The sequence below is a fragment of the Columba livia genome, chromosome 5, assembly GCF_036013475.1.
Source record: "Columba livia isolate bColLiv1 breed racing homer chromosome 5, bColLiv1.pat.W.v2, whole genome shotgun sequence".
NCBI classification, from domain to species: Eukaryota; Metazoa; Chordata; class Aves; order Columbiformes; family Columbidae; genus Columba; species Columba livia.
Window position 1 is genome coordinate 330,962 of NC_088606.1, and position 140,768 is coordinate 471,729.

General features: G+C 53.9%; 1 protein-coding gene and 3 long non-coding RNA genes across 8 annotated transcripts; 3 read left to right on the plus strand and 1 right to left on the minus strand.

Annotated features, from left to right (window-relative positions):
• Positions 1-35,095: 35,095 nt before the first annotated feature.
• On the plus strand, positions 35,096-82,535 carry LRFN5 (leucine rich repeat and fibronectin type III domain containing 5). 3 transcript variants are annotated; one of them, XM_065062993.1, is made up of 4 exons: positions 35,096-36,052; positions 72,926-74,333; positions 74,935-75,647; positions 82,115-82,535. In XM_065062993.1, exons 2-4 carry the CDS (start codon positions 72,946-72,948, stop codon positions 82,222-82,224), a joined length of 2,211 nt encoding a protein of 736 aa, XP_064919065.1. In that variant the 5' UTR covers positions 35,096-36,052; positions 72,926-72,945; the 3' UTR covers positions 82,225-82,535. The 3 variants fall into 3 exon arrangements, with proteins under 3 accessions (XP_064919065.1, XP_064919063.1, XP_064919064.1); XM_065062991.1 differs by lacking the exon at positions 82,115-82,535 and having other exon boundaries at positions 74,935-76,446; XM_065062992.1 differs by lacking the exon at positions 82,115-82,535 and having other exon boundaries at positions 35,096-35,656; positions 74,935-76,446.
• Positions 82,536-101,844: 19,309 nt separating this feature from the next.
• LOC110360624 (uncharacterized) lies at positions 101,845-110,921 on the plus strand. Of its 3 annotated transcripts, XR_010472658.1 has the most exons (4): positions 101,845-104,329; positions 104,753-104,884; positions 105,065-105,231; positions 105,873-110,921. It is a non-coding gene; the product is annotated as an uncharacterized LOC110360624 (long non-coding RNA). The 3 variants fall into 3 exon arrangements; XR_002416660.2 differs by lacking the exon at positions 104,753-104,884; XR_010472659.1 differs by lacking the exon at positions 104,753-104,884 and having other exon boundaries at positions 105,065-105,201.
• A 15,341-nt stretch (positions 110,922-126,262) lies between these two features.
• On the plus strand, positions 126,263-130,531 carry LOC110360630 (uncharacterized). Its single transcript, XR_002416667.2, has 2 exons — positions 126,263-126,369; positions 126,550-130,531. It is a non-coding gene; the product is annotated as an uncharacterized LOC110360630 (long non-coding RNA).
• On the minus strand, positions 127,508-136,055 carry LOC135579498 (uncharacterized). Its single transcript, XR_010472660.1, has 2 exons — positions 135,800-136,055; positions 127,508-128,410 (listed from the first exon to the last, which is right to left on the minus strand). It is a non-coding gene; the product is annotated as an uncharacterized LOC135579498 (long non-coding RNA).
• Between the last annotated feature and the right edge of the window lie 4,713 nt (positions 136,056-140,768).

Consider the following 140,768-nt stretch of genomic DNA (forward strand, 5'->3'; position numbering starts at 1 on the left):
TTCCACTTGGGGATGAGACATCTGTGATGAGCTGGGGGCTGGAGCTCTGCGGGAGCAGCGCTCGGTGCCGGCGCTGCAGGAAGGTACCGGTGCTGCGGGAATGTGTGGGGCTGCAGGAAGGTGCCGGTGCTGCGGGAATGTGTGGGGCTGCAGGAAGGTGCCGGTGCTGCGGGAAGAATCACAGAATCCCAGCATGGCCTGGGTTGGAAAAGCCCTCAGAGATCATCCAGTCCAACCCTTGGTCCAACTCCAGCCCATTGACTAGATCATGGCACTAAGTGCCATGTCCAGTCTCAGTTTACAAACCTCCAGGGCCGGTGAGTCCAGCACCTCCCTGGGCAGCCATTCCAATGCCTGACCACTCTCTGCAAAGAATTGCTTTCTCATCTCCAGCCTCAGTTTCCCCTGGCAGAGTTGAAGCCCATGGCCCCTCGTCCTATTGCTGACTGCCTGGGAGAAGGTGCCGGTGCTGCGGGAAGGAGCCGGCACTGCTCACTGCGGGGCTGCAGGAACCCCATGGCCAGGGCCAAAGGCTCTGCCTGGGCTCGCTCCCAGTGCTGGAACCGTGCTCCCCGCTCTTACACACCTGTGTGTGCTTTTCCCGAAAAGGAAACAAAAGCTGCTGTCTTAGTCAGACACATCTCCCTTCACGCCTCACAGCCTCACCCAAGTAAACAACTGGACTGATGTAACACTCATTTCACAGAACATATATTGTTAAAGCACGTGCCCAGTTTTGGGTTTATGCTGTACCCTCTTGTATGCAGCTCTAAGGTCTTGAGAGATCCCTGTGCTTTGGAGCCATGTGGGCAAATCCATTTCCCTCTCCTATGGAGCCAAGGGAAGGGCACCATCCTTGTCTCACAGCAGCAGACACGTGGGAAAGCAACACCACGTGTGCAAGGGGACATGACCAGGGCGAGGCAAACCGTGCCCTGTGTGTAAAATCAACCCTGAAGCCTCCATTTCTCCTGTGACAGCGGTGCTCTGTGCCACCTTGTCACTGAGCTGAACAGCAGCAGTGGGGATGTAACTGTGTGTGAGTGACCTAGATAGTGGTGCACTGAAACAGAAGGTGGTAGCGATTGCAGAAATGACCTTGTTTCATGGCTTTGAAGGAGAGAGCGACAGCACATGCTTTACCCTTGACGTGCTGTTCCCAGCCTGTACCTGGCTTCCTGTGCTGCAAAGCATTTCTCCCACCTCTTGTAAGGCAATAAGGCACTGTGACAACCTACAGCAGTCTGCACAAGCATAATCGGTTCCTGTCCACACCTCACTGTAAAAATAGCATTGCTCCATCACTGCCTAATGAAGCTGTTCTGTGGTCTGCATTCATCCTGCCTGCTCCTCCTGGCTTTCGCCCAGAAAGAAAAAGGTTGGTCGCATCTGCTGTGCTTAATGATGTGTGCAGTGTGTACCGCTGAGTCTCAGCCTGCAGGGCACGGCGTGCTGCCAGCACGGCGTAATCGGTGCCTGCCGGCCCGTGGGGAGGGGGACAGCAGCCCGGGAAGCACCGCGCTTCTCCACGGCCCAACGGGGCTGCGAAGCTCGACCTGTGCTCCTTGGGGACCGCGGGACGAGGACACACAGGCGGCGCCGCACGGGAAGGCACAGCCCCGCTGCCCAGCACAGCCCAGCTCCCTCCCCTTCCCACGCTTTGCAGCCAGGACATCCCATGTCCGGTTCTGGAGGCTGGTGTTCCCCATTGCAGCACTTACGGCTGCTGCCCACTCTACCAGAAAAAAAACGTTTGATAAAGCCCAAGAAAGTGTGGATTTCACCCTTTGCCTCTGAAAGGGTGGCCTATACCTTTTCATCCTCACTACTTTCAGTCACAACTTTTCCTGCTCCTCCCAGCTATTAGTGTTAATCCACCTTTCACTGCCCCTCCTCATCCTTCCTACCCAGGCTCTGCTGTCAGGGAGGGTGTCGGGGCAGAGGCGCCTCGGGGAGAACCCGGGAACCCCCCTTGCCCCAGGAGGCTCTTACCATGGCTGCAGAGGCAGCTGCCAGCGCAGAGTGGATGGATCAGCTTCCTGAGATGCTATGTACACAGTCCTAAATCAGCATCCCATGGGAAAGAATCTGTATGTCCAGGATTATGCCCACCTTCTCTGCATTAAACCAAGAATAACATCAGTCCACAGCAAGGCCTGAAATTAATGAGTGGCTGACATTAATAGCCCTTAGCATGAGCTGGGACCATTAACTCCTCCAAATGAGGTATTTATTCCCCAGGAAACGTGTTGTGCTCAGGCTGTTATTACTGAAGCATGGCAATGCGCTGGCAGCAGTGAGGGCAGGGATGCTGGGCACGTCCCCACGGTCCCGCACAGAGCGGGTCCCTGGCCATGGAGCTGCCTGCCGGGGCCCAGAGGGGCTGGAAGCTCTTGGCAAGGCTGAGTGTGGGCTGTGAGGGGCTGTAGATACCTGAACAAGGGATATCTGACCGGGGGGCACCTGGTTAACAGCTACCCGGCTGAAAACAGGTGAGGCGAAAAAGATGATAAACCGCAGCCAGACACACGAACCTTTAAGCAGGAGAGAGTCACCAAGAGGTGGGCCGTGAGGGGACATCCGAGGTGACCCGGGAGGGCGGGTCCCGCCTCGGTGCCCCGCGGGCGGGGAACGCGGTGGTCCCGGCGCACACGGACCCGCTCGGGGGCGCTGCAGGGCCGGGGGACTCGCCGTGTCCGCGCGGGGTGAGGGTCCGACGGGAGCGCGGCAGGGCGCGCGGGGCTGCGGGTGCGGGCGGGGTCACCTGCGCCGCGTGCACCTGGGGGAGTGTGTATGTGTGCATGCGTGTGTGTGCATGCACACGTGTGTGTGTGTGCATTCGTGTGTGTGTGTGTATGCATCCATACCTGTGTGTATGTGTGCATGCGTGTGTGTGCATGCACACGTGTATGTGTGTGTGTGTGTGTATGCATCCATACCTGTATGTGTGCATGCGTGTGTGTGCATGCACACGTGTATGTGTGTGTGTGCATTCATGTGTGTGTGTGCATCCATACCTGTGTGTATGTGTGCATGCACACGTGTATGTGTGTGTGTGTGTGTGTGTATGCATCCATACCTGTGTGTATGTGTGCATGCGTGTGTGTGTGTGCCTGTGTGTGTGCATGCACATGTGTTTGTATGCGTGCATGTGTGTGTGTGCATGCACATGTGTGTATATGTGTGCACGCACGTGTGTGCATGGACACGTGTGTGTGTGTGTGCATTCATGTGTGTGCATGCACACGTGTACGTGTGTGCTTGCATATGTGTATGTGCATGCACACGTGTGTGTGTGTGCGCGCGTGTGTGTGCATGCATGCGCGTGTACGTGTGTGTGCGTGCGCGTGTGTGAGCGCACGTGTGTGCGTGCGCGCGTATGTGTGCGCGTGTCTGTGAGCGCGGCGCCCGTCCCGGCCGGGCGTCCCCGCACCCCCCGGCAGCCGGAACCCGCGGCCCCGGTGCCCGTTCGCGGAGCCGCCCCGGTGCCCGTTCGCGGAGCCACCCCGCGCCGGGCTTCGCTCTGCCGGGCGGGGCTCGGGGACCTGCGGGGCGCTCGCGTCCTGCCCGCGCCGGCCCGCTCGGGCCTCGGCAGCACCGCGCGTCCGTTTCATGGCAGCTCGGAGGCGTCCCAGGTAGGGGGAGGTTCGGATGGAACCCCTGCAGACCACAGGAGGTTTATCCAGAGTATTCTCGAGTGTTCTAAACCAAACAAAACAACCTGCCCCCCCTTTATTTCCTTAGAGGTTGTTCAGAATCAATGTGAACCAAACATTTCTATTGAAGATTTTAATTTGCAATATAGGTCATGGCTTTATTTATCATAAATCCAGGAAAAAAGCTATTAATTCAAAGTCAAGTTCACACATATAGAGAAATATATTTTTAGTTTAAAATAATAAAAATATGTCTTAAGCATATGTATGATATAATTTACATATATTTGATATCTATCTTCATTTACATCAGGAAAAAAGATTTTTCAGTTAATCTAATATTTATCCACAAAGTCAAACAGGAATTTTTCTGCAACTGAATAAGCCAGAAAAACGCTTCCTGAAAAACACTGTCCAGCTCCCTTCCTGCCCTGCAGCGACTGGCCTCGCAGTTGTGCATGTGCTGATAAAATGGTGAGCACATCTGCTGCTGTTGCTGTCGGGTCCATTGCAGCCCCGTTTACAGCGCCGCTGTCCCCGGGCCGCGGGAGGGTGACCTGCGGCGTGGCCAGGGCGGTACTGCTGGGCTGGTCTGGGTGCTGCAGAATCAGGACACGCTCTCCTGCTGTGCCCCCTGAAAAGCCAGAGCCACTTCACCCAGCACCCCTTGCAGACAGCACAGGGAACACCTTGGGCTGCAATTACCGCATGTTCTCCCCGTTTTTATCATTTTTATGTGGGAAGCGACTTTCGTCCCTGCAATAGGGTGTTAGTCACTGAATGAAATACTTTAATTCATTGTTTTTGAAGTTTTTTTGTGGGTTTTGTGTTTTCCCCCTAATTCTGACAAGAGTATTTGTCTACCTGTAATATCAGAGTGATCACTTATTCCCCTACAAAGGGAGAGATTGGCCTCTTTTGTAGCAGACAGCAATACAGGGATCTGGCAGCCCCACAGGGTCCCAGTGTGACAGCACCGTTCGCCATCGCTCTGCCATGCGAAGGTGTCCTGACGATAAGGGGCACCTACACAGAGACCTCCTGTGCCCTCTGCACCTCCTGTGCATTTGCCAGGAGAGCACAGGACCGGCTGGCTCATGCCCCTTGGCAAAGGCACTCCTGGAGCTCAGATACCTGCTGACATTTAGTGCACACCTGTGCCAGCCTGTTCTGCCATGTGATGGTGCAGGTGCTGCCACACAGGTCAGCCATGACCTGTCCCCCATGCACAGCAGCAGCAGATGCCCGGCAGAGGCAGGAGATGCCCGGCAGGAGCAGCAGGAGATGCCCGGCAGAGGCGGCAGCAGATGCCCGGCAGAGGCAGGAGATGCCCGGCAGGAGCAGCAGGAGATGCCCGGCAGAGGCGGCAGGAGATGCCCGGCAGAGGCAGGAGATGTCCAGCAGTGGCAGCAGGAGATGCCCAGCAGTGGCAGGAGATGCCCGGCAGAGGCAGCAGGAGATGCCCGGCAGCTCCCCTTGCCCTGCCCGTGTCCAGGGCCGCTGTGCAGGGGCTCCAGGTGCCCTGGTGTGATCGCACCCCGCTGCAGGTGTGGCAGTGCCACTGCTGCACAGTCGGCATCTCCAGACTCCCAAATCCACCCTGGTAAAACACCATGAAGCAAAATAACAGTTGTTTTCCACTAAACCAGTCCACGTTTTGATCAAGTTCATACAATAGAAGTTTTCTGAACTGCTCATAACATCTTTCCACTGTTCTTTGGCCATGAATGAGACTCATAGTCTATTTTTTCATCCTTCTTTTTTTAACATGACACATTCATTAGCATCAGACCTTTCCACTGTTTTCCAATATCTTCCTTTTTCATTTGGAAGAGATTTCAGGAAAGCTCCCTACCACATGGCTGATCTCTCTTTTTGCTAATAATTAGTCTTAAAAAACTGACAATCTGTTCTTACCTCATGCTTGGTCATAGAACAGAATCAACTCTGCTGCCCATGGGGTTTCTATTAATTTACTATTTCCTGATGCTTTTCCCCTTACTGCTTATGCAGGCTTTGAGCCTGCTTGTCCGACAGTGAATGGTGGTTGTTTTTAAGCACTAACTTCTCTGCCCCGACCCGAGGCCCCGCAGCTCTGCCCCCAGGGCTGGCGGGCAGGTGCGGGTGAGCAGGACACTTTGCTCCAGGCACCGTCCTGTGCCTTCACCCTGCCCTGGGGCGCTGCGGCTGCCCCTTGCTGGGGGTGCCTCTGAGCCACGGCGGTGACCTGGCCCCCGTGTGCTGCCCCCGCCACCCCTCTGCCCAGCGTCTCCAGAGGAGCCTTTGGGTGCAGTTCCACAGGGACGCTGTGGCCGGGGGCTGTCCCCGCCCAGGACGTCCCCGACACGTCCCCTGCCCCTCGGCTCTCTGACACACCTCGTGCTGTTGCTCTTTGCCCGGCTGCGGCAGAACCCGGCCCTGCAGCCCTGGCTGTCCCTGCCAGCCGCCCGCTCTGCAGCTCCGCGGGCCCGGGGCACAAACCCTTTCCTGCTAGGTGAGGATGATTCCAGCAGACAGGTGTGACCGCAGCCGCAGGCTGGGATGGACGGTGCCAACAGACCCTCATGGAGGTAACACGGGCTTTGAAAAGCAAGTGAGAGGAGGTTACACTGTTGTGGAAAGGGTGGTCGTTTTGCAGCCTAGAACATTTGGGCCCATTCTCAAAGCGCAGCGAGGCAAACTACAACTTTTCCGAACTGTAAAAATGTCTCATTGCTGCTACTGCTGCCACATCACCTTTTCTGACTGAACCCGAGCTGTGCAGCTTCTCTGTCAAACGTAATGATTGGCCGTGTTTATGCGGGATACAAACCCCGCTCCAGCCATGGGGTGAAGCTTTCGCACCTCGATCGTGGCTCTGACAATTGGTTAGGCTGCTTTTGGCTCCCTGTGCGTGAACTTTGCAGAGATGTAGAGAACATGCGTAATTTCCTCACCATTTCTTACCAACACATCCAGTGACATTTGCTACTACACTGTTCATGGTGACGTCTCCTTCTGAGAAAGTGGTTCTGAAATGTTTTGTGTTCTCTGCCATATCTTTCCTTGCACTTAAATAGCTCTTTTCCTCCTTCAGCCTCAATCGTTGATACCTTTATTTAAAGTGATGGTAGCCCTCTCAGCCTCTGTCTTACTCCTTCTAGTCTTCTTCTTCCATGGGCCCCCATGCTCCTAATCAGCTGCTTAGTCTTTACTTTCATCCTAGATGGAATTTATTGTTCTTAAACCTCAGTAATGAGAAATGTCCACGGTGGTACAGGTGAGTTCTCACCAGGGCTTTGCACAACGCTTGCCTGTCCCATGGAAATATCTTGCCTGACACAAGAATGCTTTTGTCTGTATCATGTTTGTGGGTCGTGGTCACCCTGTGATCTACTTGTGCCTCCAGGAACAGGACAAGAGGAAACGGCCTCAAGTTGCGCCAGGGGAGGCTGAGCTTGGATTTAGGAACAATTTCTTCCCCAAAGGGCTGTGGGGCATTGAACAGGCTGCCCAGGGCAGTGCTGGAGTCACCAGCCCTGGAGGGCTGGACAGACGGACGTGAGGTTCTCAGGACATGGGGCAGAGCTGGACTTGGCGCTGTTGGGTTAACGGTTGGACTGGGTGATCTTAAAGGTCTTTTCCAGCCCAAATGATTCTATGGTTCTATGCATGTATGACAGAAAGAACAGATATAATTTGCCAACATAGCATATTTGTTACTGTCAGTTGCCAAAAACTAAAAAGGAGCAAGGGAAACAATTATGCTGTAGTATCATAATTGCTCAACAATCTGAAGTGACTGTGTACTTGTTGATTCTTAGTAATGGCTCATGACCCACGAGTGATGAGGTAAAACCAGGACTTTGCGAAAGAGGCAGTAGATCAACCATAAAACCTGAGACCGGGGATCTGGGGAAACCAGCAAACTAGACATGGAGCTGGTAGACTGTGTTGCAATTGTTCTTTTTAAATATTGCACACTGGGTCAAAAAATGGCATTTTTACTCATACTAGTGCCATTGCTTTTGGAAGCAGATTTTAATTTTAGGTTACAATTTGTACTTGCTGTGGTTCCATGTGGTTAACACACTCCCGAAGTGTAATCCTGTGTATGTATAATGCTGGGACTTTTTAAGAGCCTTTTGCTGAGAGAGAGCATGGCCAGTGTTCAGAGGGAGCGGGCGCGGCGGGGCCGGTCCCGTGGGGAGCTGGGCATGGTCTCTGCGTGGGCAATGGCAGCTGGGGGGCGAGGGCTGGCGCAGCAGAAAACACCGGGGACACGGGTAAGGGACGGGGCAGGTGGAGGCTCTGGGGACATGGGTAAGGGACGGGGCAGGTGGAGGCTCCGGGGACACGGGTAAGGGATGGGGCAGGTGGAGGCTCCGGGGACACGGGTAAGGGACGGGGCAGACGGAGGCTCTGGGGACACGGGTAAGGGACGGGGCAGACGGAGGCTCTGGGGACACGGGTAAGGGACAGGGCAGGTGGAGGCTCTGGGGACACGGGTAAGGGACAGGGCAGGTGGAGGCTCTGGGGACACGGGTAAGGGACGGGGCAGGTGGAGGCTCTGGGGACACGGGTAAGGGACGGGACAGACGGAGGCTCTGGGGACACGGGTAAGGGACGGGGCAGACGGAGGCTCTGGGGACACGGGTAAGGGACAGGGCAGGTGGAGGCTCTGGGGACACGGGTAAGGGACAGGGCAGGTGGAGGCTCTGGGGACACGGGTGAGGGACGGGGCAGGTGGAGACTCTGGGGACACGGGTAAGGGACAGGGCAGGTGGAGGCTCTGGGGACACGGGTAAGGGACGGGGCAGACGGAGGCTCCGGGCACTTCTCTCCTGCCCCGCACGCACCAGGAACATTCACGCTACTACCAGTGACATTCACGCTACTACATCCTCCTTCTAGGGCGCAGCTCATTGAATCACGTCTTCCCTTTCATCATCAGCAATGCGGAGCATTTCCACTGCCCTGCACGGTCCTTCCTATTTATATCAGTGTACAAAAGAGCCAAATGTGTCCCCTTCAAAATATTAATTCCCCTTGTTTCTAGAAAAGAACAAATTAAGATTCTGACGTGGAAATTAGGCTCTTATTTGCTGTGATGTCCCCAGCATCTGAGGGAGAAATTACCCCGGGGATGGGGAGCTGATAGCAAGGCAGACATGCCTATTAACATGTTGCACAATTAGTGTAGGCATGTATGCTCTGCAGTGGAGCAGACCTTGTAACCTGTGACAGGGAAAGCAGGGTGGGCAAAAAAGGAAAGTAAAACTGAGGAATAACTGTGTTGTACGTCTCTGGACCTGCTGGAGGTGAGGCCCGTCCTGGGTCGAGTTGTCTGCACATTGTACAGCGCATGCTGTTGTTTTTGTCTTATTGTCACCCTGAATAATGCAGCACTAAAAGCCACAGGGAACTCTTTAGAAGTGGTTGTGCTGTGTTTTGGAAGCAGAAATGCTTTTCTCTCCAGAATGTGCTGAGCGAGACTGTCTACCCACCTCTTCATAGCAAGTGCCTCTGGGACTGGTGCCCTCACTTCTCTGTTCCTTCACCCCTCCCTCTCCACCCCCCGGCTCCCAGCTCCATAGGGTACCAGCCCTATAGCTGCACACGCATCCACACACAGCTCTGGGCAATCTCTGCGAGTTCTGGTGAGAGCACGGCTGGCGGGCGGGTGGCTGCTCCTCTGCTTTTGGGGGATTCGGACAGGTGCGCTGGAGCGTGTCTGTTCTGCAGTGGGCACCCCCAGCCCCACAGCTGCCTGTGGCAACATGTGCACCCACCCGTGGAGCCCACGGGTCAGAGTCTCCAGGAGTCATTTCCAAGTACGTCCTGGAATTGGTCACCGAGGGCTGGTTTCAGGGTAAGCTGAGCACTTGTGGCAGCCGTGCCCAGCGCTGTGGGAGCGCTTCTCCCTGGCTGGAGCTCAGTTTCCGCGGGGACAGCACCGGCAGGGGTCCAGGCAGGGTCTCCGTTCCTCTGAACCCGTAATTTGGGTCCCCACCTGATTCTGTTCCTCCCTGCTCCTCTGGGCTTGTGGAGATGGGTCCCTGATGGGCTGGTGCTCTCCTGGGATGGGTGTGGGACAGGCCCAGGCAGGAAGGTCCCTGTGCGGCCCCCACCCCTGCGCCACTGTGCTGCTGCAGTTGAGAGGAGGTTTTGTGCGGGCTGAGCCGCGGGCAGCGCCAGCGCGGGAGCACCAGCCGTCCCGCGGGCAGCACCAGCGCGGGAGCACCAGCCGTCCCGCAGGCAGCGCCAGCGCGGGAGCACCAGCCGTCCCACAGGCAGCACCAGCGCGGGAGCACCAGCCGTCCCACAGGCAGCACCAGCGCGGGAGCACCAGCCGTCCCGCGGGCAGCGCCAGCGCGGGAGCACCAGCCATCCCACAGGCAGCACCAGCGCCGGAGCACAAGCCGTCCCGCGGGCAGCGCCTGCCCCGGGCGTGGGGGAACCGCTCCAGCAAGCCGCTGGCACCGGCCGACCCAGCCCGCAGGTCCCCGCGGTCGCCATGCAGGGGTTCAGCAGCTCATTGGTGGCACACTGTCACCCGCAGCGTGGGCATCAGTTACTGACACAGGGCAGAGCCTTGTCATTGTAGCGGGAGAAACACGCTGCAGCACTAGGAAGTCAGAGGCTGAAAAGTGAAACCAGAAATAATCAGATCAGAAATTATTTGCAGACCTGAATGGCAGCAGAAATTGGCCGTAGTGACTCCCTGCCAGAGCTCTCCCCAGCAGTCTTGCCTTCAGTAAGTGCTTTTTCAGGGATCTGCTGCACTGACCACAGTGCTGCTGACCGCTGTCTCCCAGAGTGGGGCGCAGGGGCCGCAGGCGCTCGCGGTGACTTGGCTACTGTGCTGCTGCACACCGAGACAAAGTCGAGGCCTCTTCTCTCATACCACATTTTACCTGTTTAAAATGCCATCTGCTGAGGAGAGAAGCAGTTTCCGATGGTGGAGGGCGCTGCTCCGCGCCGCTCACCCGCGGTGTGCCCCTTGGAAGCGCCCGGCAGCCCGAGCGTGGCAGCGGGTGGCGGAGCGTCCCCGACACGCTGCGTTGTCCCCTTCGCTGCAAGATGAACGGCCGGCAGCTCCCTTTGAAATGCTAGCTGCTGGTGGGGATACCAGCACCATGTGTGTCTCTATGCATGAGGACCGTGAGCGCTTTCTAAACAAGCTGGACTGCGGGTCCAATTCTTTTTATCTACTAGGCAGAGTAAAATAAAGCAAATTAAACAAATTACAAAGACTTAGCAGGCTTTTGGTTTCAGTAGTGCTGGGGACTATCTGCTTATCTTTGTATAGAAGGCTTTTGTAATGCTAATTAGGCATTGCTTTGCCATTGTGGCCTGCAACAGAAACGGGTTTCCCTGCTGTTTTCAGACCTTGATCAGGCGTCCCTTTGGGCTGCTGTGTGAGGGGCAGGGAGCTATTTCTCTGGTTTGCAGCCGTCATTTCTGCTGTCAGACAGCCGCTGCAGAGTTCGCAGCCAGCACGCGTGGCTCTGCTGGGCTGAGGTGATGGTGGCGATTCCGCACGCTCGCTGCTCCTCGCTCACAGAGCTGCTAAGGACAAACTGACACCGCAGGGCCTGTCACCGCAGTGTAGCGTGGTGGAAACTGGAGTAATTGTCTTCCTTTTCAAGGACCTGCCACTTTAATTGTATGGGTGCTTTTATTTCACTGCCCTGAGCTATCAGTGAGGCTGGTAACTTATTACGACTCCAAATGCAGATTAGACATTTATGCAGACAGCAGGATTTCTGCAGTTCCACTGGATGAGCCCAGTAGCTGATAAAGGCCATCACCTTTCCCACTGCTGGGAGGGCGGGGACACACAGGATGGGGACACAGAGGTGCCCTTTGCCTGGTCAGGTCCTGCTGGGGAACCCTGGCTCCCCCGAGGAACAGCTGTGCTGACATGTGGGACCCTGCTCGTGTGGGGACCCTGCTCTGTGGGGGACCCTGTTTAATGTGGGGACCCTGCTCAGTGTGGAGACCCTGCTCTGTGGGGACCCTGCTTGGTGCGGAGCTGCGGCTCTGGCCACAGTCCCCTCAGACATTCCCGTGCAGCCCCAGCCCTGTGCTGCAGGGGCTGTTGAGGAAGTTTCTCAGGCACAGATTCCGGAAGTTCTTCTTAATAATTTATTTGTAGAGCACAGCCCAGAGACCAGCTCCAGCTGGGTGCCTCTGGAAGAGGGACCCGAGCAAACCTGGCCCATCATACCCTGACAGCCTAAGCTTCCCACCCCATTTATACAATTAGAGTCTGGGGTGCCCCCGTTCTTCATTGGATCTCTTAATTTTTGTCAGGCAGGCTGTTTCTTGTCTCTGCAGGTAGTTGTTTGTCTTTTACCAACCAGACCGGACATCAATCTAGGGCCTGACCATCAGTTGCTATTTTGCACCTGCAGCTGGGAGAAAAATAAGTGCTCGTCAATAACCAAAATATTCTTCCATTTCTCATCTTCTTTTAGATGCACCCTTCTGTTCCTTGACTTTTCTCTAGGGATGCAGCTCCTGTGACAATCAAAAGCTCTTTTATCTTCTTTCTTGAACAGAGTCTGGGGATCTTTCTTTGCTTAACAAAGCAGAAAGTTCAAAAGTTCACAGCTTGAGGCCTAAGCAAACTTGGTTACTTATGCTAAGTGAGTTATGCTAAGCAAGTTCTACATGCAGCAGTATACCAAATAATTCCATAAGCTGAGGCAGTCTGTTTCCTCCTGGGGCTGTGGGAGCGGTGGCAGAAAGATGCCGTGGCACCGGTTTGCCCCGGGACATCACTGCTGTCCTGGGCACCGCCGAGCCCTGCTCGCGCGGGCTGGCAGCGTGGCTGCCCTGTCACACGTGTCCCCGCACGCCCGCAGGGGCTCAGGCGGAGCGTGTGGCCAGGAGTGTGGTGGCAGCGCTCTGCTGAGCCGCTCGGCGGCCACTGCCTGCCCTGGGTCACCTGCCAGCGCGCCCTGAGCACAGCCCCACGCTGTCCCGCCCTTGGCTCTGGGGGAAATCTTCCCTGGGCATCTCCCGTTGGCTGCAGCCCCGCGGCTGGGGGCTCCGAGCAGCACAGTGGTGGCCTCTGTGTCCCTCTCCCCCAGCCGTCCCAGAACCGGGACTGGGACCCGATGAGCCCGGGCGAGGAGAGGGAGCCTGTTCGGCAGCAGGGCAGCCTGCGCGGCGGGACGCGGCAACAGCGCCCGTGGTGCAGAGCGGCTGTGCCTTGGAGAGGAGCCACCCAAGAAATACCCCGTCTTCCAGAAACCAGCAGTTCTGAGACTGTAGGGAGACGGGTTTGTTTTCCCATGGCTGATGGATCCATGCACAGGAATATATAGAGAGCTACAGTGTCATATTCAAATGCAGAGAAAGATGATGTATCATATCGCATTAGCATATACTTCTCTTTTTACTAATTAAGTCAGTGTGAATAATTTTGCTTATGATTGTGTTTGATTGTATTAGTGAATTATAGACTTGAAAAGTCTTTTTCTTTTTTTTAAGCCTGCAGAAAGCAGCAGCACGATTACCCAACTGCTTTTGGAGAATTTTGCAGATAGCACGCTCTGTTCTTTTACTGCTTCACTGTAATGGGATTTTACATGCAGACCTCCCAGGAAAAGGGAACGTGCCCCACACAGGTGGCTATTAGGTTTGTATGATGAGCGGGCACATTTTTTGAGTCACAAGTCATTTCACAGCCAAAAATATTGTCCCGCTGATGTTGCTGCTGCTTCTGTCAATGCCGTGGACACGCGGGCCAGACCCGTGGTGGGTGACGGAGCCCAGGGCCGTGACCCTGGTTGCTCCCCTTGCTAGGCTGGAATCCGTGCTCCAGTGAGAAATCTGCTGGGTTTAAATGTCGTTGTTTTCACATCACCATTATATGCAGTTGCATTTTTGGTTTGGTATTTTTGAATCCCTAAAATGAAATTGAGCAGGATTAAAAGGCAGGTACTCTACATGCTTACTGATGAAGGGAAGGATAACTCCTACCTCCATTCTGTTCTGATTGCAGTGCTGCTAAATAAAACCCAGTGGTGCCACCATGGTTTTAAAGCTCATAGACAAAATTGCAGTTTTTAAATCCCGCATAACTTGCCTGCACTGACAATATACCAAAGTGAACAGGAGATGTTTTGCGCTCCAGTGATAAAGGGTGATTTATCTGTCAATCCTGGAGTTATAATTACAGGTGAAAACTGAGTGAACGTGGAACGTAGATTTCCTTGTAACCTTAAACCTCAGCAAGACCTTTCAAGCACAGAGGTTTTTGGGCCCTGGCGCAGACGGCTGTTCCACTGGAAAGCCCTGAGCCCGGGGTGCGCCCTGCGCCCGGCTCGGGCTGAGCCGTGTCCAACCCACGTCCCGGGGCACCAGCCCGTCCTGGGCCGGGTTCACTCGCGCTGGTGCTGCCCGCAGCTCTGCTGCCCCCAGAGCCACGGGCTGGGAGCAGGACGGGACGGTGGCCTGGGAGCGCAGCTGCCCCCCCGAAGGCAGCTGGGGAACATCTCTGCCCAGCGTGCTCCCTCCTAGCAGCTGTGCAGCTTTGTGAATTAAGAAGCAGCCGTGAACAACGGAACATTGCATAGCTCTTCAGCTGAGTGCACATACACACACCGAAAACGTGTATTTTTCTCCAGTGAATCCTAAAGAAGAGATTATAATAAGATTTTGAGCATGCACTGTTGTTATGCACGTTGGTACCAACACTTCCAAGACACATGGGAAGAATGAAAGGAGATAAGATGCAAAATGGTTCTGTAATGGGTGCTGAGGATTTTTTGGGGAAGCGATTATTTTTCTTTGTGAAGTTTTCAAAAATAACACTGACATTTATCTAAACAGCAGATTTGTTTTCTGTTTTCCCTTGGTGACTAAATACTTGCAGTCTCCTGTAGCGAGTTACCGTGTGTGCACTGCCAGCACAGGTAAAGGGATTGCTTCTGGTCATTCTGTCAGCACTCAGCAAGACACAAATGTTCTGGAGTTAATTATGGATTTAATAACAAGCAATTATTAACAATTCCTTCATCTTCAGTATGGCTCATGAGCGGCAGCTTTACTCCTTCGTTGTGTTGGTGCAGGGACAGTGAGCGCCCAGCAGCACCGGCAGCCAGGGCACCCAAAGCACCTGTTGACTGATACCAGCCCAGCAGGATCAGCATCCAACTGCCTGTGTCTTGGGCCCAGAATTAGGCAAACAGACAGCCTGGGCCACCCAAATAGGCCTGTCAGCAGTTGTGACAACATTTGCATGGCAAAGGGCACCTGAAGGGAGGAGAAAGCAGAAGGACCGCGCTCCTGAGGGTCAGTCTCTGTTTCAGGAAAGGTGGCAGACACAAGAGCAGGGCATTAAACCTTCAGGTTCAGTAATGGTGCTGTCTTCATTCAGTCCGTGATCAGCTGAAATGTTGGCTTTTACACCAGTGACAGACAAAGAAATGAGTAGTTTGATTTCCATGGCCCCTCAAAGCGATAACAGGACATGCAACCATTGAAATGGTGCAGCATATTAAAAAAGTGTGCAAGCCTGCATTAAGTGCTGCTGGCAAGAATGACCCTAGACCATGTCCACACAGTGCTCTGACTCACTTAAAGTGAATTATGCATCAGGTTAAGGTGGGACCCACAGTTGTGTCTAATGACACCACCAGTCAAAGGACAAATAACCCGAGTGTTTGCCAGCCTGCTTGCACGACTCCAGCGGATGCTTTTGTGTGGAGTGAATTAATAAACTTTGCTCTGGTTCCCCCACAGAAGGCAGATAAGAAGCCAAAAAAACAAATAAGAAGCACAGCCAGAACAGTAAACATGTTTGCTTAAAGGAGTGGAAACCATGGTTAAGTTTCTAGACCATGAAGCTACGGGCTTCTTCAAATTAAATCAATTTAATGGTTTATACATTTCCTCCATAGAGACGTGGGCACTGAAATGTGCATCTCCAGAGGAGTGCAGGAAGCTCTGGCAGGTACCCCCGCCACCCTGCAGCCGGGTACAGGTGCCACGTGTGCGCAGGGACAGTGGGACAGCGACGGCTGCTCCAGGCAGGCCCAGCACCAGCAGCCTCTGGCTCCGGCTGCGCCGGTGCCAGCAGCACCGTGCCTGGCATGGCCATGGGGACGTGGGGCCGGGGGTCGGCAGGGGACAGCGCTGTGCCCGGCGGAGCCATGGAGCCGTGGGGCCGGGGGTCGGCAGGAGCCAGCGCTGTGCCTGTGGAGCCGTGGGGCCGGGGGTCGGCAGGAGCCAGCGCTGTGCCTGTGGAGCCGTGGGGCCGGGGGTCGGCAGGGGCCAGCGCTGTGCCCGGTGAAGCCGTGGGGCCGGGGGTCGGCAGGGGCCAGCGCTGTGCCCGGTGGAGCCGTGGGGCCGGGGGTCGGCAGGGGCCAGCGCTGTGCCTGTGGAGCCGTGGGGCCGGGGGTCGGCAGGGGCCAGCGCTGTGCCTGTGGAGCCGTGGGGCCGGGGGTCGGCAGGGGCCAGCGCTGTGCCCGGTGGAGCCGTGGGGCCGGGGGTCGGCAGGAGCCAGCGCTGTGCCTGTGGAGCCGTGGGGCCGGGGGTCGGCAGGAGCCAGCGCTGTGCCCGGTGGAGCCGTGGGGCCGGGGGTCGGCAGGGGCCAGCGCTGTGCCTGTGGAGCCGTGGGGCCGGGGGTCGGCAGGAGCCAGCGCTGTGCCCGGTGGAGCCGTGGGGCCGGGGGTCGGCAGGGGCCAGCGCTGTGCCTGTGGAGCCGTGGGGCCGGGGGTCGGCAGGGGCCAGCGCTGTGCCTGTGGAGCCGTGTGGCCGTGGGTCGGCAGGGGCCAGCGCTGTGCCCGGTGGAGCCGTGTGGCCGTGGGCCGGCAGGGGCCAGCGCTGTGCCCGGTGGAGCAGCAGTGATGCTGCAGGCAGCCCTGCCGGGACGCGGCTCCTGCCCTCACCCCGCTGCCAGCTCTGGCTCCTGCCAAGGGCTCTCTGTCACTTCTTCCACAAACAGGTTCTCTAGTCCCATTTTCCAAATTACTTTTTACTCATTTGGCCAAGGCCTAATTCATCTTCTGTCGAATATTTTTTCCTTGTGTCAAAAGTGTGGTTCCTATTACTCTGTTCCTCACATCCACTTTAGCCTAATGGCGTCTGTAAATAATGAATTGGCATAATGAACAGTATTTATGAAAACCAACTGCACTCTGTGTAGGTGACCTTGTGACTTCAAACAAGCTAATAACCTTTAAAGTACTGACGAGATGATGCCACGATACATCACGGCTCCTTTGGAGGAGGAAGGAGCGACCATCGCCAGCACCGCTGTGCAGACCGGCTGCTGCGGCAGCAGCGGATTCAAAGAGCTGCTAATTGGATTTGTGAGCTGCATGTGCAGGCTCCCCCTGCCTAATTTAGTGGCTGAATACATCATCCCAAACCAGTGGAAACAGACATTCTCTGAGTTCTACAAAAGGAAAGGCAATAGTGGTTGAATATTGCCGGTCACAGCTGTGACGGTGACACCACCTGTGTGCTGGGCGCTCCTGGCACACCCGGTGACACCACAAGTTGTATAACTAATGTCTAAGTTGTATAACCCCTGGAAACAGATTAATAACTAGAGCTAATCGGAAAGTGTGCTTTCTCCCATGAAAATTTTTCACAGAAAAAAAGACATGGAAGTAATTTCCATTAAAACCTTCCATAAAAACTGAAAGTTATTTTTTTCAGAGAGGAGAAGGAGTTGCTAAGTTCCCAGATTTCTACCTATTCTCAAATAATCTGCCCCTAGGGGAGCATTTTCAAACTAGAGGTCTCAATTCTATGCAGAGCTTCAATACTTTTAAGTGGAGCCACAAGACTGGCAGAACTCAGTCTAATCCAATATCCATGTGAAAATGCGATGTTGCACTAAATTATCAGCATATGTTTGGGGTTGTGACTGGGAAGCGTCCTGGACTTCTGCAGCGGGGAAAACATCGGCCTGAGGAACAGAGCCCAGGGAACGGCAGGAGATGTGCCGGGGAGGGTCAGGGGGACATGAGGAAAAGGTTCTTCCCCGGAGGTGCTGGACACTGAACAGGCTCCCCAGGGAGGTGTCACAGCCCAACGTGACAGTGTTCAAGAGACTGGACAACATGGTGTGAACTGTGGGGTGTCCTGTGCAGGGACAGGAGCTGGAACTGACAATCCTGTGGGTCCTTGCAGCTCAGGACATTCTGTGATTCTATGATTCTGTGCTTCTCCTTGGAAGCTGCTTCAAGCCACAGTTTTTGCCACCTCCCCTGTTCCGAATCATGCCCATACTGTCCAGACCAGCCTTGCTCAGCTCCATCCCATCTGACAGAACCAGTAGTGCCTTGTAAGAGTATCCTTTGATCATATTTACAGTATGAATTTGATGGCATTTTGCAGGTCTCTAATGGACACGCATGCGGACAGCTGCAGCAGTGTCACAGCAATGCAGGTCACGGTGTGAACCCCAGCACTGTCTCTTAGGCACAGGGGACCACACACAGGACCAGCTCCTGCTGCTCGCTGCCCTCCACAGAGCTGTGTTTGCCTCTGGGGACACCACTGGCTCTGGGGACACCACTGGCTCTGGGGACACCACTGGCTCTAGGGACACCGCTGGCTGTGGGGACACCACTGGCTCTAGGGACACCACTGGCTCTGGGGACACCGCTGGCTCTGGGTACACCGCTGGCTGTGGGGACACCACTGGCTCTGGGGACACCGCTGGCTCTGGGGACACCGCTGGCTGTGGGGACACCATTGGCTCTGGGGACACCACTGGCTCTAGGGACACCGCTGGCTGTGGGGACACCACTGGCTCTGGGGACACCGCTGGCTGTGGGGACACCACTGGTTCTGGGGACACCACTGGCTCTAGGGACACCGCTGGCTGTGGGGACACCACTGGCTCTGGGGACACCGCTGGCTGTGGGGACACCGCTGGCTGTGGGGACACCACTGGCTCTGGGGACACCACTGGCTCTAGGGACACCGCTGGCTGTGGGGACACCCCTGGCTCTGGGGTGAAGATGCAGCGAGATCAGGGCATCTTGGGCCAACGCGCATCCTGCACATGGTGCGGGGCAGGCACTCTGCGGTTCCTCTCTCTGGGAGACATGCCACTCACAGAAAACTTTCCAAATGTCACTATCTTGCAGGTGCCCCATCCAAGGGTTACTGGTGTATAAATGGGCTTTGTGAGACCATGGGCTCCGATCATGCGCTAACAGTAGGAAGTGCTTGAGCGAAAACACTTCGGTGTGCCCCCTCTGAACAGTCTCTCCATTTTAAATGCAATCAACAAATTGCTCTTTCCAGTGAAGCTAGACGGAAGTGCTGAGGAAACAGTAAATGTGCGTTACTCGTGACACATAATTCACTGAACAATCCCTCAATTATTATTTCTGACGAGTCATAAACGATGTAGCAGAAGCAGTCCCGACGAGAGGAAAGGGATCCGTGTCCCTGTTGTTCATCAGCTCTGCCCAGAACAGGAGAGGGAAGGGCGTCTCTGACCGGGAGCCCCCGCGGGCTGTGTCTCCATCCTCCTCACAGAACATTAGAGAATTGGGATAAAAATCTCAATGAACGAGGGGAGAAGTAAAGAAAATTATCTGGTAGAAAAAGTTTAGAGTTTAGGATTTCAAACTAGTGGCTCATTTATCTTGGAATGGGAGGAAAAAATTTACCTTTCTCCTTTTCCCCCAGATGTAGTTTAATGAATTTCCTTATTAAGCCCACCCCATCTTCCTTTTGAAATAATTCCACAAGTGTAGCGTTGACGTGGAGAACTGCAAACCCCATCATGTACAGATGTCCCTCCCGACATCGGTGACATTTCTCTGCGGTGATAAAACTTCGGCTGAAAACTTGGGCCGCTGCGCAAATCCAGGGTTTCCCTGGGCTTTGCTGGGAACGCAGAGCCCGCAGTGACCGTACGGGGCACCCGGAACAGCTTCACCACTTCACCAGTGGGAATCTCAAATCTTTTTTAAAATATCAGGCTTTTCCAAAAATCACAGTGAAATTCTCATTTAATTTTTTAACAGCAAATCCTGCCCTTATTTTTATGTCTTCAATTTCCCGTTTGCTCACGAGTCCCTGGAGTCCTCTGCTGATAGCCAGATGGGGTAAATTCAGTTTATCACTTAAAAAAATATATTTAAAAGATAACTGTGAACTCCAGCTGAAATAATTCGACAGATTCCTCCTGCATGCAGAGGACCTCAGTCAGGAGATGGGATCTCGACAGCGGTGTGATTTACAGGTATAGACACGCGGGCTAACCTGAGGGCTCCGATGGCTCCGAGCGGCGCCCGGTGCCGCAGGCGAAGCACACGCGGCCCTGCCGGGCAGCCTGGCCTCCCGGGAACCCAAATTATCATCATACAAATGTCAACATTTAAGCTTTCAATTGCTGAAATAACTAATGGAACACAAAGCATACCTTGTATCACACGACGCATCAACCAAGAGCAGATATATTAAAATTACACACATCAGGGCGACTATTCCTTATTACAGACTTGTCCTCCATGTTTTTCTAAACCTCATAGTCCAGTTTAGGAGCCGCAATGTTGTGCTGTTTGGCCTGTTCTGGTCTCCTGTTCATGATTTATTGATTTTCCCTATTTTTATGCATTTATTCAGTCTCTGCTGAACAGTGGTGTTTTTTATGAACCCTGCCTGGCTGGGTTCAGCTGTCTGGACCCGCCTCATTCGTCTTGTGTTTGCTGCGAATATAAGTCATAAGCCACCATGGCTGCTCAGAAATACACCCTATTTTTCTGCAAGATAAATGCATAATTCCGCAAAACAAACACAGAAATAAAGTGTAAATGTATACTTCAATATTTTTCTGCACTTTTGATTAAATAAGGATCAACTATTTGAGAGGATTCTACTCTTGTGCAGAAACCGTGTTTAGTTCCAAGCTCTTTCTGCCTGCAGTTCCAGGTGTCCATCCCATACGCCTCCCAGCTCACTTCCAGCTTTCTTCACTGGAAGAGACATTAAAAAGAGAGGGGAGGGAGTGGAAAATGAAACTATGTCGAATTTGAGCTTTCAGTAGAAGCGGAAACTAACTGAAGAACCTTCCCCCCACCTTCCACAATGAGTTTCTCCCTGCTCTGGGAGTGTTTTCGTCAAACATGTCAAGGATTTTCAGACCCAGACAAAGTCCGCGACAGGCTGGCCAGGGTATAGACTCGTTTCATAAGGCAAACATGATCTCTCCAGCAGGAATGGAAACATTTGAGAGTTGTCAAACAAGTCTTAAGTTCATTATTAACAACACAGAACTGCTAATTGTGGAACTGTAATGTAAAATTTGGTAATTGCTCACTGTACAAACACTTGTAATGATTTACAGAATGCATCTAATGACTGGCTTTTGACAGAATGCAGGCTTGAAATAAATCCAGGGCTGGTGGAGTGAGTGGCTCAGCGTCCTCACGGAGCTTTGTAGATGGGGTTCCAAGCCAAGGCTGCGGATCCGCCAGCCGGTTGCTGCTCAAAGGGGAAACCTTGTTCAGCCAGCTCTTCCTATCCTGCTTCCACCTCGGGTGCTGCGCTTCTTCTGCAGCAAAGGGCCGAAGGAGATGCCACGAGGCATTTGTTGGTACCACGTGCTGGCCTTGGTGGGAGTTTAACTTCAAAATTAACCCAAGAACAGCCTGTGGTTTTAACTGATCACATGGAAGCCATGATGAAGCTTACATGTGGGTCAGCTGCTGTGCTGGTTTGGGCTGGGCTGGGCTTTGGGCTGCGCTGGGCTTTGGGCTGGGCTTTGGGCTGGGGTTTGGGCTGGGCTTTGGGCTGGGGCTGCTGCTGTCAGTCCCAGGTGAGGGGAGCAGCAAAGCTGCATTGGGCCAGCAGGGTAGTTTTACACGTTTTTCATTAAACCTATGTTAAATATGGAAGTAATGCAGAAATAAGACTTGGTGTGAGCTTTTTTGCACATTTTGGTGTTTCTCATTTTTGGAGATAAAAACAGGATTGACAAAATTCTCTTCTGTCTTTCTACCAGAAATGTACTTAGGTTTACTGAATTGCCATGATAAATTCGCTTTAAAAACAAACCTCAAGTGACATAGAGTTAATAAAATTTCTAGAAATGGTTTTCCAGTCAGATGAGCAAAGTAAAAATGAATTCATCGTTGTTGTTTCAGTCGGAGCTCTCTGGAAACGCAGCTCAGTACGATCCCACCCGGGACAGCACCCGTGGCTCAACACGCTGGTCCTGGAAATGGGGAGGTTTTGGTGATCATACACGGAGCAGATTTTTTGGTTTGAGAACACCTTATCTCTGAGTATCTGCAGTTTTCCAGAAGGGAAAAAGCTTTTCTGGCAGCAGCTCCTTTTCCTACATAGTTTGAAATTGGAGAGGGGAGTGATGAGAGAGAAAGCTGAATGAAGCCAGTAGTACCTGTTTCTTTACTGTGCGTGAGATCTTTCCATTGGAACGAATAAAGGTAAAACTTCCACTTGAATAACAGAAATGCCTTTCTGAAATCCAGCTGTGCTTTATTTCGGTTCGTCTGCAAAAGGGAGAGTTTGAATGAAGTTGCCCCTAATGGATGAACAGTTTTAAAGAGAACACAAGGAGTGAGAAAACTTGCAAAGAGTGGGGGGGCAATGAAAAGTTTATCCAGCAAAGGGAACTGCATCTTGGAGACAGTGGAAATCTTGGAGAAAGCAACAATTTCCAGAAGGAAAGCAAAAAGAGGCCTTTGCAAGCACGAAGAATGCCACACGAAAGGCGGATCAGCAACACGGAGGAGAGGAAGGCGGCTGCTCTGTGTTACGGCTGGGTGAAGACTAAAGGAAGTCTGTGCAAGGCACACAAACCGGGGGGCGGATTCACTTCATGGCTGTGGTTTTGGTAAGGCTGTTGAACACTGGAGGAGAGGCTGGGAAACAGATGAGGAGCAGCTCAGACCACTGAGTGTCCTACACACAGAAACCAGGTGTTCATCCAAGGGTAACGTGACAGACCAGAGGTGAGTGTTTAAATAACTGTCAAACTGGGAATGGTATCATTGGGTGGGGAAAAAATCTGCACTTGTTCCTGTACTTCAAGAAAGGGGAGCTGAGGTGAAATGGGAAATGGGAATCTTTATGTTAGTTCTTGCAGTGAGCAAATCTTCAGGAGAAATTGAGAAGAAATTGCAGCTGAAGAGAAGTGGACGTGGGTAGTTTAGGACTGAAACAAGCCGGGTCTCAGAGAGGCAAATTGCAGCAGAGTTCCCCAGTCATTAACATTTTCTGAATGACTGAACTCCCCGGGCAGGATTATCATGGACCTGGTAATGAACGGACCTAATGCGCATGGGGGAAACGTTGATTTAAAGTCGGCAGGATGCGGTAACCGCGGGGCAGGTGAGGACTGGCCTGCGGCAGGCTGGTGGGGGCTCCTCGGGGCGACACGGGGCCACCGCGCTCGGCCTGCGAGAGCTGCTGTTATGAACGAGGCACACGAGCCGTGTTTGGAGAGGACGGCGGCAGGAAGTAACTCAATAGAGACAAAGATCCTAGCACACACAAATGGTCCCTGTTTCCACTAGGGAACAATCGCATGGGCGGGTGTGACCCTCATGTAACAGCTCCCAGTCGTGGTGACTCCTGCTCCCCGCCAGTCCCGTCTGACGGGCTGGCAGTTAAATTTGGTGTCACGCAACCCAGCGTCAGGCTGTGGGGCCACGGGCTCCCGTGGCACCTCCGTGTCCTGCTGCAGCGCCAGCAGGACTGGAACAGTGACACGGAACAGAGCACCTGCTGGTGTTATTGCTGAGGGATCAAACAGGTGAACACCAGAGTCTTTTGGGGGTATATTGAGAAAAGTGCCACAACAGGCAAAAGAGAACCTGCCTCAGGTGCTCCTGGGCCATTTCTCTGCTGAGCATGGTGAGCACCTTTAGGGCTTTGTTTAGAGGAGAAATGTAGGGGAAATCCAAGGATGCAGCTTCCCAAAGCAGAAGAAACCAGAATGCCCCCAAGATGCTCCACTGCTGCCCCTGACACGGGTCTGAAACAACAGAACCTGCGCCTGCCCCAGCGCCTCGATGGCCAGTCCAGGGGCTGTGGAAGGGCGCCAGTGCATGAAGCCCAGCAGAAAGTTCTGCATTTGCTTTCCAGCAGCCCTGGGCTCCCTCCTACCCACCCAGAAACCAGGTGTGCACATTTCCAGGTCACGCCAAGCGAAGGCTCCTCCGCGGGCTCATCGGCGCTGCCGGGAGCAGGCAGGAGCCGCTGCTGACCAAGGATGCTGCTCGTTAAGACGTCTGCCATTGGCAAGGCAGGATTGACACCGAGCTGCGGGAACACGCAGTCTGTGAGCGGAGAGCCTCGGAGGCTGCCCTGCAGCAGGCGGGTTCTCGGTGATGGGAAGGGCATTTCTGAAGGGCATTATGTCTAAGGCAGAGAGGCGTGTTTCCAGAGCTGTCTTTTGCTCGGTGCGTAAGGACAGCTACTGTACCACACAGCTATCTGAAGTGCTTGGTCATTGCCACATAAGGGACATTTTCTGGACTTAAAGGTCCCATTTCCTGTATAATTTAATGTTCCTGTGAACACTGAATGCATATTCATAGTGCTTATTCATATTGCTCACTCACTTTATAAGGGCACTGCATCTCTGCCATCTTGCCTTCTGTAGAATAACAGAGGTGGAGAGTCTGTTTTTTAGAAATAGAGCATCTGATTAACTGTGTGATATTCACACACCTTCTGGACAGCCGAGCGGGGCAGGCAGCTGCTGCGCTGGGCGGCCGAGCAGGCGTGCGAGCGGAGGAGGGCGATGCTGGCGGGTCCGGACCTCGCCATGGGCTCAGGCCGGCGTGGAGACCAGCTGTGGGGACCAAGCCCTGAGCGGGGAGAAGGGGCTGAGCCCCGACCCAGGGTGCAGGGGCGCCGGCTCCATGGCTGTGCCGTTGGTGGGGGCCCGGGGTGCCTGGCTCTTGGGCTCAGTGCTGGCACATCAGGCACCCAGGAGCCCCAGCAGCAGCCGGGGGGCCGGGCCAGAGCTGGCCATGGTCTGTGGGTCTGTTCCCCCCTCGGGAGGACTGGGCTCCCTGGGCAGCGCACACCCTGCCTTTCGGAGAGGCCGAAGTGCTTCAGAGTGGGGTCTTGTGTGCAACGACCCCCTTTCCCATGGGGAGGACGGGGTGTCCCAGCACGGGCTGGCAGTACCGACACGGGGAAAACATCTGATATCAAATCTCCTCCGCCCCGCAGAGCTTCTCAGCCTTTTCAGATGACCCCCTCTTTTGCAGCCTCATTTCCTCCGGGCTCTGAGGCAGTATCAGCACCACCTTCATCCCCCAGCTCCCGGGTGAGTCTCAGGAGCCAGCGGACGCGTGGGCTCGTGGGGCAGGATGGCTCCCGGGTTCTGGCTGGAGATGGTAGAACAGGCTCAACACCGCCTGGCCCCTTTCCGTTATCCCATGGCTGTTCTCAGCAAACGTTACCCAGCGCCTGAGAAACATTTCTCTCAGGGGCTAGACATTTAAAAAAGAAAAAATTCCATGTTTGGAAGCTACAATAGATGACTTTAAAGCAGAAGATGCACATTTTTAACTATATGGATAGTAAGCCATTGGAGCAGCTTACCCAAGGGGCTGTTCGAGTTTTGTCTGTTGAAGCTGTTTTTCTTTAACTCAGCCTGGGTTCATCTCCAGAAGAACTTCAAGCAGCAGCAAAAGCACGAGTGTGTGGCTCTCGGCCTGTGCTCTGCAGGTCAGACCGGGGTTATATACCTGCCTCCTTTCCTTAGGAAATACAAACCTGTGTTTGCCACCTTTGAAGGGGACGCGGGATGCAGCACTTGGACCCGGTGCTGCGACGCTCGGGACCTCGCGGGGCTGAGCAGCCTCCCCTGGAGAGCGCAACACCAGCCGCAGCTGTGGAGGAACTTGCATTAGCAACTGGAGGAGCAAAAGGGTAATTAACAGTGACGGATCTTGACCCAGGCATGGCTGATCTCCCTGGCTCTTGTAAAGGGAGTTATTAGTCAGATACAGAGGCTGTGTGAGAAACAATTATCACTAATTACCATCAAGTCATGGCATTCTGAGATTTCTAAACGCAGCATGTGAGTCCTGTGTGATTAGAGAGACCATCAGGGCTAGGAGTTTTCTAAGGCAACTCTCTAAGTGTTTTCCATGCAGCATATTTCTGAAAACACGAGCTGATTGAGTGGCAATCGGGTGACTTTTCATGCCTTTTAATCTGCACATGATATTAAGAATAAAGCAAGCTGGCAGGCTGAGGCCAGGAGCCGGCACAGCTGTGCAGCGGGTAGCCCTGCCCTCCTCTCGCGCCCCTCGAAAACCAGCACGATGGGAATCCCGGCTCCTTGTGCCTGTTCACATGAGCCCTGCTCAGATTTTGGCTAATGCAGCTCATGCCAAGGCCTGAAGTGAGCTGGTGGCATCAGGTCACAGTGAGAGCAGCAGGTAGGCAGAGGTGGCCAGCAAGAGCTGCAGGGCCACGATGCAGCCACCGTCCCCTGCAGCTGGTGTCCCTGCAGTTGGTGTCCCTGCAGCTGGTGTCCCTGCAGCTGATGTCCCTGCAGCCACCGTCCCCTGCAGCTGGTGTCCCTGCAGCTGGTGTCCCTGCAGTTGGTGTCCCTGCAGCTGATGTCCCTGCAGCCACTGTCCCCTGCAGCTGGTGTCCCCTGCAGCTGGTGTCCCCTGCAGCCACCATCCCCTGCAGCTGGTGTCCCCTGCAGCTGGTGTCCCTGCAGCCACCATCCCCTGCAGCTGATGTCCCCTGCAGCTGATGTCCCTGCAGCTGGTGTCCCCTGCAGCCGGTGTCCCCTGCAGCTGGTGTCCCCTGCAGCTGGTGTCCCTGCAGCTGGTGTCCCCTGCAGCTGGTGTCCCCTGCAGCTGATGTCCCTGCAGCTGGTGTCCCCTGCAGCTGGTGTCCCTGCAGTTGGTGTCCCTACAGCTGATGTCCCTGCAGCCACTGTCCCCTGCAGCTGATGTCCCTGCAGCTGGTGTCCCCTGCAGCTGGTGTCCCCTGCAGCTGATGTCCCTGCAGCTGGTGTCCCCTGCAGCTGGTGTCCCCTGCAGCTGGTGTCCCTGCAGCTGATGTCCCTGCAGCTGATGTCCCTGCAGCCACTGTCCCCTGCAGCTGGTGTCCCCTGCAGCTGGTGTCCCCTGCAGCCACCATCCCCTGCAGCTGGTGTCCCCTGCAGCTGATGTCCCTGCAGCTTGTGTCCCTGCAGCCACCATCCCCTGCAGCTGGTGTCCCCTGCAGCTGATGTCCCTGCAGCTGGTGTTCCCTGCAGCCGGTGTCCCCTGCAGCTGGTGTCCCCTGCAGCTGATGTCCCTGCAGCTGGTGTCCCCTGCAGCTGGTGTCCCCTGCAGCTGATGTCCCCTGCAGCTGGTGTCCCTGCAGCTGGTGTCCCCTGCAGCTGGTGTCCCTGCAGCTGGTGTCCCCTGCAGCTGGTGTCCCTGCAGTTGGTGTCCCTGCAGCCGGTGTCCCCTGCAGCTGGTGTCCCTGCAGCTGGTGTCCCTGCAGCTGGTGTCCCTGCAGAGCGAGTGTCAGGTGGGTCTGTCAGAATCTGACAACTCTTGGAAATGTTGTGGACCAAACCTCCAAACTGGAAAGTATAAACATCAGCTCACCCAAAAAGCTTTTGAAGAGGACCCAAGAGCAGCTGAACTGCCGAGGCGTTCGTGCCTGCCAGTGTGACACAGGGGACACAAGGGACACCTGCACTGTGATGGGAAGAGGGACGAGCGCTCACCCTCAGCCAGGGAACTCTCCGGTCACAGGCGCATGAGTTGAGTTGTGGGTTAGACGTTCTGAAACTTCATGACCTGAGTGGTGAATAAGTGAATTCCTGTGAAAGTCTAGTCCGGGCAAAGGGGATTTAGCCCAAGTTTGTTTGTTGTATCTCTTAATGTGGTCATAAAATAAAGCTTAATTTACAGAGTACATTGTCCTGTAAACTTGAGAGATCCAAACAAACCATGACGAAACAAACCTGTTAGGTTTCCTGACCAGCGGTAACAAAGCGCGTCCTTGGCCGTGCAGGGCAGGAGTTCGGAAAGGCCAAGGCAGAGACGTGCTGCACCGGGCAGCCGCGGCTGCGCTGGGTGTCCGTCCCACGCTGCGGGTGGGTGTCTGTCCCACGCTGTGGGTGGATGTCCGTCCCACGCTGCGGGTGGGTGTCTGTCCCACGCTGCGGGTGGATGTCTGTCCCACGCTGTGGGTGGATGTCCGTCCCACACTGTGGGTTGCTGTCTGTCCCACCCTGCGGGTGGATGTCTGTCCCACTCTGCAGAGCTGTACGGGACGGGGAGCGGGTGAGGGTCCCACGCTGCGGGTGGATGTCTGTCCCACGCTGTGGATGGATGTCTGTCCCACACTGTGGGTTGCTGTCTGTCCCACCCTGCGGGTGGATGTCTGTCCCACTCTGCAGAGCTGTACGGGACGGGGAGCGGGTGAGGGTCCCACTGCCCAGAGAGGCGCTGCAGCAGGGCGGTGTCTGCAGAAAGGAAAGGAGGGTGAGCGGCAGGTGGCAAGGAAGGGATTTTTAGCACCTCTAAATCTCTGAAAAGGGTGAAATCCAAGTGTGGCTCAGGACCTTGAACACAGCGTGTGTTATGAACATAAATGAGACACAGCTAGTAAATGTAAACTACTGCAGGAGCCCCGCGCAGGGCAGCCCCGGTCCCACAGCCCCCGCTGCCGGCCCCCCGTGCCCCGAAAGGCCCTGCCCAGACACAAGAGAAAATCTGGGCTGGAAACACTGTGTCATGGTTAAACCGAGTAATTCAATAGTGCTTGGAAATTGCTGGTCTCTTCCTTATTAGATTTATCTCGCAGCTCTTCCTTCCTCCTCTCTAGGGTTCTTTTTTTCAGAATTTGCTCAAATATTTTCCTTCAGAAGATTTAATATCTCAAAGTGCAAATACCCAAACCCTGTATCATTTTGTAATTTCATACTCCATGGTTCTTTCATATGCATATCACTCATTTGCTATCCCTTTGAAGAATGCAGCTTGAGTAATGGAAGTGAAAGGAAACCCATTCAGTGTTGATTTTAATTGAACAAGCTCGGAGCGGTGGGGATCCACGCCAGACTCCAGCTCGGTCTCTTTTGAGGAGTTATTACCAGGCTTCTTTTGCCTCTGTGTCTCTGCATTTTTTTTTCCCATTAGCAACTTCCCCAAAATATTAGTTACCTTATTATTTTTCCAGTTCTACTTGTTTGGAATGCTTATGCCTATTAATCATGTGCTTTCTCTTTGCATTCCAGTGGAATATTATGTTCCTTGTCTGGGGAGCAGAACATCAGACAAAATCAGACGCGCCTGCATTCAGAAGTAAAATTTCGCAGTGACAATTGACTTGTTTTTCAGTAGCTTTTTCACTTCAGTGTGGTCATGGTACCGGGGAGCTTCTGCAGCCTCCAAACTGTGGCTGTAAAGTCTCTAAATTAACGACTGTAAAGACCGTAAATGAAAGATTCTTTTCCCTTGTCCATGAACAAGGTCTCTGGTAGCTCCTCCTCCTCCCATCCCAGTCAGTTGAAATGAGCCTTCAGCTGGTTGCTGGGATGTGAGAGGAGATGGGACATGCGGAAGGAAGACTGTGAAAATGGATTGAAAGATTGGATACGCTTTTCCATGTAAGATTTGGCTTAAATCAGCAACTGGTAGAAGAGCAAACAATTTTTCAGTCTGGTATGGAAACAAACTCTTCACATGGCTCTTACAGAGCAAGTGTGCCACAGGAATTCGAGCAGGCTGGCGATGTCGATGTTGCTGTTTTCTACTGAGATGTCCCCTCAACAAAGAAGGAACAAGTTGCATAATAAACAGGAATAAGAAAGAATTTTAAGACTGAAACTCAAAAACCCAACACAAAGAGAGTGCAAGTGTTAAGGGAGCATGTTACTAAGATATCAAGGGCACAGCCAAATACTACCAGAAGGGAGGAGGAGATGGGCAACGGACGCATCCTTAGCTCAGCTGCTCAGCGCCGTGAAACAAGCAAGGCAGGTGATACTGAGCCCTGGTGACGCTGAGCGCTGGTGACACGGAGCCCTGGTGACACTGAGCCCTGGTGACGCAGGATGGGGTGCCCGTGCTCTCTGCCAGGTGCAGCCCGTCTTGTCTGCACAGCACCAACGCTTCTGCTCAGCTGGGGGTACGTGGGCTTCAACGATTGCCAGCTGGGACCGAAGGCCTCTCCAGCAGACTCCTACCATTTCTCCATCATCCTCCCGATCCTTCTGTGCGTGCCCCCACTTGGGAGAACCCCCAGCTCCCTCGTGCCAGGCGAGGCGACCCTGCAGCCAGCGCTGTGAGCTCCAGCGTCGGGGGAGCCCAGCGGGTGCCTGGCTGTGCTCCCATTGAGAGACCACATTCAGCAACAGGTGAGCACTGCCCGTGGATCCTCAGCCCTCTGAGGAAGGAATTCAGGGCCCCAAACCAGCTCTTCAGAAGCAGCGATGCACGGCAGCACTGAGTCCTTTCCCAGGACCTCTGCTCTGCTCCAGCTCCCACCCAGCGCTTAGCCAAGACGGGCAAGTACAAAGCACTTCTGCACCAAGAAAAGGGCCGTGTGGGCTGAAGGCAAGGTCTGCCGCCTCAGAACCACAAGTACCTGTATGTCCATTTACAGCTGGAAAAATGGGGTCACTCGCAGTGTTGGCAGCCTGCTCCTTTCATTTAGTCTCTGCCCAGCTCCAACGTGCATCAGCATTGCCCCCTGGCCTTCCCTACCGCTCCGGTCCCTGCCTGCCCGGGAACACTTGTCCATGGCCTGGAGGTGGCAATGAAACCCAGCAGAAGGAAACAGCCTTCTCAGGTAACGGGTTTTTTGGGGTAGGCCGTTTTTTAAAATTATGACCGGGCTTATTCTCTATTTTTGTTTTACAGCCCTGTGATAAATCTCTTTCTTCCCATTTCATGTTTAGGGTGTCCATCAGCCATGTTTGCTCCCGCTCCTGTATCCGTGCACACTGAGTCAAACGCTCTGTGCTCTGGGAGCTGGGGCGCAGCCGTGGGGCAGCCGGGCTGCAGGGCTGGACGCGGCCGCACAGCCCGGTGAGCGGAGCCAGCGCCGGGTGAGACGCCGTGCAGCCCGGTGCTGCGGCCGTGCCCGTCTCAGCGCTGCCCGCAGCATTCGCGGTACATGGCATCGCAAACTCCTCTCGGTTGTGCCTCAAGGAATTTCCCAGACACAAAAGTGCTTGTGTGATCAAAATCATTGCGTGTTCTAGGTGACTGACGGACACCTAGAGGTGTCAGTCCTCCAGCTTATATCTACCAATTAAAACGTACTGAAAGATATAAAACTTTTAAAGGCAGGTACCAACTGGTAGAAATGTTAATATAATCTTGCAGGAGATTTCAAAAAAATCCAAAGTATATCCCTGCTTTATTTTATTCCTTAAGAAGCACATCTGTTAAAAGATCAAGATAGTGCAATTACTGTAATAATGAATTTAAATCTAAGTTGAACTTGGTTTTTTTTATAGATTAAAAATTGTAAAAAATATGCACTTCGGCTATTAAGTATCTCTTTACTTGGTTTGCTTTCAGTGGATGAACTGCGTCCACCTGAAGACAAGGCCAGCGCCAGCCCCTCCTGCCCGCGGTGGTTTGGGTCCAAGACCCGGTGCCGCAGCAGGGACGGCAGAGCAGGGACCCCCTGTGCTGGTGCTTTACCATGCGCCAACAGACCCTGGACAGAAATGCAATACAAGTTCACCTTAAATAAAATCAGAACTAATGCTGAGGAAGGGGCATCCCATAACGTGTTTGCCGAGGTCAGATTCATGCACCGCTTGCCCCGGCTGCCGAGGGCCGAGCTGGGTGCTCCGCGGCTCCGGGAAGCGCCAGCGCTCGCTGCAGCCTCGCCGGGCGGACAAGGAGGCTGCCACCTCCTGCTGCAGCCTGTGGTGCCCAGGAACTGGTAGGAGCCGTCTCTGCCATTTTTTGTACAATGCAACAGCTCCCCCCTCTTACAGACTAAAGAACTTAAAATGGAAGAAAAAGCCCTGGGGAAATGAGGAGCAGGGTAAGGCGCCACGCTTGGCTGCTCCTCGGGGAGGGCGAGGCTGGTGCTGCGCTCCTGCCCGCAGCGCTGCCCGCTGCCAGGTGTCTGTGGAGGGATCCACTCCGCGCGGAGCGGCTCTTGACATTTCAGTTATTAAGGCTTTGAATTTTCTTCTTGTAAGGATGAGTAAACACTGCAGTTTTCAAATACCTTTTGATGAGGTACAACAGCCTATCTTAAAGAGCAACATTTACTGCCTCTTGTCGTAGAGTTTTAGCACGGATGCTACTGCTCGCAGCCACCTGCTATTGCTGTCAGCGCGATGCTGCAGTGCTGTCGCTCTCCTTTAGGGTGTACACACAGCACGCTGGATCAGCACTCGGAGGTGCCCAGCGAGAAAGGGCTGCTTGTGCCACTGTAAAGCACTTTGCTCGGTGCAGAGTGGTGCATCCCTAAGTAGTCACTCCCTCAGACCCTGGCACAGCCACCACCACCTCACTGCCAGAAAAGAGGTATTTCTCCTTTCTTGCCCCAATAAAAGTGTTTAGTTTTGCTTGCCCAGCAGTTTGGTGGTGACTCCCTAGGATGCTACCTGCTTCAGATGCAGCTCTAAGGGAGCGTCCAGGCAAAGTCCCACCTCGGTGTCACCCAGGAGCGCCCCAGGGACAGACCACAGCAGAGGAGCAAACCAGAGGGATGGGAATGGTTTCAGGATAAGACCTGCAACAGCACAATAGTCACACATTGTCACTTCAGTCTGGGTCCAGAATTTGCTTTGATGTGCTCTGACATGGAACAAAATGCACTGCTGACTGCTACTGTTTGAAAGCTGCTGGGTTTCCCCCGTTAGTAAGCAGCCATGGAGCTCTGCTCGGCGTTGGGTGAGTGCCCGGCTAAACCAGCACAAAGAGCCTGCGGGGCCGGGCCAGCCGGGCAGAGCCGTGCGGCCCAGCAGCATCGTCCCCGCGGGTCCCCAGCCCGAGCCCACGCGTGTCACTGACGCTGTGCTCCCAGCAGGGGGCACACACGATCGCCCACAGCTGGAGCGGCTTTTTCTGGCAGCAGATCACAGCCAAGAGCATCCACCGCCCCCACAGCTGCCCCGCGTTCAACCGCAGCGCCCAGCAGCTGCCCGTCGCTGCTGCGGGACAGCACCCCGGGGCGGCCTGATGACAAGGCTGGGGGCAGGGGGACGTGGCTGGAAGGAACATGTTGTGACTACACAAAGTCAGAGCCAGCGCTGCAGGCAGATCCGGTGAGCTGACTGGCTGTCCACACGTCGGGGAGTCAACCTCTCCAGCACATCCGCAGCTCCCTGCACTCCCAGACACACCAGACAGGAGCAGGTCCTCCACTGGGTATATTAACAAGTCAGTGACGCCATTTCAACCCCACATCCAAGATGGATTTCAGGCTGACAAAGAAGCTGCAGCAGCCCTTGCTCAGACCGCTGAGGCTGGAGTGCAGGGTGTTCTTGTAGCTGTCTGTAAGGACACAGAGTTTCTGGACTGTGCTGTAGTGGTGCCAGTTCAGAGCAGTACTGCACCAGTCCTCATGGTGTGTTTGTGCTGGACAGCAGCAAACCGATATCCCCTCTAGAATAGACATGGCTCTGAGCACAAGCTTCCACTGAGTTCCCACAGGGCTTTTTAATTTCCCTTTCACCAGGAAAGCTGTACTCAGACATTTGGTTCCTTTCCCGATGCCAGCTGCACAGCGGGTATCACCATCGCGCTGGTTGTCCTGCTCCTGGGACCGCAGAGAACTTACAAAGCAGCGAACGCTTGAACATGAAGCCCAAGAAGATTGTCTAATCTGGTAGATACCAGCCAAGATAACAGATGTTTTACCATGGAGCATCTTCTTGTCTCTGTTCTCTCCGGAGGAGACAATGCTGTGAAGGCTGAATCGGGGCTGAGCACAAGACTGTCTCCAGCTCCAAAGGACAACTGTGCTAGAACTGAGTGTTAGGGAGAGTATCTGCAGAGCCAACTCGAGTAAAATCAGCTTACTGACATGAGCTTTCCCTCGAGAGAGTAGAAGATTGAGAGTCATTCCCTCCTGCCAGCATTTTACCCTATCTGCTCCTGTAACAACTCAAACCAGCTCCGCGAAATAGCAGCTGGGACATGGAGATCAACACTAACTTAAGAAACCCAGCCTGGCTCCAGGCTCTGGGCAGCTTCAGAGGTTGGTGGGAGACCAGAGGATGGCTGTTGCTCTGGGACGTGTGCTCCTCCCTAGACCAGGGTCACACGCTGCTGTGGAGATCACAAAAACTCCCTTTTCATTTCAAAGTTTGCAAGAAGAGCAATTTTCTCAGGTTGCATGGACTTACTGGAGCCTGGGAACACTGCTGCCTTCCCTTTTCTCACTCCCACATATGCCAGACATTGCATCCCAGGGCATGAACACCTTTTGCACAGTGTCAGCAGAGAGGTGTGAGGACTGTCACTGCTTCTTTCCTTTTCTGGGATGGGGCTTCCCCCACATCCATTCCCAGCAAAATGCCAGCGTGTCCCGGCAGCGTTGCTTCCATCGCCTCCGAGTGCACAGAGCAGTCGATGAGTTGTCCCCTGCGTCCTGTGGCAACAGCCACCCTGCGTGCTGGTCTGGCTGCAGGCAGCATCCCGAATGCTTAGGCTGGAGAAGACGCACACCTGGGCAGCTCCAGAAGCGCAGGCAGCTGCCTGCCGTCCCAACAGGAGGCTGTCCGAGGAGACGGGGCCCATCGCCCGGCGTGTGCCTCCCTCCAGGCGCAGGGTCACTGGCAGCTGACAAGGTTCAGTAGCTCCTCTTCAAGGCTCTACGGGCAGAGCTCCTCTTGCTGCTCTGCTTCTGGCAACATTACCGACATTTTCTCACAAAAGAGCATTATAGGAAGGTGTCAGTATTTTGTAGCATGAAATGCACTCTCGTCCCCCCGTAGATAGGTAACGATCACTAAATCCCTAAAAGCTCCCAAATTTATTGACCCCAAAGATAACCCAGCCTTTCCTTTTCCTGCCAGGATCATCCCCTCCTACAAGTCAGGTGTTAGGGCCCGTGTCCTCAGACAGGCGCTCCGCGGACGGGTCCGGCGGGCAGGGCGCAGGCAGCTGCCGGCTGCCTGCCTGCGGGAGGGCGCGCAGAACCCAGTTCACCATGCAGGTCAGAGCCGAGCCCGCCGCTGCCTCTTACCCTCGCGTGTCTGCTCCCGGCGCCGCGGGCTAACGCTGCCAGCGCATTTGCCGGACAAATAGTCAGGTCAAAGCCCGAGCGCACCACGCAGGACTACAGCGGTTCGCCGGTCCCCGCGCAGCAGCGGCCGCCGCCCAGCACCTCTGCCCCGCGGGGCTCCCGGCGGAGAGCGGGGCGGGGACGGGCGCTCCCCGAGAGCCGCCGCCGCAGCACGGCTCTGGCGCAGCGGGGCAGGCGGAGGAGCGTCCGTGCCGGTGTCCGTGTCGCTGCCCGTGTCCGGTCCCGCCCGGCGGAGCGGAGCTCCGTGCCCGGCGCGGCGGGGGACGGCCCGGCGACACGTCTGCGCGGTGGCCGGGCTGCGGCTCAGCCGTGCGTGCGGCGGGGCGGGGAGGCGCCCGGCTCCTCCAGCCCGCCCCGGCGCGGCACGGCACTGCACGGCGCGGGGGAGGCGGCGGCTCCCTCCATGCTGCAGCGAGCGGCGCGGCTGCCTGGGGCCGGGGCCAGGCGGCAGCCGGCGGCGCGGAGAATGGGCGCAGCAGCAGCCGCGGAGGGGCGAGCCGCGGGCACCGAGCACCCCGCCCTGCCCCGCCGCAGCGCCCGGCGCCGCGGCTGCTCCTCCTGAGCGCGCCCGGCGCGGCCCGCATGGCCCCGCCGCCGGCCGCTCCGCTGTAGCTGCGCCGCCCCCGCCCCGGGAGACGCCGGCCCGGCGGCGAGGCTGACCGCGGCCGCGCTCCTCGCTCCCGTGTCTGTCCGCCCGCCCGTCCCTCCGTCCGTCCAGCGGCAGCGCCCCGGCGCGCAGGATTACGCAGCGGGACGCGGAGCGGGAGCGCTTTGGAAGGATTAACCTGGCGCAGGTACACGGCAAGGTCACCGGCCGGCGGGCGCGGAGCGGGCTGCCCGCGGCGGGGCGATGCGAGCGGGCTCGGCGGGCTGCGCCGCTGCGTGCCCCGCGCCGTCCCCCCGCCTCCCGCCTGCCGCCGCCTGTGCGTGTGTGCATGTGCGCTGCCTGCCGCTGCCCGCCGCCGGAGCCGCGCCGCCGCGCCGCATGGGGCCGTCCGCGCGGGCTGCCCTGCCCGCCCCGGCCGCGGGCAGCCGCCGCCGCGAAGCCGCTCTAGGATGCGGCTGGTGAGCGCCGGCACAGGGCGGAGAGGCGGCCAGCCTGCCTGCCGCCAGAGCCCGGAGCCCGCCGGAGCCCGGCCGCACCTGCAGGGGAAGCGCTCCGGACGCCGTCCTTCCCCGGGAGGCGCCAGGTAATTGCGGAGGGCTGCCGTGCCCGGCTCCATCTGCATTGCAGCCCGCGGTACTTATTCACGGGGGACGGGGCGCGGGGGGGGGCGGCCGCGGCGGGGTCCCGAGCCGGCCCGGGCAGGGCGAGCCTCGCAGCGCGGCGGGCGGCGCCGGGACGGGGATGGGGATGGGGATGGGGATGGGGCCGGGGGCGGCGGTGGGACGCCCCTCCCGGGAGGGCGGTGGCCGCGGGGAGCGCGGGGCGCGGAGCGGCGCGGAGGCTGCGCAGAGGCTGCGCGGCGGGGCGGGTGCCCCGCGGACGGGCCGGGCCGGGCCGCGCTGCCGCTGCTGCCCGCGGGACGGCGCCGGCGGCCGCCCGGGCTGGAGGAGCCGCAGGGCCGCCGGTGCCGCGCCGGCCGCCGCCCCCTCCGCGCCGCGGCGCTGCTGCCGCCGCCCGGGCAGCGCGGGGAGCGCCGGGCCGGGCCCTCGGCGGAGCAGCGGCTGCAGCCCCGGGAGCGCAGCCTCCGCCCGCACGGTGCCGCGGGTGCGGCGGGCGCTGCCCGAGCCGGGCGGAGCCACCCCGGGCACTCCCGCCGGGGCCGCGGCCGGCTCGGCTCTTCCGCAGGGAGAGGGAAATCCGCGGCTCTCCGCCTTCCTCTCTCCCAGCCCCTGCCCTCCTGACGGTCACCCCGTCCTGCAGCCCTCGCCCAGGCACACACCTCTGTCCTGCAGGGCTGCCGCTTGTCCCCAGCCTCCAAGGATACGTATGCGCTTCCCCTCCCCTCCATCCTCTGTAGTGAACACTTCTCATCCACAGGAAAGCAAATGTAGGACAAGATAAACCTTTCTTTCCTGCTGGAAGATTCCTGTTAGGGGAGATGGCACTGCAGTTTTAGAGGGGCCAGTGGAAACCTCGCAGCCATGTTGGTGTCAGGAGCACATAAATGTCCTGGCTCCTGGGAGCATCTGGAGCGGAGGAGATGCCAGCAGATGGGAGGCATGCACAGGCCCAGGCCCAGGCCCAGTTCAGGGGCCATCGCGCCTCAGGGGGCACATGCATGGTTGGGCTGGAAGCACTTATGAAGCCCCTTCCAGTGTTGCTGCTTGCTAGTGCAGACTGGGAGGTGTAGGGGTCTGCAGTGTGCTGAGGTCTGCCATGAGAGTTAATGTCAGCGCTTCCCTCTCTCGTTTCTACCTGTGGCACTAACACCGCTGTTTCCTCTCCTTTACATTCTCTCGCCTGGTCCATCGTGCCTCTGGGGCAGGGACTGTTTCTCATTGCGTTGGGTGTCTAGAGCAGAAGGATGTTTTAGTTGTGGGTATGAACATGACCTCACCAATCCCCCAGACTGGAGGTGGGAAAGCCTGGGTGCCTCCAGCTGAGCCCAGCCCTTTACAGCCTCCAGCTGACTGTCACGGAGCAGGACAGGCCAGCAGTCCCTGTGCCTTGGTCATCGTGCTGCATTGACAGTGGCTTTTCCCACCCATGCTTACATTTCATGTGTTCCCAGAGCAACGTGGTGTCAGTTCGTTCCTCCTGAGCATCCTGGAATGAGTGCTGGCATATCCGGGCCTGTTTGAGTTAGGGCAGCCAGACAACAAAGCTGTGAGATGAGATGGACCTGTCCTGGGATGTTAGAGACATTTTGGTTACTGCTGCATGTCTGTGAGTGGCTGCCTGTCCATGGAGGGGCCCTGGCTGGCTCTGGGGCACCGATCCTGGCTGCAGGTGTGTCCAGGAGCATGGTGCAGATGACCAAACTGACCCCGCGTGCCAGGACTGTTCTGCCGCGGTACGTCGGGGCTGCGTGCTCGTGTGTGTGGGCTGCCCTGGACCCGGGTGTTCGGGGCTGTGTGTGCCTTGTGCTGCCTCGGGGACTCTGGCTGGGCTCCTCGGGAGCCTGGAGACGTTCCCCAAACGCTGTGGGCTGTGTACAGCTTTGCCTTGCTGTCAGCCCGTGGGTTTCATTTCGCTGCCGCGGTCTGTCCGGGCAGGGGAGGTGTGCCGGCGGGCTCCAGAGCAGGGCCTGGTGATTGCTCTGCTCATCTGGGAGTCAGATTTGATTCTGCACAAAGAACCATACCAGAGCCTGAGTGTTCTCAGTGCCCAAACACCTTCCCGATCTACGTTTCTAAATATATACTGTACTCAAGGGATTATGCATTTGTTTAAAGGCATAATAAATGCATTTAAATTCGTAAGACTGTATCAAAATGCACAGCAGAGCTTGCCAGTTAGGCCTGGAGTCACAAGCCTCACTAAGATGCTTCTCCTGGCATATTAGCTCTCCTTTCTGCTTTCAGAAAGAGCAATTACTGGTTTTATCATAGCAAGGCAGTCAGTGGAAGTAAACCGTGCATGTTTCAGGCACCTAGTCCAGGTTCAAAGCTGAACTAGTTCAGGCTCCCAAACCACACAGGGCTGCAGGAGCGGGCTCCCTGCCACCCGTCCAGCCAGGGCTGATGGGCTGAGCGCTCCGGTCCCATTTGTGACCAGAAGGGCTGAGCGCTGTGGTTCCCAGGATCTGGTTTGCATTTTTTGTACAACTCTTATTGTCTGGAGAGGCTCGTGTTTTCCAACAAGGTATGAATGGTGACAGGCTGCAATTGTAAGGCGGGGGAAGACGGGTAAGGAGTGACTGTCCAACCCAGGAACCAGGCTGGCTGGGTGTGTGGGACAAAGCAGGGGGAACCCGAGAAGAACTGTGGCAGAGCAGCAGGGCAGGAAGGAACGAGATCTTCCCCATCAGACCTCCCGGGGTGCTGCCGCTGCAGTGGCTGAGCGTGCGGTTTCTCCCCGGGCTGAGGAGATGCAGAGGCAGGTGTGCGGGGGGACGGGCTTGGCAAGCCAGGGTGCCTGCAGGCTGCAGCGCCCTGCGGACATGGAGCACCCCGAGGTGCCTGGAGGGCTTGTCCATCTGCTGGGGCACGTGGAGATGTTTCAGACACTGGAGAGCTAATGGCTTTCCATTGCTGATCAATATTGCCTATGCTTTCAGATGCACTAACAGGTTCAGTTGTATAGAGCAATCTTTTGAATATTCTCTGAGCAAGCAGCTGGTCCAGAAAATCATTCTAATAGCTTTGCTATTAATGGGCCTGCAGAACTTGAGCCAAATAGAAAAGGCTTGTCTAAGTGCTATTGAAGCATTTTGGGCCAGGCATATTCCATGCATTAGGGAAGATTTGTACTCCTTTGACCAGACATCATTGTTATCTATTTATACACATCTAAATATATCCTTTGCAGTCTTCAGACTTTTCTAGCTAGTAGTAAAATTACTTTTCAATATTGTGCTATTAAAATGTGCTTGCTGACACTATTTGATGAGTTTTGTGCTAAGGGTGTGTGTGTGTTTTAAATAAAAACTATTCTTGAGGTAGTTGCCTAAAATGCTTTGGAAATAAAAGCAAGTTGTCCCTGTAGATGGAAAGCAGAAGGAAGTACAGTTGAAGAGAAGCAACACTGCAGACATGCTCAAGCCTGGAAAGACAAATCCAAGCCAGTATAAGGTTTTTGTTGCTTAAGAGCGAACCATTCTTTCTAGAAATATACATCAAATAATCATGTACTTTGCAATGAAATAGAAACATTTCCTTCTCATTAGTCAGATATACCTTCTGGTACCCTGAAGTTTGGCAAACCATTTTGAAAACAAAATAACAGATCTCGCAGAAGTAACTTGTGGTTTGCTCAGGTGTGTAGCAGGTTGGGGAGCTGGCAGGTGCCTTTGGTGTGGAAGCTCTGGCCGGTGGCCCCGTCCCGCGGATCAGGGCGGGGGACGTGGCCTGGCGAGCCGGGGGAGCTCAGCGGGGTGGCAGCGGGCTCCCCGTCGGCAGCCGGCGGAGGAGCGGGTCTGAGCAGCCGGCTCACCGCGTGCTGTGGGAATGGCTGTCCAGGTCCTGCTTTGGAAACAGTGTTAAGAACCAGGGGTGAAAGGCAGTTCCCCAGTTCCTGGCTGTCCTAAGAACCCACACACCTCCCTGCTGCTCGGGGGTCAGGCTGCCTGTCCATGCGTTTCTCTGGAGCAAGCGAAGGTCTTGTGGGGCTCCCGAGGAGGGATGGAGACCTCTGAGATCCTCCCGAACAACAACAGGGATCGCTCGTTGGGTTGTGGTGGTGGTAGTATGGCTGTCTGACTGGCCTGCAGCAAGCCATGAATTAGGAAAGACAATAATTTCATTTTCTGTGGCAGCTCTTGCTGATGGTTCTTGGAGAGCTAAGAGAAGTTACAGGGATCGGTATTCACAGGGAAGAGATGGGGCAAGGAGAAGGGGCAGCTCTCAGAGAGGTCCTGGCCTGGAGCCCCCGGCCGGGGCCCTTCATGCCCCGGCGGCCCAGGACAGGCGTTGTGCCCCATGGTGGCTCCGGCCCCTGGGTCCAGGCTGCACTAGCAAAGGTGAAACGGTGTGGGGCCGGGAGCCATGCACGGGTTTACAGGGCAGCTGCTTTAGCTGCAGGATGGTCCCATTCTTGACTGGCCTGAGGGATTCCGTGGTGTGGAGGGGCTCCCTGCCTGCGTGTCCCCGTCCGCTGCGCCGCTGTCCCCTGCCCGGGCAGCTGGGGGTGCGGCATGGGCACCCGTGCCTGTGGCCTGGCTGGGCGGCCCCGCTTGTGTTCCCGTGGAACAGATCGCTCGACAAATAATATTTGCCCTGAGCAGGCTGGATAATACCAAAGGTGATTTGTCAAATGGTGAATTGAGTGACAATGGGAACCCCAGTGAACGGCTTGCTAATTGTGTAGCATGTGGCCAGTGCTAACTCTGGGTATTTGAAGCTGCAAACCCCATGTCCAGTGCCTTGCTTTTGAGGTTTCTCTTCTGGATGAAGTTCCTCATCAGGAACCGTCTGCAAAACACTTCCATGAAAACACATGGTTAGCTAGCTTTACTTTTAAGTGGAATATCTTGTTTTTCCCCTTGAAGTTTTTGTTCAGGCATGTTGGACTTCTTTTGTATTGGTGACAGATAGAACTCTTCAGTTTCCATTGCCTCAGCGTTGTTACATTGCCAGGTATCCGATATTCCCTGGGTATTTATTTCTAATTCTCTGTACTCCCTAGTCTCTGTGCTTGGCCAAGGGGACAGAGGGGCAGGAGACCTGAGGTGACACCGCAGCCCATGGCAGTGAGCTGTGGCTGTGCCAGCTGGGCGCCTCTGTGGCAGAAGGACTGACTGCAACACAGCAGGCATTCGGGGAAACACATGCAAGGAGGAAAAGGCACAGTAGAAACAGTCAGACTGAGAGGAAGCCCCCAGATCTGTTTTCAGTACCCTGGTGACAGTGCCGCTGGTCCCAGGGTTTGCGATGGGATCTCTTTAACAACACTGAGAAGCGACACAGAGATGCTCTGCTGCACGTGGCGGAGGTGTGGGTCAAACTCCTGGGCTTTAGCCAGAGTGAAGAGCTCGCCCGCTACGTGTGGTCTTTGTCCCAGCAAAGAAAGGCACGTACAGTCAGCAGCACTGCCAGTGCTCTGGTAGCTGCCTTGTTTTTGTTTTCACCGACGTGGTTTTAAAATAGTTTATGTAAAGACCCCCTGATATAGCTCTGTGGGAGCAGGGCTGAGTAAGGCGAGCAGGATTTATCGCCTTGTCAGCTGTGACTCAGTGGTTCTGCTGGGTACGTGGTGTTTCTCAAGAGATCCTTCTATTGGGGACCATGATTCAGCTCTGCCGCACTGTGCAGAGCTGGTGTGCTGTGCTGTGGGCAGATCTGCTGTGCTCGGGGCTCCTCCTGACACGTCAGCGTTGCACCTCGTCCGCGCGGGGCTGCTCGCGTGGGCCGGGCTGGGCTGCACACGGCAGCGCCGGAGCGGCGGCCGCTGCCTGCCCTGCCAGCCGAGCCTCGGCCGTGGCCGCGCCCGGAGCCAGCGCCCTGGTTTGCTGGCATACTGGAGGGTGTGCGGACCCATGGCACCCTGGTCAGGAGAGCAGCATGTCCCTAAACGCCATGACCGACCCTGTGCAAGCTGGCACAGAGAACTGAGCGTCTTTCACTGATACAGTGTGAGGAAATGAGGCAAGAACAGCACAGTCCCCAGCTCAGGCTCCAGCAGCGTTTGCCGGTGCACGATGGCAGATGTCCTGACAGGTGCAGTGCAGGGTCCTCTGGCATGGCCTGTGTGGGGCTGGGGATGTGCTGCAAGCAAATCCAGATTATGACCTTTCCTCCCAGTGTCACCTGTGGGTCTGGCAGCACTCAGGCCTCATACCTTGTGGTTTGGATCCCCGAGAGGTTTTCTTGCACTCCCCAGCTCCATGCTGCACCTCCGTGGCTCCTCTGTGTCGGAGCTGTGTGTGTGCCCTGCTGCGGGTAACAGTGCGAAGGGAGCCGGCACACGGGCTGGGAACAGCGGTGGTGCCTGGGGACTGCGACTGTGGGGCGTACATGGAGAGGACTGGCCCTCTGGGTGACATGGTGCTGCAGGGGCTCTGCAAGCAGAGCGCCCACACGGGGACCCTCCCTGCTGCTCATCGATGGTGCCCTTAGCAGTGGTGGACTGGGTCACTCCAGATGTGTCCTTGTCCCCAGGAACGTGGGAAGGACTGCATTTAGTGACTGGTTTTGAGGGTACAGTCTCCTTTCCAGTCCTTGTTGTTGCCTTGCATGGAGCCCCCCTCTTACGGCAGATGGGCGCCGCAGATGCCCCACTTACACATCCCCTCTCTGCATCCCCAAGTTGACAAGCAGCGAGGAGCTCTTCCGTCAGGACCTAGCACATGTTGGAAGTGCCCGTGGGGACGCCCTGTGACATCTCCTTGATTGTCTGAGATACGAAGGTTTGCTCCTGTTCCAGACAGAAAGGTGATGTTTCAGCGCATGGTTTGGTAAACAGCAGTACGTGCACAGGCTCGTGTGCATGTGGCGATGGGTGAATACTGTGCTCCCACAGTGAGCAACTTGCTGTAATGGCTCTTCAGCCCAGCTGTTGCCCTCACAATTGTTTCTGCAATTAAAAGTTGCAGAGCAACGCTTTCATATTATCCTGGTGGTAAAAGCAGTGGTTTGGTTTTTTTAATAGTTTCTTCAGAAAACTTCAGCGCTCAGGCTGTAGTTGTTGCACCTCCAGCAGTGCTGCAGTGGAGCGCTTACCCCGGAACCACCGCAAGCTGTGCCGGGGCGGGGGCTGAGCGCGGCTTCTTGTCTCGCTGCGTCCTTGGTGAGGACCAGTGCGTGGGCAGCGCAGCCCTTCTTCCACACGGGCACCTAACATACTTAGGTAGGCTTTGTACGTGAGCAATCCCTGTGCCGTCAGCAGGGCCGTCGGCGCCTCGGGTGCTCCTGGCTCCGGGCGCGCTCACTGTGCCGCTGCCCTGGCTGCTGCGGGTGTAGGATCTCGCTTCGCGTCAGTCGTGGGGCAGCACCACGCGTGTCAGGTTGCGGGGCCGCGTCCATGCCGAGGCGCCGTGCTCCTGAAACCTGTCAGCATGGAGAAGCTACTGGAAATAGTAGAGGGGTTGTGCATGCTCTTGAACACGAGCTGTTAAAAATTTAATAGAAAACCATAAAAAATCGCAGTACCTAGCAGTTCTCCGTGCAAGGTGGGAGGTTTACAGTAAAATACATTTCTGCAGAGGCTGCCAGCTTAGGAGGAGGTGTGTATTTCTTTGCTGTGGCGCGGGGCCTTGGGGTGTCCCCTCTGACTGCTGAAAGCACGGGGTACGGGGACCCTCTGGGACAGGTGTTCTGGCTGACACCCCTGGCCGTGCAGGCGTGGGGACGGCAGCGTCGTGGCGCGGTGCCCGTCTGTCCTGCCGTCCCGCGCGGGGACTCTGCTTGCACGCCCGAGAGAAAGCAGAGCGCGCTCCAGCTCTCTGCCCGTGTTGGAGCAGCCTGGCCTGTAGACATTTGATGCAGTGCCGGAAAGGAGAGGTTACTTCCCCCAGGACTCACATTTTTGTTGTATTCATTATTGCCCATTGCTGCCCTGGGTCAGACACTCTGTTTCTAACTTATTTTATTTAAGAAGCATTCTGCAAACAAACACCTTCTGTGGATTGAAGCAATCCCCATGTTCTTCTCTGTTCATAGAAGGAAAACATGATAAATAACATGGAAAAATACACAGTAGCTCCGGATGGATAATTACAGCTACGTACTAGTGCCAAATGAAGATTGTATTAATTTCTAAGGAACAAATTAGGAAAGTAGTTTTAAAATGCACTTTAGTAGTGTAGCATTGTGCAGTATATAAAAATGAGTAAAAGATAAACTGCTTAGGTAAATGCCCTTTGATTGCTTGCATTGCTCAGCCACGTGATCCGCAGCAGCTCTGTTCAGGCATCACAGCCCCTTGCTGCTCACACACGGGCTGTGTTATTATCTTCCACGGTTTCACTGAGGAGTATAAAGAGCTGAGCTGAATAAGCTTAATTTCTTCCAAGAAGCATTAGAGGCCTATATACAGATCATGTGACTATATTTGAATTGCATCTGGAAAGTTTAAATAATAACAATAAATAAATAACAATAATGAGGAGCAAAGCTGTGGCCAGCAGGATGCGAGACCTGGAATGCCATGGAGAGACTGGACTTGCTCATTGCCAGCATTGCTCAGGCCATGCGTGATGGTCAGTGATTCTTCCTAAATTTATACTGAGAATGTGGAGAGGTAAAGGATACAAGACGAAAGTGCAGCAGCATTGCAATTACCATGTGAATCAGAAGAATCACTCACATTCTGCGGGCACAGTGCATTTCTCCTGTAGTGCTGGACGTGGCAAATCTAAACCAAGCAGTTCTGTGGAGCAGCACACATGTCCTCGTGAAAGCGGACGGCACCTTGTGCAGCACAGCGCGGTGCGTGGCAGCGTGATGCATGGCAGCGTGGTGCAGGACAGCACGGCGCAGGACAACACAGCATGCAGGACAGCACGGTATGGTGCAGGACAGCATGGCACGGTGCAGGACAGCACAGCGTGCAGGACAGCATGGCACAGGACAGCATGGCGTGGTGCAGGACAGCGTGGTACAGTGCAGGACAGCGTGGCATAGTGCAGGACAGCGTGGCATAGTGCAGGACAGCATGGCGTGGTGCAGGACAGCATGGCACAGGACAGCATGGCGTGGTGCAGGACAGCGTGGTACAGTGCAGGACAGCGTGGCATAGTGCAGGACAGCATGGCATAGTGCAGGACAGCATGGCACAGGACAGCATGGCGTGGTGCAGGACAGCGTGGTACAGTGCAGGACAGCGTGGCATAGTGCAGGACAGCATGGCACAGGACAGCATGGTGCGGCACAGGACAGCATGGCACAGGACAGCATGGCACAGGACAGCATGGTACGGCGCAGGACAGCATGGCACAGGACAGCATGGCACAGGACAGCACGGTATGGTGCAGGACAGCACAGCACGGTGCAGGACAGCATGGTACAGCACAGGACAGCACAGCACGGTGCAGGACAGCACGGCACAGTACAGGACAGCATGGCACAGTGCAGGACAGCATGGTACAGCACAGGACAGCACAGCACGGTGCAGGACAGCACGGCACAGTACAGGACAGCACGGCACAGTACAGGACAGCACGGCACAGTGCAGGACAGCACAGCACGGTGCAGGACAGCACGGCACAGTGCAGGACAGCACGGTATGGTGCAGGACAGCATGGCACGGTGCAGGACGGCACGGCACAGTACAGGACAGCACGGCACGGTGCAGGACGGCACGGCACGGTGCAGGACGGCACGGCACGGTGCAGGACGGCACGGCACGGTGCAGGACGGCACGGCACAGTGCAGGACAGCATGGCACGGTGCAGGACAGCACAGCATGGTGCAGGACAGCACGGCACAGTGCAGGACAGCACAGCACGGTGCAGGACAGCACGGCACAGTGCAGGACAGCACAGCACGGTGCAGGACAGCACGGCACAGTACAGGACAGCACGGCACAGTGCAGGACAGCACAGCACGGTGCAGGACAGCACGGCACGGTGCAGGACAGCACGGCACAGTACAGGACAGCACGGCACAGTGCAGGACAGCACGGCACGGTGCAGGACAGCACGGCACAGTGCAGGACAGCACAGCACGGTGCAGGACAGCACGGCACAGTACAGGACAGCACGGCACAGTGCAGGACAGCACAGCACGGTGCAGGACAGCACAGCACGGTGCAGGACAGCACGGCACAGTACAGGACAGCACGGCACAGTGCAGGACAGCACGGCACGGTGCAGGACAGCACAGCATGGTGCAGGACAGCACGGCACAGTGCAGGACAGCACAGCACGGTGCAGGACGGCACAGCACGGTGCAGGACAGCACGGCACGGTGCAGGACGGCACGGCACAGTGCAGGACAGCACGGCACAGTGCAGGACGGCACGGCACGGTGCAGGACAGCACGGCACAGTGCAGGACGGCACAGCACGGTGCAGGACGGCACGGCACAGTGCAGGACGGCACAGCACGGTGCAGGACAGCACAGCATGGTGCAGGACAGCACAGCATGGTGCAGGACAGCACGGCACGGTGCAGGACAGCACGGCACGGTGCAGGACGGCACGGCACAGTGCAGGACGGCACAGCACGGTGCAGGACAGCATGGTGTGGTGCAGGACAGCACGGCACAGTGCAGGACAGCACAGCACGGTGCAGGACAGCACGGCACAGTGCAGGACAGCATGGTGTGGTGCAGGACAGCATGGCACGGTGCAGGACAGCACGGCACGGTGCAGGACAGAGCAGTGGGGAGAGCAGTGTGCAGGTGGGAGCACAGGGTTCCAGCTGCAGCTGCGTTGCCCTGTGCCATGTCCCCTCCTCAACCTGTGGTTTGGCCAGCGGTGCAAACTTTGGGAGTAATGCTGGGTATTAAGGTACAAAGTGTGTTTTTTACACTAGAGCCTTGATCCTGAAATGACATTTGCACGCGTGGGCTGTCACGGAGCAGGATATCTGAGTTCTAAGTGTGGTCTCACTCTGCCAAGGCTCCGCTGCCTTTTCAGAGCACGCTTTGTTTCACAGGCATAGCTGTAGTTTACATCTACAGAGGAGGATTTCTAGGGTGAGATGATCACAGAATCCCGGACTGGTTTGTGTTGAAGGGACCTCTGGAGATCATCCAGTCCAACCCCCATGCTCATGCGGGGTCACAGAGCAGATCGCACAGGTGGGTCCAGGTGGTTGAGACTCCACACCTGCTCTGAGCAGCCTGGGCCAGGCTCTGGCACTTCAGAGTTAGGAAGTTTCTCCTTATGTTCAGATGGAGCCTCCTGTGTTTCAGTCTGTGCCCGTTGCCCCTCACCCTGGCGCTGGGCACCACTGAACAGAGTCTGGTCCATCCTCTGACACCCACCCTGGAGATATTTATAACATTGAGGAGATCCCCCCTCAGCTTCTCTTCTCCAGCTGAACAGCCCCAGCTCTCTCAGTCTCTCCTCATCAGAAAGATGCTCCAGACCCCTCAGCATCTTCGTAGCCCACTGCCGGACTCTCTCCAGTAATTCCTTGTCCTTCTCAGACTGGGAATCCCAGAACTGGACACAGGACTCCAGACGCAGCCTCACCAGGGCAGAACAGAGCGGGAGGATTCACCTCCCTGCAACTGCTGGTCACACTTTTCCAAATGCACCCCAGGTACCATTGGCCTCTTGGCCACAAAGGCGCCTTGTTGACCCAGGGTTGTCGAGCAGAACTCCCAGGTCCTTCTCTGCAATGCTGCTTTCCAGCAGGTCGGCCTTATGGGTGATGAGGACCTGATGTCCCCACCATGTGTGTTTGAGGAGTTAGGCGGGATTGCACCGGCGGGTCTGAGGGGCTGGAGTGCCCGGGGAGGCGGTAGCACCCGCCTTGCCCTTGTTTCTCCTGGAAGGGGCTGGCTGTGCCGGCTCCGGATGGCGCACACGGCAGTGGTGGGTCAGCCCGGCACACCGGGGGCACACAGCCTGCCAGGGGGGTGCCCCGCGGGCAGGGCCGCTGTGCTGGGGACGGGTCTGACTCACTGGCTCCTGCTGGCGGTGGTGGCTCCACAGCCACAGGGGCGCTGCCGGTGCTGGTGCCGGTGCTGGTGTCGGTGCTGGTGCTGGCAGTGGTGCTGGGCAGTGCGGATCAGAGCGGAGCCCTGGCTCAGCTCCTTCCCAACTCAGCCCGGAGCCAAACGCCAACGTGTGACACTCCTTATCTCACAGGCTCAGAAATGCAGTGCTCAGGGCATCCTGATGGATTTGTGACACTCCCGTGGGACTCTGCGCTCATAAACCAATTAAAGGATTACATCGTTGTAATGTGGAGAGTATTCTTTGTTTATTAAGTGATGCAGGTATAATTCAATTAGTAACAGGCTGACCTGCTGATGTCAAGACGTGGATGCCAGCCAGGTCAGAGTCTTGAGCCCTGCTTTCCAGCACGGTGGTGGCTCATGTGTGCCCCTGGACCAGAGCGGTGACAGCTGAAGGGACAGATTAAAGGACAGCTGAAGGAAGGGACAGCTGCCCCTTGGGTGGCGCTCCCTGTCCTGCACAGAGCTGGGGGACGCCAGGGGACTCCGCCTGATGCCCACTGTGCCACCACCTCTCCCAAATGTCTCCCCGGTACAGGCCATGGGAGCGTGGGATGGCGGGGGAGCGTGGATGAGCAGCCCCTGCGCCCGCACAGCTGCACGGGGAGAGCTGCCCCGGGTTACTGCTGAGCGCTGGATAAAGTGGGATTCTGTTACAGCTTTTACTGCCATGTTGCTTTATGAAATGGCTTCTGTTTAAGCTGAGTATTTAGTGCTCAGCGTGGCTCAGAAAGCACCACTTCACCAAATGGTGTCCAAAACATGGTCTGTCTGAGGGCATGGCGTGTGCCCTCTGCACCCTGTCATGGGTGACCATGGGTGGCTGTGGGTGACTATGGGTGACCATGGGTGGCCACACTCCTGCCCTGTCCCCAGCTCAGGCTCTGCTGTTGCTGCTGCTCCGTGTTCCCAGCTGCCTGCAGCACCATGGCGTGGCCTTGGGAACCACTGCTTGAGTGCCATGATGTGGATGGAAATACGGGACAAAACGCCTGTTCCCTTTGGCGGGGTCCTAAACGCTGTGAGTCCTGTGCGCAGGGAGACCCTTCAGGCCTGGGGCCGAGGCTCCAGCCCGCAGCGCAGGGAGGGCCTGCGGGTGCTGTGTGCGGCGCGTGCGTGGGGCTGCTTGGAAAGGGAACTCGGGGTCTGTGCCTGGTGGTGCTTTGCATCAGAGCAGTGAACCAGCTGGGGTGAAGAAGTAGCGATGTAAAAACTCCTTTACGTCAGTAAGACTCTACATGAGTAACTCAAGAGTAGAATATGGCAAATTCAGTGGATTTGGAGACTGAAGTTTAAAGCTCAGTGGGAGGTGATTTGCTCCCAGGTGACAGGCATACCGTGGACCTCAGCCAGCCCGACCCCGGCGCATAGCTGGGACCCAGTGGGTACAAAAGGCGTTCCCAAACTACCAGAACTTTCCAGAAAGACCAGGAGGTTTTGCTGTCCAAAATAATGAATGCTGGTCAGAAACATGTTCTGGTTTTCCACACAAAATTGCACTTAGTTTACAGCACAGATCAGGCAATGCCTCCCTCCTTACATGCTGGATGCAAATAATAATGTGAAAAAAGGGTATATCTACACTTGTGTGGGCAAACATAGATATGAAAGCAGCTTATGTAGCCTGGCACTGCTGGAGTAATATAAGCACCTGACAGCAGAAGAGAATTATCTCCGAGGACCAAAGACGGACTCGTAAACCCTGGAATAAATTGCTCTTATTTTGTACCACTTACTTTCTCAGTTGCACTTTGCGGGGAGTTTGCTTTTCTGCCAGTTACCGTTCGTCAGAAGGAAAACCCCAAACTGCCAGCAGTCTGGCAGCTGTCTTTACAGCAAACTAGGCGCAGGAGGTAAGATAAATAAGGCCCCAGCAGTAAACTGTTCCCCTGCCAAAAAAAAGGAAAAGGGTGGGAGGGCGGCTGTGGGTTGCAGGTGTGGAGGGGAGCGGAGCAGAGCGGGGGTGCTGCAGAGCAGGAGCTGCCCTCGCCCCCCGCAGCCCCCATCCTGCCCTCATCCTGTCCTCATCCTGCCCCCTCCCTCATCCTGCCCCCTGCCCTCATCCTGCCCTCATCTTGCCCCCTCCCTCATCCTGCCCCCTGCCCTCATCCTGTCCTCATCCTGCCCCCTCCCTCATCCTGCCCCCTGCCCTCATCCTGCCCTCATCCTGCAACCCTGCCTTCATCTTGCACCCCTGCCTTCATCCTGCCTCCTGCCGTCATCTTGCACCCCTGCCCTCATCCTGCCCTCATCCTGCCCCCTGCCCTCATCCTCTCCTCTGCCTTCATCCTGCCCTCATCCTCCCCGCTGCCTTCATCCTGCCCTCATCCTGCCCCCTGCCCTCGTCCTGCCCTTGTCTTGCCCCCTGCCCTCGTCCTGCCATCATCCTTCCCCCCTTTCTTCATCCTGCCCCCTGCTCTCATCCTGCCCTCATCCTGCCCCCCTGCACTGACCCTGCTGCCCTCACCCACCGCCGGGCAGGGGAAATCCTGAGCCCTCAGCAGACCGATTCCTGTCTTCCCAGGGGAGTAAAGCCTTTGTTTCCATCCTGACTGTTTGTAAGATATTACATCGTAAAGTCCTGATTCTTATGGAAAACCCGTTGCAGAGAAAAGCATGTACTTTTTTGGGTGCAGGGGGAAATTAATGCTGATTTCCCAGTTGCGGTGAGGCCGTGCTGTGGTATCCATGGCAACCAGGCTTCAAAGATGAAGGCTAAAATGCAAGTTTCCCAACTTTGGTGCCAGCAGAAGCATCGTCCTTTCAGTGCCTTTCCCAGCAGACACAGTTCAGGGCAGCGGGAGGGGCGTGTGGTTGTCCCCCCTCCCAGCCCCGGTCCCCGGGAGGGCACCGCTGGCCAGACTGGTGACACCAGTGCTGGCGCGACGGGCACCGGGGCATTGCTGCCCTGAACACTCAGCTGGTGGGCACCCGCCACAGCAGCCTTGTTTTCCTGGGACTGATGCCTTCCGTTACGATATTTGTAGCGCTTTAAACCTCCCGGGTGCTGCTTCTCCCCATGAAGCTCAGGCAGCTTCTTCAAATCCCTCTCAGAATTACAAGATTTGGGCTCTGTGGCCCGTTGCAGCCCAGCAGCTCCCCCCGGTTCATTTGGTGTGAACTTTCATGTGCTGGCAGTGATCAGCTGTCCTGACTTTTGTCCTCTCCCCATCCTTGTGTGATGCAATGTCTTATTTTCTTTTTACCTGTGCCCTGCTGCTTCCTTTCCCATGTGCGGTTGGTTAAGGCTGTAACTTTGACAGGGCATTCATTCCCATAAAGAAGTTTGTGCACTAATATGATACAATCATGTTGCAGTAGGATGATATCTAAATACTTCTAAATGTCAGTTCATGTTGATGCATGAATGCAGTTTCATCATGAAATTAATTGCAAATACATCACCTCTGGGCATCTGGGAACGATGGTCTCTGCGGTGCTCCCAATTACCAGCTGACACTCGTGCAGCCAAGATAATGGCGTATGAACGAGTTAATGGTAGTTGGAGGGGCTGAGGGGGAGGAGACCTGTTACCAGTTAATGAAGGGGAAAAAGACAATGGAGGGAAGTCAGTTCCCCAGCAAACGAGGACAGGAATGGAAACAGCAACATGCCTACATCCCTGACTTGATGTGGAATCGATGTTACCATTCTCACAAATGTTAGCTTCCTCTCTGCATTGTCAGAGCACCGGTTCCAGCTGTGCTGGTGGGTTCCAGCTGTGCTGGTCGGCAGCAGCTCCCTGTGCCCAGCTGTCCAGGTGTGCTCAGTCCCTGTGCCCCGGCCTCTCACTCCCGGTGCTCACCACACTGAGCCTGACCTTAGGGGCTGAGGGGCTTCTGTGTGGCCACACGTGTTGTGTCAGTGAGCTGACCCTGGCTCTGCTCCCCACCTGCTACCAACAAGCTCGTGTGCCCAAAGGGTTAACGTGGCCAAGGCTTTGGGTGAGGAGAGGGCCAGCGGGATCCCAGCAGGGGTGGCAGTGGGTGGCCGTGGCTGGGCTGCCGGCTGCACAGGAGCTGTGCTGGCGGGAACTTGCACGGTCACCGTGGCACAGCGGGGCTCCCCCGCTCCTCTGGCGTGGTGGAGCACCCACACAGCTCTTCCTTCCTAGCACTCTCGGACTGGCTTTATCTGTGTTAGTGACAGCGAGCACAGCAGCGGCCAGCATGGCGCCTGCAGCCTGCGCCGGCAGGGTCCGCCTGCGGGTCCGGGCTGGACAGCCCGGGAGGCTGATGCGACTTCCCGAGCAGCAGCTGCACTCGCAGCAGCAAACCAGGGGCAGGGCCCAGGGCGCCCGAAACCCCGCTCGGTGACGTTTTGTCAGTGCAACGGGTTCAGTGCGCCCCTGCCACGCCAGTGCTGTCCCGTCCAGTGGTGACGGAGGTCTGCATTGACCCATGACCCCGGCGGGGCAGCCGTGCCGGGCGGGCTGGCAGTGGGGAGCAGGGCAGGATCCCGGGTGCCAAGAGCTGTGTGGAGCAGGGCTGGGGCAGCGGGCAGGCTGATCCGCCTGTCTCAGGGTGGCCTGGAGCAAGAGGGAGGGAAGGGGTGTTGCGTAGCCCTCCTCACCTGCAGTGTTGCTGGGTGTCCTGAGCCTGGTGAGGCTGATGCTGTGGGAGGAGGAGGAGGGTGAGCACGGTGGGGTGTCCTGGGATGCAGCAGTGCCTGTCGGGGCAGCGCGCTCCCGTGTCCCTGTCCTGGGGCACTGGCAGCCAGGCAGCAGGGCACATCCTTCGGCAGGGAGCCTCCCGTTTACTGGGCCACAGCGTCTCGTGTCTGCGGAGGTGATGATGCTTGTGTCCCACACAGTGCCCACTTTTCACATGACATCAGTGTATTCCTGTGTGTTATCACAGAGGACAGGGCTGGCGCTGAATCCTTCCGCTGCGAGTGTGGGCTGCTCTGCTCTTCCAATAGACTCGGTTACTGAGGGGCAGCAGGCTTCAAAATGGAATCACTTTGCTTTGTGAAAAGTCTTTTCCAATATATTTCCAGCTGTGCCGTGGTGGGTGCATGTGCTGAGTGTCAATATGTCGGAAGGAAATTGCACATAAAGACAGCTCTTTAGACTGAGAAGATGCAGTAAGGACAGTCAGAACTCATTCAGAGACTGTGAAAGGCAGGCTGCTGGGGTGTCACTAGGAGATATTGCTCCATGCTTTGGGGATTTGTTTGTTTGTTTTTCCAGGTGCATACATAAATGAGAGTTTAACTGATTGCAAACAGCAAAGAAGTACATTTCCCTAATTTGAATGGGTAAAGCAGAGTGAAGCATTGCAATACTCCTTCCTAGTGGTGTGCGCTGTCTTATGCTGTGCCTCCGCTGCACTGCTGGGTAGCAAACACGTTGTCCCCTATGTCATCCCTAAACGGCAGCGCCTGGCAGACCAGACTGCGCTTGTGCTGTGCGGTGCCAGCCCCCGCGTTCTGCAGCGCGTTCCCCGCTGTGCCACAGTCAGCAGCGCCCGGCGGCTCTGCAGGGCTGGGGGCACCCGGGCAGCCTCCGCTGGCGCGGGCACCGGGGCAGGTTGCGGGAGCAGGTCATCGCAGGCATTCTCTGCCTCCCTCTCAGTTCAAAGGGAATATTTTCATGCCTGAAGGGTTCCTGTTTTCCTGAGTGGTGTTCCCGGCGCTCTCCTGCCTGCCGTTTCTAACACAGCCCGTTTGCGGCTGCTCTTCTCCCAGCAGCTCCTGGGGGTACCCATGGTGTCGGGATGGCAATGGACCTGTTGCTGATGCCTCCAGCAGCTTCTCCTGCTCACAGCTGGCCCGAAGCGGCAGGGTGACACTGGGCTGCTGCTGCTGCTGCTGGTTCATGGCCTGTCACTGTCACAGCCGAGCAGGTCCTGGTGCTGGCGCAGGGACATACCTGGTGTCCAGGTGTCACCTCAGGAGCTGGCCAGGCTGTCACTGCTGCCTCCAACGGGTCCTGGGGCACTGTGGCTGCTCTGGGCGCGTGCAGTCACACGGGTGAGACTGCCAGAAGAGGGATTTGTGAGTAGGAACGGAGCTCTGAGGAGCTGGGTGACTTGGAAGGCGTCCGTGGCAGCCGAAGCGCTGGCTGGAGAGGCTCATCCGGCCAGGGGAGGTGCCAGCCTCCCGCCCCGCCGCACGCCTGGCCAGCGCCTGGGGAATGGATGTGGCACCGCTATCACCGCAAAGAAGTCTTTCATATCAGTGAAATGTGCAATCCTGGCTATAAAGCCTAAGTGCCATAAATAGAGGGCATATATCTTTCAAAAGACTTAAAAGAAAGTCGTGTTTCTGGGAGAGATGTAACGTTACGGCACTCACACAATCAGTGGCACTTGAACTGCTGAGTGGCGAACTGACTTGAAAACGATTGTCAGTGGTGTGAGCACCGAAGTGCGGCCCGCGGCATTGCTCTGCCCTTACCTGGCCCCGTGCGGGAAAACCCATGTGTTCTGTTTTTCCCTGTCTCCCCCACCTCATTTTTAGTTACAAAATTGAAGAAGAGCAGAGAGCAAAGAGAGAGAAAAGGGAGAACTTTGATATAAAAGCTGAAAATTGAAAAAAAAAAAGTGTTGGATTCCTTATTAAAAAAAATATATATTTCAGTAAAAGGCTTTCTTACTGAAAGAAATTCAATCAGCATCAGTTCTTTGCACCAGAATTTAAGCACATGAAAAAGTGTTTGCATATCTCAGCCTCCAGTGCAACAGGAGGCGGCAGTTGCTTTTGCTTTTCTGTTGCTTTCTTTAGTACAATGAAACAAGAAGAAAGCAACAATCGGCAACAGAAGATGCAACGTTGGCAAACGATGGGGCAGGTTCAGGGTGGCCGCGGGAAGCGCCGCGTTCTCGGCGTGGTTTCCGAAGGAGGTTGTGTCCCAGCCGGTCCGGCGGGAGCTGGCAGCCTTGGGAAGCTCCTTGGAAGCTTTCTGAGTAAACTCTTATACTAAAAAGTGTCGTTGTTTGGAGCACAAAATGCCCCACTCAAAGTGTTTCAAGTCCGATGACTTTTTTTTACATCTGGAGCAAGTTCTGGAATGGCCTGGTCCAGGACGATGGTTTGGTGGGACCGTTGTGTGGAGCCGGGTGCCAGCACCGCGCTGCGGTGTGTGAGACGCGTATGGGTGAGGCTCTTAGGGACGTGCTTTAGTGCTAAAATTTAGGTTATGGTTGGACTCGATGATCTTAATGGTCTCTTCCAGCCGAAATAACTCTCTGGTTCTGTGGTGCTGAGCATCGCTGTGCTGTCCTGTTGGTGCCACTGGCACTGTGGGGACTCCCGGGGGTACCGTCCCCCGCAGTCTGGGGTGTTCGGCCTCCCCTGTAATGATTTTGAAGAAACACGTTGGTTCTTGTTCAGCTCAGAGTGAAGCAAGAGTTACTGAACTCCTAGCAAAATCCCCGTCGTCACCTGTCTCAGCTCTGGCGGTTTGCAGGTGGGGACACCCTATTCTCTTTTTGCTGTAGCAAACACGAACAGATGAAAAACAGTGAAAAATCTGCCCAATCTCCAAGTGTGGGCTGTCCCTCACCCCTCTCCATGCGCTGCCACAGCAGAGGATGAGCCAGGCCGGTACCCGTCCCAAACCCGCAGAGGGTCCCTCTGGGCAGGGGTTCCCCCTGCGGTCCCCCGGCAGCTGCTCGTTGAGGAGCCGGCGCTGCGGGTGCTGTGGGCAGCAGCTCCTCGGGGTGTCTGTCCGTCTGTCACCCCCATGTAGATCTGAGGGATGTGACCTGGAGAGCGTGTGAGTGGTGGCGGTTGCTGCTCCCTGTGCTGGGGACACATCCAGCCCGCTGGGCTCCCTGGCGCGTCCTTCCGCCTCCTCTCGTCAGGCTCCGTTGTGGCACGGTGCTGGGGTCGGTGGGTGCGGTGCCACGTGCACCACACCACGGAAAACGCATTCCTGTGCCCAGGAGCCTAGGAATGAGGAGGAACAATGCCTTTTTAAAGAGGACATTCTGGGGACAGCAAAGTACCGCCTTTGATTTCCCTGCGTAATTTAAGGATAACTCAATTAGCTTCAGTAAAGTCATGCTAATTTACCTGGGGTAGAAGTTTGAGGTTTCTTGTTTCTACAAGCATTTTCCCACATAATGTTGCTCTTTCTCCTTTTGTGAAAAAGGAACTGTGTAATTTTCTTGATATTAATTAAGATAAGAGGGAATTATACCTAAACGTATTCAATGGAAAACACAGAAGTTTAAAGCATGCCCGAACTCCAGATGGCAATCGCTGGGCTGGTGGCTGGTGGAGCAGGGGGTTCTGTGGCTGTCTGATACGGTGACACAGCCAGGGCTGCAGGCTGTGGAGCTGCTACTGATCTGCATGGATTCATCTTCATTTCTCTTTGAAAACCGAGCAAAGCGGGAAGGCTCGTGCGGGGCGGTGGAGCAGGGAGCACCCGGGGACGTGCTCTGTGTGGTGAATTCCCCTTTGGAAATTAGCAAAGGATTTTGCTCCTCTGGCAAGTGCAGGCTGCAGGCAATTCCCGCTAGTTTTGTTCACACCTGGTGTAACGCAGGAGTTGCCTTCTCCCGTTCTCCTGGGGGCACCGCGCTGCTCCCGCGAGCAACGGGAGCGCAGTTGGGTGGGAAGAGCTGGGAAGAGGCCCTCAGGATCTCCCGAGGTCTCTGTCTCCTCCTACCAAAAGCGGGGATGGGGGCCCAGCTGCAGAAACCCGCTGCGTGGCCGGGGCGCGCGGGGCAGCCGGGGCCCGGCCTGGCTCCTCACCGAGGTGCCGCACATCTGGCCACAGCTGGGGCGGCTCAACTGTGGCTCAAGAATAGGTGCGCAGCCCTCGCGAGGCGTTGCTGTGGCTGAAGCCGGGATTAGTGTCATCTTGCGCTATGGATGGGTTTGGGGGGTGGAGGTGTCCATTTATCAAGTGTTCATTTCACGAGTTTAACAGAAAACTTGTGACAGCAGCATGGTTGATCAATTTTTGAAGCAGCAATTAAAATCTAAACTTCTTTGCCAAAGCCTTAAGTATGTCTCTTATCTAAAATGCTCAGACACATTGCTGAGTTAAGAACATTAGGACCAAGAGACCCATTAAATTATCTGGCACAGAAGAGATAGCTATAAAATCTGCAAACTGACTGGATCTCAGCTGCAGATTTGATGGTATCTTCTTTATATACTAAGATGTAGAAAAGGAGGGAAAAGACCTTTCAGAATAGCTCCTTTGGGTTGCAAGTTTTGAAAACAGCTAAGGATTTCTTTTTCTTTTATTCTAAAAACCTGTGTAAAGTATTTTTGATCTTGTCCAGCTGAAGGGAAACCTGCTTTGTGTATTTTGCCTTTTCCATCCTGCAAGGTGTTTGATCCGTCTTTTGGAATAAAACCAAAAAGATCCTGTTCTGTCAGCCCTTCCCTGATTAATTAAAATGATCTGTGATAATTAGATTCAGAAACTGTTCAAAACTGTAACTCAGAGATGAGGTAAGGTCATAAAAATAATGACTGCACAGCTTCTGTACGTTTCAGCGATGCTGTTCATCAGTGATCGGTGTCTCTGCAAGTTCTGAGCTGTGGTTTATTAAAGGAAATAGCCTCACGTTACGTTGTAGGATTTCTTTATCAGCCAAAGTTCAGTGCTTCATCACCAGTGAGCACTTGTGTCGACACTGCCCCGAGTAGCCTAAATAACATGGTTTATTAATGTGAAGCAACTGAGGATGGAGAAATGGCCAATTAACACACAAAATAACGATGCGCTTGCTTAGGTGAACACTAGTGTAAAACCGTGGGCCCAGAGCAGCTGTTTGGGAGCTGGGGGTCTGGCGGGGGGGCGGAGGAGCCGGGAGCTTTTGGGATGCAGGAGGAGCTGCTTGCTTTTTGTGATGCAGGAGGAGCCGGGAGCTTTTGGGATGCAGGAGGAGCTGGGAGCTTTTGGATGCAGGAGGAGCTTCTTGCTTTTGGATGCAGGAGGAGCTGGGAGCTTTTGGGATGCAGGAGGAGCTGGGAGCTTTTGGGATGCAGGAGGAGCTTCTTGCTTTTGGATGCAGGAGGAGCTGGGAGCTTTGGGGGCAGCAGAGGAGCTGGGAGCTTTTTGGATGCAGGAGGATCTGGGAGCTTTCGGGGTGCAGGAGGAGCTGGTTGCTTTTGGGGTGCCAGCGGAACTGGGAGCTTTTTGGGCACCGGAGGAGCCGGGGAGCTTTCGCGGTGCTGAAGGGACCAGGGTGCTTTCGGGGTTCCGGAGGAGCCGGGGTGGCGGGACCCCGTTGCTCCGTCCCCTGGAAGCGCAGGGCTGGGGGCGCAGGGTGTCCCGTGGGGCGCAGGGCAGCAGGTGCTGCCGGAGCCGCCGTTCTCTGCAGCCGTTCCTGAGCCGCGGTTCTGCCAGACCAAAGGTTTAATTCTCGGCCCTGCTCCCCAGAAACAATTGCGCATGCTGAGGGACTATTTTTGCGCCTGCAGATCTTCTGAGGTCAGTGGAAGTTTTCTAATTAAAATGTTAAATATCCTTGGGTCAGGTACCAGGTGCAGAAGGGGAATTACATTTTGAAACAAATAAACGCCTGTCATTGGGCTGGGCCTAACTGTAGGCAGAGAGAGAAATACCATCAAGGGTGACGCAGAAGAGAAAGAACTTTTCAGTGATTATTTCTGTTTGCCATTCGCAAAGAAGCAGAGAGATGCAAACTGACGGAGACAATGAGATATTTTTTACTTTTACAGGAACTAAGGAAAAGGTTAAAATGTGACAGTTTAAGTAAGGCATTTAGAAAGTGGCAGAACTGGATAACTGGTACCCAGGAGTATTAAAATAATTGGCCGAGGAGCTCACCGAGACAGTAATGGTTTATTTTTAACAAATCCTGGAACACTGTGGACGAACCAGAGGAATGGGAAAAGGCTAATGAAAATGGATAGAAAAATTAAACATGATTGGATCTGGGGGGAATGGTGCCGTCAGCTCCTCCTGGGCCAGATCCTTCTCTCCCAGCCCCCACTGGTTTTGCTCTCCTGCTCACGTGCCCTCGCTGTTTCCAACACAGGCTCTTCCCGCAGACCTGGCCATGTGGAGCAGTTGGGATCTCCTGCCCTTCTGCTCCCGAAAGCACCGGCCGCGCTCAGCCCCGCTCCCGCACCCGGCCCGGCAGCTGCTCCTGCCTGGACGCTCTCCCTTCCTGTTTCTGGAGTGTTCCCAGCTTTACAGGGGCTCAGCATCTCTTGCTGTCCAGCTCAGCTCCCGATTCCTCTCTGGGGTTATCCCTGAGACTTCAGTCTCATAGCTCTCCTCTCTACATCAGAAATAGGAGGTCACTTGTCTCCCATCTCCAAAACCTGTCTCTCAGCAGTCTGTTTCCCAGGGATGGTCATCAGCCCCTGGTGCCCCTGCTGTCCTGACCTGTGCTCTCCGGGCTGAACATCCCTGTGGCCCAGCATCCCTGCAGCTGAGCATCCCTGCAGCTGAGCATCCCTGCAGCTGAGCATCCCTGCAGCCCACCATCCCTGTGGCCCAGCATCCCTGCGGCCCATCATCCCTGCAGCCCATCATCCCTGCGGCCCATCATCCCTGTGGCCCAGCATCCCTGCAGCCCAGCATCCCTGCAGCCCAGCATCCCTGTGGCCGAGCATCCCTGTGGCCGAGCATCCCTGTGGCCGAGCATCCCTGCAGCCCAGCATCCCTGCAGCCCAGCATCCCTGCAGCCCAGCATCCCTGTGGCAGAGCATCCCTGTGGCCCAGCATCCCTGTGGCTGAGCATCCCTGCAGCCCAGCATCCCTGCAGCCCAGCATCCCTGCAGCCCAGCATCCCTGTGGCAGAGCATCCCTGCAGCCCAGCATCCCTGAAGCCCAGCATCCCTGAAGCCCAGCATCCCTGTGGCCCAGCATCCCTGCAGCCCAGCATCCCTGTGGCCGAGCATCCCTGTGGCCGAGCATCCCTGCAGCCCAGCATCCCTGAAGCCCAGCATCCCTGTGGCAGAGCATCCCTGCAGCCCAGCATCCCTGTGGCCCAGCATCCCTGCAGCCCAGCATCCCTGCAGCCCAGCATCCCTGTGGCCGAGCATCCCTGCAGCCCAGCATCCCTGCAGCCCAGCATCCCTGAAGCCCAGCATCCCTGAAGCCCAGCATCCCTGTGGCCGAGCATCCCTGTGGCAGAGCATCTCTGTAGCTGAGCATCTCTGTAGCTGAGCATCTCTGTGGCTCAGCGTCTCTGTGCTGTCCTGACGTATCCCTGGCAGACTGCACCGAGGCAAGCGGCTGCAGTTCAGCACCTCTGCCCAAGTAACCCTTTCGTTTCTGTGTTTCCTCTGACTCTGCCCGGTCCCCAGTTTGCTGTCTATTGTGCTTCCAGAGCTCTGCTAACATTTTGTGCAGCTTATCATTACTTTCTTCTGTTGTTTTTCCCTGTATCAGGAAACCATAAATATGTATTTTAGAGCCGTCAGTGTTTTCAAGTGTGCAGAGCACTACCTCCTGAAAAAATCCCAGCAGCAGATTGTGAGCCAAAGGGAAGATTGAGAAAATAGTTTCTCCCTTATGGCACATTGAAAGTTTATCTTTTAGGTGAAATTGCCCAACCCTGACAGATGTATCTGAAGTTTTAAAAAATATGGGTCCCAGTATTTCACTGAAGCTGTCATCCTTGGTAGGTGAAGGAAAATACTCCTTTTGGTAAGCCCATTAATTTCCTTTGGCTCTAAATACAGACCGAGATCCACGGGTTTCCTGCTGCAGTTGCGTTCGCGTGGGCCACAAGCTCTAGTGTTCGTGTTCCAGTTCAAGCTGTTTCAGGCTCGCTCCATGATCGCGCTCCTCTTTGAGATTCCGTGCGCGGCTGGAGCGATCGCTGGGAGCCGCGTCCCCTGGCTGGCTGCACCAGCCTGTGCTGGATCCGGGCATCGCCCGCCTCGTCTCTGCAGTTCGGCCTCGGTCTCCAAAGCACTTTCTGTGCATGGACCTGCGCCCCAGGGCAGCGTCGGCTTCGAGCTGCGCTTGCTTTAGTGTGGCTCCAGGACAGCAAGGAGCGGAGCTGCCTGGGCTGGGAGGATGGAGGTGGGAGCAGCGCCAGGGGCTCCGCTCTTGGGGCAGCCAGAGTCTGCGGGCAGGAGTGGGCAGGGTGTGCAGGTGTGTGCAGGTGCAGGCAGGTGTGTGCAGGTGCAGGTAGGTGTGGGCAGGTGCGGCCAGGTGTTTACAGGTGTGTGCAGGTGTGGACAGGTGTGATCTGGTGCAGGCAGGTGTGTGGAGGAGCGGGCAGGTGTGTGCAGGTGCAAGCTGGTGTGCGCAGGTGTGGGCAGGTGCAGGCAGGTGCGGACAGGGGTGTGCAGGTGCAAGCAGGTGCGGACAGCTGTGTGCAGGTACAGATGTGTGGACAGGTGCATGCAGGTGCAGGCAGGTGCGGACAGGTGTGTGCAGGTACAGACACGAGGACATGAGTGCTCATGTGCAGTTGTGCAGACAGATGTGCGCAGGTACAGACGCATGGACAGGTGTGCGCAGGTACAGACGCGTGGACAGGTGTGCGCAGGTGGAGGCAGGTGCGGACAGGTGTGCGGAGGTGCAGGCAGGTGTGGACAGGTGTGCGCAGGTGCAGGCAGGTGTGGACAGGTGCGGACAGGTGGGTGCAGGTGCAGGCAGGTGTGGACAGGTGTGCGCAGGTGCAGGCAGGTGTGGACAGGTATGCGCAGGTGCGGGCAGAGCACTGCCTGCCAGGGGCTTTGCTGGGTGCTGTCCCCAGGACAAAGCCCCGAGGACCCTCCGCCTCCCTGTGCCGAGGGCTGTGCCGGGAGCCGGGGCCGCCGCCGTCAGCGCCCACCCTGCAAAGGGAGATTGCTTGGGCTTCCAGGCAAGGTAACGTGGTGGATTAATTAGATAGTTAAGTGCTAATAGCAATTGAGAAGAGATGTACTTGCTGTATGCCCCTAAGTTTGAATTTATTAAAACTCCTTTCTGTATGGCCTATTAATTTTTGATGACTTTAGATAAATTGCACTCAGCCTGAAATAAATTAAAATAAGTGCATATAAATCATTTACTATTCTTGGCTTCTGCAAAACAAATTTCCATTTCAGCTCTTGTTGTCCTTCTTTTATTACATGTTTTCTGCCAGAGCACATCATTCGTTATTGTGATGAAAATGTTTTATCTCTGTGCGATTCCTTGGTTTTGCCTTTGAAGTGTCAAGGCTGCTGTAGACATGGCACATCTTATATCATTTCAGCAGCTAATTTGACCACATCTGTTTTGATTTACCAGTTAACAGGCCAGACCTAAATACTAAACAGGTATTATTTCAGAAGACAGATCTATGGTTTGTACCCACTATTTCTTGATGTTAAATTAAACTTTAGAACTTAAAACCCAGCTTATGTTTTATGACTCACATCCACAAGCGGTGTTCAGGCAACTGTAGGGGCAACCATAATAAATGCCCGTCTGGTTTTAGATCATTTAATTTACTATATGTTTATGTGAGTATACAGTGACTAAAAAAAGAATTGGCCTCAGTTAATCCTGCAACAATTGCAAGATATTATTACTGGGGTAGTAAATGTCCATCTGGAATAAATCATTGTTAATTTACTTTTCATTTAATTTTGTAGACTGTGCAGAAGTGAGGCAGTGGAAGAAATGAGTGGTTTGAACAGTGCTTGATAGAGTCCACAAACTGTTCAGGCTTGGAAATCCACTCATGGCCAGCACCCAGTTCTACTGTGACAGGAGGCACTGGCACCTCCCTGTTGGGTGGTGCTGTGTCTCTGCTCTTGGTTTCTCCGGATCCAGCTGCACATGGGTTTGGTGGCCAGGGTGGCTCGGCTGCAGCCCCGGGCCCCTGGATCCCCTTCGCACCCGTCCCCTTTCGTTCTCTGGGCTGGTGCCCATCGGGAACTCAGGTGTCCGTGCAGTGAAAACCTTGGTGTTTGTTTGGTAGATAATATTGTTACATTTTAATCACAGCAGTAAGTTAGAAATTGCCAACATTGGGCATCCTGTACTGACATTCGATGGCGGTCAGGAACGGATAATTTCAGGGACTTTGAAGACTGTGTGGCAGGTGCTGTCAGACAGCTTGTACATCCCCCTGTCTGTGTGGGGCGCATTTGCTCACCATTACTGCAGTAACTGGAGGTTGTACACCCCCCTGTCTGTGTGGGGCCCATTTGCTCACCGTTACTGGAGTAACTGGAGGTTGTACATCCCCCTGGCTGCCTGGGGCCCATTTGCTCACCATTACTGGATACCTGGGACTTGGGTGCGGACCCCGAGAAGGGGCGTGCAGGATGCTCGTGTGAGGAGGTGAGTGCGCCCATGGCCGCAGCCTGGCCACCCGGCACGTCGGGCGCCTGTGCCGGGCAGGCTCGCGCCGGAGGGGGCTCCAGGCTGGCGGTGGCCCCGAGGAGCCTCCTGCCCACGGCAGGGCTTGGCCCCGTCCCCGGGCACAGAGCCGTCTGCTGGGGGCGGCCGCGGGAGCTCACTGCCGCACCGCCCGGAACGCGCCGCTCCGCGCACTTGGTGGCAGAGAACGTCAAAGCAAATCCCTTCATGTTTGTGTTGTGTTTCAGTGTTGTAAAAACACTTAGTTTTGAAAATACCATTATATTCCAGTTCAACACCAATGTTTTGATAAGTTAAAAGCTGTTTTGTTTAAACAGTTTTCACAATTATTCACTATTCACTTAGGTTTGCTCACATTTTTAAGCTGCGCAATTAATGTCAATGTTACAGTCGGCATTTAGGAAATTGGTGTAGTATTTTGCACGGTGATACCTCAGGAGCTGGAAAGTGCAATAGCTTGGTGTTTCTGACTTGAAACCACAACGTTTGTTTGCTGAGGAGCTTGGGGAGTTTTTGCGAGAGCTCGGCAGAGCTCGGCTGTTCGGTGAGGGGCCGGGGCTGGTGGCAGCGGGGGTCGCGAGGCGGCTGCTCGTGCTGTCTCCTGCACTGCATGCAGAAAAGGAAGGGATTAACAACGGCCTTTCACAGAGGGGCCTGGCAGAGGAGCAGCGTGTGCGTGAGCCCGGCTGTGCGTGCCGGCTCTGCAGCCCGGAGCCGTGCAGGCAGCCCCGGCTGGGGCGTTCTGTTAGCGTGCGCCTACACCAGGTGCGAGGGGGAAATCATGGAGGGGTGGTGGGCAATCCAGGTGGTAATCTGTTGTTGGCTGGTAATTACTAATGTACGCTGGTTTGGAGTTGCCTTGGGAAGCTGGTTCTTCACTGGGAGGGAACTCTGCTGCTGGACCAGGAGGATGTAGTGCCAAGACTTTCTATTGCAATGACAAGGAGGAAATGCAACGAAAAAAACCAAAATAGGCTCTCAGCTGCAGTGACTTGAGCCCAGGGTAATTACACAGCTACAGACATAGTGCATGGGGCTTTACACTGGACAGGTGGGAGCGGGAATGGCTCCCTTACCTTTTATAAGTACAAATGAAGCCAGGAGGTGATTTCCTCTAGGGGTTAAGCACCTGAAACCAGGGGCTGAGTGCCCAGTGAATGGCTGCAGGAGGCCGGGGTGTCGGGGGCTGCGGGGACCGCCCAGCTCGTTCTTCTCACGGCACAGCTATTAATAAATTACAGAGCTGCAGTCGTGTTCCTGCGCTGCCGCGTTGAGTCATCCCATGTATCACCCTCGGCTCCTCGGCTGCGATACAAATGCCTAATGAGCTGCCTGTGCCGCAGCCCCGCGTGTCGGAGTTCTCCTTCCTCTAGGACTTGTTCAGCATTTAATTCATTGCATTTCAAACGCATTCGTTTTAGCTGGCAATGGTGGGAGCTGAGTTGCCTTGTGAATAGCTCTCGCATGTGGCCATGGGCTCAGGGTCACGCCAGCCAGCAGGTGTGCAGGAGTGTGCAGGAGTGTGCAGGAGTGTGCAGGAGTGTGCAGGAGTGTGCAGGAATGTGCAGGAGTGTGCAGGAGTGTGCAGGAAGAATGCTGGAAGTGTACAGGTAGCGTGCAGGACTCGTGCTGGTGCCTTGTCTGCCCGGTGCAGGGGACTCGCTGTGACAGCCCGGTCACGCTGCTGTCGGTGTGCCGCAGGCAGCTGCTGGCGAGGGTGACAGTCCCTGCGTGTTCAGAGCGGCTTGCTGGGACACGCATGTGTGTGAGAGACACAGTCGGGGGGAAGTAGTGGGGAGCAGAACGAAAAGGGAGAACAAACCGTGTTCCTGGAAATCCCCGTGTCCCTGCCGCGTTACCTGTGCTCACCCCGGTGTCACCAGGGTGCAGCTGCTGGTGCAGCCCGTGTCCCGGGTGGTGCTGAGGGACGGCTCCAGCATCCCTGTGAGATGCGGCACACAAAGAGCTGTGTCAGCAGAAGTGAAGGAACCAGGTGTCCGCACGGTGTCCGTGTCCCCGGCTCCTGCTGGCAGCCCCTCGGCTGTGACCGGGAGCCGTGCTCCCTTTGCGCTGGTGCAGGGAACCCTCCGTTAGTTCTACCTCTTTGACGACTTGGCATTTTGAGCATTGTCTGGTTCAGATAACATGAAACAACTCTAAAATAAAGTGTTTTAGAAGCAAATAAAAGATAATTACTCTGCTTTTCTCCTAAATTTTGGAGCCTTATGGACATGTTTGTAGGCTGCACTCTGCAAGGGCAAGAGCTGGAACATTTTATTGTGTGGAAGACAGGTGAGGCAGAGCACAAATCCTGAACCAGAGCTTTCCAGGAACAGTATACATAATGGCAGCACCCCCGTGTGAAGCGGCAGTGCTCCCGGGGCGCTCGCTCTGAGCCCGGCTCTCACCTGGCGCCCGCTTGGGCAAGGCTGGCGCTGCTGGGAGGGACCTGACGTCCCGGGACACGGCCCTGGATGTCCCACTGCGCCTGAGCGGGGCTGGGATGGACAGGCCCTGCCCACCCCAGTGGCTCTGTCTCTGCGGAGGGCTCTGCCTTCACCTGCGTTTCCTTTACATCATTTCACATTATTTCCTGAATCAGCTGTACAGCTGTGATGAGGCGAGAGAGGTTTTTTCACCTGGGATGCAGGACTGTGGTATGATATATATGAAGGTCCTTTGAGGTCAGTGACCAAAGAGGGGATGGGAATTGAGGAGGGATGAGTAATTTTAAAATCAATAGTGGCAGGCAGAGATAATCATGTCCCACGTAGCAAGGCATGCCTGTGGAGGTTAAAAACACGCAGGAGGGCTGGGTCTGTCCCTGCGAGGGGCCCATGTCTGCGCGGTCACGTTTGCTCTGGTCTGCCTTCTGCTTCCAGCATCAAAGCGCAGGATGAGATGTCCCAGTGATCCCATTTTGTGTGGCAAATCCCGTGTTCCCCATTTGCGACACCGGTGCTCACCAGGTGACTTTGCAGCAATTGAACTCTAATACTGCAAACCACCAGTGTCCCTGTCCCTGCACACCCCAGCACTTGGTGCTTCTCCAGGGCCAAGTCAGGATGGTCCATGTGCTCGGGCACGGGACACCCGTCCCAGCTCTGTCTCTCGATTCTCTTCGGGAACGTGGCAGTCCCTCACTGCTTGGCTGCTTCCAGGGCAGACAGGCAACTGAGGAATGTGTAAAATTAACAGTAATAACGAGCTTAGTGTCCTTCTGATAGAGCCCAAGATGCAGCCTTTCTTGTACCGCAGCAAACCCCTGAGGCTGCTTTGGGCTGTTATGTGTTTTTCCAGGTGGGTGAGGAGCTGCACACCCAAAATAGCCAGTTCTTCCCCTCACGTCCGTGTCAGCACCCTTGTCCACATGGGTGCTTGTGGGTCCCCTCCTCTGGTGGTCCGTCAGCAGGGACTTCAAAGCCCTCAGTGGAGGGTCTGACCGGATCGGCCGTTTGAGGCAGCGTGATCGCTGCTGCCTGTTCAAAGCCACGAGAACATAAACTGGGAGACTCAGGTCATGAGGACTAGTAAGTAATTGTGAATCTGCACGTACATTTATAAATGAAAACATCTGTGATACTGTGATCTGAAACAGCTGACCAACTCCATGTGGAAGGTTTTTTGCATGCGTGCTTGAAATCTGCTGGCAACTCTGTGAACTAATTGAAAACCTCAACAATGTAGTGTGGTAGGATATATTGTGAAATATGCCAGAGCCAGGCATTAGGAATTAGGGCAGCCCCAGCTGTCCTGTCTCACCCACGTGCCAGGACAGTGGTGGGATGTGTTTGGAACGCTGAGGGGTGGTTCAAACCCTGTGCTGGTGTCTCTCAGCGGTAGCAGCGGCCGGTGACAGTCGCACTGGTGCCTGTTGTTTCCATTAGTCCCACGTGAGCGGTGGGGTCAGTCCCTGTCTCACAGCCCTGGCTTTAGGGGACGTGTCCATCATGCCCAGTAAGTGCTGGTTGGCTTCTGCCTGGCGGCGCCTGCGTCCCTCCTGAGCTCCTGGTGTAGCGCTCGTGTTGGCCCCGGTGTGCTCCGAGCCTCTCACCTGCCAGCTCCGTCCCTTCCCCTGGGAACACCGTATTTTTTCTAACAGGTTAACATTTGCACTCTTCCTCAGAAGTTTATCTGTGCCAATTTAGTAAATGGTTAATTGATTAAAAAAGCAATTAAGAAGTTAATATACTGACAGAGTGGGCATTTTGTCCTGCTATAAAGTAATGACTGTTCATTATCTCAGCTGTTCAGGTGACACTGTCCCAGGCCAAAGCTGAGGGCAGCAGGAGTCGGGGTCCCTGAGCTGGTTCTGGCTGCCAGCGCTGCTCTCTGCCGTGCCGGACCCTGGCTGCACAGTGCTGTGTGCTGGCGGCTCTGCCAGCCTCAGGAGATGCTGGGGTGTGGAGACACTGACCACAGTGGGCCCAGGCGCTGGAGAGCTGCCACAGCTCTGGTGCAGCCATGACCACGTCTGGAGAGCTGCCACAGCTCTGGTGCAGCCATAGCTATGTCTGGAGAGCTGCCACAGCTCTGGTGCAGCCATAGCTATGTCTGGAGAGCTGCCACAGCTCTGGTGCAGCCATAGCTATGTCTGGAGAGCTGCCACAGCTCTGGTGCAGCCGTGGCTGCATCTGCAGAACCACTGCAGCTCTGGTGCAGCTCTGTCTGTGTCTGCAGACCCGCTGCAGCTCTGGTGCAAACATGGTTGTGTCTTAGAATGTTGCTCCTGTGCAGGGTTCCTGTGTGGCTCCATGATGCTCCATGGGCCCTGGTGGGCTGGAACCATGCCGCGGTGGGCTGGTGGGAGATCCACCTGTCCTCCTCCTTCCACAGCCCTGGGCAGGACAAAAGGGCCAAGCTCCAAAAGGCGGAAGTGTCCCCTGCCCTTGGACTGCAACAGTTTGAGAACACTCACCTTCACCTCCCCTTGCACCTCGTCTTCTGTCCTACTTTGCCCTCCTTGCTGCCATTACTTGCTGATTTAAGCATCCTCTGCCTCTGGAGGCTCTAGTTTGCATCTTTGCTGTCCACAGTGCAGCATTGTGGTCATGTTACTTCTTTCTGGAGAAAACCAGTTGATGTTCTGCCTCAGACGGAACTGGAGGGGGACTTTGTGGCTTGGCTGAAAGGTCACTCCAACCTGAGTTTCCAGCTCCGGCTCTGTGGCTGCTCACAGAGAGCTGCGGAGGGTGGGATGTGCTGGTGCGGTCCTTCCCCAGGAGCGCAGGCAGCAGACGAGGGGTGCTCAGCGCTCCCTCCAGCCACCGTGCCAGTGTCCCGTGCCAGCCCCGGCCCTCTGAGGGACAGCGTTTTGTCCCCAGCGTGGCTCCCTCAGCCACCTCCTGCCGAAGAGCCGCTGCCAGCGTTGCCACCGGGTCGGGCTGCTGCCGGCACCCCCAGCTGCTCCCCCTTTCTGCAGCTGGGGAAGGGGCCGCCTCGCCCTTCATTTCCAGCACGGTGCGAGAGCAGCAGCTTTGCTCTCTGATGTCAGCCGGGCGCATGGATCAGTCTAGAGCTTACTGATACCAGTTCCGCTTTCTCTTGAAATCTCTTTAATTAAAATAATGGTTATTGTTCACTTTAATCTTGCCAGTTTAGACCTCATTACAGGGAGAAAAATTGCCTCCCAGAATGCACTGGTTTGCACGCGTATCGTTTGCAGCTTAAGGCTGGAGGGAAATGGGAGCAGCAGCTCATCAGCCAGCTGCCCCGGCGCCGGCTGTGCCGCGGTGTTTGCAGGGGCGTCACCTCTAGAGCGCACCTGAGCATCAGGCACGCCAGGGGAGCCAGGAGCGAGCGCCATTTGATGTCCTGTGGCTTTCAAAATTCCCAGAGGTCAGAGGGGCTGCAGCTGTGTTTGTTTGAAGCCCTTCAACAAAGACTGTGCCACAGTTATCTCCTCCGTACCATGCCTCCCGGTGGTGATTAACCTGCTCGGTCCTACACCAAGCAGTACAAGCGTCAGGGAACCAAACCAGCTTGTCCTCCTCTCAAAGCCATAGGCAGGCTGGGTGTCGAAGGAGCTGCCTTGCGGCTGTGGGCTCCTTGCTGCCCATATCGGGAGATGTTGCTCCTCATCAGTGTGAGAGGCCTTTGTGGCTGCTGGAGCTCCTCATGCTCACCGCTGGGGCAAGAGTGCTCCTGGTCTGTGGTCCTAGACAGTCGTCCTTGTCCCTGGTCCTGGCCCATGGTCCTTGTCCCTGGTTCTGGCCGGTGGTCCTGGCCCATGGTCCTTGTACCTGGTCCTTGTCCCTGGTCCTGGCCCATGGTCCTTGTCCCTGCTCCTGGCCCGTGGTCCTGGCCTGCGGTCCTTGTCCCTGGTCCTGGCCTGTGGTCCTTCTCCCTGGCCCTGGCCGGTGGTCCTGGCCTGTTGTCCTTGTCCCTGGCCCTGGCCAGTGGTCCTTGTCCATGGTTCTTGTCCATGCTCCTTGTCTCTGGTCCTGGCCGGTGGTCCTGGCCCGTGGTCCTTGTCCATGGTCCTTGTCCCTGGTCCTGGCCGGTGGTCCTGTCCCGTGGTCCTTGTCCCTGGTCCTGGCCAGTGGTCCTTGTCTGTAGTCCTTGTCTGTGGTCCTTGTCCCTGGTCCTGGCCGGTGGTCCTGGCCCGTGGTCCTTGTCCCTGGCCCTAGCCGGTGGTCCTTGTCCGTGGTCCTGGCCGGTGGTCTTTGTCCCTGGCCCTGGCCAGTGGTCCTTGTCTGTGGTCCTTGTCCGTGGTCCTGGCCGGTGGTCCTGGCCCGTGCAGCAGCTGGGCTGCCGGCAAAGCCCCCGGGAAAGCTCTTGGTGAGGTTCTGTCATCTGGGTGTTTATGTTTTCTCAGGTGCTTTGTTTCCCATTCAGCAGAACACTCAGGCGTGTTTACAAACCATTGACCTTTGTGAAATTGAAACTCCTTGTTCTCTGCTTAAGTACTTTTAGCAGCTTGTGTGCTATATATCACAGCATCTTCATTTATATGCACCCATTTTAGCACGGCTGCAGGATGCCTTTGGTGACTGGTGCCAGCCATTTCTCCATCCTTCATCCTCAGCAGGTGCATATCATCTCCTCCTAGACTATTTTTTTTCTCCCACCATGAAATTGCATTTGCAAAGACCTTGAAAATCACAGCTTCTGCCGAGGCCTGAAGGGGTAGGAAGGCACTCAATAGCTTCTGTCATGACCTTAGTGATGACAGATTATGTCTGATCCAGGCACCGTATCAGCAGCTGGCTCTGAGCAGCTCCTGGTGTGTGTGTTGGGTTTCCCCGGCACGTGGACTTTGTGTAGCACCTCCCATCTGAACAGAATCAGATGCAGTGGAAATCATTTGCTAATTAATTACTGTCTCCTGGATCCCGCTGCTTCCGTGTGTTATGTAATTCACAGTATGCAAATGACCCTTTGTAGCTTAGACACTTCGGCAGATGCTGCACTAAGCACCATAAAACCCATTGCTCCCAAAGAAGACAGGGGCAAAAAACCCTGGCAAGCCACACCTCTGGAAAAGAAGCAATCACAGCCTGGTGTACATGACATTTAATTCCCGTGTCCCATGGATCAATTCCAGGCAGAAATTTCAAATTCATTAACTCTTTACATGACCTCAGTTTGTTACTAGAACTGGTGGTGGTAGTTTATTGTCACAGCCCACTGCCAGACAGGGGCCTGTGGGGTGTTCAGGTGGTGCTGAGCAGGGGGCTCTGGTGTGGCTGTGCCCGTGGGGTCACTCCAGCTGTGCCCCGCACAGTGCAGGTTGCTCCAGCTGTGCTGTGCATGGGCTGGGGTCACTCCAGCTGTGCCCCATGTGGGCTGGGGTTGCTCCAGCTGTGCCCTGCGTGTCCTGGGGTCACCCCAGCTGTGCCCTGTGTGGACTGGGGTCACACCAGCTGTGCCCTGTGTGGCCTGGGGTCACTCCAGCTGTGCCCCCATGTGGGCTGGGGTCGCTCCAGCTGTGCCCTGCGTGGCCTGGGGTCACTCCAGCTGTGTCCCATGCGGGCTGGGGTCACTCCAGCTGTGCCCTGTGTGGACTGGGGTCACGCCAGCTGTGCCATGCGTGGCCTGGGGTCATGCCAGCTGTGCCCTGCATGGGCTGGGGTCACTCCAGATATGCTCAAGGGCTTTGGGATGGCTCCCAGCACTCCCATGATAGCCCATGCCTGCAGTGCCATACCCAGTCAAAGACCTCATTTTTGTTGTTTTACTCCAATGTGAACTTAAGAGCTGGAATCAGTAGTCATGAAAACCCATAGTCTCCAGAAGGATTAGAAAAAACATAAATTGAAAAGCAGGGTTTAGAGGCTGATATTTTCATTCAACCTTTTTGCAACTTTATGTTGGCTCCTCTTACTTTGCATGGCACTGCGGATGGATTACGGACAGACTGGGCAGCAGGAGGAGTCATTATTCTCACGTTATACGTCTTTAAATATCCATGACAATTCAAGACTCCTGCTTATGGCTATCTGTGAAGCTTTATTTTGTTTTAGGTGAGCTTCATTAGTACATTTCTGGGACGATAATGTGTGTGAGTAATCTGATCTGTACACATATAGTTCTATCAGTCCCAAAGGGAGCCGAGTGCTTCATTTCCGATGCCGAGTCCCACTGGGGTCCGTGGCTGCACAAGTTCCCTCAGACACGAAGGTGCTTCTCAGCTGGACTGTGCCCCCACCCACCCTCCCGCTCCATGGAGGACCATCCACCGACCCACCCGCTCGCCGCCCGCACCAGGGGACCAGACACGGGGCTGCGCAGGAGCAGGCGCTGTGGCTCTCGTGGTGTAGTCACTGATGGATGATTTAATTTAGCTGGTGTGGGCACTGCTGTTCTCATCCTTGTTTCCATCCTCTGTGAGGATCCCGATCTGGCGATGTAAGAGATAAGGCTAATTGAACTGTCAGGCTTTGGGGGGGAAGAGTGCATGTAGCGCTGCTGGCTGCGGCAGCCGGGAAAACAGAGATGATCTAAAATTAGCCCGTGTTCCATTTTTATTTAGATCCCTGTTTTTGTGGGGGCTTTTCCTGTTTGGTGTTGTGGGTTTTTTTATTTGCATTTTTTGTCTTTGAGTGACATAAAATTAGCTCCTTCTGAGTTTATTCTGAGAATAGCATTAAGAGCTTAAATGTTAAGTGGAGATGGCTGTAAACCCATTGAATTGCCATGATTTAGAGGTCGCTGAGAGTTTTAGCTTAGCAATTAAAGCACACGGGAAACATCCCTCATTTTTGGTATGTAAATGGCACGATGGCAAAGTGACTTGAGAGCCGAGGTCGGGAGCATGTCTGGGAGCTGGTGCCCGCGTGCTGCTCGGCAGGATGTGCTCTGGCAGCAGGGGCCCGAAAGCCAACGCTGACCCCGTGTGCGGAGACACCAGCTGCTCCCAAATTGCTTTGTCGTTTGTATTAAGTGTCTGGGTGTCTGTGTATGTCTGTGTGTGCAATCTTATGTATCTCTCCATTTTTCTTCTGTACGGGAGTACAGGAGCTCTTATGTCAGGATGTGGAGAATGATCAAGACATCAGGTAACAAGATGAGGATGACACATTGTTGCCTGAACCTCAGTTTCATTATCTAACCACACGCAGTTTTTCTTTGCTTAATGTGGGATTTACTTATCTTGCAGAGACTAACACACATTTGCTCTCACTTACAGGCTCTTGATCCGGATCTACAATGGAAAAACTGCTTTTGTTTCTGCTGTTCATTGGCATAGCGGTGAGAGCTCAGATCTGCCCCAAGCGCTGCGTCTGTCAAATTTTGTCTCCGAACCTTGCCACCCTTTGTGCCAAGAAAGGGCTCTTGTTTGTTCCTCCCAACATCGACAGGAGGACCGTGGAGTTGCGGCTGGCAGACAACTTTGTTACAAACATTAAAAGGAAAGACTTTGCCAACATGACCAGCCTGGTGGACCTGACGCTGTCCAGGAATACAATCAGTTTTATTACACCTCATGCATTTGCCGACCTGCGCAATTTGCGGGCTTTGCATTTGAACAGCAACCGATTGACTAAGATCACCAATGACATGTTCAGTGGACTCTCCAATCTTCACCACTTGATACTTAACAACAACCAGCTGACTTTAATTTCTTCCACAGCTTTTGATGATGTTTTAGCTCTCGAGGAATTGGATTTGTCTTACAACAATCTGGAAACCATCCCCTGGGATGCAGTGGAGAAGATGGTCAGTTTGCACACTCTCAGTCTGGACCACAACATGATTGACCATATTCCCAAGGGGACCTTCTCCCACCTCCACAAGATGACCAGGTTGGACGTCACGTCTAACAAACTGCAGAAGCTACCGCCTGATCCTCTCTTCCAGCGAGCTCAGGTACTGGCAACCTCAGGAATTATCAGCCCCTCGACCTTCGCGTTGAGCTTTGGTGGGAACCCTTTGCATTGCAACTGTGAGCTTTTGTGGCTGCGGCGCCTCTCGAGGGAGGACGACCTGGAGACCTGCGCCTCTCCCACGCTGCTGTCGGGCCGGTACTTCTGGTCCATCCCCGAGGAGGAGTTCCTGTGCGAGCCGCCCCTCATCACCCGGCACACCCACGAGCTGCGGGTGCTGGAGGGGCAGCGGGCAGCCCTGCGCTGCAAGGCCCGCGGGGACCCCGAGCCGGCGATTCATTGGATTTCACCTGAGGGCAAACTGATTTCAAATGCGACGAGGTCGGTGGTGTACGACAACGGGACGCTCGACATCCTTATAACGACGGTGAAGGACACGGGCTCCTTCACCTGCATTGCTTCCAATCCGGCAGGGGAGGCCACGCAGACGGTGGACCTGCACATAATCAAACTCCCCCACTTGCTGAACAGCACGAACCACATCCACGAGCCTGACCCCGGCTCCTCGGACATCTCCACTTCCACCAAGTCGGGCTCCAACGCGAGCAGTAGCAACGGGGATACTAAAGTCAGCCAGGATAAGAAGGTGGTTGTCGCGGAAGCAACATCCTCTACCGTTCTGCTGAAATTCAATTTTCAGAGGAATATACCTGGGATCCGTATGTTCCAAATCCAGTACAACGGTACTTACGATGACTCCCTTGTTTACAGGTAAGGCTGCCCATCCCGGCCGTGCGGGCTCTGCCGTGCTGCCCGGCCCCGCAGCCCCGCGCACAGCCCTGCCCCGCAGCAGCGCCGGGAGCCTCGGGAACGCTCCTGCACTTTTCTGCTCACAAATAAAGAAATTAGGTTGAGTGATGTTATTTTTAGATAATCCAAATGGACCTCTAATCCTCTGAACTAATCTGATTGGCAGGAAGGTTGTAAAGTTAGATGAGTTAAATGGATCTGAGCACTCCCAGCTTTGTGAAAACACAGAGTAAAGGTGTTGGTTAAACATGCTCCTCTCAGCACTTCTGGCATGTCCGTGCTGGCGTGCAGAGGTGCTGTGCTGCCTCTGTCACAGCTATCACGCTGTTGTAAACTCTCTTTGCTTGGTAGTTTCCTTTAGGCTTTGACGCGGTTGCTCTCACAGGATGCCCTGCCATTCGGGGCGTCAGGTGTCGGCTGCTGCGCCCCGAGGCAGAGCAGGCGCTGCGGGCACGGCGAGCAGCCCTGCGGGGCGGCACAGCGGGGACCCCAGCCCTGGCGGTGCTCACCGCGGTGGCTGCGGCTCTGCCGGGGTCACTCACACTCCTTTCCTTCTCCCCAGAATGATACCTCCCACAAGCAAAACCTTTCTGGTCAACAACCTAGCCGCTGGGACTGTGTACGACCTGTGCGTCCTGGCCATCTATGACGATGGGATCACCTCGCTGACGGCCACCAGGGTGGTGGGCTGCACGCAGTTCACCACCGAGCAGGACTATGTGCGCTGCCACTTCATGCAGTCCCAGTTCCTGGGCGGGACCATGATTATCATAATTGGTGGGATCATCGTGGCCTCCGTGCTCGTGTTCATCATCATCCTCATGATCCGCTACAAGGTGTGTAACAACAACGGGCAGCAGAAGGCCACCAAGGTCAGCAACGTGTACTCGCAGACGAACGGGTCGCAGAGCCAGGGCTGCAGCGGGGTGCTGTCGCAGTCGGTGTCCAAACAGGCTGTGGGGCACGAGGAGAGTGTCCAGTGCTGCAAGGCTGCCAGCGACGGCGCGACGCAGCCGCCGGAGAGCGGCCCCAGCCAGGACTCGGCCACCTCTACCTCCGCTTTGCCTCCCACCTGGACTTCCAGCGCTTCTGCGCCCCAGAAGCAGAAGCGAAAGCCGGGGCCAAAGCCAAGCAGCGAGCTGCAGAGCGAAGCTGTCAGCAGCATCGAGTCCCAGAACACTAACAGAAATAACTCCACTGCCCTGCAGTTAGCTAACCGTCCCCCCGACTCTCTCGCAGGGACCCCCACGTACAAAAGAGCACAATCAAAGCCAAGTAAGTTCCTCACTTTGCCGGCCGACGCGTCCCGAGCCAAGCGCCGGCTGTCCCTGGGCGGCGAGCTGCTGGAGTCCCGGGCCGCGGGCGGACTGCGCTCCAAGCGGAGCATGTCCATGAACGGGATGCTGGTCCGCTCAGACAGCTCTGGTGTGGATAGCGGAAAAGCAACTTTCTCCAGTTCTGAGTGGATATTGGAAAGCACTGTGTGACCTTTTCTTTTCTTTTATTTTCTTTTTTAATTTTAGTTTTTATTTTGATGACAAACAAATCACCAAACGTTGTGTGAAACTCCCTCTCCTGGGGAACTGGATTTGGAAGTCCACTGTTGTCTCGCTGATTAATGGCTTGTTCATGCGGGGTTCTGTATAAGCCACCCAGTGCACATAGGGTTTTATTTAGTTTTCATTTGATTTTATTTAATATCAAAACCGAAGGCAACATTCAGAGATTTAAAAAAAAAAATTTAAAAAAGGAAAAACAAGATAAAGGGGTGAAAAGAGCATGAAACAGCACCAGTGCCTTCCCTGCTCTAGGACTGGCTTCCTGGTTCTGCACTAGCAGAAAACAAAAGAGAGAGTTTTCACAGAAAAAGCCTTTTATAAAGGAAATTAAATTTCCTCCAAACTAACGAATAACCACTTCTGGATCAATCAGTAAAATGCTATTTTTAAAAATGGTCAGACTATATATTTCTTTTCCGTGACAATGGTGTTGCCTTTGTTTTTAGGCAGATCCTGTACAGAAACAACAACGCGGTGTTGTTATGTTGTGTAAAATAAAATATTCACTCCGTACACCAGCCAGCCTCGCGGTGACTGCCCGGGGCCCGCGGGTGCCACCTGGTGGGTCCCACCACGGGGGCGAGGAGGAGGAGGAGGAGGAAGGTGCTGGGATGGAGGGTCCCTCTGCTCCTGCCAGGGTCTGCCTGGCTGGGGCTGGTGCTGGCGGGCCCAGGCAGTGCCCGGTGTGCTGGGTCCGCAGCGCGGGTGCATGGCGGTGTGACCCGCGGGCCAGGGGAGCCTGCGGCTGATGTGGGAGCAGCCCCGCGCCCCAGCCACAGCGAGGGCATCGGTGCAGCCTGCAGAGCTCCCTGGCAGCAGCACGTGCCCTGGTCGAGCTCCAGGTGCAGTAAACGTGCCCTGGTCGAGCTCTGGGCACAGCGCTGGCACCTTGGGGTGCAGGGGTGTGAGCCCAGCGGGGCAGCGAGCGGGGCCAGCAGGTCTACCCCTGGTACAGAGCTGTAGCAACTCTTGGTGAGTGGTATGACAATGCCATCTCCTTTCCTAGGCCTTTTGGGCATATTTTCTGTGAACTCTATGGTTTGTTCCAGTTCTCTTTAATCCCCATGCACAGTGAAGGGACTGGAAGATGGTCTCATCTTTAACCTGCTGTTTGATTGTGGTGCCTTGTGGGACAGAATAATTTCAGAATAATGTATGGATGTAACACACAGCAATAGGCAATAGCAATTGAAAACCCCATGTGAGGATGGCAGACGTGCTTCTGCTGCTCTACGTATTCTAAAAAAAAGTCTACAATTAATATTAATTAAACTTATACAGTCATCATGTTTAAATGAGACAGTTAAACTTTGCAATGTTAGTGCATTCTCAGGTGCCAAATAATAGGTTTGATATGGGCTTTGTGGCCATTAGAGTGATAGAATAGTTAATTTTCACACTCTATGTGCTTGTACTTGAGGGCAGTGTAACCCAAGCAGATACCTGAGGATGCTCTAAGCAGGGCAGCCGGCTGGCCTGAGAGCAGTCGTGGCAGGAATGTCCCGTGGCAGGAATGTCCTATTGCAGGAATGTCCCATGGCAGGAATGTCCTGTGGCAGGAGCATCTCATGGCAGGAATGTCCCATGGCAGGAATGTCCCATGGCAGGAATGTCCTGTGGCAGGAGCATCTCATGGCAGGAATGTCCCATGGCAGGAATGTCCTGTGGCAGGAGCATCTCATGGCAGGAATGTCCCATGGCAGGAATGTCCCATGGCAGGAATGTCCCGTGGCAGGAGCATCTCATGGCAGGAATGTCCCATGGCAGGAATGTCCCATGGCAGGAATGTCCCGTGGCAGGAGCATCCCGTGGCAGCCGCATCCCTGGCAGCCTCATCCCTGGCAGCCCTGTGTCTCTGCCTCTGGGGGGACATGCACGAGGTGACCCTGTTGCTCTCGGCCACCCTGGGTCACTCTCAGCGGTTTTACTGCCTGTTGTGGAAAAGCAGAGTCTGGGTCAAGGTGGCGTGAAGGACACAAAAACAAGAGGGTCTCTCTTTTTTAAGAAGTCCTTTTACTTCCCTTGAGAAACGCAGAGACCAAAAGGAAATGAAGCCTCAGAATACCTTCCTGCTGGAAAAGTTAAAAACAATTCCCTCAGATGTGTCTGCTAGTCCTCGTTCCTCCCGGCGGCTGTCTGCGCAGGAGGCAGCTGTTGGAGCGGCGCAGCCCAGGGGCCGCGCTGTCCGGGCGGTGCCAGGCGTGGGACACGGCCGCGAGTGCGCGGCGAGGAGCTGGGAGCTGCGCGCGCCACCTTCCCGCTGCGCTGGGTGTGGAGGTTGCTCTAAAGGTGTTCGTTTTAATTGTGCGTTTTAAAAACAGCCAATGAAAAAGCTTTCTATGTTGTCTAAAATTGGACGTAAATGTGTCTAATGTTTCGTGGAAGTGCTAAAATATTAACAACTTTGGGGGATTTAGGGAGTTTTATTTTTATATTTTTAATTTTTTACTCAAAGGAATCATTTTCTAAACACCGAAGCTGAGTGTTCTGTCCACAGCGCATCTGTATAAGCAGCTTAGAAGGACCATATGTTGCTGCGTTTGATTTAATGCTCTGCTAATAACGTAGAACAGTTAAACCGGGGTATCGGAGGGCTCGTCTCGTGCAGCGTTCTCCCTTGGGCAGAGGGGAACGTCCCTTGGGCACGAAACCTGCCATTTCCACTGCAGTAACTGCAGCAGGACCCTGCATTTCATCCAGGCCCGATTCAGTCAAAGTGTGGGAAGCCTTGTGAAGGAGGAAATTCTCTGTCCTTTCTGTTCTGCAAAACCAGAGGTTGCCAACAGTTGGAAGCAGAAAGTGCTGCAGTGCTCCTTGATCAGAATAACGCTGGTGTGTTTGTGTTCGGAGTGCAATACTGCGATGTTTTCTGGTGCTTCCGAAACGAAATGTGGGTTCAACAAGCGCGAGCAGTGTCCCGTGTGGGCGGTGGGTGCCGGGGCACAGGGCAGTGCCGGGGTGCCGGGGGTGCGACGTGTCCGGTGCTGGCCGGGCTCTGCCGCCCTGGCTGCACCCCCTGCTCCTTGAGGGGATGCTCCAAAACAGATTAACCGAGCTTTTAGCCATGAGATGGTGTCTGTTTTCACAAGCACTGGAAGAGGAGAAACTACTGCACAAATTTGTTTACTCTTATTAAAATTGCTGGCACACGCTTCCTCTCACACCTTTTCCTCATCCTTTACTCTGAGTGTACGTGTTGTGTTAAAGAGGGCTGGTACAAACAATATCTGGATAGAGAAGCAAGGGCTTTGTTGGGTGAAAAATTTTTGTGTTAGTTGTTTTCTGTGCTGCCTTTCCACTTGTTTTCTGGGCATGTTCTATACAGCGAATATATGGTACTGCTCTGCTCTGGGTGCCAATGTGGGTTATTTCTGCCAGTGTGTTCCCATGTGTTGGCCCAGCAGTCCCCGCTGCCTGCACTGCTGTGGGCGCTGCCTGCACTACTATGGGTGCTGCCTGCACTGCTGTGGGTGCTGCCTGCACCGCTGTGGGTGCTGCCTACACTACTATGGGTGCTGCCTGCACTGCTGTGGGTGCTGCCTGCACTACTATGGGTGCTGCCTGCACTGCTGTGGGCACTGTCTGCACTACTATGGGTGCTGCCTGCACTGCTGTGGGCACTGTCTGCACTACTATGGGTGCTGCCTGCACTGCTGTGGGCACTGTCTGCACTACTATGGGTGCTGCCTGCACTGCTGTGGGTGCTGCCTGCACTACTATGGGTGCTGCCTGCATTGCTGTGGGCGCTGCCTGCACTGCTGTGGGTGCTGCCTGCGCCACAGTGGGTGCTGCCTGCACTGCTGTGGGTGCTCCTGCCGCGGTGCTGCCCCAGGTCTGGCTTGTCCCTGCCGGCGGCAGAGCTATGGAGGCTGGACGCTTGCTGCCAGCAGCACGGGACACTCCTGCCTCCCGGCACCACGAGAGCCCGGCTGGTTGCTGCTTTGGCACTGCACAATGCGTCTCCCAGTAACTCCCTGTGCGCCTGGCGCTGGACATCATGCGCTGGCGCAGTGACACTGAGCTGTGCCAGCCGACAGTCCTGCCACAGCCGGTGCTCGCTGTGTGCCCTCGAGAAAGTGCAGTGTAGCCATTCCTGTGCTGCTGCGAAACTGTACCCAGAGCCATCAGGGCCCCTGCACACAGAGGCGCTGCGATGCTTCCTCCAGTAATTGATTCAGCCAGCAGAAATAATGGCCACAGCTGCTATCACTCACTATCGCTTCTCTCGTATTAATTGAGAGGAGCTGCAGTCTCGAGGTGCCGCTCGCAGAGCGGCAACATCTGTCAGCGTTGCAATGGCTCAGGAACATTTACTGTCCTGTTCTAGGGTGCTGCTTGCAACCAGGGATGTGCTGTTGCTCTCCTCAAGCAGCAATAACAACAGCCATGAAATCACACCTTGCTTTTTCCTGATAATATAGTAATCCTAATGTTGGTCAAAGTTCTGGTTTAAAAGAAGCAAACCATGGCAAAGTTAATAGGTCCTGCTTACAGAAAACATGTCTCCCGTCGGACACCTGCTGGGGGGCCGGTTGGCACCAGCCCACCCTGTGCGGGCAGCAGTCGTGCCTTCCCTTCCATGACCGTCCGGTTAAATCAGCTCTGTCAATAAGAAAACGTGCCCTGTTCCGGCTCGGTTTGAACGCGGCTGCGGTCTTGCTTTCACAGCAGTGCAGATGTCCACGAGACAAGAGTGTTAGTGGGGCTGAAGGGGTGTGGGTTAAAGCACCGACACCCCGGCATCAGTAATACCAGACCAATAAAAGGCAAGTCCTACTGGTCTTGCTGACTGTAGACTTTTAGTGTAATTGATTTATTCACAGGAGCTGGGTGCGAAGGCTGCTGCTGCAGAAAGGAGGAAGCTTAGCTTGCAAGGAAGGAAACTAAAAAGGGAAAACAGCAAACGTAGCACGTTGCTGGCTGCAGAGACCCACCTTGGAAGCTTTGTATGGAATGAACAGAATAAGCTCCTGTTTTGTTGTGCTGGTACAAGCACAAGCTGGTACAAGAACCTCAGGTTCTTTCGAGCACTGCACTTTTGAAAGTTGCCTTTTATAAACGTGAAAGTCAAGAACGAGCCGTTGCGCCTGGCTGGGTGCTGAGCTGGTTTTCCTCCTGACTGCCAGTTTTGCACATAAGTACCAGATTGCTTCTCCGGAGCACCCACTGTGGTTTGCGTGTGAGCCACGCAGTCTCTGCAGGGGAAATTTCCACTGGGAGAGGGCAATGAGAACCAGTAAGAGCTGTGGCCCGGCCGGCGGTGGCCCGGCAGCACCCACCTGCCCGGCCTGCTGCGGTGGGACCGGCAGACGTGAGCCCAGGCTTGGCACAGCCAGTGTGTGGGCAGCCGGAGCTGCGACCCGCAGCAAACCAGGGATGAATTTAAACATGGTGTCTAGTTCACATTTACATACCACAACTGCACCTTTGCCATTCCCTCAGGTAAGTGGAGCCGCACCGGGGTGGCAGCGAGCGCCAGGCGCGGTGGGACCACGGCGAGGCGGTGCAGCTGTCCCCAGGCTGTGTGCTGTGCCGTGATCGATGGAAACTGTGTGGGACCTTGGGGCAGCACAGTTAAACATCTGCACGTTCTCTCTGCAGTGATTTTCTCTTGCATGTAAACCTCACCAAGGCAAGTGCTGGATTCGCGCCCACCCACGGCTCCGTCCTGGTGTTTCAGTTCTGTGCAAACCTCTGAAACTATGCAAAGGGTTCAAGTCCCTGCCATGGAAAAAGGCTTGGCCTCAGTGAGGGCAGGAGGAAATCTAGAAACTGGAAAACTCTCTGATTCTGGAACAATGAGCCTTACTGCTTCCGTTTTGGGGATTTGGGAGTTTTTTGTTAGTTTGCTTTTCCCGTCAGCAGCAGTGCCGCTGTGCCAGCTCTTCCAGCCGGTGGGGCTGGCTGGCGGCTCACCAGCCACAGGCTGGGATGCTGGGTGCCATTGACTCTTCCTCCCCTTGGCTGTGCCCCGGCTCGGTCCCCACAGTGCTGGTGTGGGGGTTGGACGCAGGTTCTGCCGCGGGCGACTCCCGGTGCTGCCAGCACGGTGCCGGGCTCAGGCGGGTCCTGCCCAGCACCTCCCAGTGCCGCCGGCCCCGCGGCAGCGCGGCTCCGGCCGCGGGGAAGGCTCGGATCCCTCTCCTTCTCCCCTCACTGTCGCTGTTTTGTCTCTTTGCACAGAAGCTGGGGCTGATCCACAGGACGCCTGCCCACCTCCGCTCCCCGAAAACGTTGCCACCGACGTTCTTACTCGGCAGAAAACAATACGATTCCAACTCACCGAAGAGTAATGTGTTGCACCACGCTCAATCTGCCGAAACCTTTACTTGAAGCTGCAGCCAAAGCCGAGAGGCCATCGAGGTTGGCTGTGTGGGATGAACTTTCTTCCCCCGTTCACAGATTGCCCATGTCCCATCTGCCACATTAAGTCTAAATACCTGTTTTTCTGGTGTCCAAGGTTTTTATAAAACTAAAAATTATGGTGAAAAATCTGGTGGCAAAAGCTGCAGTCCCAAGTCATGTTAAATGTCGCCAGTGGTGAGTTCACGAACTGTAAACATGGTAGCTTATATCACCTGAACAAATAAATGTTTTCCTATGACGGCGTGGGCATGTTGGTTGATCCGAAGGGTTTTCCCGGTGCAGGTGTCTGTGCATGGGGCTGCTTCCCTGTGCCGGTGTGCTCTGTGTGCCCGGCAGGGACGGCGGGTCACACGTGTCCCTGCAGCGTGGGCGGGCAGCGGCCCGGGGCTCTATGCAGCGAGCGGCAGCGAGTCCTGCCCGGCACAGCCCCAGCCCTGCGCAACTGGCTGGCTCAGGCACCAGTGCCGCAGCAAAGCCACTGACATTGGCCCTTGGTGCCGGGCAAGGGCATGGGCTTGGAGCGGAGAGGGGGCACCTGACCACCCCTGCCCGCTCTGGGGAAAGCCCTGGGGCTCCAGCACCACTGGCCCTGCTAAACCCCCTCCTGGGGTCAGGCTGCCCCTCGCGGCGCTGGGCAGGGAACCTGCAACGTGGTGGGTGACAGCACCGCGGGGTCCTGCAGCCCGGTGTGCCGGGAGAGCACCGAGCACTGGTGTGCCGCCAGCTCCTGTGCCGTGTCAGTCCATCATGGGACAGCATGGGGCAGGGGACAGTGGGGACTAGCCGGGGCTGCAGCTGTAGTGGGGACCAGCTGGGGCTGCAGCCATCCCATGAGGGGACAGTGGGGACCAGCCGGGGCTGCAGCGTCCCGTGGCTGCACCAGCCCCTCCGGCCATGCTGCCAGCCCAGCCAGACAGCGGGTCCCCCCGCCGTGCCTCGCTTCTCAAACAGGACCAAGGGGTTTTTGGTTTTTTTTCTTTTCTTTGTTGTCAAGTATCCCATATGGCTCACAGATATAATGATAGCTTCTACAAAAACCACAGGGAATCAACCAGCTTTGATATAATTTCTGAAGAACAGATTACAGCCAATATAAGTATCTATTGTTGATGGGACTGGCTTCACACGGGCTGTGTGGAGGGCAGGAGATGGCGCTGCCCAGCCCCGTGGTCCCCGCGGGTGACGGAGCTCAGCCCTGGTCTGCCCATGCGGCAGACACTCCAGCGTCTCCCCGGGACAAGGCACCCGTGCAAGGAGAGTCTGGGCTGTGCCAGGAGCCTCACCCTTTGCGTTCCCTCTTGCACCTTCTCCTGTGATGGCTGCAGCGCTGGAGGCTGCACAGTGCACAGTGGCAGCCGGGGCTCACCCGGGGTCGGCGATGGGGACCCCAAGCTCGCCGGTGGGGCCCGGCACCCAGGGGCTCGTGCATGAGCAGAAAACTTGGTGCTGGTCCTGCCCCACAGACCCTGGGGATAAACAGTCTGTGCTTCATCCGGTGCACAGGAATGCCAGGCCAAACGGAGTCTTCAGTGGGAAAAAGGGATTTAGATCAGGAGTTGGACTCATCGCTCTTATTCTCACAAAGCGTGATTGGGGATCTTTGTGGTGCTGCACATAGCCTAGATTTTATATGGATTATAATAACAGCACATATTGCTCTTACCTTTCTTTACTGTGCAGTGTAATTTGGGTTTGAATTCTGGACGGGATGAGCCCAAAACAAACAACTTTTCAATAAAACATTTAGTGGAAATCGAGTCCACAAACTCATTACCTCCCCTATTGCAGACTGCAGTTACTTCCTTGGAGAAACTGCAGGACAACTGACCTTCCTCAGAGCAAGCGGATGAACCTTGGTCTGCAAAACTGCCGGGCAGAGCGACTCCGTGGCTCGGAAGTGGGAGTTACAAGGAGAACTGAGAGGCTGCATCTTCCTTTTGACAACCCGCATTAGGCTGTGCAGTTGCTGAAACCCTTATTAAACCAGCAAGCTCCGAACTCTTGCTGCACAGACCGCATCAGCTCTCGGGATTTCATTTCACATTAATATCATGTTATTACCCTCATTCAACGGCTCCAATTTCAAGCTTTCATGCACATAGCAGAGCTCCTTTTCCCTTGCCGATTCCTTTCTATATCTTTTTAATTAATTGTCAAGGCAAGTTCCACCTGTCAGCTCAGTGTTAGTTAGAAATCCAGCTTCCACCGTGTCAAGGTTTGCTAAGTTGTGTCAAGTTTTTGGAGAAGCCCCTGGAAGGTGTGTGGAGCAAACACGGGAGCAGGCACCTTCCCCGCGGCTCCGCCTGCGTCACCGTGGGCGTGGGGTCGGGGGGCAGCTCAGGGCGCCGGTGTCTGGGACCCGCACAGGCGGGCTGTGGGTGCCCCTCCACTCCCACCAGCCGGGATGCACCGGGAGCTCTGAGGACTAAACTTTAATCTTTGGATTGTGGGCCACGTTCTAAGTTACCACACATTTTGCAGAAATTTTGTTCCATAAGTTATCTTGTATAGACAAGATCTGAGGTGACTGGTTCAGTGTTGGCACAAGCCATTGGATGACGTTTGTCAAACAGGCTCCTTAAAGAGACCTTCTCTGGCTACCAGATGGTAAAAAATGTGTGAGATAAGGAGGACGTCAACACGCTACTGCCCTTTGCCTTGGTGCAGACGTTTCACTGTTGATTAATGACATGGCAACCCCTTCTTCCAATTATACTGGGAATAATATAGTCCTTTGGAATTATTTCAGGTTGCAATAGCCACCGCCGCATCTGTGCTCACGCTTCTGAATGGCAGTAATTATACAGCTCTTAAACATTCATTCTTTTCTAAGTGGTCTAATATTCATCTTCATTATTTAGGAGTATTCATCCCTAAAAAATTGTCTGACCTTTAAAGTCCTAAAACCCAACTGAATTTTAAAATATGTGAGTCTGTGTCTGAGCCGATGTCCTGTCACTGTCTCAGAGGACAAACCTGGTGGCAGCGGGTAATTCACCGCTGGGACCAAACCCTTCCTGTGAGAGAGAAGCAGGTTTTTGTGTATGGGCAGCTTGTGCCTGGCCGTGGGACGGGTGGCAGGACCGCGTGTCCTGTCCAGCCTTGCCAGCCACCGACCCAGCGCCGGGGGCTGGACAGGGGGACAAACCCGCATCCCCGGGGCAGCACATGGGGAGGAAAACCCGTGGGACCTCTGGCCGTGGAGGGACAAAGCCCTGAGCACCTGGTCTGAGCCCAGCGGGTGGCCTTGGCCAAAGGTCACGGTTACACTGGTTTGGGTCACTTCACTGCCGAGTTTACTCCCCAGGGAACAGCCGAGCCCTGGACAAGGTGGCACATCGCCCTGCGCTGGCTCCACCGATGGGACAGGAGGTGACAGGAGCACTTTCAGAGGAGGGGACAGCTTGGACCAATGGGACAGGAGGTAACAGGAACACCTGCAGAGGAGGGGACAGCTCGGACCGATGGGAATGGCCGATCCCACTGCTTCCACCGCTTTGTCCACACGAGATATTTCAACCTTTTGGCTTGCAGTTGTGCATTTTTCTTGAATGGGCAAGTATAGCACTAACAATTTCGTCACATCAGCTTGTTGTTGTGTTTGGCAATGACACCTCTTGGTAGTTCTTCGTGGTGAGCAGCCTGCATCCACAACTTACTCAAGAGGTGAGTCAAGGTGGATGTGATTTTCAGGTAAGCCAGTGTACCTTCCTGTGCTGTACATCAGCCCTGATGCATCCAGGGCTTCTTCTACAGGACCTTTCGGAAGGGTTGTTTTAGGCCCAAGGACAGCAGAAGTCTTTGCCAGCAGAAGCACGATGGCCACACGGGGCACGGGGCTGGCGTGGGGCCAGGAGCCTCTCCTGGGCTGGCACAGCCTGCGGGAATTTCTTGGAAGTCCTTCCCTCTCCTTCCTGCCCAGGTCCTGCCCCGGTCCGGTGCGAGTTGGGGTCTCGGCAGTAAAGCGAATGCAGCATCGCCAGCAGCACCCGCAGCCACGGGGCTCGTCCCGCCCGCTGCTTTCGCCTTTTGTGGACAGAAGGGAGGGCAGGGGAGTGCTGCATGTTACAGCACTGACAGCCAGCTCTCCGAGGACACTGCCACCCGTTCAGTCACCCCCCGCCTCGGCGTGTCTCTCACTGTCCTGGTTAATTCAGTCTCCAGGAGAAGTGGGTGCCCCTTTCTACTCCGCCTGCTCCCCTGCCGTGACAGAGTCTGCAGCCCTGGTGGATCTTGCAGAGAAGGTGACACCCCTCCCAGAGAAGGTGACCCCCCTCCGAGGGAAGGTGACCCCCCTCCCAGAGGAGGTGACATCCCTCCCAGGGAAGGTGACCCCCCTGCCAGGCAGGCAGGGGCTGCTGGCTCACCCATTGCGCAGGGAGCACATGCTCCACTGAAGGTATCTCCAGAATCCCAAATGTGCACTTGCTTTTCCTCCCTGGGTTTCATGCAGACGGTGCCATATCCGGGGCCAGGAAGCCCAGCACCAGCCAACGAGCCGTGCCTGTTGCAGCTGAGAGATGGGGTGACAGAAGCCAGCTGTCCCACCACCAGCCTGCAGACCAGCCCACGGAACCAGGTGTAAAAGTGCCCCAGCTGGGGCTGGGGAGGGAAACGGGGAGGAGGGGCTGTTCCCAGTTGTCTCTGTTTCATTGTCTCTGTGACACTGGGCCAGGACCAGCCCTGGAATTAACCTGCAGAGGCTTCCCAGCAGCAGCTGAATGGACACAAGAGAAGTTTTTCTGCTTTGCTGGGATGAGAAGGCAAGTTATGAAAAGGAAGAGGTGGGCAGTTGGTCCCTTGGGGCGGGTGGTGAGGGGGCGTCTCAGTGCTGGGGGTTGTGTCCTGGCCAGGGGTTCCCTGGCACGTTGGTGGCTCCCTGTGCCACCCAGCTCAGCAAGCTGAGCCCGTCCCGGAGCTGCCTGGTGCAGGGCTGGGAGCTCTGACAAAGGTGTGTTCAAAAGCTGCTCTGCTGCCAGTAGCTTAAGTTTTCCATGCATCAGTTCATGAAACTTCTGGATTTTGGGGTGTTGATAGATTCTGGAAAGCTGCAGATCCATGGCAGTGTGGTTTCTTGCAGAGGCACTGAGGATCCTGGCTCTGTTAAGTGGCTGTTTCGGGTGCTTCGCAGAAAAACTGTTAAACTGTTGTGCAGGAAAGGCAGTCCTGTCTGTGCTTTTCTTTCAGACTGGGTGGGCTCAGTTCCCGTTTGATGGGATGGTGTAAGGCTGTTGAGCTTCTGTTTCTGGATGGTACTGAGCTCTGGAGTGCAGGGCTCCTGATGCCCAGCGCTTTCCCCAGCCAGGCAAACAGCCTGCTGGGGTTTTGTCTCCTTGGCTGTAGAAAAGGGGGTGAGGCACTGGTCTTCTGTGTCTTTTTGTTGTGTTGTGTGTCACTTTCTTTGTTTGCAGTTTTGTTTGGTTTCATTTTCTCTGGCTGCCGTGCGCTGGCGGGGGGCTGCCGGCGCTGGGGGGGGGCTGCCGGCGCTGGGGGGGGCTCTGCCGTGCGCTGGGGGGGCTCTGCAGGCGCTGGGGGGGCTGCAGGCGCTGTGGGGGCTCTGCCGTGCGCTGCGGGGGCTGCAGGCACTGGGCTGGGTGAGCAGGGCCCAGCCCATCTCTGGGTCTGGCCTGGGGATCAGCTCGTGTGCCAGCCCACGGCTCCTCCGCAGCGCTCTGCCCCGGGCCGCACGTCGGGGTGCGCAGCGCTCTGTGCCCCCGGCGTGCTTCCCCCGAGCCCTGCAGCCCACACAGCCCTTTAGGGAAAAGACTTATCCCCTGAGCTACATCGTTTGTGCAGTTCACCGAAACCAGAGAAAATTGAAAATCAAATATGCTTCCAGCGTTTTTTCAGGTTGAAACCAGTTGTAACAGTTAGGTGGAAGGCAAACACTTAAGAGAACCCTTATTTTGTAACTACATTAAAAAAAGTTCTTGAAGTAAAAAAGAAGTTGTAGGTTTCTGAGAAAGCTCCTTTCTTTATAAAGCCTACCTGTGGCTTGGGTTGCCCTGACGGCTCCCGCACAGCAGCTGTTCAGTCCACACGAAGCAGCGGGGGGAACGTGTGCTGACCCCCCCCGGGTGCTCCCAGCCTGTGCCCGAGCGCTCCGCAGTGCCCGGGAACCCCCTGAAGTCACTGAACAGTGGTGTATCTGACCCCACAGCAAGTCCTCTCTGGTGAATAATCCTGCTGTAAAGGACAATGTGAAGACCACTGTTTTAGAATGTGCTGTGTTGTAGTTCCTGTTGCTTGTGCTCCATAAACTTTTGTCTGTAACCATGTTGAATAACAATGCTGCATTTTAAACAGGGCTGAAATATATTTGTGTATTTTTGTTGATGTGGATAAATGTAGTGCACAAGTATCTCTCCTGTCCCTATTAGTCCCTGACATTAAATGAACAAATAACTAGTCTAGCTTATATGCGAAGATGCGGGTTATACTTCAAAGTGATACAGCAGGGTACATATTGCAAATAACACTTTTGACAGGCTGCAATAAACTGAACTTTAAAAATCCCTGCAATATAGAGAAGCTGGAACTGTGTCTGTTTCTCCCTTGGAAACAGAGGCAGTGTTATTAATCATGCGCTGACAGCTCCGAGGGGAGCAGGTCCAGCTCTGGGGTGCGAGCGCCCGCTGCCTGTGTTCCCAACGCACCGGTGTGCTGCCCTTCCCGGCACAGCTGAGAACTACACGTTGCTGAGCACTTTAGATGTGGCAAACGGAACTGACTAATAATGACAGGGTAAATGCAGCATTTCGAGGAGAAGCAGACCATGCTGTACCAGCAGAGGCACGTCACTGGGTCCCAGTTCTGAAACTGGGACTTTGGTTTCTGGTGCATGAGAGGTTGTCAGGGGGCTGCGTGGAGACACCTGCTCCTGTTCATTGGCGCTGAGCGCGGTGTTGGGATCTGCTGGGGTGCACAGCCTCAGAGGACGTGCCCATGGCGCGATGACAATTAACATCGGCTCTGTGCATGCTGTTCCTAAGGTCAAGTCTGGCTTGGATAGCACAGAGGAGGGTACCAGACAGGCAGTGTCTCAGAGGGACCTCCCAGTCCATCTCTGGTTGCTGCTGGTGGCAAAGGCTGTTTGTGTTGCTGTATCTCGTGGCAGATCATCAGTCCCTTTCCAGCCCCAGCTGCTCAGGATCTGGAATGTAGATGCTAAAATAAGGTCTAAACCGTGATGCAGGTGAAGAGCGGAGGCTTTTCTTGTGCAGTAAGGGCACGCTGGTTCTGCTGGGAAGCACCGGTGTGATGTGTCCTGGCAGGTCTGGAGGGAACGGTGCTGCCTGGTGCAGCCGGTGGGCTCTGCTCGCCTTGTGTGACAGCTCCTGACGTTAAACTGCTTCCAATACCTGTTTACATTCAAAGTTACCACATCAATGCAGCTACAGCTTAATTGTTCTTCCTGGATTAACAAAATCATGTGACCTTTCGAAACTTAGATAAAAGTATATTTATTCCATTCTTGGGTCTAAAATACAAATCTGTATATTACAAACACTAGTGCACCCTTCAGCTGGGCCTCCCAGACAAGCATGCTTTTCTGCTTACGAGCTGATGACTGGACAAGCATGGGTGCGCATGGTGCTGGTGTACGGGGAGGGTGTGTGACCCGGGAGGAGCGTGTGGTGATGTGGATCATCTCTCCAGCTCTGAGATGGCATTTCTGTGGCTCCTTGGGACCGGAGTCCCGGGTGCTGGGTGAGCACGGTGAGGGCTGGTCAGTCAGTGCACAGGAACCGCTCCGCACTGAGCTCCCGACTGCTCTTTGTTGCTGGGAGACCCTCGGCTGTTGGAAGCCAGAGAAAAGCCAGCATTGATCCCACCTCCATGTTTTGGTGGAGGTTTTATTTGATTTTCATTTTGGTAGCCCTTGTGCCTCCTGTCAGACAGATGGGCACTACCGTGCTGCGGCTTTCTGCAGAAGAGGTGTGTGTGTGGACATCTCCTCTGTGAGGGTGCGGTGACTGGCTGGGGTTCATGTGGACACACTGATGCTCAGATTTCCTCTGCCCACACAGCAGCGAACCCCGGCCTGCTGAGCGGGGCAGACACAGGCGGGTCCCCTTGCTCTGCTGGCGGCCCCGGCACACTCCATGCACCTTATGCACTTGCGCTGGGTTAGTTGCACACTTTGTTGTGCTCTCATCTTTCTGTGTTTGCTCCATGAAAACCCATCCAGCTGCTGAATATTTTCTTCCTTCACCCCTGTAAATAAACAACAGTAGAAGCTGCTGTTGCGTGGTGGCATCTGGAGTTTACGAAATGTTCTGTCCTCTGAGCATTTGCAGGGTGCCGAGCAAACCCTGCAGCTCTCGCCCTTCGCGGAGGTGTGAGTTCAGAGCTGGGACAGCCTTTCCTCTTGCACCCCTGCCAGGAAGGGCTCGTGCGGCATCTTGCCAGCCATGGGCTGTGCTGGGGTCATCAGAGCGCAGTATCGGTGACACCGAGCAGGAGATAATGTCACGATAAATGCCACGCTGGGAAGTGAAGCCACAGGGGCAGACCCTGGGGAGGTGGCAGGAAAGGCTCTGGTCGCTCACCCATCCCCTCGGCAGAGCAGAGCAGGATGGTGCAGCAGAGACTTGCAGAAGGTGCAGAGGGCTGTGTGTGCATGTTTAGATAAAGGGTTCTCCATCTTTTCCTTGTTCCTTCTGACTGTGTCTTGCTGCTGTAACACAACTTGTTCTAGACACCATTCACCTTCAGAACAGAAACGAAATGCCAGCTTTGAAGCCTTTCAGAACACAGTTCCCCCTATTCTGTTTTGCTTTTTTAGCCAATACCTGGTGCAATTCACAGATTAACTGGTTTCCTACCATGGCATTAGGTACTTCGCTTGGTGACCCGTGTTGACCGACGTCAAGCAGAGGAGGGTTGCGCACAGCCCGGCTGCACCGGCAGCAGGTGCAGGGGGCACAGGGTGTGCGGGTGGGGATCAGCCACTCGCCCCCGGCACACGTAACCCTCTGGCAGCCCGAGCTCGCAGCCTGCAGAGGCAGCGCCAGAGGGGCAGAGCTATTTCTGTGTCTCGCCCGCCTGTCGTGACGGCGCCGATGCCGGTGCGGAAGGAGCGTTTGCGCGGCTCAGCCCACGCAGAGGTATTTTCGTGCCGGAGGAATGTGTGGGTTTTGTTGCCACCGCATTCCTGGAGTGCCGACAGGCACGGCTGGCAAAACACAGCCCTCTGCTCACAGGGTGAAGCTTTGTCTGGGGTTTGCCATCCCGGCTCTGCAAGACCTGGTTTGCAGTGCTTGCGGATGCTCAGCCGATGCTCTGGCTGCGTGCGGGAGCTGGTGTCCCAGCTTGATCCCCGGTGCTGAGTGGGCAAGGTTGGCTGGAGATGGACACTTCTGCATCCTGACCCCAGATGTGTGACCTCCACCCAACCCAGAGCTGACCTGAGCAGGAACAGGCACAAAACCCTCGGCTGTGCGCCAGACCAGTCTCAAATCACACTAGCAATCCCTTTTGAAGGAATGTATGGAAAGTGGGAGTTCAGCTGCGAAGAGAATGGTGGTTTGCTCTTCAGAAGACAAAAGTACACAAGTAAGCACTTACAGAGCAGTAAAACAAGAGACCCCACTACCCGATGATCCTGTTAGTAGAGCACGCACAGGGTATGCACTACCCCTGGTTAAAAAGGTGTTCCTTGGTCTGTTTCACTGTTCCACCTACAGCATGTCGCCTTGGGCTGCTTTGGAGGATGTGACAGTGACTACAAGTGTAAGGAAATAATCACAGGAAACATTACAGAGACTGGATATGAGTCTTGGGGCCCCTTTTTGAACATAGTTAAACTGTGCTGGCAGTGAGGTGGGTGCCCGTGGTGCTGTTGAACTGGGGGGAATGACCACGGTCACCCTGTTAGTGGCTTCCAGCTCACGTGCCCTCTCCAGGCTGAGGGGTCTGGGGTTTACCCCTCCAGACCAGACAGCGGGTTTTCCTGCGTGACAGAGCCGGGCTGTGCAGGTGCTGAGCCCCGCGGTCCCCTGCCGTGTGTTTGGCACGGCCCAGGGACCCGTCCCCGTTCCCCCCATCGCAGCCAGGGCCGGGACGTGGCGCCTCTGCCGGGATGCAGCCGCTTCCACGGCAGCCGCTCATCCCGCCTGCGCTGTCAGTGAGGAGTGCCGAGAAAATTAAGTGTCCTTAACGGGCTCTTGTGGGGACCTTATCAAAAGGCATTTGCAATTCTTCAGGCATTTTCCTTCTGCTTTATATAAAGTGTGTTTGTGGCACGAAACAGCGGCCAGTGACTGTCAGTGCTGGTGAAAGGCTTATTGCCATTCACAGCAGCACCGGCCGCTGAGTGCGCGGAGGCAGCGGTGAATACTGAGCGGGTGCTCGATCATGATGGTTTTCTTTCGCTCAACACGTTTCACAAGGAAGCTGCCCGGGATTTCTGTTTTGATGAGCTCCTTTCCTCCCCCTGCCTCAGCGGCTTTGTCTGTAAGGATCCCCAGGGGCGGGCTGTGTGTCTGTGGGTCCAGCTCCAGCGCTGACCTCGTCCCCGCCGGGCTCCCCCCGTGTCCGAGCTGTCAGTGCCTTCTGTGCACCCAGCACCGCGCAGGGCTGGACCCAGGGGTCGTGTTGAGTTCCTGAATCCCTGTGAGCGCTTCAGAAAAAAAACAAACCAATGCCATTATGAAAGAAATGAGCAGAGCTGATTGGAGGTTTGCAGAGGGCTGTGTGTTGGTAATATTCTTGTGTGTGGAGGAAGAAGAGGCAGATTTCATCCTTGCACGGTGAGATAGTAAAATCCAGTCCACCTCTAACCCAGGCAAATGCGTTCTGGTTTCCAAGCACATACCGCTGCTTTAAAGGAGAGGAGGAACAAAAAAAAAGGAGGAGGAGAGAGCAGTACTTCAGCGGTGTGTTCTTGCACTGAATGTTATGTTCTTGCACTGAACCGTCAGTATGTTTCTTTGCCTGCGGGCGTGGGGAGCAGCACTTCAGCCGTGTGTTCTTGCCCTGAATGTATGTTCTTGCACTGAATCAGTGTGCTTCTTTGCCTGGGGGTGTGGGTGCTGCCGCAGTGCCCGCTGCTGGGCAGCTGGATGCTGTGGGCACAGCGCAGCACCCATGGCTCTGGATGTCCAGCCAGGCTGGGGCTGTGGGGAGGGGTGTCTGGGTTCCGCTCCCCGCACCCAGCCTGAGAAGCGCGGGGTGTCACGGGTGGGGACGAGGCCCAGGGGAGCCTGATCTCTGCTGGGTGGGTGGCCCCAGCGCTTCCCTCCGCCGGGGCTGGTGATGGGGAGAGCACCCGGACACCCACCCCCCATCGCCATCCCTGAGCACCAACGTGCTGCTGCCAGGACCTGCGGCCAGGGACCCGCTTGTCCCGTGGCCATTTCACCCACCGCGGGGACTGCGGTTCGTGCCGCTGTGCCCATCCAGCCTCTCTCCCCGCTCCCCGCCTGCAAGCCCTCTCCAAGCAATAAAGCTGTTTAGGAAATAATAGAGGAAGCGGGAGGAACTGATGTTTCTTTCTGCTTTCCAGGTTATCTCTATGGTGAATGTAACTGTTTGATGTGAAAGAAGAAATTGTTGCCTTTAACAGCTCTCTTTTTCATCTCATTTTATTTATTTATTTATGTATTTTCCTCCTTCTTAAAAGGTTCTTTAGTTTTTCCTATTTGGTATATCTCCCTCTGCTTTAGATTTATCTCAGCGTTATTCGTCTTTACACCCCATTCAGAATCAATGAGGCAGTGAAAAAGGGTGATTTACGTGAGAAGCGATTTGTGTATTTTAGCAAGGGCACTTGTACCTTCTCCTGGCAGTGGTCTCAGTTGTTTCGAAAAGGGGATAACCAGCTCATTTTAATTTATCTATCTATCTATCTATCTATTTTATTTTTCCCAGCCCCCTTGCTGGCTGGAACTTCTTCAATTCTTTTACATTTCCTACTGTTGCTTTTGCCGATACCAGAGTCATTGCAAATACATTTTTCACTTCAAAATGTGTTTAAGAAAAAATCATCGCTAAAACGCCTTTTCATTTGCAGTTTTTGTTTTCAGTGGCTTCATAACGATAAAGTGATTTGTGCTGTGGCAGCTGTCAGGGTTGTTGGCTGGTCCAAGACCTTATGTGGGGTTGGATCAAAGGTTCTTCTGGGCTGGAAACAGCTTGTGATGGGTTACGTTATTATTTTACCTGTAGTTCTGTTCAGAAACTTTCAACAGCCATGCTGTTTGTTACAGGTGTTTTGTTGTGAAACACTAAAAATACTGCATCCCTGCCTGTTCGTGTTAAACATGTTTCCTGACCTTGGAAGGGCTAAAAAAACAGAGGCAGGGAAATGCATCCGTGTGATGTTCGAGAAAGTCGTAAATCCAAACTGGATTCAAAAGTAATTTAGTCATCCCTTTGGAGTTATTTTCCATAAGAAAATACATACTGAATATCCAATTTACATCCAGTTGCTCTGATATCAATGGCACTAGGCTGGATGAATTTCTCACAGACACACTGTGAGTCACGCTGTCCGTCTGGGTTTGCGGGCGGCCCGGAGCCGAGCTGCAGCACGGCCCGAGCGGCCGCTCCGGGCGGCTCCGCTTGCGATGCCACCAGCCGGTTTGCACAGCATGTTCTTTGAAACGCTGCTGCCAAAGGGGTTGGGCAAAACCATGAGGACGTTGTGTTTAAAACGGCTAAATCAAAGAAAACTCTTAATTAGTCTCACAATTAACTATAGATGTAGGATACAACACTGTAGTGCGAGGCGCCCACACCAGAGGGTTTCTGAGCTCCTGGTTATTCATCTAAGGGCACGTGAGAGATGGTTTTCAGCATCACGCACTATCAGCGCTACACAGGTCCTGGGGGCAGGGATGCGGCTGTGCCTGTCGCTGCCCCACCGGCGTCCCCATCACCAGGTCTGCCGTCCCGCCCCACCGGAGTCTCCATCACCGGGTCTGCCGTCCCGCCCCAGGGTCCCCAGGTCTGCCGTCCCTCCCCAGCGTTGCCGCTGCTGTGTGTTGGGGGTTCAGCCCCTTCCAGGGGTCACTGCTGAGAACAGACCCAGCGAGGAGGGGAAACTGCTCTTGGCTTCTAGCACAACTGTACAGCGGTGGCGGCACAGCAGTGGTGGCACGGGGTGGTATCGCAGCTCTGGCCGCCTGGTGCCCCCCGCCAGCGCCCCACTCATCCCTGCTCCTCCCCAGTGTCCTTCCCGAGGATGCTATAATGCCTCAGCTTTTCTTGGTGTTTTTCCTCACCCGTATCCCATTAATTGAAATTCTGCCCTTGCTGAAGGAGTGCCGTGTGCTCCGTACGGATCCTCGTGCCGGCTCTGAGCGCTGTGGGACGGTGCCAGTGCCATGGCACCGGGCAGCGAATGCTCGCGGTGGGGAGCCTGTTGCCTGGGTTTGTTTCTGCTGTAGCTTGTTAATTACTTGCTGGTGCTAATGAGGAGCTCTGCTGGTTGGTGTGACCCACCCGTGACCCACAATTAGTGGGATGTGGAGGAGTTCGGGTGCCTGGGGTGCCGGAGGTGCCCGGGGTCCCGGTGGGAGCTGAGCCCCAGCGCTGGGGAGTTCCCCTCACAGGAACACCAGGGAATTGACCTAAAAAGGTTTTAGTGGTATTTGTAATGAATTTTAAAATAATGATTAGATAATTTGGAGTGTGTTAGTGCAGTTGTAACTGGACTAATAATAACTGCTTCTCCTATTTTGATTAGGCTGGTAAAATGTTAATTGTACTAGCAGTAAATTCCTGGCACCTCGGCTGTGCGCTCCCTTTTGCCCGTAACAAGATTTTGAGTGTCACAAATGAAGTGTATATATTTTTATGGCAAGCCATAACACTTCCTCTGAGGTATCTTAGGTTTCACTGGATGATTCCAGTTAATTGTCCTTGAATTTATTACAGAGAAAACTCTCCACTGTTATTTGAACTGAGATTTTTAGACAAGGAAAGTGACCATTCAATGGAGATATACTACCAGAAATCCTTATTGCATTCCTCCTTTGTTTCTGCTAATGTAAGGCAGTAATTATCATTACTGTGTCATCTGCCTGGAGTGTCTTCTGAACTTCTCTGGGTAGCAAAGTGACTGTTATTTCCTGGCAGCTGGATGACGTTCCGAGCTGGCGCGGCTGGGGAGCGCAGACCCCGTGGGCAGCGCCGCGGGGCACCTGTCGGCAGCACCCAGGGCACCTCTCGGCAGCACCACAGCATCTTGGTTTGTCATTGCAGTCCATTCACTGGCATTATTTGCAAACATGTGAAAGCAATGTTTTTACATGATTGTACACACAGGGAATACATAAACACAGAAAAGAAAGGAGCGTGCAGAGGCCGGAGCGGCAGCTGTCCTTCCTGCTGGGGCACATCTCTTGTCTGAGTTTTGTCCTTTCCTTCACCACCCCCCTCTTGTTGTTGGCATTTCTGTGAAGAAAGTTTTCAAAATACAGCATGTTTTAAGGGTGTGAATAATCATTTCCACTACCTGATTTGTGTTATCTTCAGACTAAGAGCTTAGGAAACTCATCTTGTCATTGGAGGTTTTCTTTTACGCTGTTTTTGTTGAAAGGTTTTTGACAGGAAAACAGGTGCAAAGCAGAGTACGTGTGAGGAACAGACACGGCCACAGAACCCATGTTTTGTAAATCCTTTAAAACTTTCTGCATGTATTGATGTAAAACCTGCGATCAGAGTGCACCGAGCTCTTCGACACACGGGTCTGTTTGTATCTGCCAAGGGTGCAAGAGATGGCACAGCGAGTCAAACACGGTGAGATGTGGGGAACAGGAGTTCTGGTCCCGAGAGAAGCGAGAATGAAGAGGTTCACAGTACGACCTGTGGGCACCCCCGCGCTGGGGCTGTTTGTGGAGTGACTGTTCGTGCTCAGGACAGGGAGTAGAATAAACGGGACAGCAAATGCAGCTCTGGCAATGCCGAGGCCGCGCTCGGGCGGTTGCGCGGGGGCTTTTCTAGAGCTGCTGGCAGCAGCAGCCGGAGCCTTGGACGCGTCACTGCTGAACTGGAGATGAACAAGCACCCCGCGCATCCCCAGGTGGTGCCTGTGCCCTGACATGCACCATTGCTGTTTTGCAGAAGCTTCAGCTGAAGTTGTGTCTAAATTAGTTTGAAATTTTGCAGTTCGGTTTAAAGAATAATAAACAACTTGGCTGTGCCTGATTCAGATGCGTGGCATTGCTGTTGTACATTCCGTGCTGATGTCTCGTCGCAGTTTGCGTGAGCAGAAAGCACCGGTGGTTGTTCAGCGACGTGCACGGCAGTCGGTCCTGCTGTGCTGGGCGCAGGGTGACAGCAGAGCGGGTGGGGGCAGTGCCGGGGGGGCTGCCAGTGTTCCTGCAGAAATGGATCGGGCAGCTGCAGGTTTTTGGGTGTCAGTGAATGGGGGTCTTGTCTCTGCTCAGGGTGGTCGCTGGCACAGGCTGTTCAAGGTGTTCCTGTAATGGGCCTCTGGGTGCCCTTGGGTGTATGGAAACCAGACCAAACAAAAAGAAGGTGTTTTGAAGTTAGAATTTAGAAGAAACTTTGCTCATTTTTAGAAGTGTATTAGCTAAAGCACAGATTAAAGAATAACAAACCGCAGTGACTGAACAAGTACCTGCCCGCCCTTTGGCAAGACCAGCTCTATGACTTGGTGCTGGGGCCATTTGGTAGGTTCATTCCAAAATAATATTGTGAAAATTATGAGTTTAACATTCTTGTAAGAGAAACTGGTAGCCTTTCCTTCAATGTTCTTCAGATTACCAGGAAGAGACAATGTGCCAGACTGTCCATTTAAACCCTGCCCCGTGCCTAGTGCAATGCCGTTATAAAGAAGTAGCCCCTGAGCTCGGTTTACCTGTATAGAGGAGTTTTGTCTCCAGCGCTCTCCTCAGCAATGCGTTTTCAGAGAAAGTCCGGTGCTGTGTGGCTTTTCATACAAACATTTTGGCAGAGGAGCCCCCAGAGTGCTGCTCTGAAGTTGCAATTTGCATTTAAAGGGCAAATACAGAAAACTGGTGCCTGGGCAGAGAAGGGCTGTTTGGGGGAGCACATCTTCACCGGGATCGGCCTCCCCCGGCTGCTTCAGACACAGCCAGGGCGTCCAGCACCCTGTTCACCCACCGGAGCTGTCAGGAGAGGCGCCTGGGGCCGGCTGGCACAGGTGAGCTCACCAGGTAACCGCCCGCTGCTGACCCAGCAATGACCAACCACAGACACCCCGGGAAAACTGGGGCCAGCTGCCGGCTTTTCCTCTCGATCAGTTCTTCAGGTGCTGCTTGTGTTCCTGTATAAGGTAAGTCAGGAGGTAACAGGGAAGTTCGCTTATTCCAAAATAATGCCTTATGCTTGTAGAGGAATTTCTAAGTATTTGCTTGCTCTTAGGGCATCTGGAAGGATGATTTCTGAGGCTGGAGGGGGCCTGGCTCCTGGGAGGGATATTTGTGACGCAAAAGCATTGCTGCAGGTCCCTGGTCTGAGTGGCAAAAGGTGTGAGGACAAGGAGGGAACGCTCCCCGTTTCCCAGGTCCCTAGCCTGCTGCCCCTTTCCCTTGCGCATCCCAGCTCTGCATCTGTTGTTTGCTTGGACGGGTTTTACGTACGAGGCCAGTGGCTCCCACAGTGGGGTAATACTCTCCCACTTACATTAACAGGCACAATAGGCTCCAAACCTGCAGTTTAACGAGAGCATCTCCTTCTCAAACTAAAGAAAGAAACCATCTCAGTTTGAAGACACCAAGTGCTGATCAAATGATACTGGCCCACTTCAGAGGATTTGTTTGATCCTTTCCTAAGTGGCTTAGTCTCCTTTACACTGAATATACAAAATCTTTTCTTATATCTAATTAAGATTTCCTCTAGGTCCGGGTAAGAATTCGCTCCCTGTTCAAAGGATCTCCCTGGTGCACAGAGCGAGCTGGCACTCAGAGGCGTGGGGAGGGTGGGAAGTGCCTTGCTTGTTTTTCTGGTCAATTTGTCAGTTGAACAGAGCGTTTCCCAGAAGCACGAACACAAAATAATTGGTTACACTGCACTTTTCTGCATGAGCACCTGGAAATCACAGTGTCGGAGAGAAGCCGGGTCTCCGGGGGTGATGCTGCGCGTGAGCAGCGAGCGACTCTGGGGCAGGAACCTCGTCCGGCTCTTTCCTCCCCGCGGGCTGGGGAGGCCGGTGGGGGTCGTGTTCCAGCTGTCAGGGCCAAACGGGGTGCGGGGGCTCTGGGGAACTGCACACACTGTCCCACACTGTCCTGTGCCCTGTCCCCTCGCCTCTGCAGGGGCGGCCGCTGTTGCACCGTCCCCACGGTGCAACCAGGCAGGGCTGGTCCCGGTTCCCTGTGCACTGTGGAAATGGATGCAACAATACGCTAAAGGGGCCCTTTTCAGAGACTTTCCTTTTCTGTGAGCAGTTCCCTGATGTCCAGCGACACAACACGTGTCTGTGCTGGTTTTAGCGCTGCTGCTGCAGGCCCCGTGCAGTGGGAGCCGTGAGCTGAGCAGTCTCCTTCTGCATCTGCAGTTGTTTCCACTTGCATGGCCAGTCAGTTGTATTTTAGCGATGCCTTTGAATGCATTCTGTTTGCATAGGTGTCACTGAAGATTAAGTTTAGCACACGAAGTCTGTTATTTGGAGCTCATGCTTCCCCTATCCCCAGGAAGAAACTTGGCTCGATTGTCAGAGCCTTGGAGAGGTTTGTGGAGCTGGCAGCCAGAAATATAAACATCTTTTAACAGCTCTTTTAATCTAGCAGAAATAAAGCCTAGCAAAAGCCAGTCAGTGAAACCTAAACCTGACAAACTCAGACTAGGCATGAAGAACGTTGCAGCATCAGCCTGGCCCAGCAATTAAGCCAGCGTTTAATGAAGAAGTGCTGCCTGCCGCCACAGTCAGAGCTCTGAATGCTGCAAGACTGGCAGCCGCCAGGGCGCCCAAGAAACAGCGTGCTGCCAACATCTGGACCAGCGTGTGGTCTGCCGCTTACCAGGCCACTGCTTTCTGTCTCTGCACGTGGAGAGCACGAAGGGTTTGTGGGCTGTCCTAGCCTGGCAGTGACCCGGGAGGCATGGCTTTGGTGGCACGTGCACAGTGTGGATGTCACCAGCTGCCCCAGCACGGAGCCCCCAGGAGGTGAGGGCTGGGTGGGACCCACGTGCCCAGTGCCCTTTGTTCCCGTGTCCCTCCAACGCTGCTGGGACCTGCTCTTTCTCTGTTATCCTTTTGCTGCAGCTTTGGAAGTAATTAACACTTCTTTGGAGAGCAGAGGCTTCTCAAAGCATCTACCATCTGCTACCACTTACCGCATTAATCATAGTCCAAGGAACAAACTAGTTTTGACTTGAGGTTTCCCGAGTAACTGGATTTCTCCATTTCAGATGCTATTATTGATATGTCTGAAGTTTTGCAAGGTACCGTATGTTCATGTCATTGCTTGAATGGAAAAGCAGCAAATAAAAATAGTCCAACACCCGCAAATCTGGAAACCAAACTTGGGCTCTTCTGATTTTGCACCGAGGCTGGGAAAACATCACGTCTACATTTTTGACAATATTACGATTTAAACTTTCATGACCCAAACTGAAAAACACACCGCTGGCAATATTTTAATATTGATAGGAAAAATTGTGATTCATCATCATCAAACTGTTTAATTCATTAACCAACAACTTCTGTGCAATATGGGAATATGTTTGAAAGAGGATGAGATGAGACCAAGTATTAATTATGCAGTTATTGCACAAATTAATAATTTTATGTTGCAAAGAGCTTCCTATGTATTAACACTTTACAGCCTGTTTCCTGCCCTTATTTTTGAGTTCTTTCAAGGTACGTGGATATGCTGTGTTTTTAAATCAATGCTGTATTTTTAAATCAACTTTTCTCCAAAATGGTAGGCAGAACTAAGTGTGAAAGACTGATATAACAAAACCATGCTTTTCTTGGAGACGAAGTTTTTAAGTTCTCTGATTTCCATATGTGTGTGTGATTCTCATACGTTATTATCAATATGAATTTTCACTAATAGTTTTGTTCGTATAATGCTCTTATTGCCTCTTGTGGGATTTGCCTTGACCACATAAGCAAATCACCACTTGTGTGCCTTTATCCTTGCTGAAATGCTGCCATCTGAGAGTAAAATGGAGGAACACTGTGGGATGTGACCAGTGGGTGGCATGTAGGCATTTATGGGGTGAGATACTCCAGGTAGGAAATGTGCATTTCATGGGGTAGTTTGGAAGGGCCCTCTCCCAGTCCCCAGTCCCCCTGCCATGAGCAGGGACATCGTCACCAGCTCAGGTTGCTCAGAGCCCCGTCCAGCCTGGCCTGGGATGTCCCCAGGGATGGGGCAGCTGCTCGTCCCCGGGTGATGCAGGCTGAAGAACCGTCTCGCTGAGCTGCTCCGGCTCTGCGCGGGAGCGCAGGCTGTTCCGCTCCAGCACAGGCTGTTCCGCTCCAGGGCAGGCTGTTCCAGGGCAGGCTGTTCCAGGGCAGGCTGTTCCAGGGCAGGCTGTTCCAGGGCAGGCTGTTCCGGGGCAGGCTGTTCCGGGGCAGGCTGTTCCGGGGCAGGCTGTTCCGGGGCAGGCTGTTCTGGGGCAGGCTGTTCCAGGGCAAGCTTCCTTGGTGGCCATTGCAGTGAAAGGCCCCTGTGGCTCCCAGCACTTGGTGAGATGAGGGGAGCGCCTGCAGCCGGACGTGCAGGTGGGACCATCCAGACAGAGGGGAGCCTGCAGACCTGCGGTCCCGGCACTGGAGCAAAGGTCTGCCCTCCCAGGAAGAAGCCAGATGATCCAAAACATCTTGAAATGGTGGGGAAATACTGTCTGTCCCCAAGACACACACTGCATTTTCACCTTTGCCATGTTGCTGCTGTTCAGTTTTTAATTGCTCTGCACTGTGGCGATCTCCATAACAAAGCATGAAAAAGAAAAATCTGAATTTGTCCTGCAGATATGAAAGCTGCTGGATGTTGTCAAGGACGGAGCTGGGCTGAAAGCCAGAATGAACCACTCGGGAGCCGGAGCCAAGGCAGCCGTTTCGGACGGTGCAACGTGCCCGGGATGGGGCTGAAGGCCTTGAGTGGCGCAGAGGCTTATGAGAGCAAATCACGGCGAGGGGCTGGGAGGGTGGCTGGGGCCAGGAGCCCCCACTGCGCCGGGGTCCGGAAGGTGGGCTGGGCCCAGAGGCACACGGACCCTCCACTTCCCACCAGCCCGCTACAAAGGGTGGTTGCCAAACCAAGATGCACTTAAGCTTAGTAGTTTTTAGACCAAAGATACCAAATTCCATCCTGCCTTGCCTACAACATATCGGTTTAGGTGAGATTTAAATTGGAGCCAAATGTTACACACATTTGGCTGGAGCAATTTCTTCAAGAATGTTTTCCTAAATTAGGGATGATAGTGATAATGCTCCTACTTGGCTGTTGCCTGCTACTGGCTGAGACTTCATCTGCTAACAGCCATGTTTCTAAAAACTCACAATCTGCTTTTACAGCTACTTCTTGTACTATGTGAAAACACTTTTTAACAACGTTGCATTCATGAGCTTTGCTATTTCCACGGTATAATTGATTTTGCGTGTTAAATTACTGTGTTTCTGCTCCTTGACAGAGAGGTACAATTCTATTAAGGGATCCCGGGCAGGTGGGTGTTTGGGTTTCCCACACACAGCCAGACCTTCCCCTTCCTCCCGAGAAAATGCTTCTCCCCCCATCTCGCACAGGGAGGAGGAATCCGGCTTGTTCAGAGCTGTGCCATGAGACTTCGTTCTCCATCTCGGTGTGACAAGAGCGGACTGCTCGTGACATGGAAGCAGACAGTCTGGTGGTTCCAGACCATGGTTTCTGCTGCAAGTGGAGAAAAGCTGCGTGTGGGAGCAGGACCTTCAGCCAGCTGTGTCTGGGGTAAAGTGCTGGAGCACTTCTCGTGGAAAGAGGCTCCTAGATCTATGGCTCAAGAACTTCTCTGCATCCCCATCCCTTGTGTTCTAGCAAAAAACAGAGAGATGGGTTCAGTGCAAGACTCCTGCATCTGGATTTTTGAAGCTGGTGCCGTGGTTCTGTGTTGCGGTGAATTTAGGGGGCCCAGCTGGGAAGCAGTGACCCCTGGCAAGATGCCACAGGCAGGTTCTGTTCCCAGCAGCAACAAAAAAAGTCTTTATTTCTGTTGCTCTGCAGTACAACACCGACTGCATCACTGGCAGGGGCATTAAATGCTCCTTTGTGAATTAAATACGATTTTGTTTTCTGGTGTCAGTCTCTGGGTGCCCCATCGCTGCTCCATGTCGCCTGCCAGGATGAGGGTGGGACGTGCTGCCACCTCTGCCTGCAGGGGAGAGAGAAACGGGCTCAGGAGTGGGAAGAGCAGAGTTTGTTCTGCAGGTGAGCGAATGCGGTTTTGAAAGGAAGCGTTTGTTTTCAGTGTGACATGTAGGTGTGATTTTTCAGTATTCGGATGCTTTTCCGTGTATGCATTCTGCTCGTGTTCTGTTAAGGTGAATGAGAGACAGGACATGAAAGACAAACCAGGGAGAAACGGGCTGTTGTGTTCCCCAAATCTGAGCCAGAAAGTCCAGGAGCGGCAGAAGGGACACGGTGGTACATGACAGGTTAAACTTCCCAAACAGAGGCTTGAATTATTGCGTTTCTGGTTTGGAAAGCAACAGTAAGACCAGGAGAGATGCCGAAAGCCTGCTCTGAGCCAAGAGAGTGTTTACAAATCCCCCTGCAACAGCCAAATCGATAAATCTATACGTTCTGCTCTGACTTATGAAAGTCACAAGAGCCAGAAATACGTGCTGGTTGTTGGAGGTGTTTGTGAAGAGGCTGGTGGGTGTGGGGGTTTTTTGTTGTTTTTTGTGTGTATGTGTTTGTTTTGTTTCTTTTTTTCCTCTCTTTGTATTTTGTTTCACTATATGAGGAAGGTGTTTATTTAAGAAGAAATGAAAACCACAGAAAACCATATTTGGCAAAAGCCAGAAGGCTTCTACAGAATTGCTTGTGTGAGAGTTGAGGTGTTGACATGGCCTGTAAAACAAACGCGGGGATGGTGAGGCACAGGGTGAGCAGGGCTGCGTTTCAGACAGCGGGGGGAGGTCTGGGCATCGGCTGGTTTGGGACCACACGGGGGAGGTCTGGGCAGCGGCTGGTTTGGGACCACACGGGGGAGGTCTGGGCAGCGGCTGGTTTGGGACCACACGGGGGAGGTCTGGGCAGCGGCTGGTTTGGGACCACACGGGGGAGGTCTGAGCAGCGGCTGGTTTGGGACCGCATGGCGCTGCTGCCCGTGCTGTGGGTGCTGCTGCAGAGCACACAGCTCAGCCCAGCGGCACCGCGTGGCCCCAACCAGAGAGGTGTCTTCCTCGGGTGCTTCCTGGCAAACGCCACCATCCCCGGTTGCTGATCACAACCAGCTGTGCTTCATCAGCCTCCCAAAGCCATTTGCGCACCCCTCTCAGACATGGAACCGATATTCTCACCACAGCTGGCACCCATGCTGTCCTCAAACGCCTCCTCAGCCGCTGGTCAGGATGCTTGCTCCCCTCCTGTGCTCATTTGCTGGCTCATGACCTTTCTCACGGTCCCTGTGCTCCCCCCCGGCTCTCCTCTGGGCCAGGTACAACTATTTCCCTCCATAGCGAGGGAGCGAGTTTGGCGAGGCTGCTGTTACATCCCCTGGGCACAACCCCCCCGTGTCACCGTAAACCCTCCGGTGCGCTGGGTCGGCCCTTCTCGCGGGCTCTGGGGCTTTGGCTGCTGGCGGGTGGTTCCAGAGTCTCGTGTTCTGGCTCACCAGCTCCTGCACCAGCAAGGGCACCTGTCCGAGGCAGCTTCTGCACTGGCGGAGAAGAGGGGCCACGGGAGGCACCGGGCCGTAATTAAATCATAAATTACAGAAGCTGGATTTACAAAGCCATTGCTCCGGGGCAACCGGTGAGCTAACACCAGTCCTGCACTGGTAAGGTAAATGGGGAAAAATTGGGCACTTTGGTTTGGATAAGTGACTAATTATAATTTCTAGATTTAATTATAAACAGAATACTCTTAAACACCCACTGCAGACAAGTGAACCTCTGTGCCTTCCTCATGTTTGATGTGCTAAGCATAAATATTCAGCTCAGTCTCTCAAGAAAACATGAGGCTTTACACAAGAACAACTATCCCAGATGAGCAGGATTTATAGCTCCAAAATGGTCTGGTTTCATAATTTGCAAAAGCTTTAACCTTTCAAGCATTTCCAAACCTATTTTCACATGCAGGGAGTAGTGATGCAGAGACATTAACATTAAAACTTTGTGTGTCTCCAGTGAATATTCTTACGACAAGAAGCATAACATATCCTTTTTCTTATTTCATTTTCTAATATTTCAATGGCGTTTGCCTCCACGAGAGAAAAAAAATGAATATATTCTTATAAAATTAACAAATATTGCAAAGCGTTAGATACCAATTAAGATGAATAATTTAATGTGTAGATGTGCATGACAATTCTGCGCTTCATCTGCCTGCTCACCACCTTGTGGTGGAAACTCGAGGCAGATTTGCTGGAGCAGTTGACGTTTCCTGGAAGGTCATTTAAATTAATTTTTCGGATTTCCTTTCAGTCTTCAGGTGATCCCATTAATGACCGGACAAACAAACAAACCAACCCCAAAGGGATCAAAAGCGTATTGGAAAATGTGTGGCAACCCTTGGCAGCCCGGCGGCACGTGCAGCAGCTCTGCAGGGCGCGGGTCAGGCCCTCGTCCCACCTGCCACCCCGGGAGCTGAAGGCAGCCCCAGGCTGAGCTGCCCCTCGAGCGCTTTGTGTCCGCGGAGCCTGGGCTGGGGGCACCGCTGCCGGCTCCGCCGAAGGAACGCGAGCGCGATTCCCCGCTGCGGCTGCTCCCGCAGGGCATCACAGAGGACACACAGAACCCGTCCCCATCCCGCCTGGCCCCACGCGCAGCCAGCCCTGGGCACTGCCGCCCGGAGAAGCCGTGAGCTTTGCTGGCGCCTCCTCCAGACATTGCCCTGCGGGAAGGTGGCAGAGCAGCAGGAGGCCTGGTGGAGCCAAGGAAACCACCGGTCTGGCAAAAGAAGGGACAACAATGGATGGGTGTGCTGGCATTTCCCTGAAAATCCTTTCATTTTCACAGAGGGGGTCTGCCACTTGCTTCCCCTGCAGCAGGTTGAGGACTAGTATGTACCTGTCTGAAAGTGGGACCTCGATAAATAACGCTGGTTTCTGTCTTTAATTGATGTGGTCTTTGTGCAGAATTTCTGTTATGTGAAACCTAGAAAACTGGATTCAGAAAATACTTCAATGTTTAATTATAATGCCATTCTTTAGGAAAGAGGCAACTCTAAAACTCCTACCTACTATCCTGATGAGGACTTCTTGCTACTTGCCTCTGGCTTGTTTGCAGCTCTCGAAGGCTGAGCACGCGTACTGGAGAGCAGGGATCATTCTTGTAATAGCGTGTTCAGCTCTTAACTGCATTGCTCTTTTTTAAAAACAATCTATGTTCTGATTTGGGAAAGGAAGTCTGGTATGAAAACTGCTAGATCACATGCATCTGCTGTTCTTGGGAACGATCTATATCTGTCAGCATCACCCTGGTGGAATCAATTGTACCAGCAAGTATTGACAGCTGCAGGCGGGAGAGCAGATCCAGCACCGCGCAGATGTACCTTGATGTCGTCTACAATGTGTGGGTTTTCAGCAGCATTGTGGCCTCTTTGACAGCTGAAGTGCTCCAGCAACGCAAAACAGCGGCAAAGGGCAGCCCCTGCTGCCGAGGTTTCCAGTCCCAGACAAGTCAGGCAGGAGGGATCTCCACAAGCGTCTGGTTTGGGACGCGGTTGACTTTGGACGCTCCTTCCCTGCAGCCATGATGACAGCCGCGTTTTTACCACTGGGGTATCTTTAAAAATGTTTACGTAGTTCTCTGTGCACAGATCCAGACAGCCCTGGACGTCTGGGTCACTTCGCAGGAAGAGTAACAAGTGGAGAATCAGTTTGGACTTTGCACCATGTAGTCTGCAAACTGCTCCTGACCCTGGGGAGCAGAACATTCCATGTCCTTCTGCTTTGTGCCTCCACTTGTTAAGACTTTGGTTCATCTTTCTGGAACTTATCAGCTGGCTAAACCTCTTTGTGAGACTTTCTGGGGGTTGGGTGTATAATCTGTTTAGAAGATGATGACATTTTGGAGTGGATTCTTGAACAAGTGTGAGACAACAGACACAAGTGCTTTTCCCCTCAAATGATTCCAGCTTAGTGGCCAAAGCAGAGGACTGGTTATTGTTGGCATGATGAGACGTGTTCTCAAAGATTCAGCATTCTGCAGCCATTGTTATGCTTTAGAAACAGAAGATGGCAAACGTGGGCGATGCAGCGTCTGTAGGCTGTTCCTTGTTCCAGGCTCTGGAAGAGTCTTGCTGCGGCTCCACGGTTTGTGCGGCTGAGCTCGCCCAGGGCCACGGTGAAAGTCCAACCGAACCAAAGCAACACCTTCAGTGCCTTCAGCTGAGCAGTTCTGCAGGCGTCCCATCGCGGATCTGCTGCCCAGACACATCGTGAAAACTGCTCATCATCTCATGACAGCCTGGTGATGCCAGATCCGCTTCATAATCAAAAATAGCACAGAGACAGGCTTTTCCTTGCACTGTTCTTCGGTTATCGCCTTCCATGCAGCAACTGGTGGCACTTTTAGAGATGATAATCAAAGATGGTTTCATTGCCCTGCCAGGGGTGGATTATTCAGCCTTCCTCTTTTGAGCTAAAGCAGAGCTTACAAGGTGGCTGTTCCACAAAAGGGTGTTTGGCAATAATTAGGCTTTGGTTGTGCATAGATTAAAGTGTTACGGAACACTATGAGTAGTTGGTGGTCACTCTGATCAGAGGTTTGCCTCAAATATCAGCATTAGGAGAGCTGTGATGCTTTATTAGCCTGGCTTTGGCACAAAGTGCGACAACCAGAATTGTGCTTGAAAACACAGCAACACACATCTGCAAGAAAACTTCACAGCAGGACACCTTGTGCCACCACGACGACTGAAGGGCAGCTGGAGACCGCGAGGAGTGCGGCTCCGGGGCGTTTGCAGGGTCCCTGAAGGATGCTCTGCGGTCCTGCCCGGGCTGCCAGCACCGCTTGTCTCAGTGCTGCAGACGTCGCAATCAGGTGTGTCCATGAGGTACAGGTGCTGTGTCCATGTTCTGGCAGGGAACGTCGGCCCGACAAGAGTCCTGGAGTGATATCAGACATTCGCCGCTGAAATAATGATTCCGCTGCCTCGCTGAGCTGGTCCAGTCAGACGTCAGAGATGACTCCTGTCAGAAGAGGAGTGATTAAAGTGATTTTTAAAGACATCTAAAATAAACCGAATGGGTAAGAAACCAATCACCAACATCATGCAAAAAGCGTGAAAGCCTCCGCACAGCAGAGCTCAGGGAGCTGAAGGGAGCAGATTCAGCAGAGATATATCGAACCTGCCAGAGACAAGAGCACGGTGAGATTGATGCTGCGGAGCGGAAAATGCTCCGAGGAAATGGGGCATAGTAAGCACAGGAAGCAGCACCTGTGGCACCTGGAACCACTAATTACTGTGCAAATTGGACTAATTTTTCACTTTATGCCAACTAAAATCTTAATCTTTGTGCACTGAATTGAAAGAAAACTCCATCACTGTGTAACTCTTGTGAGGAAAACCAGGTTCATCTTTGAACAGCTACACGCCGCGCAAGTGAAAAATAAGCTGTCTTGATATAAAATGCCAGCTATGTAGAAGAATCACTTTCAAAGTGGTGGGTTGGTAACTGACTTGGCGTTTGCCCTTAAACTGTTCCTTTTTTACCCCATCTTTGTTTTGACGACCAGAAAGCTGTGAGCCTTGGAGGTTAAGTGCAGTCACTCATCCATCTTGCTTCTGTTTTTCAGGGTAGCACAAGGGTGGCGTCACCCCATGTTCTGCCGGCTCGGCCCCAGGGTCCTGCAGAAACACGGCTTGCTCAGGGCTGTTGAAGAAAGTTCACTGTTTAGAGAATTTCCTCTAGATTTTTAGCATTTCCATACTGTTGTGGGACAGAGGGCCTAAGAAACTCGTCTTTTCTGGCAGCAGATGTATAACGTGCAACTTATGCAAAAATGCTGCCGTGAAGTCAATGTCAGGATGCTCGTGTGCTGGTGGAGGGCGCAGGGCTGCCCTTAGCTCGCTCTGCTGAATTACTGAGGGGACTGAGGAGGAGAAGTAATTTCTTATTACTAAAAAGTAACTGCTTTTATCTCACTTGGACTAGAGAAAAATTAAAACCAAGTGATTCAGAAAGAGCTTCAAAATGCAGAGGGCTCTGAAAAATCTGCATTTCAGAGGAAGGGTGAATCAGCGCCCGCTGCAGGTATCTGGAGGCTGCGTGGAACCCGGGTGCACAGCAGCACAGGCAGCGACCGCGACCGGCTGCCACGTCTGTAGGCAAAACACAAGGCTGGGAGAGGGCTAGATAAGCTGCAAGCACTCTTCATCCTGCCTTTTCCCAGAGATACGAGTGAATTCTTATCGTCTGAGCTTTTTAACATGAGGCTGCATGTCATTTGGAGAAACAGCGTGCCCTGTCTCAGCTTCTCTGCAGTGGGTGCTGGAGGCTCTGGAGGAAATTTTCTGGCCTGTCTTCAACCAGATGAACTGGAAAAAAAGATGAAAAAGCCAGTGTCCGCTTCAGTGGGGACAAATGGAAAGTTCCGTATTTCCTGGGAGCAGAGCAGAACAGGAAGGAGTTGCCTGCAGAGCGAAGCTGGGGATGACGGGCTCAGCAGCAGCCGCTCGGAGCAGGACCTGGAGCCCGGTGAACGGCAAGATGTCCAGGATGCAGCAAAACCCCCGGGTGTGAGAAAGCCGGTGTGCGGGCACCGGTGAGGAGCAGCCCAGCCTGCGAGCGGGAGACGGCCCTTCCAGCCCTCGCTGCTGGCCAGGCCACGCTGGAGCGCGTCCCGGCTGGGGACATGGCTGGGGACACCCAGCGCAGGAGCAGCAGTCGCTGCTGGGGCAGCAGCTCAGCCTGAAGGAAACACTGGTGTGAAATATTTAGTCACTGGGGAAGGAAAAAGATGTCATCCGCTGAAATACGTCTAATGTTCTTTGGAAACCCATGGTGTACACCAGACAAGTCTCTGTTGCTACTGCTTTGTGTCCACTTTGGAATATTTTAATATGTAATTATGGAACAAATGATATGAACTATGTAGTGCCAGTGGTGGGCTATGCAGTGCCAGTGGTGAGCTATGCAGTTATCAGCACAGTGGACAAAGGCAAAGCTCTATGGCAAGCTGATACCTAATCTTCAGGGCTCATTTTGAGGGAAAGGTCATTGTGGTGAACAACATCAACAGTTAATCCAACCCTAGGCTGCTTGGGACCTGTGAAGAAATTCTGCGTCTCTGGCTGAAAATCCAGTAACCTGCTTCTCAGAAGTACATTGCTTCAATGTGTTTCTACATGACTCTAAGTGGCACTGCTTTTGCTGTTTAATAAATCTCTCTAGAAAATGTCGCTCACTATAAAATTATATATTTTGAATAAAAGCTAAAGTCTCAGCATGCAGAATATATTATTCTTGTGACTGGGCCCATGGCCTTTTATCTCAAATAGGAAATAAAATAACTGCTGAATAGAAACTTTTCAAGTGTTCTGAAATTCTCAGCTGCCACCACCCACCACACTGCCGACTGCAGAATTTCAACTCTTTCCATCGAACACATGTAGTGTATAAATACACTCGTACATGCATACATATACATGAGCAGTGGGGATACATACGTTATGCATCTCAGCAGGACTGGTCTCCAATAGAGCTGAGGGTACGATCTGACTGTGCTGGCCCAGCCCCGGCCAGGAGCAGGGCCCACGGTGACCCAGACACGCTCCTCGGGTGCTCACAGGGGTCCAGACACACTCCTCAGGTGCTCACGGGGGTCCAGACATGCTCCTCGGGTGCTCACGGGGGTCCAGACACGCTCCTTGGGTGCTCACGGGGGTTCAGACACGCTCCTCGGGTGTTCATAGAGGGTCCAGACACACTCCTCGGGTGTTCATAGAGGGTCCAGACACACTCCTCGGGTGCTCATGGGGGTCCAGACACGCTCCTCGGGTGCTCACGGGGGTCCAGACACGCTCCTTGGGTGTTCACAGGGGTTCAGACATGCTCCTTGGGTACTCACGGGGGTCCAGACACGCTCCTCGGGTGCTCACGGGGGTCCAGACATGCTCCTTGGGTGTTCATGGGGGTCCAGACACGCTCCTCGGGTGTTCACGATGGATCCAGACACGCTCCTCGGGTGCTCATGGAGGATCCAGACATGCTCCTCGGGTGCTCATGGAGGATCCAGACATGCTCCTCGGGTGTTCACAGGGGTTCAGACACGCTCCTCGGGTGTTCATGGGGGTCCAGACACGCTCCTCAGGTGCTCACGGGGGTCCAGACACGCTCCTCGGGTGTTCATGGGGGTCAAGACACGCTCCTCGGGTGCTCACAGGGGTCCAGACACGCTCCTCAGGTGTTCACAGGGGTTCAGACACGCTCCTCGGGTGTTCACAGGGGTTCAGACATGCTCCTCGGGTGTTCACAAGGGTTCAGACACGCTCCTCGGGTGCTCACGGGGGTCCAGACACGCTCCTCAGGTGTTCATAGAGGGTCCAGACATGCTCCTCAGGTGTTCACAGGGGTTCAGACACGCTCCTCGGGTGCTCATGGAAGATCCAGACACGCTCCTCGGGTGCTCACGAGGGATCCAGACACGCTCCTCGGGTGCTCACGGGGGATCCAGACACGCTCCTCGGGTGCTCACGAGGGATCCAGACACGCTCCTCGGGTGTTCACAGGGGTTCAGACACGCTCCTCGGGTGCTCACGGGGGATCCAGACACGCTCCTCGGGTGTTCACAGGGGTTCAGACACGCTCCTCGGGTGTTCATAGGGGTTCAGACACGCTCCTCGGGTGTTCATGGGGGTCCAGACACGCTCCTCGGGTGTTCACGATGGATCCAGACACGCTCCTCGGGTGCTCATGGAGGATCCAGACATGCTCCTCGGGTGCTCATGGAGGATCCAGACATGCTCCTCGGGTGTTCACAGGGGTTCAGACACGTTCCTCGGGTGTTCACAGGGGTTCAGACACACTCCTCGGGTGTTCACAGGGGTTCAGACATGCTCCTCGGGTGTTCACAGGGGTTCAGACACGCTCCTCGGGTGCTCACGGGGGTCCAGACACGCTCCTCAGGTGTTCATAGAGGGTCCAGACACGCTCCTCAGGTGTTCACAGGGGTTCAGACACGCTCCTCGGGTGCTCATGGAAGATCCAGACACGCTCCTCGGGTGCTCACGAGGGATCCAGACACGCTCCTCGGGTGCTCACGGGGGATCCAGACACGCTCCTCGGGTGCTCACAAGGGATCCAGACACGCTCCTCGGGTGCTCACGGGGGATCCAGACACGCTCCTCGGGTGCTCACGGGGGATCCAGACACGCTCCTCGGGTGCTCACAAGGGATCCAGACACGCTCCTCGGGTGCTCACGGGGGATCCAGACACGCTCCTCGGGTGCTCACGGGGGTCCAGGTCTCTGGGTGCAGCTCACCCTCAGTGCTGCAGGAAAACTCACCTGGGAGCCAGGACTGACGCTTTGCCTGAGCCCACAGCTGCCGCAGCTGCTGGCTGCCCCTGCTCACGCACAGCGGGCGGTTTGCGGAGCGGCGCCCGGGAGGCTCACAGAGCTGGCCTGAGCGGTTCTCCTGAGACCCACTGCCCGTGAGTGACCGTGCGGCCACACGGCATGGGCAGAATGCTTTGCATTTCTTGTTATTTCATTTATGTTTCTTTTTTATATAACCTTATCCTTACCTGACCAAGCGAAAAAACAAGCGTATTCAAACCTTCCAAACCATTAGCACCTTCTAAAGCATTTTGCCTGGAGAAAGCACTGTATTTTATTTCCTTTGTAATCCATTAAATGATGAAGGAACCCAGACAGGTGGTTTTCTGAGCTCTTTAGGTGCTAGATGCATATGTCTCGCTGTCACAACAGCTTGTCTTATTACGTGGGGACGGAATTCAGAAAGTTGGTGTATTGCTTGCAAAGGCAGCAACAGCAGTATCAAGTGATGCAGTACTGTTCTTTCTGCAAAGGTGTTACAACATGAGGAATTTGCTGCCTGAATCTCTGAAAGTTCAACCGAGGCCAACAGAATAATAGTATTAATTATTTTGTTATAAAAGAAACAATGTCTCTGTGCCTTTTATGTCTTTTTATTGTTCTGTAGCCTCAAGCATCTATTTACTAACGCTTTCTGCTCTATGAGGTTGAAATTGAATGCTCCTTTTCTCTGTGTTTACTTTAGCTTTTTCTGTTTGTTTTTTGCTCACTCGGATTTTTTCCTCTCCTCCACTCCTTTTTTTTCCCTTTTACTCTGAGGCTCTTCAGTACTTTAAATCACACATATCACCTAGATTATCACATATACCATCTGAATTCCTCTGCAAAGCTCAGCGTTATCTGCAATGGCAATGAACGAATTGTGCACAGCCTTTGGGGAGTTCTGCCTGTGCTGAATCGCGGAGCTTCGGGCAGCTCTCGGGGCGTCGCTGCCGCCTGCCCCGCACCCCAGGTCTGCAAACGTTTTTGCGGGGGGTGTTCATGGGAGAGGCTGCAGGTGCAGGTGCACGGTGTTCCGAGCTGCCGGCCCCGCGGGTCGCTGGGCTGGGGCTGTGGCGCAGCGTGCGTGGCTGGCGATGGTGGCTCTGCCCAGCACAGGTGCAGCTCTGGAGGCAGGAGACGAGGCGAATCAGGCAAACCCCGAGGAGCAGAGCTCAGCACACAGAGCACGATGCAGCACCCTTGCACCTCGTTGCAGAGGGCGGGAGCCCCTCTGGGATGCAGCTGGGAGGCATCACCTCCTCCTGCAGAAAGAGGGAGGAAGCATCACCTCCTCCCCTCCCAGGAGGCTTGTGGTTTTTTACTGATGCTGTTTGAAAAATGTCACCGCTTGTCTCCTCTGGTAAGATAACTCACAAATGCAAAGGTAAGAAAATGTAATACTGAGATACGCAGCAGAGAGACTGGCACGTCCAGGTATCAGCTGGTTTAGAAGTCCCCAGCTGTACCCAGAAGTACCAGCCAAGATGAACAGTGTGTTGGGCAGATGTGATAAAAGGAGCTTCTCTTGTACAGCCTAAACTTCACCTAGTCTAATTCTGAAAGTAAATGCTGGATGCAAGTGGCTTTTTGCCTTCTTGACTCTATGACTACCTTAAAATGTTGTTTACAAGAAAATGAAAAGAAACCCATGGTGCCTTTAGCACTGAAAACCTGCTCACTGTGCACAGTGTGGGATATGGCGTGCTCTGCTCAGTGCTCATTTGAGTGCATGCGTCGTGCACATCTACAGCATTATCAGTGTGAGTCCTTCCATGGATGCAAAACCACGTGCTGCTTTGAACCAGAGCAGTTGTGCTGCTGTGGTCGGTGCTGTTTGTCTTTCACGGAGGGTGCAGGCGATTCCTTCCCATGACTTCTGGGTGGAGTGCAAAGGTGCGGATTCTGTGACAGCAAGGGTGGAAAGGCAGGCGGTAATCCTGCCTGCTGGCTGCAATATTGATTTGAAGCCTTGCTGCAAGTTCAGAGTTCTTACCCAAGCGTAAGGGCAAAGGAATGACTGCTTGAAATTTAGTGAGTGATAACAGAGCTGTTGCAAAGGCAACCGGCTTGGCTGACCCCCAGCCCTGCATCACCGCCTGCAACGCTGTGGAGAAGCCTGAGGAGGACGGCTGGAAACGAAACACTCTTCAGGTGCACCGCTATGGGATCTGGTTTGCTGCAAGTGAAGTAATTATGTTTTCATTACTCTGGGGCTATAATGAAAAGAAACTCTGGTGATGACAATTCTGCAACCACTGCACTGAGCACTCAGCTGGCACAGCTCTGTAAAGCAGGGTTAATGACCTTTCTGCCAGGAGCATGCTGCATTCCAAAGGATGCCGTGCTTCATCCCAGCCGGCGCTGCTGCAGCCGCCGAGGGGCCGCTGCTGGAACACCGCTGGAGGAACGCGGGTCCGTGCCTCCTCTGAGAGCAACGAGGGACCAGCAGCGTGCGCTGCCTGCGCTCGGCATGTGAAAGCCAGGTTTAAACGTATTTGAGAAGGCCCCAAACACAGTACGACTGCATAGCCCAGCTAGGCCACTCCGCAAGGGGTGTTTCAACGCTCCCCTGAGCCCAGCCCAGCCAGGCCCAGCCCAGCGAGGGTGTGGTGGGGAGGGTGGTTTCCATGGCTGAGATCTGAGGGTTTGAGGGTTTGGGAAGGGCTGCCAGCCCTCCCACCCTTTTGTTTTCTTGTTTTTCTCCCTGCCTTTGCATTGCAAATGAGAATTGAGGTAGAGTTTACTAAAACAGATTAAAATAAACAAAGAGCAAACTAAATATCAACACCAAAAGCAGAATAAACATCAGGCAACCCCCATGCCTTTTGTTTATCAGGTCAGCTCTTAATTGCAGTACTTAGACATGATTAACAGGTGCCTTTATTACCCTGCCAGAACTAGATCCCACTTTGCTGGGAGGCTTATGTTGGAGAGAGGAGGAGGGGACACTGTGCGGCTGGGGGTGGTGTGTGCCAGGCGGGACAATGGGCCCAGCATCACCCCAGTGACCCCTGTTTTCCGAGGAGGCTCTTGCCCCGCAGTCTGGTGTGTTTGACACCGGATGTCACCGGGAGAGTTGCTGCTGACAAGACCGCAGCGGAACCCAGTGTTTGTCCTTCTGTGCTGTGCGACGTGAGGCTGTAGGGTCATTTGGTACAGGAAGGTTTTTTCAGTAATTAAGTAAAGAGATCCAAGCAGAAAGGCTCTGATGCTGCAATGTAATTCCAGAGAACTGCTGGAACGGGGAGGAGAGGCAGCAGAACAGTGTTCTGTAGGAAGGCAAAGCAGTGCCATTAAAGGCTGTGCCATCCTGTGCACACAGCAGGGCCCACACCTGGGGGGGAGCGAGGTTTGACTCTGAGCTTCGGGACAGACATGGTGCTGTGGCCATGGAGGAGGAAAGAAAGGAGGTTTTCTGCTGGAGAGGTTTCCTGTGCTGCACTCGTGTTCCCCTGAGCAGGGCACGTTTCTGCTCAGCACCGCTGGAGAGCCAACGCCGTCACCGCTGGAGAGCCAACGCCGTCACCGCTGGAGAGCCAACGCCGTCACCGCTGGAGAGCCAACGCCGTCACCGCTGGAGAGCCAACGCCGTCACCGCTGGAGAGCCAACGCCGTCACCGCTGGAGAGCCAACGCCGTCACCGCTGGAGAGCCAACGCTGGCACTGCATTCACTTGCTTTCTTTTTTCCTTTTTCCAGAACACAGAATAGGAGGTGTTTGCTTTCACTTCTTGTGAAACAAAATCCAGACCTTTCAGTTGTATGCAGGAAAGAGAGGGCGTTCAGCAGCCAGCACGGCAGGACGGGCTGTGTCCCCGGGCAGGGTACGTGCTGTGGTGTGGGACACCATCCGAACCGGTGCCTCGGGCTGGGCCCTGCACATCGGCCTCGCTCCCTGGGGCTTTGGAGCAGCTGAGACGTATTTTATTTGGGGTTGGGAAAAAAAAAGTGTTATGTTATTTCTTGGCAAATACTCTGTTGCCATGGATTTGCACTTCAAAAAAAGTCCATCCTAATACTACCAGGAAACCTTATATATTGAACTCCTGATCCTAGTAATTATTTGGAAAAAAAAATGATTTTGTTTTTTCCCAGTGGAAGAATCTCAAAATACTGAACTCTGATGATGTGTGAAACTGTAAGAGGAGACTTGGAAAACCTGCCCTGACTGCTCAGGTTCCATATGGTGCCTTTCCGACCCAAGGAGAAGGGGCTGAGACAGTGCCTGGTGTGCAGCGGTGGCCGGGGGTCCCGGCGGTGCGGGGACAGATGTGCTGGACACCCTCAGCTGAGCTTCACTGCCTTGCTTTTAGTTTTGCTGGGGAATACAAGGAAACAGCGTTTTTGCCAGAATCCTTGCAGCATGAATTCTGCTCGGAAAGCAGCCGCGTGTGCAGAGGTGAAGGACGTCTCCTTGGGCTGCTGTCTGCTGGTGTCTCATGCGGGAGTCACAGTCACAAGCCGACAGGGCTGCCTCGCGTCCCTTGGCTTGGTACAGTCACAGCTTAGCCACGCAAGTCATTCACAGCGCCTGAAGAGCCTGGAAAGCTGTCTGGACCCCCAGCTGATGGTCAACACATCTGCTGCTGGGACAAAATGTAGAGAAGATATTTCAGTCTGTGTTTAGGTTTTTTTCTGAATAATGATAATGACAATTTTTTTTTCCTGGAGCCTCATAGCTGTCTGAAACTCTAATCCAGTTATTTACTTGTTCCTCCTCAGCCTGTTTTCAAACTGCATCCTGTGGCTTGTCACTACAGGTGGGGCGCGGGAGCCACCGGCGCGTGTCCCCGGGATGCTCCGGCGGGCCGGAGGTGCTGAGGTCCCTGTGCCTCGCCAGCCGCCTCCTCCGAGCCGAGCGTGGTGTTGGTGCTTCAGCAGCTGCAGGTTTGCAATGCCGTTGTCAGCACACAGGCATTCCCAGGAGCCGCCGGGTTCAGGCAGACAGCGAGCTGAGCCAAGCGGGCTGCTGCTCAGCTTGTACTTTTCCCTCTGCTGCTTTCCCTGGAGTCAAGGCTGCTTTGTGATTACCACCATTCGTTAGAAACTGTTCTCGTTAATCCCCAGTCTGTCTCCTTTCCTCGTTTCCCATGAATAAGAACCGGGATTTATTCAGAAAGTTGGCGGTGTTTTCTGATGGGTCCTCCTTAGTCACAGGAGCATGCCTGTCTTGAGAATCTCCATTGCTCTTCCCAAAGTCAAGTTAAGTCTCATAATAACCATGCTTTTCCTCATTTGCAATTAAAGCACAACAATTCAGTTTCTACTTAGCCTGCTAACTGCTCAGATTCACTGCCTGTGCTTTATTCACAGATTAATGGATTTCTAGATTATAAAGCCAGAAGGTACCAGTGTTGCTGCCTTCCTAACAGAGGCCTCAAGAGGTTCTTCAACAAATGTCTGACGGAACTAGAGTAGTGCTGAAAACCAACAACAATGAAAACATCAATCTTATCCTGATTTTAGAATCCCCAGGTCCATGGTAAGCTTGTCGGATCTTTAATTACTTTTGCCGTAGGAAGCAGCGCGGCCGGCCCTCGCCATCACGATGGGCTGCACCAGCCATGCCCACCCGCCCGACCCCACTGGGCAGAGTCCCCCGTCTCACCCAATTTCCACTCCCTGAGAGTGTCCCCAGGCTGTCACATCCCCCGCTCTCCGCTCTGACCCTGACACCTGTTCTAGAAGCACCAATTCCAGACACAGACACCCCCGTCTCACAGACAAGCATCTTCTTCTCGGACGCGAGGCTGCACATGGGCATGTTAAAATGATGACCTGCCCGTGCAGTCCAGGCTTCCTGCACCGGTTACCCAACGCTCACCCCTCCGCTCCGCTCTGCCCGGGTCAGCCCAGCCCTGCGCTGGGGAGCGCGCTCTCCATCAGAGCCCGGTCACCTGCCGAGGACACCCAGCCACAGCGTCACCACGCTGCAGGACACGCTGCGACACGCAAAGCTGCTAGAAAACCTCGTCGTGTCTCGTACCCAGTGCATGAAAAGGCAGCTGATTAAGGAGTCTGGAGATGCCACTTGGAGTGGCTGCAAGGACGGGCACAGGGCACGGCCACGCTGGCCTGGGATGGGCACAGGGCACAGCCACGCTGGCCCGTGGGTGCTGCTGAAGTTTCCTTGGACATCACGTGAGGCTTCTAAAGCAGGAATCTTGTCCAAAAAGGAGGTAATCAGTTTTGCAAACCAGCACCAAGTATATTTTCTCTTTTAGCTCTCTCTTGATTAACTTCCATAACAGATGTTCTGTTATTTTTTTCTGGCATTGATGTTGGACTGACAAGTCTATAATTATCTGGGCCATCTCATTTATTCTGTTTTATAATACCAATATATTTCCTTTCTTCTCACTTTGTGCCAGATATTTGCAGCAAGATTTTGAGCCAGCTCTTAAAAAAACTCTGCCTGTTACATTATATATATATATATATATATATATATATATATATATATATATCTCCTTTTCCATGGTAGGTGCAGCATAGCTTGATTTTAGAAAATTGTCATATAAAGTGATTATAAAACCTGATGATAATTTAGCAGTGGCAGAATAAGACTTACAGTGCATACCAGTTTTATCAGAGCTTCTCTTTGCTATACATCTTCTGTCGTGTTAGGGCTTCTAATGCCTAACCATGTTTAGCTGGTTGGCTCCAGAAATCAGTTAATAAGCCTTCTGGTATTTTTGTCTGTGATTATTCATCAGGGCATGTCTGCAGACACTTTCCACATTCTCCTGTTTCCTTCTTCAGAGGCCTGTGTTCACTGTATCCAGTGCATTGGTAACATCGACGTTTGGGGCAGCGTCTTCCACAGGCCGGTGTCACCCCTGAGCGATTGGGGGGTTTCCTTTCCTTGTGTGCTACCCAGGCTCAGGCCACTGATACGTAAGCAATTGTGTGTTTTCTGTACACTGTTTGATGTTTTCCACTGCAGGTGTTGTGCCACACTTTAGTGCCAAATGCCCCCCCTTCACCTCTCCTTTGGCAGCCCCGTGTCCCCGCATACTGGCGCAGCGTCACCTCCCCGTGGGGACACCGCGCGGTCCCTGCCCCTCCTGCCCCGACCGCCGGAGACGTGTCCGCAGGCCGTGCTGGGAGGATCAGCCCGGGCTCTGCTCACAGGTGGGCTTTGCCCACGCCGCCACCTCAGACGCGGTGCTGTGGTTTTGCCAAATCTGATGGATTCCCCAGGGACAGCCTGGGAGCAAAGCGGCACCGCCAGCAGCACCGCCAGCGGCACCGCCAGCGGCACCACGAGCAGCACCACGAGCAGCACCACGAGCAGCACCGCCAGTGGCTCCTGCCCGACCCACATCACCACCTGGGACTGGGAAACCTCTGGGTCTGTATGGGAATCGCAGGGACAGGCTGGTTGTGCTTCCTGAATATTTGATGGTTTTGACTTCAGAATACTTAACTGTGCATCCGTAACGTTTGTTTAATGTTACCTTCGTCGATCGAATGTATTTGAACTTTTAAGAAGTTAATTGCTTTTCGTGCTTCTGCTGGTAGCTATCTCCTTGATCTAACAGAAAACCAAACTTAATCTCCCTGGAACAAGCCCAATTAAAGAGGTCTTTTCCACCTATAGTATTTATGATTGAATGAAGTGTGTGTGTGACTACCATCTCTTCTAATGTGTTCACCCCACAGAGAAGGGCTCCAGTACCCGCGTGTCCCGCGGGGGGCATCCCCGGCTCTGCACCGCTGCAGGACAGTGACCGTGCGGCAAACGCTGCTGATTGCCAGACAAAAAATGACCTTTATAGGTGACCTCTAATGTTCCGTGATGTGACGTTTAACAGTCCAGCTGGGCACGTGCATCCGTCTCTGGACACGCGTGGGAGATGATTTTGTATAAAGTGATGCCCGCTCTGGGCAGCTCTGGTGAGTGCACAGGGGCAGCTCTGGGTTTAATTGCACTTGGCAAATACCAAAACCGCTCCAGGTGCACTTGCTTTATCTGAATCTTACTAAAAGTTAGCAGAAAATACATTTAAGAACTGAAACGGTTTGACAAGAATGTCTGTAAGTACTCTTATGTAAATAAATACAAGAAGTTGTGTTTATTTCAGCGTTATATAAATATACAGGTAAATATTGCTCCCAAACATGTCAGTACAGGCCTATCTGTCTAAATACACGTAGGTGCCCATTCCCTGTGTGTAAGATTTCCACCTGCAGCATGAGAAGTTTGGGGAAGCCTGTCCATAATGTTCGTTTGAAATCCCGGCCTGCCCTACAGAGCTCTGTGAATTATTCAGGAGGCACCGAGGGCTGCACAGCACTCCGTCACTTTGTAATGCAGGAGCTCCCGGGGTTTCCCTGGGCTGCTAATTGAAACCCAGAGGATTTGGAAAAGATTGACAAGAGCAGAAAAGATAAAAGAGGAACCCAAATGTTCTCCAGCGTGCTTTAAAGAAACACTTTCTAATGGAGATTGAAGTAATGAAAAAGGTATCTGTAAACAGACTTTGTATGGAACTATTCATAAGGTAAAAAATACAAATACCTCAGTTGCCCCTTTCAACTGAAAAGGTCAATATTGTTTACAATTCTTACCCACCTCGGAAGGATCTGAAACGTTCTCCTGGGTGAGGACACAGCCCTGCAGTGCTGCTTCCCAGCCTTCGCCACCCCTGCCAGGGTTTGCTTTCGCTGCTAATCAGAGTGGGGTAGGAAAGGGTGAATTTCACACATAACGAAGATGTCACTGAAACCAGCAGTGATTTCCATCTAGCTATGAGAAAGAGAATGTTTAAAACCAGAGTGAGAATGCTCAGGATGTGACTTTTTGGAAGGTGCGCAATGGAAAGCCCAGGAGACCTGTGCCAGTTTTTGCTTTAATTGCACCTGAGCCATGTACCACGCTGAGCGCTGTTGCAGGAGACAGGCTGTTTCTAGAGCTTTCCACTTTCCTGGAGGAAGAACACAAGCTGTTCTTCCTTTCTCTCTCCCTGCAAACCTGCAGCTGGTGACCGACTATCCCGGATTGATGCACAAACCGGAGGGCACTGAGAGGTTTCTGTTACCCTGTGAAGTGCTGGGCTGCTTCAGGGAGCAATACTTTTCCTTATTTGAATACCCCTGCAGCACTTCATTCGTTTGAAATCAGCCAGCTCCCCCCTTACGCTGTTACAAACTGTATTCATTATTCCGCCGTGCCCCACGCACCAGCGGTGAGACCGGCAGCGGCTCCCACAGGGGCGCCCGGCCCTGCTGGACGAGCGTCTGCAGACCGTGCGGATGCCCGGAGCAGCGCCGGGAGCAGCCCCGGAAGCAGCCCCTCCGTGTCCCCTCCCATGTCCCTGCCCGTGCCCCTGCCTCTGTCCGTGTCCGTGTCCCCGCCCGTGCCCCTGCCCCAGCTGCAGGTCCCAACACCCCCGCAATGACCTGTCTGTGATGACCAGCGTCTGCGCGGTGAATACGCGGGACATGAGTTCTCACGTTTGACGGACGTGGCGGCTCCAGCGCACACATTTCTTGTTGCGGAGATAAGTGTGGTGATTTGCTGCTTACAATGTCTTTTTCTTCTGTGTTTCAAAGGCAACTGACAAAGAAAAAGCACCCAAAAGACAGGAGAATAAATTGATATTTAAGACTTTCATATTGAAAAACAAATATAGCACATTTCAGGTGATATTTTTATTTATCATTAGTGGGTTGTTTGTATTTACTACTAACTCTAAAAATAAAATAATAGTAAGAATCAACACTGGAAAAAGCCTCACTCCCTTTTACTGAGGAATCCTCCACACATACCTAGTTCAGGGTAATATGATCTAATGGCAAATTACAAATAAGTTCAGATGTTCCCTCTTTTTTCATAAAATGATCAGTATATTGATGATTTGCTTGTGAAATCATTAGGACAATTTCTGAAATTAACACCAGATAGTTGTGCAGCTATGCAGGATAATGCACGTCAAAGTATCAATACTACTGATGAAATAGGAAGTTATAGAAAAGGAGTTTTCCAACACAATGAACAGGCTTTTTTTGCAAGAAGCGTAAATGGCTTTTGTGAATGGGCTTTCTGGGGTTTGTGCCTGTGACCTGTACATCTCCCCTGGCGCATGGAACCAAGCAAGGGAGGTGTCTGTCTGTCTGTCTGGGGTGTGCTGCTCAGAATCGCTCCTGTATGCATATTTCTGTGTGACCATAAACATCCTTCATTTAAATCTCATTTCTTACCTTCTCCATCTCAGAAAGCTGCAGAGAAGCCACCTTTCACTTCCCCCAGCCCGCGTGGTGGGCTCTGCCCGGCCATGGTGTGGTCTCCTTGCCGTGGTGGGGTCTCCTCTGCCCATCCCAAGTCCCCATCCCGCTCTGTAGGCCACTCTGGTGTCCAAGGTTCTTTCAGGAGTTGGCTTGTCCTGATACCTGCAACAGCCTCCAGGAAAAATCTATTAGCATCTCCACAAGGCTCTTTTTCACCGTTATTTCCATGACTACCTCTCCTCCAGCACGGCCTTATGACCTGCACAAGCTTCCAGCGTTGGGTTTTTTTATTGCCTTCCTGGATGTGTATCTCGACTCAGTAAGTTTGCTGTGAGGTTTGAAGCTGGCGCTTTCCGTGTTTATTCATCTGTGAATAAGAGGAGCAGCCCAGAGGCCTGTCCTGTCACAGGTCCCCGCTCGCGCTGGCCCCTCCACAGGGCACCTCAGTGCTGTGCTGGGCTCCGGCTCCCCGTGTCCCACGCCTGCCAACACATATTCCTTTTGACCTTTTTGTAATAACTCATGCATGGTTCCTTCCCCTAAATTTACTTATTCTTTAACTTGAAACACACTTTCCTCCCCCTATTACAATCAAACCTTTGTAGGATTAACGTCTTGGAAGTCTTCTGGGACAAGCGTTGGTGCCGAGACCTTGCAGCTCAGTACAGAGTCCGTGGCCTGGGACAAGCTGTGCTTGTAACTACTCCCACATTTACACAGTCCTAAAATGACATTCTGCCCTTTGAAGGCAACAGCGAGGCTGAAGTTCCCCCCGTGAAAATGAGTTTGATGCCCTTGCTCTGCAGGTTGTCCTGGGCACAGATACTCCTTGTGTCCCTCCACTTCTGTGATTTCTCACCCAATTTAATGCCTTTATCTCCTAAACAAGTATTTATTGTGCTCTCTCCTATGATTCTTCACGGCTCTGTGCTTGTAGTCTTCCATTTTATAAAGTCACTTGGGAGAGAGCTGGTACAGAAGAAGACACTCCAACCAGACATGAATGTATGTTGAATTGAATTGATTATCCTTTAGCTATGGACAAGGACACACCAGGGAGCAGAGAAAGATCTGAAGCTTGAGAAGTATTTAATGAGACACAGTTTCCCGGGCTACCTCGTTTCCAAGCATTGTACGTGGCAATTATTGCCTTGATTCCATCCTGGAGAGGGAGGCGGTGTCCCTCCTCCTGCGAAGCCAAAGCCACTGTCCGGGACAGGAAAGCTGGAGTGTCACTTTCCCTCTGTGCTTTCCCTCTGCTCCACAGGGAAGAGAAACTCGGGTGAGCCACTGACACCCTCCTGAGGAGGCGTGCGGCTGGCTGCGGGTGCCTCTGCCTTCTGAATCTGCCAAGGAGAACAAATCTTCCTGGAGGTTTGATGAGGGCAGCCGAACGAACGTTTCTGTGTTTGCTCACTGTGGGCCTCAGTGGTGACTTGTAAACTGTGACCGGGTGAGCCTCGTGCTGATGTGCTCTTCGTTACCGGCAGCGGAACTGCCATTTCAGGTAAGTCTGCACGGTGATTTGCTTCATTACCCCATAAGCTGACGTTCTTGACGCCTTCATGAAATGCCTCTAAGACAGTGTCCTGCAAACACAAGGGCAGCAGCACAGATGCCTCCTGGTCACCCTTTCCACTTTGCTGGTGGCCCGTCCCCGCTCTGCTCGCTGCTCTCGGCACGTGGATCCCGCAGGGCAGCTCTGCGTGACAAACACATGAACTAAATATAAACCCCACGCTCCCGGCTCAGTGGCGGTTCAGGCAGACGTGACCACGCGTGAAGGATGCGCAGTCCTCTCACCCGCCCCGCAGGCTCGGAGTTCACACTTACCAAATGGACTTGTAACAAAAGGAAAAATCAATAGCCTGTGCAGCTGGCACGCCGCCTCACCACGCGTGGCTTTCCATTACAGGAGCACCCTGCTATATATATAAACTGCCCCGGGGAGGTAAAGTCACAGGACAGGGACGGACTTCTTTGGAAGCAAATGATTACAGCTGGATGTGGGGTTTAAATGTGCTAAGCCGCGTCTCGGGGTGTTCATGGCAGGTCGCCCTCCCCACTCCAGGCTGCTGCCCCGGGGTCAGATGCTGTGCTTCCGTCTCTTCAGAGGAACCTGCAGGGAGGCTCCCTGCAAGAAGGAAACCTGCACCACTCATTTCCCATGTCACCTTCCTAAAGGGACAGAAAACTATATTATTGTTTCCTTTTTAATTTGAGAAGCTGAGAAACTGATCCGAAATTTTTTGTGGCAAAAGAATGATCAGCATTCCCAGAACCTGCACTGGATCCTCCCCGAGCAGCTGGTCTCCTCTGCGGGCGGCCGCTGCGGGCGCGGGACGGGACGGGACCGCACGCAGGGACGGCGCCGCCGCCGTGCCACCCGCCGCGCGCTCCGGGGCGGGCGGGCTGCTCGGAGCCCGGGACGCTGCTCCCGTTAAAGCGCATACGCTGCTCCCGTTAAAGCGCATACGCGATGACGTTCGCGTGATTCGCAGAGATGCGAGCGGAGGTGGCGGAGTTCGGGAGCTGGTCTGCAGTCAGGTCGCACACCCGCTGCTGTCCCGCGGGTGACAAGGGCCCGTTCCCGCCCTGCGCCCCCTCCCGTGTCCGCGCTCTGCCCGGCGCAGTGCGGGCTCTGGGGGTCCCTCCCCAGCCCGGTTACCTGCACCCCAGGGCTCCCCCCGCCCTGGGGGTCCGACGTGTCGCACCCGAGCGTCCCCGCGGTGCCCCCAGCTGGGCACAGGGACACCCCGGCGCGGCAGCCGCTGCTCCACTCCACTCCGCGTCCCGGCTCAGGCGGGGCTGTAACTTCCAGTCCCCAGGTGCAGGAGCGCACACCACCGCAGGTGGGGCTCATCTTCCTATCATTCTTCTCCTTGCCCTGTGTGGGTACTAGAAAGGAGCTTTGATGCAGGGACTGAAAAGGGAGGAAAAGACCCAATCTAGCTGGGAAACTGTTAACCGTGTTAAATGGGAATTATCATTGTTATTTATTTAGAGCTGTAGTAGTCTCAGCCTATCTTTTCCTTTCTAGAGGTAAACTCTTAGGATAACATATGAAACTCAGGCCAAACAAAATAATTTGTTGTAGATGCTTTCTCAAGAATTTGCTACGTTTTATCTGACCATGTGTGACTTCGTATCTCAGCCAGGACTCAGACACTGGAATGTCTGCAACAAATGGATCCGATAAAAGGTCAGTATTCCTTTAATCCATTATTTGTCACTTCCCCCCCACTATTTGGCCAGATCTCATCTTACAGGGCACTTTGGGGGCTTGTGCTGTAGCTTCAATATGCACAAGTGAAAGGATGCTCATGTTCCCTGTGAAGCTGATGGAGTTATTTGGATCTGATCTCACCTGTTTGTTTGGCAGGGAAAGCTGCTCTGGCTCACGGTTTTGAAAACAATAAGAACTGCAATGTTTTCCAGAAGAAAAAAACCAAACCAACAAAGTATGCTGATGAGCCGTAAGTAAATCACACTAAGTAATTAGTGCTCTGAAACGTATCTTCTGATCTTTTAGAGCATAACTATCTCAATTTTAGATCTGCTTTTCGTACTAGATGCAGAGTGCAGGGGGGTTGGACCAGACAACCTTGGAAGGTCCCCTCCAACCCAGCTACTCCGGGATTCTATAATTCTGTGTCACACACGTTTTATTTGCTGATTCCTGGCGCTGCTCCTGGGCCTTCCCTCTCCCTTCGTCTTTGACGGGGGGCAGTTTGCTGCGCGTTTAGCTGGGGCTCTCAGGTTTGCAGCTTGGAGTACCTGACCCCGGGAACCGGCTGATAAATGCTTTTAAGTGTGTGAGTGCCTTGTGTCCCCAGTGTAACAGCAAATGTTGGCTGCTGTGCAGGGCACTGAATCTTTATAACACGGAGCAAAAACGCCTGCGGTCCCAGAGGCCTGAAATCCCATCTTCTTCTGCAAGGACCCACTGTAATTCTTCTCCTGTTTCTCCAGACAAGGGCAATCATCTGGTCCATTACTAAGATACTTAAGCAAGTGTTTACAGTGAGAAAGAGCACTGTACAAAACTAAAAGGTTAAAATCTAGCTGCAGGGTTTTAGTCTCCTTGTAAAGGTGATGATCCCTATACTTTTACCTCTGACTTATATTTTATTTAAAGACAGGCTGTACAGATAAGTTTAGAAAGCACGAAAAACATTTCTAAGAAACACTGATTTAAAAAGCAAAGGTAAATTATATAGGCAAGCAAACAAACCTACATGGCTTATTGCATAACATAGCTATTAAGGACAGGAGAAAATGTGAAATAATCCATTAAAAGAGTATTGAAAACATTTTCAGATGGAAATAACAGTAGCAAATTTGCACATTTACATTTTATTTGTAGATTTTTGTATATAATAATAATAGACTACTGGTGAATTATTGCAACTATCATATTTAATATGAATCCTATAAATCAATAAAAGGTGAGGAAAAAAGCCGCTGTTAGTCTATGAAAAGTCAGAATGCCTTGTTTGAGGCAGAAACATGACATCTGTAACTAACAACTGATGGAGCGCAGGCGAACGTCTCAGACTCCCCACAAGTGAAGTGTCACAGAAATGAATCGCAGCCGCTACGGCAGCAGCGGGTCAGGGGTCTCTGGGCAGCTGCGCTTGGGGCAGGTGTGATGGAATCCCTGGGACAGGGTCTTTGTCTCCAGGAACGGGCTGTTGGCAGCCTAGTGCCAGAAAAGCTGCAGCTACGCTCTAAACTGCAGCTGTGATGGACAGTCATGATCTGTTCTTCACTTATTTTTCTGAAAGGGGGGCATTTTTGGCATTATGGACCTTGATCTGGCTGATCACATTACACCTCTGTAAATTGTTCTGTGAGGCTGAATGTTTGGTTGTGTTCCTGAGCAGGGCAGCTGTGGGTAACAGCATCAGCAGGTCCCTGTCCCTGGTCCCTGTCCCTGGTTCTTGTCTCAGGTCCCTGCGCTGGCCGGGCTGAGGAGCCCCCTGTGCCCAGGTGTGCGGGGGCTCAGCCCAGTGCCCGGGAATGGCACCGCGGGGCTCGCAGGGACCTCCCTCCCTAATGGCCGTGGTGCTGCTGGTCGTCATCGCTGGCACTGGTGGAAAATGACCTCCTGAAGAGCAGTGCAGGCAACACCTGGAGAAGGAGCCGGGCTGTGTCTGGTCTGACCATACCCCACGGCAGGGAAGAGGAGCAGGGTGAGTGATTTCCCTCTTTGATTTGCTGCAATAACCTCCAAATGTTGCCTGAGACCAGAAGCAGAAGAAAAAGTAGTTAAGAAAGGACCTGAGCCAGCGATTTTCCTCTTTGCCTGACAATAGATCTGCTCTCTGCACCCGTGGGACACAGCCCCAGCGGCAATGCCCTCGGCACTGCCTGTCCCTGGGCAGGGCATCCCCATCCCCATCACCATCCCCATCGCCACCGCCATCCCATCCCACCCCATCCTCATCCCCATCGCCATGGGACACACCGCCACTGCTCTGCCACCCCATGGCCTCCCAGCCTGGCCAGGAACGGAGACGATCTGTCAGAGTCATAAAAAAAACTAAGTCAAGATGCAGGGACCCGAGTCCGTGAGTCTCAGCGGGTACGTCTAAGGACCTGTGTACAAATCGCGCATGTGTGGGGAGGATTCATAGCCACCAGTATAAAAAGAAGACAAACCCAGAAAGTCCCGGTAGGAATATTCAGCAGCTCTTTTAAGAGTAGTTTATAGGCTCAGACAGCTGGTGTGTTTTTTTTTGCAGGCCAGCAACTCTGTGTTAAGGCTATTGGGGCAGTTAAAGCGGATCTAGTTCACTGTGCTTGACTTTATTTCATCAATAGAAAATACCAGGAATATTAGATTTGAACTGCAAAAGATTAACAACCAATCCCTCTTTGAACTGTTACAGACCAGAGGAATGAGAGTTTCCCCTTACTCAGACAACGATTAGAGCAAGAAGCAACACACTCACATACCAAATGAGCGTGTTGAAGCATTTGCCCTGATCTCTTTTGCTATAAATCTTTGAGATGTGTGTTCCTGGCTCCTCTGTTGAAAATACAGCTCCCCACTGCCGCAGAGAACAGAAGCAGCTCCAGAGCTGCTGAGCGAAGGTTGGTAGAGCAATCTCATCCTAATGATTTAGGAAGCGGAGTTCCCAGACAAGGTGTCAGTCATGTTGAAGAGGACTTTATGATGCCTCCGACAACCTTTAAAGCTTTGTTTGCCTACCTTACAGAAAAGCAAAGTAACAGGGCAATTTTGTTTTACTTTTGCTGTCATCATTTTATTTGCGGTGCCAATATTGAGGGGCTGGATTTATGAGAAGACCTCATGGAGCTTTGGGCTCCTCAGCCCAGCCTGGATCCTGGGCAGAGCCTGCTGCACCTGTGGGGATGGGACACAACGTTCTTCCAGCCCCACAACCGGTCCCAGGGTCACCAGCTGCGTTACATCACTTGTTCAGATACCAAAAGTGCTTGGCATCTCCTGAGACACAATTCCTTTCTAGATATACAGCTTCTATCATCAGTTAAGTGCTTTCTTTATTTTGGTCTTGTTCTGAAACGTCCTCATCCGTGAAATGTCTTTTCCTCAAGAAAGATTTGCACCAGATTAAAGAAGCCGGTGCTCTCGGTGGGCAGCACATTAACTTGCAGAACTGCTGGGTCCGTGGAAGGATGTGGCCCCAGAGGCAGTGCTGGGGGCCACAGCAGCTGAGGACACGTGTCTGGGAACACGGGGCTCCCGGGATGGCACCCCTGGGGGGCACCCCAAGGACACTTTGCCTACTCGTCTTGCTGACAAAGAGCAGAACTGAAAATTGCTGTGTTTTTGGTCGGTAGGCTCCCTAAAGCCTCCGGGGCTGCAAAGCCCGAGCAGGAGCGCCAGGAGGGCTCTACGCTGAGCGCCCACGGCACCGCTGCGTCCCCAAGGGAGCCGTGGGCCGGCTCAGACCGCTGGGCTTCCTCAGCCTTCAGGGAGGGAAATGATGGTGCTTGTGTCCCCTTGTCCTTGTGCCCAAGCCAGTTATAAGGATTGCTTTTAGAGAAAGTGCCTGTCAGCAACTCCAGTATCACTTGCTCTACGTTTTGATGCCCCGTGTGGTCCTAATTGGTTTCACAGGTACCATACACAAAATTACCTGTCTTCCTGACACTGGAAGTGAAAATGTGCAAAACTTCTGCAGCTTGAAGGAGGATGACGGATTGCAAGCTTCCTTCTGCTGTGCAATTACCTGAAGGATCTGTGCTTTTCCACGTACTTTAGAACAATTATCCTTGTCTGTAACCTACTTTTTCCATGCTTTATGGCTCCTATCCTGGGGTGGGAAAGGCAGTAAGCTCTCATTCTGAAATGAAGTGATTTCTCAGTGAAATCTTGAAGTGTGTGACTGATTTGTGTGTTTATGTTGGCCAGACGCTGCCTGAGCCTGTTGACAGCTTCGTCACCCCCTCATGGTGAGTCGGCAAGGGGAAAGGTGCCACTGCCTGGAAGCCTCGTCCGTGTTTCTGTGGGGTCACAAACAGACCCCCAGCATTGGGCAGCATCCCTTGTCCTCAGCACCGGGGGTTGGCCACGGCACAGCCCTGGCAATGATCTGCTCAACATCTCCCTCCCGGCCTGGAAACCACCTCATCTTGTTCGGAAAGCGAAGCGCCATTTGGTGCGGGAGGCTGAGAGGTGGCCTGTGCCAAGGGGAAAGGGGAGGAAGCAAAGGAGCGACAGCGGGGCCGCAGCTCTGAGCCCCGCGCGAGCCGTGCTCTGCAGAAGGCAGGGAGAGCGTCCCCGGCCCGTAACGGCGCTCCCGCGGAGAGGGAGGCTCCAGGGCGCAGAGCGGAGCCGCGGGAGAGACCCTCGCACGGGGAGATTGATTCTGTAATTCTCCATCAGCGCTGCAGGCTGTTAGCACAATTGCGCTTGTTTATTTCAAAGGCATTAGCAAGACAATTATTGAATTTAACGCGATCATATACAAATGTTTGGGTGATGCTCCAATTGCAAAAGATCAGGCATTTTTATTTATTTGTTTGTTTGTTTATTTATCACTACGGCACCTATCTCTCTCTTTGAGGCAGGGGAGCCAGATGGCAGCATGGAAAGAAAGTCAACAGCAGCACTTTGGGGAAATAAAGCGTGTTCATTTAAAAATAAATAAATAATCCATGCAGTCCATTAACCAGAGCTTAAGGCAAACAGCCTTAACGGTTTTCTTAGTTAAAAGGAACAAGCCCGTTCTGAGCGTCCTGGTGGATTCCGGGCCAGATGACCCCCTGCTCTGTGTGACAGGTGTCAGCCCCGCCCCGAGGGCTCCCAAAACACCGTGAAATACATACGCAAATACACAAATAACCTGCACGGGGTCGGTGTGAAACCACAAAGCACACGTACGAAGGTGGAAGTCCCGGATGCCTGGCCAAGCCAAGAGCTCCATACACAAAGAACGTGATCCTTCTCCTCTCCTGGGGCACAAAGCGGTTTGGGTTGGAGGCCCCACTGCCGCGGTTACCGCAGGGACAAACAGCAGCGGGACTGGGAAGAAAACCCTGTAGAACATGGTGGTTCTCTTCTCTGAAGTGCGTTTGTATATGAGAGACGGATGGAAATGTTATCCCTGAAGAATGCCCTGTCTTGAGGCGCAGCTCATGGCGGGCTACCCTCAGATTGTGCACACACATTATACATGTAATTTCAGATAACAACTATCTGTTTTTCTTTTTGATTCACTGTACTTGTTAAACTTGAAAAACCTATAACATTATGCACGCTAATAGCTGCTTTGCAAAAGCCAGATGGCTTGGTTCTGTAGGAGACGTCGAAGAACATTGATTTGAAAGCTCAAGCAAAAGTAGTTTTCTCTGCATGTGGGTTTTTTCAGAAATCTTAATTTTTTTCTTAATGCAGTTCACTCTCCCTTTTGTATTTTCTTATTGATCATTTTGTTCCCATTCAAAACAACAGCTGCAGAGCGTGAAGGCCCCAGTGACCAAAGAGGCCATTGCCTTCCCCTGGCAGACCCTGCGGGGACGCGGTTCCTGTCACTGCGTCTCCAATGGCCGCGTCAATGACGCTTCCACTGAGCAGCCTTCAGTGCAGGGGGCTCTGAGGAAGGTCCTGCTCGGAGGACAGAGCCATATTCATTAATCTTGAACTCTGCAGCGGAAAGATAGACAAGAACTGCTGCAGAATTACTCTTTTTTCCCCCCAAAAAATCTACCAGCCACTTGCTACCTCTTGTGCTTACAGCTCTAGTGCTGGAAAAGGTCATGGAGGATGTTGAGGGTGACAATATATATTCTTTTTGAGTTTTACTTGCCTAGGAGGTTGGAGCATGGAGGGTGTTGGTCTCTTCTCCCAGGTAGCAAGTGACAGGACAAGAGGAAATGGCCCCAAGTTGTACCAGGGGAGGTTTGGATTGGATGGTAGGAAAAGATTCTTCCCCAAAGGGCTGTGGGGCATTGAACAGGCTGCCCAGGGCAGTGCTGGAGGCGCCACCCCAGGAGGGGCTTAGAAGGCGTTTAGACGAGGTTCTTGGGGACGCGGTTCGGTGCTGGAGTTGTCAGGTCACGGGTGGACTCGATCCTGAGGGTCTCTTCCAGCCAAAATGATTCTATGGTTCTATTATCTGGTTTAAATATTTTACTGTCTCACATCTCCCTGGAACATTTGTAGGGATTTTGCTATTGCTTCTGCTGAAAGGACAATTTCCCATGGATAATGTATCTTCCAATTCTCCTTTATATTCTCATTTTATGCAGCTGTGACAATCAAGTGTTTTTTCAGTTAATATGAGGATGTCGTTAGACTTTTCCAAGACAGATTAATTAATAGCTGGCTAGATTGATTAAATAAATTGAGCACCATCACCCTGCCAAAGCCAAAACTCACAATGAACGTCACAGGGGTTTCAAAGGCAGTAATTTTCAATTGTGTGGTTTTGTTCCCAGCCCTCCCCTAAGCATGACTCAGACGGCACCACGGCAGCGCCTCCTCAGGAGGGGCTTCCAGACCGCCAGCAGAACTCAACAGGTTCTTAAAGACGCTCTGCCCCTGGGTGCTGGAGGAAACCCGAAAAAGGCAGCTTGGAGCTCTGCTCTTCGCAAAACGCGAGGGGCATTTTCTCACCCAGGAAAACACAAGTTCATTGTGGGTGTGTCTCTCAAAGCCTGGGAAGGACACGGGCTGCCCCGGGCTCGCTGCCGGGGATGCTGCCCGGGGGGGACGCTCGTGCCAGACTCCAGGGCTGGCAGCATGAGGGGACAGTCCATCACAGCTGGAAGCCACTGAGATAACAACAGGTGGATGACTTTCTGCTGTGTTTTAGAGCTGTATTGGCTCCACAGGACGCAGTGGGAGCCGGGGGGTCACAGGGGCTGCTGCAGGGCAGGAGGCAGCAGCAGGGCTGGGACAAGTGGGAAGGATGTGCCAGCTGCTGTGCCAGTGCCACTGTCCCCTGCCCGGTGCCCCAGAGCAGGCTGGCACCAACAGGGACGTCTGTCAGTCCGCGTGTCAGTCTCCAAGAGAACAACAGCCTTCCTCTGGCGTCCTTGTCCCGCGGGACGCGCGCTGGTGCCCTCCCCGCTCGGCCGTACGCGCTGCCGTGCTTCACCGCGCGCTCAGCATCGCTCAGCCGGCCTGGCAGGCCGACATTGAGCTGGAAGGCTCAGCCATTTTTTCTGGCCATTGCCATTGTTCTAATGAAGTGCATTACCCTTCCCTACAAACCTGTCCCTTTTGTGACCCCCGTCCATCACGGCAGCAGCGAGGACGCTGGTGGGGGAGTCTGGAACCAAAGCTTCCCAAAGCAGCTCCTGCCTCCTGCCTGGTTGTGGCTCAGTCCCAGGCAGCCGTTTGTCCCCATCTCTTCCCACACTGACATCACCAGCAGCCGTGTCCCCCACACCGGGGACACATGGCAGGCACCGGGGACACCCAACACTTCCCTCGCACACATACAAATATTCAGAAAAATGGGTCCATGATAGCAGGAAGGGTAAATGCAGCTTTAGCGTAAGGAGAGAAATGAAAGAGGCTGCACAAAATGAAGTGGTGTAAAGAGGAAATGGAAAAGGTTCGGAGACGCAGGGGGCAGCACCCGAGGCAGGGGGCAGAGGGTCTGTCTCCCCCCGCCCGTGAAGCACCAGGAGCAGGAGGGTTTCCCTGCCTCAGGATGCTTCTGCAAAACAGGATGCACAGGAAACCTCTTTGAAAAGAAGGTTTGCAATATAGTTTGTTTGCTCTCTCTTCCTGTAACAGAGCTAAAGAAAACTGGGTTTCCATGAAAATCTCACAAAAAGACGAAACTCACAGAAAACTCATCAGAGAACACATTAGAAAGCAAATCTGATTCAGCCTCGTCTGCATTTAACGTTTCAAACTTAGTATTTTTAATACACTTAAGTGCACAGCTCATTTAGATTCCAGGTAAACACTTTGTTAAATATCAAACCTAAATAGAATTTTTGTAGAGATGTTAGATGAATAAGGGCCTTGCAAAGTATGTTTCTTTATAGATATAGGTGCAAGCCTGGACATGCATAATTGCTCTTTAGCAATTTTAAAATGATGAGGTAATTGAAATAATACAACAAGTTAAATAATAGCATGTAAAATAAAATTAAAGAAATGAATGGTTCATTATCTCTTTTAAAAACTTCCCCCCACACCCAGTAATGAAAGTATCTGTCCTTACCCTGCACTCTGGTTGCAATAAAGTCCTTTCTATCTAGCGCATGACACATGGCTTCTCTTCCAGCTCCACAAGTTCCAATGAGCAAGTTGTGAAAGTAGATGTTTGTTAAGCCAAGGTCAGATTTAGAGCGTGCGCTTCTTCCTCTGCAAGCGATCATTAAACCTCCAGTCAACTGACGCTTGCTGTTCTGAAAATGTCACCTTCCTCTGACCTACTCTGCTGTACTTCTACTGTAAATGGAAACCAGTTCGTCCCTGCAAGAGAATTCCTTCTTTCTCTAACAAAACATTCCTGACTGGAGGGTAAAAAACCCCAACAAAAAGCAACCAGCAAGAGAAACGCCGACTGTAAAGGGGCGCGATGGTCAGCAAACGCTTTGCCATCGTTTCACAGCCTGACTCATTCATTGATTTTCGAGTTTACAACCAAGAGCGTGTCTGTGCTGCAGGCACGAAACCAAAGAAACGTTCAAATAACCACCTCACAAGGAACCTTTAGGAAATAACCTTGCCTAATTAAAGAAAATACATATTCCAAGCATCAGTGAAAGATGTATATGGAAAATCAGTGTTCAGAGGTCCTGAGGCTGGAAGCATCGGTATAGTGACCACCCTGCTTGGCGCTGGACACCCCACGGGTCCTGTCTCTCCTGTACTATCCCACGGCTCTGGCCACAGGTCTGTCCCCAGCAAGACCAAGGTGAGGGGTAGATTTCAGCCAGCAACACTTAAACAGCAGCTTAGTTTGCAATTTCCTGTTCTGTTTCTACTAGGGTGAGAAGCAGAACAAGTGTTGTTTGTTTTGGGGGGTGTCAGTCTTTTAAACAGACCGAGAGCATTTTAATGTCTTTGAGACAAAGAAAACAGCACAAGGGGTGGGGAGGTGCAGCAGACTCACGATGGGCTCAGCCCGTGCGGGGGGGGCAGGGGGCCGTGGGGCTCGGGTTCTGCTCACCTGGCTCAGGTGTGACTCCTGCATCCAGCGCTGAGCGGGAGCCGCCCCGGGCGGCCCCGCCGGGGTGTTGGGTGTTGGGTGCTCCTGTCCCGCGCCCGGGGCTCCCGCGCCCGGGGCTCCCGCCGGGCCGCGCTGCGGGAGCGGGGGCAGCGCTGGTGCCGGTGCCCGTTAATGAGCTGGCTGTGGGCAATTAGCAGCTCGGAGCGGCGGCTCCGGTGTGTCTGGCCGCTGACTCCTGCGCTGCTGCCACCCCGCCCAGGGGAGCTACAGCCTCCCCTCCCGCCCCGGCAGCTCTGCTGTGTTCTGGTGTTGTAACCGGCCAAACGCGGGATTCACTGCACAGCCAGTGCCTGGTCCTTCTTTGGGAAAAGCTGTCTTCAATAACCAGTTGCCAGCAGATTGCGGTGTCCGCTGTCAACTGCACCGACACTTGTTGGGTCATTCTCAGGCACTGCCGGTTTTCTGCGTTCAGCTCTGTTCCTGTTTCACACTCAACGGGACAGAATCCACGTGTCTCCTGTCCCTCGATGTTTCACAGCCCCGGTTCACAATTCCCTTGCACATTTTATTTAACCAACAAAACTTGTTTTCCTGAAAGGCTTTTGAATTTCTTTTTGAGGGGCTTTTTAAGATCAAATGAATCACTGTTGTCTCTATTTCTGCCAGTTTATTTGTAAAAATCACTAAGTGTAGCAACTGGTGTATTATCTCTACATGTCTTCTTTCCATTTTGTATCTGGTCCTTCTACAGCGCTGCAGAGGAGAAAATCCTCAGTTTCCAGGAGGTTTGTGCAGCTTTCAGGGCACACAGCACAGCCCTGCCAGTTCGCAGCTCCCCGGGATGCGCTCCCTAGAGCATCCGCTTCAGCTTCGCTCTGCACCTCCGCACGTACAGATGACAATAGCTGACACGCAGAGGCAAACACCGCCGCAAGCGGGGGGACGCCCTGTGTGGCTGTGCCACCACGAGCCGACATTGCTGTTCCCACCTGCACTGACGCTTCTGCGCGGGTTTCTTTCGAAGCGCGCTGGTGATACTGCCTTGCTTCAGGCTCTCTCTCCCGGGGCTGAGGAGTCCCTTTCTGCTTGCTGTCTGTCGTGTCCTGTGCCCTTCCTGTTCCAGTCACATCAGGTCTCCCAGAGCCAGGCCAATGAAGATCTGACCAAAGCTCATGCTTAACCACCACCCCTGTGTGATTGTTTGTTGCTGAGAATGGGCTGGGAGTTATATCTTTGTTGCTATCTTTTTTACTTAGTTTGTGACTGATGCTTCTCCTGTGTCTAAGACACACTGGACCTTGCGTTAATGTAGGTGCAGTGATTTGTACCACACACGTGGCGGCTGAACGTTCTGCGTAGCATTGTCAGGTTTAGGTCAGAGTCCTCTCTGCCATGGCTGTTGAAATAATGTGGTAAGTCCCATCAGACCCTGAGATCCATGGAGTAACTCCTCTGAGCGCCGTGTGGGCATGCAGCCAGCCAAGAGCATCCTCCCGAAGAGCTACCTTCCAGCTCCAGCTCCCAAATGCCTTTGCAAATATTTAGTTTTCTCTGCCAGTATGATCTGCTAGTATCTGAATTTCATATCTAAAATGGTGAGTGCCACAGACGGTTTCATGTGTTATCATCCAGGCAGGTAAGCTGCAGGGCTTTTACAGTGTTACCTTGTGTGCATGGCAAAGCCCAGGACTATCTCTGTTCAGTCCTGCCCTTTGTAACTACAGCTGTCAGGATAACCCCTTCTGAAAATGTCACCTTCTTTTCTTTACAACTGCTTGGGACTTGTAACCCAAAGCTGCCACGTTTGCTGCTGTCGCAGAGGGACCCCAGACAGGCGATAAGCTCCAGACAGACTTTATTCCAACCAGAGCTGTTTAGCAGAGAACCAGCTAGAAACTGGGTTTATCCAAAATCCATCAGCGCTCTGGCAGCATTTCCCAAACGGCAGGTTCCATGTGCCTGCTGGGATATTGTCCGTCCCAGCACACAGAACAACGACCCCCAGCCCGCAGCCCTCACGCCCAGAGCAGCCGCTCTCACCGGGCACCCAGCACAAAGAATCCATGTCCGGGGGCCGAGGGCTCCTCGGTTCCCCCCCAGAAATAATCCCTCCCCACGGAGCAGGGAGGCTCCATCCCGGGAAGTCTCCTCCGCCGCTCCCTGAGCTCAGGGGGGCTCCGGTCACAGTCCCGCTGTCCCAGACCCTCCCAGGGGCTCCGGCCCCGTTTCCAGCCCGGCCGGGTCTGGCTGTGGCCGTGACGAGCTGGGCCAGGAGCTGAGCTGGGCCTGGGCCCCTGGGCTGAGCACCCGGCTGTGACCGGACCGTCGGCACAAATCGGGGTGCAGAGTGAGGACGGTGCTGAGGAGCCACCAGCTGTCCTGTTGAAACCTCCAGGTCTCATGGCAGGACATTTTTCTTGTATTCCATTGGAATTTGACTCTGTTAAGTGTTGACTCAACAGTGTTTCACCTGTATTTGTAAAAGCTCCTTTTTGTATTGACCATATCTGGGTTACCCACTCACTGCTTATCTCAGTGAATTTTCACTTGTTCCATGGAAGTTAAAACATCTATATTTGTATGAAAATACTTTTATTTGGAACAAAATTGCAATTTATAGCTCAAACAGGCTTTCTGGATTCACATTTAAATGTATGACTTCTTCCTAGGACCGCCTTCTGGGGACATTTCTATATTTTTCAGTGCATCATGTTTTGAATACATAATTTACAACGAGATCCTTCTAGATGCTATTTAACAGTTATGCTTCAGACTTTCAGATGTATCTGTAATAAAAACTCAGAGAGCGACCAATACTGCCAGAAGCCCCACAGAAGTGCAGGGGGTGCGCTCTTTGGTTTCTAACACAGATAACACTTTGGTTTCTCACCCGTCAGACTGGTACAAGGTGCAGGTACCTCTGATTTTGCTTCTGAAACTGATCCGCAATCTGTGCTCAGAAACATTTGTTCATAGCAAGATAAAGACACCTATGAACAGTGATGGACCAGCTGTGGTCTTTGATGAAGCCCAACTGTGAACTGGCAGCTAAACGCGTGACAAAGAGAATTACACTTGTAATTCAGAGAGGCATCAGAGCTGAGGAGCAAGAGATGCACCATTTCTGAAAGCTTTTGCCCCAAACCAGATTTCCTGTTCTCCAGAGGGGCTGCGGTGCAGACAGCGGGAGCAGCGGCCCCAGTGCCCTCCCAAGGGCCGCGGGGCGTCTGCCCAGCAGTGCCTTAAGGAAAGTTCAGCCCTTTTTTCTCCTCCTAAGAGCATTACAACAGCTCGGAATTAGCATCCTGCACTCAGGTCTAACTCTGATTTGCATAAGAAGTTTAGAGAAAATTCAATAAATGCCATCACATCCTCAGAAAATCTTGTTGAGATTTAATTGGATTGAACAATAATTTTATCTGGTGTTCATTGTATTAAACGTTCCAGCAGCATATTCATCTTTAACTGAAGGAATTAATTTTGTGATTATTAGCATTTGGTTCTGCTGGAATCTCACTTCTCTGAATATATTACCTCTTCCATTTGTGTCTTTCGACATCGCTGTAAAAACTGTGTGCCGGATAGTTCTGGTTCTTGTCTGTTGTACTTATTTAGTTGTGTCTGACACCATGCTGGAAATGGATATGTTATTAACAAGGGTTAATGGCTGTGTGTCCGGCGGGGCCGGGGCTGCGCTGCACCGCCGCTCTGCCCGTCCCCGCCCCGCCGCGTGTGCGCTGACCGTGGTGTTCCCACTGCTGCTCCGTGGGCGGCTTTCCCGCGAGCCTGCGCCCCCACCCGCACATCTGCACGTGCACCACCCCCTGCACACCGGCGGCCGGACCGGCTGGCGGGCAGGACGCTCCCGGAGCTGTGGACGAGTGGACAAGAGCCAGAGAAGGGAGAGTCGGGTGGCGTGTCCCCTCAGCACGGGCACCGGGGAGCCATGTGGAACCGGGACCTGCTGGGCCAGGGCAGCTCTTCCTGCCACCGCTCACCGAATGCAAGTTACGGCTGCGATGTTTTGCTTTTATTGTCATTATTATCACATTGCACATGAGGCAGAATTTGTCAAAAAATGTAATCTTGCTTGTTAATCAACTCATATCCGACCTCCTGGCATGACCTCGCCTAGCAAGAGATTACCTTTCAAGATTACAAACCCTTCACCTAATTCTGTTGTGACCATGGTAGTCTACAAGAACTGTTACTTACAGCTAATAATATTTCAACATTATTAGCTAAATATTTTCTACAATAATAACAATATTTAAATATTATTAAACAATATTCTAATAGCAAGCAATATTTTAAATATATTCGCTGGTACTGTTAGTAATCTCGAATCTAAATGTGGATCTTTCCTTGATGTGCGAGTTTTACCATTTCCAGTTCCCGCAAAAGGAGCTGTAATGCTCGGGAAGCTCTTCACTCAGTGAGCACTGTTTTGTTGTTGTTTTGCTATTGTTTCCATCAAAACACTCACAGGTTCAATTACAGACGCTGATTCACAGTTGCGTGTTGAATCTAATGGTCCTGTGAACAAACAGCCCTCTGGCACTGGGGCACTTTCCGCAGTGCAAGTGAATCTGTATCCTGTAAATAATTATAATGTTTAACATCATGTAATGTTCCAGCATGAAAACTCTCGATTGGTTTTGTCAGAAGTAAATGTCAGCCAATATTATATTTTTATATTACATTATTTTCTTATCCATATTTAGCAGAGAAATTATTTCTGAGGGCCGTGGTTCTTGCCAGCAATTTTCAGAGACAAAGACAGCCACCCTGTGAGACGGGAGCTATTTGTAGGGTGCGGAGACCAACGGGAGGCAGCTCCTAAGCAGAGCCATTGCAACATCCTCTCTGCCAAACTCGCGGTGAGCAGTACCAACATTTACACAGGAGGAGCAGACTGGGCACCAAACACACAGCACGGCTGCCGCGGCTCCATCGCACGTGTCGTCCC

Bases quoted from the DNA above. Each gene is read 5' to 3' on its own strand.
- LRFN5 (XM_065062991.1), top strand. From the start codon at position 72,946: ATGGAAAAACTGCTTTTGTTTCTGCTGTTCATTGGCATAGCGGTGAGA. The intron at 74,334-74,934 runs GTAAGGCTGCCC...CCTTCTCCCCAG, and splicing joins GATGACTCCCTTGTTTACAG to AATGATACCTCCCACAAGCA.